The following is a 117500-nucleotide window of genomic DNA, read 5'->3' on the forward strand; positions in this document are numbered from 1 at the left end:
ACATCTGTGTCTGTGTCGAGGCTGCACCGACATCCTCCTCCAGCAGCCTGTCTACCAGCGTAACTGTCCCCTCTGCCGCCAGATGATTTTACAGACTTTAGATGTGTATTTGTGAAATGCTGACAGACAGATCGCCTGCAGCCTTGTGCAGCTTCTCATTTTGTCATCTGTGGAATCCTGTAGCGTAGTGGTTACCGCGCTCGCCTCGCAAGCGAGAGACTTGGGTTTGATTCTCGGGTTAGGGCGAAACGCTGGGCAAGTTTCCTTACTCCACATACCTCTGTTTACCAGCAGTGAATAGGAACCCGTTTGTTAATCGATTGGCAGATCACTTTTCTGGGGGCAATAAACGCTTCAAAAACAAACAAAAACTAATAATTTGGTTTGCCAATCCACGACTGTTTGTGGGACGCTGCTGTGTGCAATTGGCTGCAGCGTTTCACCCACAAAATATACAGTCAATTCCTTTTACACTGTATCCTGTGAAGCGCTTTGAGACGTCTTGAAGACTTGATAAGGCGCTGTATCAAATATGAGTATCATTATTATTTCGAAACTGTTGAGAAACAAGCCTGAGGCAGTGGCTCGGGTGATGCCTTCTCAAAGCTTTACTTGCAGAAAGAGTTTGGGGGTGTGCTGGTGGGAGCCACACTCAGTCAGGGCCCTGGGGCAGACTGGATGAGGGGTGAGTGTGGAGTGCGTCGACATGCCTTTTTTTTGGTCAGCTGAGTGTCTGACGCACGCCCGTCACTATGCTAAAGAGTCTCCAAACCAAGCTGAGATTTCCACACCTCCCACCTACACATGGAAATCCCAGAGATAGATTGTTGGAATGGAATGCGCTCTCTCTCTGTCTCTCTCTTTCCCCTGAAGGATATCAAAGCCTGCTGCTGAGTTCAGTTGCATTTTACCAGCATATGTGCGTGAACCTGTGACAGCACCATTACTGGCGCCTCTCTCTCTGCCTGGACCAACTGCTGATGTGTTCGTTGCCTGATGCAAACACCGCTATGCAAATCTTTAGCCATAACCTCTGTGAGAGTTTGAAGTACAATATGTTAGTTCTGCTGGCTGTATAGCGGTGTCAGCGTGCCTGTGGACTGACTTGTCGGCTCAGACTGCCTAAAGGCCAGGCTCACGATTGTGCTGAGAGCAGAGCTGAGGCTCGTGGACCACCTGGAGATTTGCCGGCAGTTTCTTGTCGGCTGTGACTCGGGGTGTCTGACGCTGATTCTCCGAGCAGCTGACAGAAACTTTATTACTCCAGTGTCGACCTTACATGTTTCGCCCACAAGATACAGTTACTCCACTTTACAATATATCCTTTGAAGTGCGTTGAGACGTCTCAACTACATGATAAGACACTATATCCAAAGCAAGTATTATTATTATACCCCTTTTACCTCCCAGCCTCTCAGTGAAACTGGCCGGCATTCAGAGAGGCTGAGAACTTGAAGCTCTGCAGCTTGGCTCCCAGGTGGGGGAGATGGGGAAGGTGGGGGCAAGGGATTGCTGGGAGCCAGTGATGAGGACGGAGCTTTGTGTCTCGACAGCTGGACTGGCTTAGAATGTGGTCACAAGGGTGTGAGCGAGGGAGGGAGGGAGGGAGGGAGGAAGGTGTGAAAATAAGTTTTAGATTCTGGGGAGTGATTGGCTATTGTAGGTTCGTTGCTGGAAAACCCCTTTAAATTCAGCGGTTGTTGGGACCAGCTCACTGTTGGAGTAAACGTGGGCCAAAAAGTACAAAGTTCATTTGTTTTGCAATTTTTTAACGTGAATCACCAAAGTTAGTGTCTGGGCACCTGTGGTTGGTGTGTGGGTCTGGCTTTAGATCTAAGAGTCTCTGTCCATGTATGTGGGGAGGAGACAGTATCCTGATTGTTAGTCAATTGGTGGATCACTTTTCTGGGGGTAATAATCCCTTCAGAAAATAATAATTTGGTCACTTCAATCCACGGCTGTGCGCAATTGGCTGCTGCGTTTCGCCCAAAAAATATACAGTCAATTCCCTTTACAGTGTATCCTGTGAAGCGCTTTTGAGACGTCTCGAAGACATGATCAGGCGCTGTATCAAATGCAGGGATTATTATTATTATCATCATCCTGAGGGTTGAATCATTGCTTGAATTCAGCTCGTTCTTTTCTCAGAAACTCACCATTTTCGTGTTACTCTTTAACAATAGTTTATTCCCAGAACGGAAAGCGTTTAAATGACCAGGTCCCTGACCATTCAACAACTATGACTTTACTGTGAAACCAAACCCCATGTGCTGAGTACAGCGACCAGAGGTGTGAGTGTTTGAGTGTTGAAGGCAAGGCTGATTTTTGTAAAATATAGATATAAAAAAAGATATATTTTTTTCTCTCCTGAATGTCCTGAGTCCCATTTTCAATGAGGACCGATCCTTGGCTGTGACCCGTCATCTCTCTGTCCGTCTCAAGGTTGCATTTTCGCAACTTTTTTTTTCCAGGTTGAAATAAATGTATGTTTAGTCAGAGCCTGTGCCTGTTTACCGCCTGCCCCTACCCGCCGGGCTCCCAGGTGAGGGTGGGGGTGAGGAGCGATCCCTGGCCTCTGCCTTGCCTCGCCCTTCCCCATCTTCAGGTCACTCCTGAAGACCTTCCCCTTCGACTGTACCTACGGTCACCTCCCCCTCCCCCAGCTCGGTGTTGTGCTCCGCCACCATCAAGCGCTCTGGGACGCTACGCTGCATGAGCGGCGCTGTGTAACTGCAAGTTGTTATTGTTTATCAAGCGGGCTGTGTGGGGGGGGGCTGTGTGGGGGTGTTGGGGGGCTGTGTGTGGGGGGGGCTGTGTGGGGGGGGCTGTGTGGGGGGGGGCTGTGTGGGGGGGGGCTGTGTGTGGGGGGCTGTGTGTGGGGCTGTGTGGGGGGGCTGTGTGGGGGGGGGCTGTGTGGGGGGGGGCTGTGTGGGGGGGGGCTGTGTGTGTGGGGGGCTGTGTGGGGGGGCTGTGTGTGGGGGGGGCTGTTGTGGGGGGGGCTGTGTGGGGGGGGGGCTGTGTGTGGGGGGGCTGTGTTGTGGGGGGGCTGTGTGGGGGGCTGTGTGTGGGGGGCTGTGGGGGGGCTGTGGCTGTGGGGGCTGTGTGTGGGGGCTGTGTGGGGGGGGGCTGTGTGGGGGGGGGGCTGTGTGGGGGGGGGGCTGTGTGGGGGCTGTGTGGGGGGGGGCTGTGTGTGTGTGGGGGGCTGTGGGTGTGGGGGGCTGTGTGGGGGGGGCTGTGTGGGGGGGGGCTGTGTGTGGGGGGGGGCTGTGTGTGGGGGGGGGCTGTGTGTGGGGGGGGGCTGTGTGTGTGGGGGGGGGCTGTGTCTGTGGGGGGGCCTGTGTGTGGGGGGGCTGTGTGTGTGGGGCTGTGTGTGTGGGGCTGTGTGTGTGTGGGGGGGGCTGTGTGTGTGTGTGGGGCTGTGTGTGTGTGGGGCTGTGTGTGTGTGTGTGTGGGCTGTGTGTGTGTGTGTGGGGGCTGTGTGTGTGTGGGGCTGTGTGTGTGTGGGGCTGTGTGTGTGTGTGTGTGGGGCTGTGTGTGTGTGTGTGTGGGGCTGTGTGTGTGTGTGTGTGGGGCTGTGTGTGTGTGGGGCTGTGTGTGTGTGTGTGTGGGGCTGTGTGTGTGTGTGTGGGCTGTGTGTGGGGGCTGTGTGTGTGGGGCTGTGTGTGTGTGGGCTGTGTGTGTGTGTGTGTGTGTGTGGGGCTGTGTGTGTGTGGGGCTGTGTGTGTGTGTGGGGCTGTGTGTGTGTGTGGGGCTGTGTGTGTGTGTGTGGGCTGTGGGGCTGTGTGTGTGTGGTGTGTGGGGCTGTGTGTGTGGGGCTGTGTGTGTGGGGGCTGTGTGTGTGGTGTGTGGGGCTGTGTGTGTGTGTGGCTGTGGTGGTGTGTGGGCTGTGTGTGTGTGTGTGGGGCTGTGTGTGTGTGTGGGGCTGTGTGTGTGTGTGGGGCTGTGTGTGTGTGTGTGGGGCTGTGTGTGTGTGTGTGGGGCTGTGTGTGTGTGTGTGTGTGTGTGTGTGAGACAGCACAGCCCTGTGTGTTCCTGGTAAATGACACTGACTGAGGTCAGGGCAAGTTGCTGCTGAGACACAAAACTTAATAATAATAATAATCCTTGCGTTTGATGCAGCGCCTTATCTCGTCTTTGAAGTGTTGCAGAGCGCTTCACAGTGATATACTGTGAAGTGAAGTGACTGTATATTTTGTGGGTGAAACGCGGCAGCCAATTGACTTCTCCTGAGGATGAGCTAAAGTAGATGATCGTTAAACGTTGAACCCTCTGTTTACATCCTCAGAAGGAGGGAAGCCAACGCCAGCGGATTTATTTCAAGGATGATAAGGACAGCGTTACCGATAAAGAGACGGCCTACACAAGCCGCATCAGTGTGGATGAAGCGTACACGCTGACCATCAATGATGTCAGGCTGATGGACAACCGAACCTTCTACTGTCAGGTGGGAGCTGGGCTGCTGGGCAGCAGCGAGGGGATGTCTAAGCTCCGGGTTTATGGTAAGAAGATCTCTCTTTATTGTGGGGGCTAGGCTCCACTGGCTCCCTATCACACCCACTAAACTCTGTACCCCATCACTTCAGCCCTCGCCAGGCTTCACAGGCTCCCAATACCAAATGGATCTATTTCAAGATCCTCTCACTCACTTTCAAATCCCTTCATACTTCACAGCTCCTTCCTTCCCTCTCCTATCTGCTCACCCCCCCACCTCACCACTGTTCAGTTGGTTCCAACCTTCTGTTCGTCCCTCGTCCCCTCCTCTCCACGATTGGTGGCCTTGCCTTCAGCCACTATGCCCCGAAACTCTGGAACTCTCTCCCTCAATCCCTCCGCCTTGCCCCCTCCCTCCCCACTCTCAAATCCCACCTAAAGACCTTCCTTTCTGATTGTGCTTAAGGTCACCTGCGCCCTCTCTCTCCCCCTGGCTCAGGGTCAGACTATGCCACTGTCAAGCGCTCTGGGACGCTACCCCACGTGAAGGGCGCTATATAAATGCAAGTTGTTGTTGTGGGGCAGTTTCCAATGGAACTGTCGTGCCCTGCCTTGGGTTTAACCAGCCGTCTCCCCACTTTGGCAGCCGTTCCAACGATGCCCAACATACAAGTGAAGTCGGTCAGCGCCTCGGTTCTAGCTACAGATGTCTCGGAGGTAAGTAGCCAGGCTGTCACTTGGCGTCTCGCAATCCCAAAACCCAAACCCCCATCATTTGGAAAGTACGATGTTGAGTAGAGGATTTATCTGTAGCTCCTGGTGCAATGATATATAATAATAATAATCCTTGTATTTGAGATAAAGCCTTATCATGTCGTTGAAACATCTCAAAGCGTCTCACAGGATATACTGTAAAGTGAATTGATTGCATATTTTGTGGCCGAAACGTGGTAGCCAATCGCAGCAGTGTCCCACAAACAGTCGTAGACTGAGTGACCAAATTATTGCCGTGAATCGACCCAAGTCCTCTGCTTGCGAGGCGAGATCTAACCACTGAGCTACGGGACTCCACAATGGCGAGCTATGCGGTTTCAGCTGGTTAGACTCCAGCAGTATCCCAACGCACAGCCTTGGCTCTTACCAACCTGCGCCTAATACTTTACGGAATTAAGTAAGCAGGATGCATCTCTCCAGGGAAAGAGAGTGAGTGAGAGAGAGAGAGAGAGAGAGCACATTCCATTCCAACAATCTGTCTCTAGGATTTCCATGTGTAAATGGGATATATGGAAATCTCAGTTTGGTTTGGAAACTCTTTTAAGCAATGGTTGATGGGTTTCTGCGTGTGTCAGACATTCGGCTGACCCCCAAAAATTGTCAAGTTTAGTGATTGTGTATTTTGTAGGTTAAACACAGCAGCTAATTGCTCACAGCAAGTTCCCATTAACACTCGTGGGTTGAGCGACCAGATTTTTTTTTAATGATTATTACCCTGGAAAAGTGATCGCCAATCGATTACAACTGGGGTCCTATTTACCGCTGATAAACAGAGCCGTGTGTGTGTGTGTGTGGAGTCAGGAAACTTGCCTGAGGTTTCACTCCGACTCGGGAATCAAACCCAGATCTTCTCGCTAGTGAGGCACCGCGGGATATCCCCTCTCTGCCCGGCGCTTCAATAACCTGTGCTTGAGGTCAGTCGCCAGGGCCCAATGCTGGTGGGAGACGGACTGATGCAGCCCTCGTGTGTAGGGCAATGACTGACCTCAACGATTCGCTTCCTCTTTCAGATCGCGGAGTGCACCAGCCGCAATGGCTACCCAGCTCCCTCCATCAGGTGGTACAAGGACCGGACACCTCTGAAGCCCGTCATGAAGAGAAACAGCAGTAAGTGGCCACATCTGAGTTACAGCACATAATAATAATAACAATAATCATAATAACAATAGTAATCATAATAATAGTAATGGTAATAAGAATAATAATTTTCTCCAGTTGAACATCAACAAGACCGAGGCTCCTGGTTGTCTCCCATCAGCACCTCCTTACCTCAGGCGCTGACAGCATCACCATCCATGGTTATACACTCCACCTTGCTAAGCCAGTCCGGAACCTTGGCATCTTGTTTGACCCTCAACTATCCTTTCTACCCCACATCTAAGCCATGATCCACTCTGCCTTCCGCCACCTCCGCAACATCGCCCGACTCCACCGCTGTCTCACGCCGCAGGCACCCGAGACCATCATACACGCCTTCATTACATCGAGGCTCGACTATGCAAACTCACTGCTTGTCGGCCTCCCCAAATCATCTCTCCACAGGCTGTAGATCATCCAGAACTCTGCAGCCCGTGTCCTCCCCCGCACCAGGCTCCGTGGCCCTATCACCCCATCCTCGCCCAACTCCACTGGTTTCCCATCACACACAGTTCAAGATCCTGGTCCTCACCTTCAAAGCACTCCATGGCCTTGCTCCCCCCGACCTCTCCAACCTCCTAACCCCCTACCAACTTGCTCGCTCCGGCCTGCTTCACGTCCCCTGCCTTGCTCGCCCCACTATCAGCAGGCGGGCCTTCTGCCACTCTGCCCCCACCCTCTGGAACTCCATCCTGCAGTCCCCCCATCTCGCCCCCTCCCTTGTTACCTTCAAGATCCATCTCAAGACTCCTCCTCGACCGTGCTTTCGATCTCCCTGCTTCCAGTTTGTTTTCTCTGGTTTAGAAATGTACATGGTGCCTCAGACGACGGAAACCTCCAACAAGTACATGACGGTCTCCAGCACCCTCTACTACAAGCTCCGGAAACAAGACAAAGACTCTACTTTCTACTGTGAGGTGAGCTACAGGCTGCCAGGGGGCATACAGAAGATGATGGAGTCAAAACCGATCAACATCTCGCTTACCTGTGAGTATTCAATCAGCGAGAATGCAGAGCAACAACGACAACAACAGCAGCAAATAACATTTACACAGCGCATTTCACATCGGGAGGATGTCCCAAAGTGCCGGACAGTCAAGGATTTGGACCCAAGCTGGTGTGGAGGGCAGGGAGAGTAGGGGTAGGAGGTTGATCGAAGGTGCGGTCGAAGGGAGAGAAAGGTCTTCAGACGTGCCTTGCAGGAGGCAAGGGAGGGGGTTAGGTGGAGGGATTGTGGGATGGAGTTCCAAAGAGCAGTGGGAGGGGGTGCCGTGTGCCGGGACTGTGGCGTTGTTGGAAAAGACAAGGAAGAGATTTTCCCAGTGTCCCGGCCAAAACACACACACATCCATTTGTCATTCTCTATGCGTCTGTTCGTGAGAACTTGTTTTGCACAAATCGCACCCTATAAGGTCCCAGGTCTGCAGCTTGACAACAACATGAGACTGAGCAAAGCCGAACTGGGCATCAAAATAATCACAATCTTAATTAAGGCCCAAATAATCTCCAACTACAACCAGGAGAGAGAGTTTAAACCATCTCACCTTTGGTGTAAATCTTTGTGTTTGTTGTGTGGTGAAATAAGAGGATGATGGTGGTGGGTGTCAGTTCTCCAGGATTGTCTTGTGTTGTAACATGGCCACAATCGTGCTGCTTCCCTCTCCAGATCCCACAGAGAACATGGAGCTGACGATGGAGCCGAGGTTGGTGAAGGAGGACGACGCAGTGACACTGAAGTGCTCCGGTGATGGCAGCTCCTTAGGGGAGTACAGTTTTTTCAGGCTAATGGTGAGCTGTATTCACACCCATAAGCTGGTCAATAACAACCAGGGCAGTGTCCCAGAAGTGGTGGAGCACAACGTAAAGCCGGGGTGAGGGGGAGGTGACGATAGGGACGGGCAAAGAGGAAGGTCCTCAGGTGGAACTTGAAAAAGTGGAGAGAGGGGGCGAGGTGGAGAGATTGAGGGAGAGAGTTCCAGAGTTTCGGGGCTTAGCAGCTGAAAATGCAGCCACCGATGGTGGAGCGGAGGGCACAGGGGACATGCAGGAGGCTGGAGCCAGTCGAGCGGAGGCAGCAGATGGTGGGTTGGGGAGTGAGCAGGTAGCAGAGATAGGGAGGTGTTGGGTGTGAAGGGGATGTCAGTGCAGCGTTGCCATATATTGTAACACCCCAAAAAATATACAATCACTTCACCTTACAGTATATTCTGTGAAGCACTTTGAGACGTCTCAACAATGTGATGAGTTGCTTTAACAAATGCAAAGATTTTTATGATTATCTCTACGTTTGGACTTGGAGCTCACAGTCCGGGCTGACATTCCGGCACAGTAAGTGTGTGGGATCTTGCTCTGACCAAACTCATTGCCTCGCTTACCTACAAAAACAGTCACTACACTTCCTGCAATTTCCTGTTGTAATGATAATAATAATAGTAATGAGTTTTAAGATATAATAATAATAATCCTTGCATTTGATAAACCGCGTTATAGAATGACAGAATGGGCTTGAGGGGCTGAATGGCATCCTCCTGTTCCTATATGTTCCACTGTTCACCAGACAAACAGGGTGATAGACACAGACTTAGCTTTAGCCTTCCTCGGCCGGCAGCACTGACACCTGTTGTTCTGGACAATTTCTATTGGAATAATAACCCCATTTCCCCCCTCTGGTACCCAGGACAGTGGTGAAGAGATGGGTCTGACCAGTGAGAACGACATCCTGGTGATCGAGCGACTAACACGCAACAACACAGGAGTCTATATCTGCCGAGCAATGGACATGGAAACTACCAATTTTTTTGAAAAAAACATCAATTTAACAGTAAACTGTATGTATTTTACTTCCTCTCAGTTTTTTCCCAACTCAGATACTTCTGTCATTTCCCCCTCCCCCACACACAACCCCACCTCACCCCCCCCCACTCTCCCCAACATCCGCCCCCCCACATACACATCCCCCCACGCACCACCCCACACCCCCCGCCCATACAGACACTCCCCACACACACCCCACACATACCCACACCCATACACACCCGCACCCATACACAGCCTCATCCACCCCCACAGACACACCCATACACACTCCCAGCCACCATCTGCCTCACACGTGCACACCCACCCCCCCCACACACACAAACACCCATACACACTCCCACCCACTACCTACGCCTCACACACAGCCCGCACCCCCCCCACACACACAACCCCCCCCACACACATACACTCCCCCACCCCCCCGCACACATGCCCACACCCCCACCCACCGTCCCCCACAAACATACCCCCCCACACACACACACCCATACACCCCCACACACATACACACCCCCACCCACCCCCCCTACACACACCTCCGCGCCCCCACACACACCACACACACATACACCCCCACCCCCCCACATACACATACATCACATTTCCTTTCCTTTGCTGCAGATTTGGATCCTGTACAGCTGACCCCAGACCGAGGGCTCAATCTCACCCGCGGTGACACCGACGTGAAGTTGCAGTGCAATGCGTTCGGTTCCCAGAAAACATCCGTTGTCTGGAGGAAGGACACAGTAAGGTTCAGGGGTTGGGGGACACATTGAACAAGTCCTAGAGCTCAGTGGTTAGAGCCTTCGCAAGCGAGAGACCTGAGTTCAATTCCCGGGCAGGTCAGGGCGAAATGTTGGTCGAGTTTCCTTACTACACACATACACCCACTCACGGCTCTATTTAGCAGCAGTCAGTAGGTAACCGGTTGATAGTCAATTGGCAGATCACTTTTCCTGGGGTAATAATTCCTTCCAAAAAAAAGATAATAATTTGGTGACTCAATCCACGACTGCTGTGCACAATTGACTGCTGCGTTTCGCCCACAAAATATAGTCACTACACTTTACAGTATATCCTGTGAAGCAATTTGAGACGCCTTGAAGACGTGATGCAAGGATTATTATTATCAAATGCAATATATTATTATTGCCAGTCTGACCTGTGGCTGTGCCCTCAGTGTCAGTCCATGCTGTGCAGTAACCACTCTCCCCCACTTCTCCCACAGGAGAAATCTCCGCTCAGCACCACCAACACACTGCGTCTGCCCCAGGTTGGCTTTGAGAATGCCGGCACCTACACGTGTGAGGTCTCTGTACCCAGCGTCCCCGGCTTGGTCCAGAGTAACTCCATCAGCGTTGTGGTACAAGGTAGGCTCGTGGGTGATGGCATTATAATTGCTTTCAGCGCCCCTGAGCTGGGGAGGGAGAGGATGGGGGAGAAACATCAGCACCCAGAGGCTATTTGCCTGTTTTGCCTGAAAATGTAAGATTGCCGCACAATTGTGGTAAATCCCTCAGATTAGAAACTTATTGTCAGGTGAGAAAAACAACAACACATGACATTTAAACATTTACACACACATTCATTTTCATTCAGAACTCTGCAGCTCGTGTACTGTCCCGCACCAGGCTTCGGGACCACATCACTCCTACCCTCGCCCTCGCCTCCACTGGCTCCCCATCCCCCAGAGGATTGATTTCAAGATCCTCATCCTCACCTACAAGGCCATTCACGGCCTTGCTCCCTCCTACCTCTCCAACCTACTATCCCCCTACCTACCTGCCCGTACCCTCCGTTCCTCTGGCTCCGGTCTGCTCCACGTCCCCCGCCCCAACCGCCCTACTATCGGTGGTCGGGCCTTCAGCCTCTCAGCCCGAGGCTCTGGAACTCCATCCCCAGTGCCTTCGCCGCTTCCTCCCTTTCCTCCTTCAAGGCCGGTCTCAAAACCTTTCTCTTTGACCGTGCCTTCAGCTCCCCTCTCGACTCTCTTCCTCCTCCTCGCTCCCTCCCTTCCCTCCCCTCACCCTGACCATTTCCCCCCTCCTCTCTCCCTCCCTTCCCTCCCCTCACCCTGACCATTTCCCCCCTGCTCGGGTCATGACCCAACTGTGCAGCGCCTTGGGACGTCCTCCTGACGTGAAAGGCGCTCTATAAATGGAATCTTGTTGTTGTTGTTGTTGTTTGTCGCTTACATCGGGAGGCCATCCCAAGACAGTCAGAGATTTGGACCTGAGCTGGGGGTTGGGATCAGGAGGGGTTGGGATCAGGAGGAGTTGGGATCAGGAAGGGTTGGGATCAGGAGGGTTGGGATCAGGAGGGTTGGAGGGCCAGAAGTGTAGGGGTAGGAGGGTGACCGAAGGTGCAGTCGAAGAGGAAGGTCTTGAGAAGATACTACCTGATGCTTGTCTCACTCCTGTTTGTTTTGTTGCTGGTTCACACAGGAGCCCCTGAGATGGTGGCCAATAGCACAAAGATCTCCGGGAAAGAGGAGAAACACGTGAACCTCAGCTGCACATTCAGAGGTTTCCCTAAACCCAGCATCACGTGGAGCGCGCCCGGCAATCCAGTACGTTTACCCTGTGAGGGTTTCACACACAGAAAACCTCCATCAATACAGAGAAATAGTGTACACAGCTTTCTCTCTTGTGTGTTTCTCCCTCTCTCCTTCCATCTTTGTCTCTGCTTCCGTCTCTATCTTGTTCTCTTCTTCATCTTGCCCTATGGATGATGAGTGGGTGATGAGGGTCAACCTCCTGTATGTGTATGTGTGCGGTGAGGATATGAGTGTGTGAATTGTGTATGTGTTGTATATATGTGTGTGGGTGACTGTGTGTATGTGTGTGAGTGAGTGGCTGTATGTGTGAGTGTGCGCGTGAGTGTGAGTGAGTGTGTGAGTATGTGTGTGAGTGAGTGAGTATGTGTGAGTGTGTGTGGGGATATGTGTGAGTGTGGGTGAGTGTGAGTATGTGTGAGTGTGTCTGTGGGTATGTGTGTGGGTGTGTGGGGGTGTTTGTTTGGGTTTGTGTGTGTGTGGGTGTGTGTATAGGTGATTGTGTGTGGGTTTGGGGTGTGTGTGTGTGGGTATGTGTGTTTGTGTGTGTGTGTGCGAGTGAGTATGTGAGTGACTGTGTGTGTGGATATATGTGTGGGGGGGATGGACTGTGTGGGTCTATGTGTGTGTGTAGGTGTGTGTGGGTGTCTGTGTGGGTGTGTGTGAATAGGAGTGTGTGAGGGTGACTGTGTGTGTAGGTATGTGTGTGGGTGCCATGATGGTTTGATTTACAGTAGAGTTGTCCCTGGTTTTGTGCAGATGATGAAGATGTTTCAAGAGGATCATGTGGTCACGGTGGTCAGTGAGCTGGTTCTGCCGCTGACAGAGGAGATGCAGAAGGTGATGTGCAACGGCACCAACATCCAGGGCAGCAAGTCCTTCCTTTTCGATGTGGCCAGAAGTGAGTGTCCTCGTTTCCAAATTCCTCCATGCCCGGCACCTCCCTCCCTCCCTCTCCGACCTCCTTACTCCCCAACCCACTGCGCGCTCCCTTTGCTGCCTAACTCTGACTCCTGCTTGTCCCTCGTCCCCTCCGTTTCACCATCGATGACCGTGCTTTCAGCCACGACGCCTCGAAACTCTGGAACTTTCTCTATTCCCTGCCTCGCCCCTCCTTCCCCATCTTCAGGTCACGCCTGAGACGCTGCTCCCCCTCCCCCCGGCTCAGAGTCGTGCTCTGCCACTGTCAAACACTCTGGGATCCTGCCCAGTGTGCGGGGCGGGGCCCGGTGTGGGGCGGGGCCCGGTGTGTGGGGCGGGGCCCGACGGGCGGGGCGGGGCCCGACGTGGCGGGCGGGGCCTGGCGTGAGGGGGCGGGGCCGGGCGAGAGGCCCGGCGCGAGGGGCGGGGCCCGGCGCGAGGGGGGGGGCCCGGCGCGAGGGGCGGGGCGAGAACCCCTGCGCTCGGTCGGGCTGTGAGTTGGGTGGAGTTTCCCCTCAGGGCGGTTGGTCCTGATCAACCTTTGCCTTTGTTTTCCAGAAGTGATGTCACCTTCTGCCACAGGGTCTCCGACCGACAGTGAGTACATCTCTACATTAGTCACAGTGGTGGATCCTCCCCTCACCCCGTCCTTCCTCATCTTCAGGTCACGCCTGAAAACCCCCCTCTTCGACCGCGCTTGTGGTCACTTCCCCCCTCCCCCCGGCTCAGCGTCAGGCTCCGCCACTGTCAAGCGCTCTGGGCCGCTGCCCCGACGAGAAAACTATTTGACCTGAAACTCAACCAGTAACTGCAGTGAGCACTGTGTCTCCGGCTCTGCTTCAATGGCCATTTTATAGAACTTGTAAAAAAAAACTTTTTGCTGTTAGAAAAACAATTCTATTTTGCGCGGCGAGTCTGTCAGTTGCTGGCCGGGGGCTCAAGCTCATTTAGACGCTGTTAGGAGGGGTAGTTACCCCCAGAACAGGTTTAAGACCATTACTGCCGGCGTATCAACCCGGGATAAAGGAGGATATGACAGGTCTGACTTGCAACAACAACTGACATTTACACAGCGACTGTCACGTCAGGAGGACGTCCCAAGGCACTGGACAGTCAGGGCTCTGAGCTGGGGTTTAGGGATCAGGAGGGAGTGGAGGACAGGGAGGGTGGGGGTAGGAGGGTGACCAAAGGTGCTGTTGAGGAGGAGGGTCTTGAGATGTGCCATGAAGGAGGCAAGGGAAGGAGCGAGGCGGAGGGTCTGTGGGATGGGGTTCCAAAGGTTGGATGCAGCACAATAATCCACATAGCTCTGAGAGACACTGGTTGCCTGGAGGATGTTAGTTTATGATATTTCTCGTCTCTCCCATTTCTTGCTTGTCACAGAGGACGGGATTGGAATGAAAGGTCAGTCTTTTGGGTTCTGTCTGGCTAAGGTGGGTGTGTCTGCTGCCAGTTAAACGCTCCATTCCTGGCCGGAGGCTTTGCTGTGAATTTCAGTTGGAATTTCTTTTAACAACTACAGAAAAGTGGCTTCCGAATAAAGAGTTCTAATAATAAATTGATCACTTCAACCCACGGCTGTTTGTGGGACGCTGCTGAGCGCAATTGGCTGCCGCGTTTCGCCCACAAATATACAGCCAATTCAGTTGATGGTCTATTCTTGTGAATGTCTTGAAGATGTGATAAGGCACTGTATCAAATGCAAGGATTATTATTAAGAACCTTGTCAGCACAATTCTTAATCGTTGTCTTAAATTATAAGAAAAAAAATGGTTTCGCAGACTAACACTGTGTGGAATTTTGTGCCTGTGCAAAGATGGGAGAGGATAAGTAGCACTGGGAGAGGAGTGGGGGGCTGCTCCATGTACGCTGCAGGAGAAGGAGGGGGGTGAGAAAAAAGGGGGGGTGAAGAATCAGTTCAAACTAACAGCTGAGGCAGTAGCAATGTGTAACAATGATAATAATCCTTGTGTTTGTTACAACGCCGTATCACGTCTTCCAGACGTCTCAAAGCGTTTCACAGAATATACTGGAAAGTGAATTGATTGCATATTTGTGGGCAAAACGCGGCAGCCAATCGCAGCACTGTCCCACAAACAGTCACGGGTTGAAGTGACCACATTTTTAAAAACATTTTTGAGGGGATTATTACCTCCAGAAAAACAATCCGTCAATTTGACTAACAAATGGGGTCCTACTGACCTCTGGTAAACAGAGGCGAGTGAGTGAATGTGTGTGTGTGGAGTAAGGAAACAATGTTTTGGCCTGACCTGGCAATCGCAGCAGGCCTCTCGCTTGCGAGGCGAGTGCTCTAACCACTGAGCTCCAGGACGCAACATGTACAGCATATAATCACTGTCTCTCTCTCTCTTTCCTGCACCCAGGTATGCGTCGCAAGAAGAGCAGTGGGGGAGTGGTGATTGTAGCCATCATTGTGTGTATTCTGGTCCTTGCCATCCTGGGAGCTGTGCTGTATTTCCTCTATAAAAAGGGCAAAATCTCCTGCGGCCGCTCAGGGAAACAGGACATGTGAGTCCATCACCAGGGAACACAGCCACTGACATTGCAATCTGTGTCTGTATCTGAGTGAGTGAGTGAGCGAGCGAGTGAGTATGTATGCGTGTGTGTGTGTACGTGTATATATGTATATCAATACGTGTGAGTGTATATATCTATAGGTGTATAGACATGTATGCGTTTGTCTATGTGTGTATCTATGTGTGTTTATCCATATGTGTGTATTTATATCTCTATGTGTGTGTGTGTATGTATCAATAAGTGTGTGTGTATATCTCTCTATCTCTCTCTCTATCTGTCTAACTATTCGTATATATATATCTTTGATCACTGCAGTAACAAGCTTTTTTTTAAACAGAACGCACACGGACGCTCACGACAACATTGTGGTTGAGGCAAAGAACGAGCAGAAGGTTCCGGAAGAGACGGTGCTTTTGCAAGGAGTTAACGGAGAAAAGAGGCCACCAGGTGATCAGGTTAGTACATCCAGATACCCTGGTACTGCTCTCGGTCTCTCAGGGAGAGGCTCCGTCAATCAAACTGAGACAATTCAAATACAGATTTGATTCTTTTCGAAAATAATAATTGGGGTTTACAGAACAGGAGTAATTTGAGACAACAACAACAACTTGCACTGATATTGCGCCCTCCACGCTGGGCGGGGTCTCAGAGCTTAACAATGGTGTAGCCCGAGGCCGAGCCAGGGGGAGGGGGAGGTGACCGTAGGCGCGGTTGAAAAGGAAGGTCTTCAGGCGCGATCTGAAGATGGGGAAGGAGGGGGCGAGGCCAAGGGGTTGAGGGAGGGAGTGCCAAAGTTTTGGGGCTTAGCAGCTGAAGGCACAGCAACAACTGGCATTCATATAGCGCCCCTAACACAGGCAGTGCCCAGAGACGTGATATTAGTAAAGGGGAGTTTAGCTTGGGAAGAACCAGGTTCCCAAAGCTTCCCACTGTGTTGTAGACTAATCCATACAGGATTAACTGCTATCAACATCTCCATTATTGTAGCTGTGATTACCAGGATAGTGAAGGCCAACGAGATGGACCTGGGGCTTTTTTAAATCTAGTAATTCCCATGTTCCTTTGTGGTCGAGCTGTCTGATGTCTCTCTCTGCTCAACAATATACTCCCAGCTTCACTCTCTACTCTTGTCAAGTTACTGACCACGGCCAGTACAGGAGTCAGGGCTACCAACACATCCGATGGGCTCTTAAGCAGGAGAAGCAATCAGTCAGGTTCCCTTTCTGATCAGCGCACAGAGCGACCCTGGCTGGGAGCTACACTTACAGATAGGGGGAGGGGAGTGGAGAGAGGGTAAATTGATGGAATATTCTGCCAAATGCTCACACCTGAATGATGCTGATTCAAGTTCTCAAGCTTGAGGTGATGGCTATTTGTTAGGTCAGGGTATCAAGGGTATCAAGACTAAGGTGGGTTATTGGAGTTGAGCATCAACCATGACCATAATAGAATGGCGGAACAGGCTCGGGGGGCTGAATGGCCTCCTTTTCCTATGAAGAATAGCCTTTTGGGGATGTACCTGTGGGACAGATCTTCAGGATTGGGATGAAGAAATCTGTGGAGAAACGAGAAGATAAAATCAGTTTGTTAATAGTTTCCTTTCCTTTTCTTCCTGGAGTGAAGGGTGAGGAATATGCCGACCTGAGGAGTGAGGGCAAGTAACTCTGGCTCGCTTGCTCCCTCCCTCCCTTCCTCCTTCTCGCCTGCCCTTGGCCTTTCCGCACAGATGTCAAAATGTTTTGTCTCCACAACACTACACACTTTTGCTAAGAACAGTTTCCTCGACAAGACACTGAGGTTTATCCTTCACCAAGGAACGAACGCACAACACATCGCAACACTTTCACCGTGAGGAATCGATGGCTTCACGAGCACCTGCTGTCGTTCCGCTGATTTGGGGAAATGCATGTGGTTTACCCACGGGTTCACGTTTTACTGTCTTACAGCGCTTCCCAATTCCTGAACTCAGATCCCAAATACACCACAAGCATCCCGGGTTTTCCTGGCGCCACCTCGTGGCATTGGGAGGAATTCCTATCATTCCTGGTTTGGGAAATCCTCCCGACTCCACAACCTCTTCCTGCTGGAGGCAAAGATTCCCAAGTCCAATGGGATCCAAGGCTGATTGAAGGTCCAAACCCTTCAACAAGATCCACATTGAGAGTGACTGCAAGAGCTCTCTCCTTTGTTCCATTGTATTTATCTGAACGTTTTATTTCTCCCCCAACCCCCGACTCCTTTACAATAACTAACAGTCAGTTTCAGCACGAGTCTCTCTGTCGCAGAGCAGGTCACTCCTCCCCTGGGGTGGGGGGGGAGTGAGTGTGTCTGGTGTTCCTCTCAATATGCAGGAGTAATACCAACGCACTGGGAGTGTTTAGTGTTTGGGGACTTTAGAGACAGATAAAGACCTGCGATTACCATCTGGACTTTAGCCTGACACAACACTTCCCTTTGATATTGTGTTGAATTGTGGAAAAGTCTCAAATCCAGTCTTAATTTTTTGGGCATTTCGCCCACAAAACACACAGCCACTACACTTTACGGTATATCCTGTGAAGCGCTTTGAGACATCTCAAAGATGTGATAAGGTGCTAAATGATAGGATTATTATTATTATTAAATCGTTTTTTTAAAAGATCTCTGGAAAAGCAAAAGGGTGCCACACAGACTAAGACTGGGTGGAATTTGGGCCTCCTGGAATTTGGTATGATTGCTCTTTGTGATATTTATTTTCCAATACCAAGCAAGCCTAGGGGCTCAGTTGGGTCTTTGTAACCAAACTGAGCTCTTCTTGGCATCTCTGACCATCCTCTCCCCTTTTCCTCTCCCCCTCCCCTCTCCCCACTCAAACCAAATGAAGGAGTTTGGATTTGAGAAGCAAAGCCTCTCACAGGGGGAACCTGGATTGATTCAGTAGTTGGTTAGCAGCAAATCTGGACGTCAGACCGAAACCTCAAGAAAGAACACATTGCCTGACACGGCTTTTACCCAAGAAAGAGGTGTCCAGTGGAATAATTTACCGAAGCCTGACTTTAGTTTTAGTTTTGTCTCTGCTTGTGGGAACTGTCTGCCCGCAGGCCTCACTGCTAACAGTCAGGAGTTAGCTTCCAAACAGCCCCCACACACACACTCACACTCACGTGCACTCACACACATATGCACACTCACGTGCACTCACACACATATGCACACTCACACACACACATGCACACTCACACGCTTTCACACCAACTCATGCGCACACACACATGTACACACACTCAGACACACCTACACTTTCACACTCACCCTCATACACACTCTCACACGCCTGCAGCTTCTCAGGTAATATCTGCATCCCGTAACACATCTCCTGGTTCCCTCTGGCCAGCGGCTCAGCTTGTAAACAGTCTGTAAATACTTGTCATTGTAGAGTAGAAGGTCGCGCCCACACACTGTATCTCTGTTTAGTTAGAAACACGTCAGTGACTTGGGACAAATCACACGCGTGTCCAGCTTCAACACTGCTTGTATTTAACGTTTAGAATTGTATCTTCCTCCGCCCTCTTCCGCTCAGTATTATTGCTCATTGTGACATGGCCTCAGTATTATTGCTGTCCTGTGCCCCTGGACTGCCATCGTATCCTGCCCTGCAGCGTAGCCCCTCTGCCCCTCCCTGACACCCTGAGGTGGCCGCGTGCGATGTGGAGTTTTGCTGCATATACGTTGCCCATTTCTGATGACGCAGCCCCCACGGGCTGAGCGAGGGTCAGGTCCACGGGCTGAGCGAGGGTCAGGTCCACGGGCTGAGCGAGGGTCAGGGCCACGGGCTGAGCGAGGGTCAGGGCCATGGGCTGAGCGAGGGTCAGGTTAACTGTACGCGGAGTTTGCTCACTAACGTGACCCCAGGGAACTGCAGCCAGAGTCACACAGCACAGAGCAGCTGTATCTGGTGTGGCAGCCAAGCACGTCCCTCACTGAGCTCATTGAACACACTGGTTTCTTAGCGTCACTGACTCACCAGAGCTGCCCTCTGTTTGGCGTGCTTCAATTTGGAGGCTTCTCTGTTGGGCTTTGGCCGCAGAGAGCAGAGCTCGCACTGATCAGCATGATGTCTGAGCTCTGGCTCTCACTGCTCCCATCGCGTCAATCGTTTCCAATCACCATCCACGCGACACCATCTTGTCTTGTCCAGGGTACAAGTCAACTTGCGCTTTTTTGTTTTTGTTGAACAAAAAATGATTTCTAGAACATTCCTGCAGTCGCTGTGTATATTGTTCATTATAATAAAACTTACAGAAAGGCTGGAGCTCTGTCTGGGGTGGACTTTACTGCAGTCCATGACATACTAAACACAATAGGATCCTGGTTTGATTCTTGCTCAGTGCTGAGCTGATCTCAGCCAGACCGGGTGGAGGGGAAAGGGGGCACAATTTGCCTCAGTGCCACGAGGGAGGGAGGGGAAGGAAGTCTCTTGATCACTATGTGGGTCCAAAGGTTACAGCCAGGGCGAGGGCTTGGTATCGAGGGCCCAATATCCAGTCACACATGGGAAGGGCAGGCACGAGGGCAAATTCCCAATAGGCCACAGCAAAAGGACAGGAAATGGACAAAAGAAAGGTTGATCTTAGTGTCGGGGCAAATAATCTCAGTGACAGGGCTTTGGGTTTGAGGTAAATGGAGCAGCTGAGCGGGTGACCCACGACAACTGAGGGAACTGGTGTAACTACTGGACACAAAAAGCAGCCATTGTCTTGTCCTGATATAAAACCTTAGACAGAGGGTAGGAAGTCAAATGGCTTGACTGAGGACTCCCTCACAGAGACTTGGGCTGGCAGCGTCACACTCACCCTCCTCGCCCTCACCCTCAATCTCACCCCAGATACTTTCTGTAAGTTTTGGCCAATCAAAAAAAGTTGTTTCTGGTTTTGCCTTTTTTATGGTTTGGTTTGTGAAGGAAACAAAAAAAGCCAAATAAAAAATAACTGCAAATTCCCTTGGGCTTGAGTGCATTTTCTTTCGACAGAGCTGGAACGTTTCTCCCCAGCCCGCTCGATGGGAACAAGCCAAGCCCACGGTTCTGATGCCAAGTTGCACCTGTCCTCACTCTTTCGCTGGCCGGTCACACATGCGGAGTCCACTGGAGCGGGTTTGTCTCAACTTGTGTCAGAGACCATCAGTACAGGGGCACAGACCCAGGAGAATACAACAAAAACTTGTAGTTATCCAGCGCCCCTCATGTTGGGATCCCAGAGCACTTGACAGTGGCTGAACACGAGGCCGAGGCGGGGGGAGGTGACCCTAGGCACAATCGAATAAGAAGGTATTCAGCCACAATGTGACAATGGGGAAGGAAGGCCCAAGGTGGAGGGAGAGTGTTCCAGAGTTTCGGATGCAGTGATTTGGGTTCCCACCTGGCAGGAGGCCTGCACTTGGAGATGGGAATTGATCCGGAGCCAAGTTTGCAAAAGATTCCCATGGTATTGGTGCGCGGGAACATCGCTGTGGGTCAAGCTCATTGACTTCAGAGAGCGAGCTGGGCTTTTTATTGGCTGGTATTCAGGCTCAATGGGACAAAGAGACAATTCCTTCCCTCCCTCAACTTCAGCCTGTGCAGCATTCCTCGCCTGGCTGGTCGCCAATCAGGGGGTCAACATCAACATGTAGCTACAATAGCGAGAGGAGGGATGAGGTGGTGGGAGGGGTTTTACTTGACCAACATTCACCTGAAACACCTGGATTTTGCGAGGGGGAGGAACTGAGTAGTGAGAAAAATTCACAACTGAAAACGCATTATCTTCATATTCTGGCTCCAAGTCTCCATCCCCAGAGGGAAAGCCAGTCTAAACATTCCTCCAGAACAGTTGCTCATTATTAACAGTGAATTTCATTTGGTTCTAAAAAAGCAGCAGTGTAGTTTTGGGATCTCTGGGCACTGAATGAATTCTTTCTTCTCTCTGCTCAGTGACCGCTGGGGCCTAAACCTTGCCCTCTGGCAACAAGAAGAGTTTTCCAAAGGAGACAGAGGAGAGAGGGCTGCTTGGAATAGCAACTTGGACAGGGAGATGGGAAGAGGGAATGAAACAGCAGCGATTCAAAATAATCTTGGTCCCTAAAGCAGGAGTGGTTACATGTGGCTGCTGTTGGGCGGGTGTCTCGTACACTGTTAACAGTTTCAGTACGTCAACACCATGTACTCCCTGACTTGCCTCGACAACCTCAAATACATGGAACTTGTGCTCAAAACAGGTTGTTAACAAAATAATCAAGTGAAAACTTTGAATAGGTAAAGGCCAAGGCTTGGGTTCTCACCTTCCTCCACCCGGCAGACACTCACCGCCTGCCCCATCATCAGTGGTCAGGACTTCAGACTCTGCCCCCACCTTCTGGAAATCTATCTTCCCGGAGCCCCTAGACCTCACTCACTCTCTTGCCTCCTTCAAGGCCTGTCTCAAGACCTTTCGCTTTGATGGTGTCTTTGGTTATCCTCGCCCTCCCACTCTCATTGCCCTCCGCCCCTCTCAACTCCAACCCCCAGCTCAGGTGCAAATCCCTGCCTGTCCAGCGCCTTGGGATGTCCTCCCGACGTGAAAGGCGCTGTGTAAATGCAATTTGTTTCTGTTGTTGGAGTAGATTAAAGTGTGAGCTCAGAAACAGGTTTTTTTAACAAAACATTTCCAGACGATTTTCTAATTTACTGCAGTTTATTGCTTCCACTGCTCAACCCTAAACTTCTCGCAGGTGACAAATGACATCCTCTATGAATGCATTTGTGACTGACGTCTTGGCAGCACACAGAGGGACTCACAGCCAGACAAGGCAGCTCAGGACATCAGCAGTAACAGTGCAGATGAGGTCTGAGAGTAATGATCCCCAGCCTGTGACTGGGGTGAAATTCAGCAACTTAATTAAATGAAGAACTGAGCTGGAGCTCAGGAAACGAGCTGGAAGGCTGACAATTATTCTGCTCATTTCTCACTCAATTATAACACATTTAAGTGAACATTTAAATTGTCTGTAAAGCAGACCTGGAGATGCAGCTGTCACCAGCAGAGGAATGAGTTAAACTCACACAGGTCTGTCCTGCTCCACTGCAGAGAAAGTGGAACCTTTGTGATCAGAGCCTCGGAATCCCACTTGTTCTTGGATTCAGACCATCTGCACAATGTACAATTCAGGCTTCGATTGTAAGCCAGTTCATAAAAAGCTTCAGAAAAAAAAGTTTTCGAAAATAAGGTGAATTTAAGAATTTTGCGAAACCTTCAAATTTGAAGTCATCGTTTTATGAGTAATTCCAGCCCAAAGGTGTAAAACTGGACAATGACAAATACAATAGAATTGTATACAAGTTTCACGTCTGGAGCTCGTCCCAAGGCACTGGACAGTCAGGCATTTGGCCCACAGCTTGGGGGGGGGGGGATAAAGGAAGGCGGAAGTAGGAGGATGACCAAAGGCGCAGTTGAAGAGGAGAGTCTTGAGATAGGCCTTGAAGGAGGCGAGGGAGGGGGCTAGGCGAAGGGTCTGTGGGATGGAGTTCCAAAGGGTGGGGTTAGAGAGGCTGAAGGCTCGACCGCCGATGGGGATGTGGAGCAGGCTGCGCTGAGTGGAGGGAGTGGACAGACTGACCATGGGGTTAACAGGTCTGAGATTGGAAGGAGCAAGGCCGTTGGAGAGCATTGAAGGCGAGGAGGATTTTAAACTCTATCCTCCGGGGGATGGGGAGCCACTGGAGCTGGCGAGCGTGGGGGTGATGGGGTCATGGAGCCTGGTGCGGGAGAGGACACGGGCTGCAGAGTTCTGGATGATCTGCAGCTTGTGGAGGTAAGAGTTGGGGAGGCCGACAAGCAGGGAGTTGGTGTAGATGAGCATATGAAACCCTCATCCACGCAATCATATGATGATTGCGTGGATGAGGGTTTCTGCGGCCTGAGGGGTGAGGCAGTGGTTGAGCCGGGCTATGTTGAGGAGGTGGGGAAGGCAGAGCTGGCCATGGCATGGATGTGGGGTAGAAAAGACAAGTGAGGGTCAAACAAGATGCCAAGGTTCCGGACTGGCTCAGTGCGGTGGATTGTGCATCCACTGAGCACGAACAACAACAACTTGTATTTACACTGCACCCCTCATGCAGGATAGCGTCCCAGAGCGTTTGACAGTGGTTGAGCACAACGCTGAGCTGGGGGAAAGTGACTGGAGGCAGGGACTTCGTGGATAGGACAGGCGGAAGGAAATTCCAAGGAGCGACCGGAGTAGCATCAGGAGGCCAACCCAACGGTTTAACCAATTGTGTGTTAAACAAGGTGAGGTCGCTAGTAAATTGCCCACAAACACAGTTACATTTACAGCACAGATCCACTTAGAAAATTCAAGTTGCTCACTAAACATGTCCACTTTATACATTAATGTGTGCAAGTGGTGAGGGGGAAAGGGAGCTGAACATAACTGATCTCACACACTCAAAATGTGTTCAGGCTAAACAGAACTTATCAAACCACTGCCAACATAAATAAGACATTCAAATCACACTACTGCAAAAAGTTCAAAAGTTACTAAAAATAGTATCCACGAGCATGTATTTTATTGGCAAAGTTGTCCCAGGTTCCACCCACTCAGCACATACTGGAGCAACTCTCTGTTAGACATATTAAACAATCAGCAGGAATTAGATGCTTCAGCTTTTGAACCTCCATCAACTGGATGCCTGTCATTAGACTCGTTTTTGGTTAATCCTTTGTCTTGACAGACGTGGAAACCCGTCACCTTGGTTAAGAGTCTCCAAACCAAGCTAAGAATTCAATGCATCCCACGTCCACATGGAAATCCCAGAGCTAAGATTGTTGGAATGGAATACCCTCTCTTTCTGGAGGAACACACCCTATTTACCTAATTCCAGAGAGTATTAGGCACGAGGACCTGGGCACCATTACACAGCATGGAGCCTAGTGCCACCTGCTGGACACTCACCGCTGTGCAGAATTCCGGAATCAGAAGCCGCTTTTGCCTATTCCTATTTGCAAGACGTCAGGATCAGATCATTGTCTGGGGATGAAAGTCATGAAAACCCAGAAACATTCAAGGAGTCTGACCAACAATGAGACCAAGCACCCAAGTCACTAGAGAGAGTTGTCAGAGCAGGCAATGAATTGCCAGGGGGTGATTATTGGAGCACCTCAAAGGGAATAAGATGCACATGCAGAGGAAGTGGATTAGAGGGTAAGGGAAAGAGCAGCGATTTGGGATTAGGATAGATGACCATCGAAGATCAAACGTCAAAACTAAAACAATGGATCAAATAACCTCAGACTGTGTGGTAAAGAGGGAGAAAAAAGTGCATCCAGAATAAACAGCCAGAAATAAGTGTAAGGTTGCAATTTAAGTACAACTTTATTACATCAGTTCACAATAGCACGTTCCATTCATCATTCCTTAAACACTTACTTACTAACAGTCAGAGAGCTCTTATGAATATAAATTAATTGCACAACTTTTGTAATTTGCCATGAGGTTAGAGGTTTAAAAAACAATGACATATATCATACATCGCAAAGCCAAACATAAACCCTGAACAAAGTGAAAGGTCATCATAAAAAGTTGCCTACGTCAGTGCAGAAAAAAANTTGTAAAAAAAANTCTTAAGAAATTAAACATTTGAAATAGATGGTCAAGACTAACAAGGGAGTGCATGAACATGTGTCTACACACGTGTGCAGACATGCTTATGTGTACACATACATATACAGACACGCTTATGTGTATGTATACACACCTACACGTATACTGGGCATTACATGTCACATGGATCACCTCTGTGGTGAAGGCCACAGGTATGTATCTGGTCTGGCCGGCCCTCACCTGTCGTTAGTTTAACCCCATCGTGGACCACAGTAGCAATTTCAAAGTAACATCTTAAAACGTTGCAGTATTTTTATTAAAAATACCACAACAAACATCCAGTGATTCTGTACATTTCTACATTTACAATAATAACGCATGAAAGTTCAGAGAGTTCTCTCTCTCCTGTGACACCCAGGGCCCCACGGGCACTTTGGAAGTTACAAAGGCCGCACTGGCAAGGTTAATGCTCTTGGCTGCTAGTTCAGGAGTCCTCAGTGCTAGGTACAACGACACGGCGAATCTCCCAGCAGGTCCCACAGGGTGGGGTACATGTACCCCTCAAGTTTCCCGTACTGCAGGGCAAGGGGAAGTCACACTACTGGGGTAGGAAGAACCCATGCTTGACTCTAGTTTAACCAGAGACTTTCATACATTCTACAGGAAACCTCGTCTGGTTTTATTCCGATCCTGGGTTAGTTGACCTCCCTTCCTACAGGTCTGGTCCTTTTTTTCTCTCCCTCACATTCCTCACTCTTGGCTCAGAGTTTAGGATTGTGGAAGCCTCTTGAGCTGTGGCTGACACCGCAGGTTCTCGCAGCAGATCATTTCCCTGACGGATTCGATGGCGTTTCACCCAGTGAGGTGGAGAGAGCAACTCGTGAAGCTCATCAAATTGTGAGCGGCAGGTGTGGGAGACAATGGCTATGTGACAGCTACAGTGAGATAATCAATTGTTTTTTTTGGTCAGCCAGGTGTCTGACACACGTGGAAACCCATCACCGTGCTTACGAGCAGTCAAACCAAGCTGAGAATTCCATGTATCCCATCTACACATGGAAATCCCAGAGATACATTGTTGGAATGGAATGCCACCCCGTCGCTCCCTGGAGGGACACATCCTGCTTATCTAATTCCAGAAAGCATTAGGCGCAGGTTGGCAAGAGCCAAGGTTTGGGGGGACCCAGAGTGTGCGTTGGGGACTGTTGGTGTCTAACCAGCTAAATCCACACAGATTGCCATTGATCAACATAATTAACTAACCCCAACACCTTGAGTAAAAAAATGATTTTGTCCGGGGAGTCTCCATTCCAAGTCCACCACTCGCCCTCTCCTCAGCACAGCTTTGGTAGGAACTGGAATGGAATAAGCTGAACCTGATTTTATTCCAATGCAGGAGATTGGAGCGAGAGGACAATTAAGTTGGTAAATGCTATGTTTGTCTGGAATAAAAACTAGTTACTCAGTAGTCATTGAGGAGAGAGGGAAAAAAAAAGCATCACGGATTCTGGCATTGTGACTGGCAGCTCCGGGGAAGATAACTAAATACTCTGCAACTTTGGTTAATAAAAATGTTTTCTTTTTACATTAATAACATTTCAATTTTTCACATCTTTTACTGACATTCACAGCAGATGAATGATCAACCGTGATCAGTATTCCAGCACACAAAGGGGAGAGAGAGAGAGAGAAAAAATAAAGGAGGTGAACGGCAAGTTCAGTTCAGTTATTTGTGCCAACCAGTGACTTAACTACAAATCAACGAGATGCAATAACAGTAGTTTATAAAAGGCACATTTGGATCCTTAGCTACCAACTGCATACCCCCACTCCCATTCAATACCCCACCCCCATTCAATAACCCCACCCAATACCCCCAGCCCCATTCAATAACCCCACCCATTACCCCCACCCCCATTCAATACCCCCACCCACCCCCATTCAAGTGAATTTCTAATGTATGACTGACTGATAATTGGATTCACTTCATCTTTCCCCACATGCTCTGTTGGCAAGAGGACACACTAGTTTTCAACTGTACAACTATGAGAGACAGAGTTTCCTCCCCATTCCCACAGGCACAACATTACAGCTGAATACACAACACCAGGTCACGATCAAGAACGATGGGACAAGGGACCACGATAATCCTGACAGATACTGACATTCTAAGGCAACTCGCAAGGATGATCTTAGAACAATGATGAGCCAAGAACCTGATCCCAGCAACTGACGGGCAAAGTCAGACACAAGCAAAGAGAGGGAGAGGGAAGGTGCCACATGTGCAGTGGGACATTACAACTAATGATCAATCAGCCTGTGCCACAAAGAAGGTCCACATTGAGCGCCAACCCTTTCAACAGGTGTGAAAAATCACAATTATTTTGGGGCTGTAAAGTAATGAAAAGGGAAACACTTTATTTTGACGCCTTGATACAATTTAAATTTGCTGTTTTGTTTCACTGCTGCAGGCGGTTGTGTGTTCGTGCCTGGATGTCAGTTTTTTGTACTAAGCAAACGCAAACCAAATGACTTCACCTGACTGAGCCGCAACACACTGCAACCAGCCTACAACCAGCTGCTGGTGACGAGAGTCCCGGGCAGCTCTGTGTTTCAGCAGGACCAGAGGGAACTCACACACAACGGGGAAGGAATGTCCTGCCTCACTGCAGGTAAACAGCAGCTGCTCCGAGCATGGAACAGAACAGCTCCTGATCCAACTCACACAAATTGATCAATTAACCTTTTACAGTGAGGACTCTGACAACGGGCACCTGGGATAAGTCATTAACCCCACATAAACTAATCACTCCCTCAATATCCCAGCTATTTGAGTACTTTGGAGAAATTGTACTTTGGAAAGCTAGCCAAATCTGTTAAGTAGTCATTTGAGCTATTTTCCTCTGAGCTGACATGTTATCAGAGTTTCCCTGTGTAGTATGTAAAATGCTCAGACTAGGTAGAATCAGCCCCCTGGTACAGCCCGCACACTCGCAGCCTCTCATGCCACCTCCTCCCCAGCGTCTGGGACCATCATCAACAACGACTTGCATTTTACACCGCGCCTCTCACACAGGCTAGCGGCCCAGAGCGCCTAACAGTGGCGGAGTTCAACACAAAGCGACTTAATATTTAAAATCGAGCTGAATTCTGCAGATTTCTTAAATCCATCTGCGCAATTTCAAATTTTAAGACAAAACGATGCTGCAGGCTAAAGCCAGGTAGGATTGCAGGCCTCTGCAGAGGCACCAGAGCAATTGCAACACTCACATGTGACAGAACAATTCACAAATGGATTCTTTCTTAAACTGCAGGTTTGGAGAAAGTGTTGTTTGAAGCGCAAACATATCCGGGCAAACCAGTGACAATGGGGTTGAGCTGAGCCGGGCCGAGGCAGAGATGGACTGAGGAAGGTACGCAGCACCTGCTCAGTGAATGCTGATATGAGGCAAAGGAACATTCACCTACCTGACTCTTCTCCCTCTCTCCCATATTTACATTCAAATCTCGTGCTAATCCCATGGACAAAGAGAAACATCCAAATGATTCCAATTTGATAGGAAACCTATTCAGCTACATGTTAGGATATCACTAGGTTCACTTTGGGACCACTGGCCTCAGGTTAAAATTCTCTCAAATATGTACACACCCACCCACCTCTCACTCCCAACCTCATACTGTATAAATACAACCTCTTAACTACAGGTTTCTTTGTGCAAATTATTTTGCCTTTTTTTAGAAAAATAGACCACTGGTTTTCTTGTGAATGACAGACCAATACACACTGGGCTACTGGTAGGATCTATTGGTCCAACCTTCACTGCATCTCAGGGTGGGGGTGGGGAAGGAGGTGGGGTAAACAGACCCAGCGTGATGTTATTGGAGTCTGAAACTAGGAGATCTGAAAACCAATCCTTTGTAAAACCTTGCTGCCATTTTAGGTAGACGGCCATTAATCTGGTCACTACACATCCCTGTTGAATGAGCCAGACATCAGACACACTGAACCTGGCATTCCTGGGTATGTTAACTCTCCTCTTCAAGACACACCTTGGTCAAGGTCACAGGTTTTAACGATTCGTTCACATACTGGAAAACTTTTAAACACCTTCTTCCCCCCCCCCGACACACACCCACAGCCGGAGCAGGCACAAGGCAGGGAGCAGTTGTCCTTTAGTAATTCAGTAATTGCACAGACCTGGTTATTGAAGTCAATGAGGCAGCAGGTTAGAGGTGCTCAGTGGCGCTCCAGCCAAAGCTCACACCAGACCCTACCCACGAGGAGGGTCAGGCTGCCCGAGCCAGTGTCCTGTCTCACAGGGGCAGACGGACGGCTATGTGGCAATGTGCGCAGAGGACTGGATGGACACAAACTCCCGCAGAATGTTCTTGGCCATTTCCACGTTGTTCTGTGCGATGAGCAGAGCTTTCTGAATGTCCTGATAGGAGTAGCCCTGGCTCAGCAGGCAATCAATCTCTGCAGTCAGAGTGGGAGAAGGCTGAGCGTTACAGCTGTTTAAGCAGCTGGGAGTGGCCTTGCGCTCAGAATTCATCCGGCGAGGTAACGGTTTGGGAGGTCTTTCGGGCACGGAGGAATCTGAGGGAATACAAACAGCATAAAGACGGTCATGAGGCCTCCGATCAGCCACTGAAAAGAATTCAGCCCCAACATCAATAGTCCTGATCAGCAAGTTTGGGGTTTGTGACTGGAAATGGCTGGAACCAGCTATTGTACAGAACAAATGATAGGACGAAAATGCCACATTAATTAATATAATAAAAATCCTTGCCTTTGATATAGTGCTTCACACAATATACTGTAAAGTGAATTGACGATGTATTCTGTAAGCGAAACATTTGTATTTAAAGCTCTAAGCTGGATCAATCAGACATGCAGACACCGAGCCAGCTCGCTGTATAACTGGAGGCGCTGAGGTCGCTGCCCGACGTAGCTCTCTGAGCTGAGCTGCACTCACCTGCAGTGGGAATTGAGGGATCAGGATCAGCGGCTATTCTTCGGAACGCCGCAGTATCCGACAGTGTTCTGCGAGCAGGCGGGAGCGGCACTGGGGCTTTTGGGAAGTCGTAAGCTCCGTCCTCAACACTTTCCTCCCGCTCGGCACCGTCACAGCTGATACAATCACCATTATCTGCAGAGTGAGAAGAACACGATTAATAATAATCTTTACATTTGACCCAGCGCCTCATCACGTCTTCGGGACTTCTCAAAGCGCTTCACAGGATACACTGTAAAGTGCAGACTGTGTATTTTGCCGGCGAAATGCAGCAGCCAATTGCGCTCAGCAGCGTCCCACAAACAGTCATGGATTGAGTGACCAAATTATCATTATTAATTTTTTTGAAGAGATTATTATTCCAAAAAGCGATCCACCAATCGACTAACAAGCGGATTCTGACTTACTGCTGGGTGAACAGAGGAGTGTGGAATGAGAAAACTTGCCCAACATTTCGCCCTCCCCGTGAATTGAACCCAGGTCTCTTGCTTGCTGAGGCGAGGACTCTAACCACTGAGCTACAGGACTCTAGTAGTCGATCAAAGGAAAGGGCAAACTTCATTAATAATAATCCTGGCATTTGGTATAGCGCTTTTCATGTCTTCTCAACGTCTCAAAGTGCTTCACAGAATATACTGTAAAGTGAATTGACTGTATATTTGTGGGCAAAACACAGCAGTCAATTGCGCACAGCAACGTCCCACAGAGAGCCGTGGATTGAAGTGACCAATTTATTATTGTTTTTTTTCTTGAGGGATTAGGCGTGTGTAGTGGAGTAAGGAAATTTGCCCAAGGTTTCGCCCTGCGAGGAATTGAACCCAGGTCTCTCGCTTGAGAGGCAAGCACTCGAATCACTGAGCTACAGGACTCCATTGATAATAATTAGCCTGCAGTGTGATATGGAGCAACTGGGCTAGGAATAGCTCAGGTCTGAGCTGTTACCTGATTTAAGCTAGGTGCCAACAATTAGTATTTGGGCTCTGGTGGAAGGGGCAGAATGAGCCACTAACATCAGGAAGAAGAAAAATTAGGAGAAGGTGAAGGAAAACTGACTGACTTATAATAAACTCAGCAAACACACCATTCAGGAACTGGTGAGCAAAGTAACAAAAGGGCAAGGAATTAACCGGAGTACACATAGAACAACCATTAACCTCAGGTCTTCAGACCTTTCCATCTCTGTAGAAAAAAGCATAGCAAAAATAAACCACAGGACTTTGTCACTGCTCAGTTTTTTTTCAAAAAAGGAATAATGGTGGTGAACACTACTTAAAAGGGTGAAGTGATTGGGACAGAAGTAATAATTCTTGCATTTGCTACAGCGCTTGTAATGTTAAAACATATCAAAACTCCCAATGTTTTGCCCAATGTTTCACCCAGTTCCAGGAATCAAACCCAGATCCTCTTGCCTGCAAGGCGAGCGCTCTAACCACTGAGCTACAGTACTCCACGATTAGCTGTGAACATGCAAGCGAGTGACCGACACGTTTAAAACAAGGCTCTGCTTTTCATAAGAGAAAACCTACATTTTTCACCACTTTCTTATTGTTGTTGCTGTATCTGCTTCCTAAACATAACACAATTCACACAGGCCGAGTGCCCAGATGTTACCTATTGTGGGCAGCTGTGAGTCAGCGTTGAGTGTCTGAAACGAGGCTGTGAATGTCTCGCTTGGTGGTCCCAGTGCGTCCGGCTCTGTCGACAACATTCTAATAAAAAGATAAAAGACCCAATGATCAATCACAGAGCCACAGCGCCCTCCGCCCAGTCCCCTGGATAAACAGCATGAGGAGTCCCAGCACTCTGTTACACAGGTAATGATAACATTCCTTGCATTTGATACAGCGCCTTATCACATCTTCAAGACGTCTCAAAGCGCTTCACAGGACATACTGTAAAGTGAATTAACTGTATAACTTGTGGGCGAAACTCGGCAGCCAATTATGCACAGCAGCGTCCCACAAACAATTGTGGATTAAGTGACCAAATTTTTCAAAAAATGTTTTTAATAAAAGGATTATTAACCCCGGAAAAGCGATCCGCAAATCGACTAACAAGCGGGTTCCTGCTTACTGCTAGGGAGACAGAGGTCTATGGAGTAAGGAAACTTGCCTACCATTTCGAACCCAGGTCCTCTCGCTTGCAAGGCGAGCGTTCTAACTACTACGCTACAGAACTCCACAAGCAGCACGAGGAGTTCAAGCACTCTGTTACTGAGGGAAGCGCTCTGGGACGCTGTCCGGTGTGAAGGGCGTTATCTAAATGCAAATTGTTGTTGTAGTAATCCCAACCAGCACTTACCCATAGTTGTAGGTTCTTAGCGCCTGTACAGAGAGTCTGGAATCCAGGGAGGACGTAGCGCAGAGCGGGGCGTGCACTGGCAGTGAGGATGGAGTCATGTAGTCCGTATCTTCATCATCACTGCTCTCTGAACGTTCCTCTGTGTTTAAAGGCTTTGGCAGTGGCCTGCGCACATCACACGGCAGAAAATAATCTCATTTCTGATCTCTCGTCAGCACGACTCAAACTCTGCAATATGTCCCTGAGTAACAGTGTCTTACATTACCCTCACTCGCCACTGTATAAACAGTGACACTGTACAGTTATGCCATGAGTAACTCTCATCAACTGAAACAATAATCAGACAATAATTATTTATGAAGCTCTTTTAGGATACTCTGACGTAAGGTGGAATAAAAATTCTCCTCTAAGTTACTAAGTTACTCCGTACACCAGCCACTGTGGAACACAGGAACAAGAAGAGACCATTGAGCCCCTCAAGCCAGTTCTGCCATTCTATTAGATCATGGCTGATCTTTACCTCAACTCCAATTACCCTCCCTTACCCCACAGCTCTTGATAGCCTGACCTAACAAATATCTATCCACCTCAGTCTTGAAAAGTTGAATGGATCTGGCCCTAACGCACAGCATTTTTGGGGCAGGCAGTGCATTCCACATTTCCTTTGCATAGAAAAATGCTTCCTGATTTCACTCCTAAATGGCCTCTGTCTAATTTTAAAGATGTTACCCCTTGTTCTGGCTCCACCACCCCCCAGAGGGAATGGTGTCTCTGGGCAGCACTCACCGTGTAGCGAGCGAGTAGATGGCGTTGGCTGACATGGACGGCTTGACCTTGGAGCGGTCGTACTCTGTGATGTCACTCATGGGGTAACCCTGCCACAGTGAGAGGTCAGTGAGTTAGAGCTGGGCACTGGCTCTCCCTGCCCTGACCACCCTAACCCCAGCCGCACCGCTCAACAGCAGAGCCTCCCCCAGTCTCCACAGCTGCTCAGTACAAAGACCAGAGCGGCTCCTGCTCAGGTTCCTCACACACGCTGCGGACTCAGTCTCATCAGCAAGTGGTAATTATAACAACAACTGATATTTACACAGCGCGTTTCACATCAGGACAACGTCCCAAAGTGCTGGATAGTCAGGGATTTGTAACCGAGCTGGGGGGATCAGAGGGGTGGAGGGCGGGAGGATGGGGATAGGAGGGTGGCCGAAGGCAGAGTCAAAGAGAAGGGTCTTGAGATGTGCTTTGAAGGAGGCAAAAGAAGAAGGGAGGTGAAGGGACTGTGGGATGGAGATTCAAAGTGTGGGGGCAGAGAGCTGATGGTGGGGTGGGCCGGGCAGGGGACGTGCAGCAGGCTGGAGCCCGCAAGCGGAGGGAGCGGACAGATAAACTTTAGAACCAAACACAGTCCAAGACAGCCAGAGCTGGACTCAAGCTCACTCTGTGTGCAAGCCGCAAGCACGTCACATTAAACAGGAAGAAGAAGCTGTTAGTTTCATTCTTCTGTCCTCTCCAAGGTAACTGGCTTCAATCACTTAGAATTAGCTGCTGTCAGCACTGCCAGGCAAATCCACCTCCTTATCACATCCCAACTCTTCAGCTACTGACAAACTACACAGCTTTACACGAACACTGTATCTGTCAGCAATAAATATAGGTTAAGCTCGGAGACTGCAGGCTTTCAGTAGATGCTGTCCAGACTCCTGCAGAGTCCAGACTCTCCTCCAGCTAATTTCGATGTCTTTTTTTAACCGAAGGGATTTTTCCCCCGGAAAAGCAATTCACCAACAGGGTTCCTACTTACTGCTAGCTAAACAGAGTCGTGTGGAGTAAGGAAACTTGCCCAACGTCTCGTCTTGCTCGGGAACTGAACCCAGCTCCTAACCATCATGCTACAGTCCTCGCTACCAGGTCTGAATCTAACACCCAAGAGTAACAAGAGTTAAATGAATGGCTCACCGTTGTAACTTCCAGCCCGAGAGAGCTGCTGTGCCTAACGGCCTCAGGTCTGGTGTCCATCTGGGCTGAGAGGGCCAGGGGCAGAGAGTGTCGGTTTGATAACTCTCGTCCCGCCCATTGGTCCCCTGCAGTCAGGGTCTGCAGTGGGGGTTTGGCCCCCAGGGGTCGCGATTGCCAGGTTTCCCCCACGCGGTTGGGAGGTGCCGGGGGCGGGCGGTCTCTGGCCAGCAGGTCGCTGGGTGTGCTGGGCAATGGCCGCCTCTGCACCCGGGAATCAGTGCCCGGGGCCAGGTGACGGTCTGGTGGGGGAGGCGGGAGGTCGCGGTGAGGAGGAGGAAGAGGTAAAGGCTTGTCCTGTTTGTGCAGACCGCTGGTGGAGGCCTGAGCAGGGACAGAGAGAGAAAGAGTTACACTCTGCTTATCAATGCTTCGCACATTCAAATACAATAATTCATCGTGGGGAAAGGGCAGGCAATAATACTTGCATTTAACATACACTTTTTCATGTGGAGTGCTTCACAGGATATACTGTAGTGACTGTATGTTTTATGGGAGAAACGCGGAAACTTGCGCGCAGCAGCGTCCCACAAACAGTTGATGATTGAATGACCAAATTATTAACTTTTTTTTGAAGGATTATTACCCCCGGAAAGCGATCTGCCAATCAACGAGCAACCGGATTCCGACTTACTGCTTGGTAAACAAAGGTGTGTGGAGTGAGGAAACTTTCCTAATGTTTCGTCCTGCCAGGGAATCAAACCCAGGTCCTCTCGCTTGCAAGGCAAGTGCACTAACTACTGAGCTACAGGAATATTTTGGCCCCCTCCCACCCTGTTTCCTGCCCATGCACCCACACTTGGAAGCATCACCCAGCAATACGCTCTGAACGCCTACCTTGGGTGAGACACACTGGGCACTGGGAGCACTGGAGTTGGTGGAAGGTCGGTACTGTAGGAGGTCTAAGCGTGGAGGAACTGGAGGAAGGGCGGAATTGGGAGACGGGGAAACTGGAGATGCCGGCCGCTCAGTCTGTTTGAGAAACAAACAATAACCTAAAAACTTGAGCAAATCTCAAAGAATCAGTGTCATCGGTATGTAACACATGCAGTGCCTGAACTCCACACACATGCTGCCACTACGTTGCAAAGCAAAGCAGTTAATCCTAACAGCAAACAGAAAAAAAGTAAGATAATAAAAAGGACGTATTCTTATAGCGCTTCATCACGTCACAATGTACTGTCATGTGTAGTGACTGTTTTTTTCTAGGGAAATGTGAGTCATTTTGAACACAAAGGTGTTTAAAGGTGGAGCTGCTGCCTGCTTTTACCCTGCCGGCTGCAGGTGGCAGCAGAGCACCACCAGAGATGTCGGCAAAGTCCAAACCAGCAGAGAACGAGGGGAAAGAGCCTTCAGAGCAACTAGCGAGAGTGTCACAAGGCCAGCGGGGTTGGGGTAGGGCTAAGGGGTTCATTCTCTTGAAGGCTTTCTAGTCACATAGAATGGTTACTGTTTGATTAGATACTTGTCTGAGGAATGAGCCTGGAACTGCACTGGTGCCAGTGACTCCTTCACAAGCTTCGCTGAGAGGAAGAGACAGACAAAAGGGCCAGCGAGTAAGTGTCACCTTGGAAACAGACAATTTATTCATCATGAACAGCATGTCTTCTCCTCGTTCATCTTCATCATCGTCGTACAAGGGTGACATCATGGCCTCCATCCCCAGACGGCCGTGGCCTGGTCCGTCCTTGGGGTCAAATGGGTCCACAACGATTGGCTCAGTGCCCTTTATCTCACAGCGACAAAATGGGCAGCCTTGACCCTCCGATTCCTACAACAACAACAACAAATTACACTTGCGTAGCGCCCTTAATGTCAGAAAGGTGTTCCTGGGCGCTGGATAATCGGATTTTGGACCTGAGCTGGGAGTTGGGGTCAGGAGGGATGGAAGGCGGGGGGGAGGGTGGCTGAAGGCATGGTCAAAGAGGACAGGACTTAAAGGAGGCAAGAGATGGGGTGAGGCGGAGTGATTGCGGGATAGGGTTCCAGAGCGTTGTCCTCTCATCTCCAGACACACATCAGGACAAGCAAGAGGTTACCTTAATAACGAGAGAACAGACAGGGTTCAGACACCCTGATATCTGCTCTCGAGATTGCTCTACACAGAACAGGAATGAGAATCGGGTAGATAATAAATAATAAGAATCCTTAATAATCCTTGCATTTGATTTAGCGCCTTATCATGTCTTTGCGACATCTCAAAGCACTTCACAGGATATACTGTAAAGTGAAGTGACTATATTTTATGGGTGAAATATGACCGCCAATTGCACACAGCAGTGTCCCAAAACAGTCGTGGACTGAGTGATCAAATTACTGTTATTTATTTGAAGAGATTATTGCCCCCTGAAAAGTGATCCCCCAATTGACTAACAACTGGGTTCCCTAAGTAAACAGAGGCGTCTGCAGTAAGGAAACTTGGCTAAGGTTTCGTCCTGCTCGGGCCTCAAACCCAGGTCCTCTCGCTTGCAAGGCAAGTGCTTAACCGCTGAGCTACAGTTTACACACAACTTACACATTATTGATGCTAATGTCCCATTGAGCTGCTTTACTTCCTACCTGCCAGGATGTCAGACAGGACGTACACATGAGGTGACCACACGGCTCGATCTTCACGTCCTTATCATTTTCAGCACAGATTTTGCAGAGCTGGAAGGTAGAGCCCATCTCGCAGTACAACTCGTACTGTTCCTAGCAGAGCAGGCAGGCACAGGCTGAGTTAGTGAAGACTGGCGTGGACTTCGTGCAATTCAATACATTAAATACTTGATAGTCATATCACACAATGAGCGCTGCACAGCACGCTGGGAAAACAATGGGGCAATCGTGGGTTACTTAAACCATGAAACACTGGACTGTTTGCGGATAAAGCTCGGGGAATTAAATGCTTTCTCCTATTGTATTCTCACAGTGACATAAAAAGAATTATTTGCAGTAGTTTCCAGAAAAGCATCACATATTTCACAAGGAGTGAATAATTGGAACAGTAAGTAAGATATCCTACACATTAAGAATTTATTATTAAAACCTCCCTTCGCAAACTGGAGGAGGAGCGAGGGGAATGATTACCTCCTTTGGCTGCTGGACATTTTAGAGCGGTTGGCAGCCTGGAGTTGAACATCACCATGGTTTAAATTCTTTTGAACTCAACGCACTGACAGATGATCCACATTAAGTAATACAATGCTGCCAGGAGCAATGTCACTTTGTTAAAAGCTACTGAAAGAGCGGCAGCTCAGCGTGAGCGACTGCCTACCTGGGTCACTTTGATGTGGTCGTGTGGTGTGGGCTCACACAGGCCAGTCAGATCCGGATTCTGACTCCGTCCGTCAGGAAACAAGTAGCTAGAGCAGGGAGAGAAGCAGGTCTGACATTCACAACACTGATCTCACATGTACAGTCAACATGCCCACACACCACACCCCAACACTCCCAATGTGCGCCTCTGATGACACTGAAGGTTAAAGACTGGCTCGCCGAAGGTTGGATGGCCAGAATGAGGAACAAGCAGAAACATATTACTAAAAATAACAAAATGCACACCCATCTTCTATGATTTAGACACTCAGAGAATGTGTGCTAGCAACTACCTGCATAGCAAGTGTTTACCCACGCTCTATCTCTTGAATAATAGCAAGTGAGTGCACTACAGGGCTGGCTCACTGTGTCACAGACAAACCTGTATTTCCATAATTCACACAAACTGAGAAATAACAAAGCTCAATGGCATTTGCATAGGATGTTGGATGAGCACAAAGTAACATTGCTTCTGGCAATTATATCCGTTAGTGACAAGATGCTTTTTTCATGCTTGCGAAACAACAACAGCTGACATTTACACAACACTTTTCATGTCAGGAGAACATTCCAAGGCCTGGACAATCAGGGATTTGGACCAGAGGTGGGGGTTTGGATCAGGAGTGGTGGAGGGCAGGGAGGGTGGGGGTAGGAGGGTGACCAAAGGGGCAGTCGAAGAGGAGGGTTTCGAGATGTGCCTTGATTGAGGCAACGGAGGGAGTGAGGCGAAGGGACTGAAAGATGGCGTTCCAAAGAGTGGGGGCAGAGCAGCTGAAGACCCGACTGCCAACGGTGGGGGAGGCCGGGTGGGGCGTGTGGAGCAGCCTGGAGCCTGCTGAGTGGAGGGAGCAGATAAGTCAATATGGTGTTAGCAGGTAAAACAATGAAGGATCATCAAAGTGTAAGGCCATTCATTTCCAATCAAAGCTGCTGAGTTTTCAAGAAGTTGGTAACCTACAATCCTTCGCGGAACCCGTCAATCAGAGCCTGGAAGAGGGGCTTGTTGTGGGGGATGGTCTGCAGGATGTTGCCGTCTGCAGTGACGTAACCGATGGCCCACTGGCCCAGCCGGGTGCAGCTCAGGCGGAAGATATAGCTGAAGGAAAGAAGCATTTGGTCAGTCTCCAGAGCTTACTTCAAGCCACAGCTTTCCTCTTCCCCCTCTTAACAATAACAACAGGTCATTCAATCCACGGCTGTTTTGGAATACTGCTGTGCACAATTGGATGCTGTATTTTGTCCACAAAATGCAGTCACTCCACTTTACAGTATAATAACCTTTGGATTTGATAGAGCGCCTTATTACATCTTCGAAACGTCTCAAAGCACTTCACAACATATACTGTAAAGTGTAGGGACTTTGTATTGTTGTGGGTGAAACCTGTATATCCTGTGAAGCACCTTGAATTGTCTTGATGATGTGATAAGGTATGATACCAAATGCAAGGATTATTATTATAATAACCACAGTCAAAACAGAAATCGTCACAGCTTTTAAAAGGGTGTTAGGAAAATATTTGAAAAAGAAAAATATAAAAAGGGGAGTGTGATGGGGAGATAAGCGGGGATGTGGAACTAAAATTATCTCTTTCAGATGTGCTAAATTGCCTCCCTCTGAGCTCTAACACTCTAACTCAATCACAACTTACAGGAAGTATAAATTGCTTTCGGCACAAACTGTGAATTTCAAATGAACCGACAGCACATAGTTGTGGAGATCTCTCTCCCCTGAGATGTTACTGCAGCCTACAAACTCTTACCTGCCGGGTTTGTGGATGAACTTCTGGAGTCTTGCCTTGACTTCATCGTAGGTGAGGAAGGCCATGTAGCCGGGGTGAGTGACAGCAAGCGAGTTCCAATTCCTGAGCAGCGAGGACCATGGCTGAGGAGACAAGCATACAAGATGAGACCACAGCTTCACAGTCTGACTCAGAGGGTGATATTTTTAATTCTGGGTGTGGGGTCAAGTTCTATGTGATGACTTTTGAGCCCACAGTCAAGACTGACACTGCAGGGCAATATGGCAGGATGGCTGTATTGTTGGGAGATGCTTTCATTTGAAGACGAGACATTAAAACTGAGGTCCTGTCTGCTTGTTCAGTTATTTATTTGCCTACGAATACAGTCACTGCACTTGACACTCAGGTGAAAGTACAGCATTAAACAACTGCACCATCCAACATGCAATCGCTCCTGTTCTCTGACCTTCACACTGTAACTAAGGTATGTGGCTTAATATATCAGCGTAGATCATTAAAATAATGATCTTTGCATTTGCTATATCTTCGAGACATCTCAAAGTACTTCACAGAATGTACTGTAAAATGAATTGACAGTATATTTTGTGGGTGAAACGTGGCACCCAATTGTGCACAGCAGTGTCCCACAAACAGTGGTGGACTGAGTGACCAAATAATTATGATTATTATTATTTTTAAGAGATTACTACCCCGGGAAAAGCGATCCACCAATTGGCTAACAAGAAAATTGCCTAACGTTTAGCCCGCCTGGGAATCAAACCCAGGTCCTCTCACTTGCGAGCTGAGTGCTCTGACCACTACGATTCCATAGAATATCACACCAGAGGATTTTAACGGCCGCTGCTATACTGAGTGGAGTTGGAAGATCCTGAAACTACATCAAAGGGTTTTCCTCTGCCCAAGTGTCTGCTTTGGAAATACACAACTAAAGCTGCTCAGCCTCACCCAACCACAGCAGATTAGGCTGCTGCTAGTTTTCTACAAGATGAGGTGAAGTTTTGAGGTCAGTGAACAAGCTGTACAGTAGACATTCCCATGTTTACTGGGCCTTGTATTAAAATTAGTCACATTTCCTCTCAAAACTTCCTCTTATTATTAACTGTTTGTACATTAGAGGGAACAGAGCAGAAAACACTACTTTTGCTAACAGTAATGAACAGATGAAAGCAGCAGTATTGATAATAACTACATTTGATACAGCGCTTTATCACATCTTCGAGACGTCTCAAAGCGCTTCACAGAATATACTGTAAAGTGAATCGACTGTATTTTGTGAGCACATAGTATCCATAAAGATTTTTTTAAAATCTGATCTTAAAGAACACTGGATGTAAACCCAGCAGTAAGCATCTTCAGCGACAGAGTGTCCAAGTCCTGATCCGACTGCCTGTCAGCCTGTGCATTGGCTACAATCCCAGTCCCCGTGTCCTGGTTTAGATGTTAAACTCGTAGCACAAGACTAACTTGGTCTCATCCATTCAGTGCCTGTTAAACCCCAAGCTTTTAGCTTTCCTCTGGTTCAATCACTATTTCAAGCAAACAGGAAACACAAATAAAAATCACTGTTACCTTATAAAATGGAAGTCGATTTTAAAGACAAAATGGTACAGGGAATGTGCTGATTCTGGGAAAATACACACACACACTCACTGTCATGCAGGCAATGATAGAGAATGCAATCGTCAGCACTATTAAATGTGAAATGTATGTAGGAAATCAGGAATGTCACATTCCCTTCCATTAGAACAAACCTTTCACAGTTAGAGGAGAAATTCGGATTTGAGGATTATTAAAAAAATGTATGTTCAGTGTTCAGGTCAGAAGAAGGAGCTTTGGATCATTGTTCGATTAGTTTATTTTGCCACTAATTCTTTATTGCTCCAATTCTCCCCCATTTAACCTCCTTGCTAGGGTATTCATAGCAGCTCCCGCCATCCTCACTCTCCCTCCATCCACAGATATAACCTGGTTTATCATAGCCATTCAGGTTGGGGGTTCTCCTGCTGATCTCCCGAAAGTTGTCTAAAAGCTTTAGCTTTCGATACTGGTCACATGGTAGCAACCAACACTCAGTCACAGATCAGGGCTTCTTAATCTGGGTTTATAGGTTGCCTTTGTGATATTTAACACGCTTCAACTTCCTAATCGAAGTGGGATCCTGTGAGCACTTAATAAGGAAGGATTCTTTTGATAATAATAATCTTTGCATTTGATACAGCGCTTTATCACGTCTTTGCGACGTCTCAAAGCGCTTCACAGAATATACTGTAAAGTGAATTGACTGTATGTTTTGTGGGATAAAGGCGGCAGCCAATTACACACAGCATTGTCCCCACAAACAGTCGTGTATTGAGTGACTAACTATTAATTTTTTTTAAGGGATTAAAAAAAGCCATTTGCCAATCAACTAAAAATCAGGTTCCTACTTACTGGTAGGTAAACAGAGGTGTGTGGAGTAAGGAAACATGCCTAACAACAACAACAACAACAAAATTACATTTGTATCGCACTTTTACTGTCAGGAGAATGTCCCAAGGCGCTGCACAGTCAGTGTTTCGGACTCGAGCTGGGGTTCGGGATTGGGGAGGATGGAGGGCAGTGGAGGAAGGAGGTGAAGCATGGTCGAAGAGAAGGGTCTTGAGATGGATCTTGAAGGAGGCAAGGGAGGGTTGAGGAGGGACTGTGGTCTGGAGTTCCAGAGGGTGGGAGCAGAGTGGCAGAAGGCCCATCGCCGATGGTGGGCCAGGCGAGGCAGGGGACGTGAAGCAGGCTGAAACCCGCTGAGCGGAAGGAGCAGGCAGGTAGGGGGTTAGGAGGTCGTAGAGATTGGGGGGAGCAAGGCCATGGAGGGCTTTGAAGGTGAGGACCAGAATATTGAACTGTATTCTCTGTGTGACGGGAAGCCAGTGGAGTCGGGCGAGGATGGGGGTGATAGTGTCGGGGAGCCTGGTGCAGGAGAGGACACGGGCTGCAGAGTTCTGGATGATCTGCAGCCTATGGAGGGAGGAGTTGGGGAGCCCAACAAGAAAGGAGGTTGCATAGTTGAGCCTCAATGTTATGAATGAGTGTATGTGGGTTTTGGTGGCCTGAGAGGTGAGGCAGTGGCAGAGCCGGGGCAATGTTGAGGAGGTAGTGGAAGGCAGAGCGGATTATGGCATGGATGTGGGGTAGAAAGGACAGTTGAGGGTCAAGCAAGACGCCAAAATTCCGGACTGGCTCAGTGAGGTGGAGTGTGCATCCTTGGATGGTGATGCTGTCAGTGCCTAACGTTTCGCACTGCCCAGGCATCGAACCCAGATCCTTTCTCTCGCAAAGCGAGTGCTCTAACCACTATGCTATAGGACTCCACAATGATGACATGAGGGAATGTGTTTTTAAGCAACTGGGTGCATAGCTGGTGAAATATAGTCCGCTACTGAACAGGGAGTTTATAGGACCACTTGTTTCCCTGTGTGCTGTCCCACCAAAGGGGGCCTGTGCCACTGGTTTTCGAGTAAACTGGATAAGGGTGAGTCAGTGGATGTGGTCTATTTGGACTTCCAGAAGGCATTCGATAAGGTGCCGCATAAAAGGTTAGTCCAAAAGATAAGGGCCCATGGAATTGGGGGGAGCATATTAACGTGGATTGGGGAATGGTTAACGGGTAGGAAACAAAGAGTAGGGATAAACGGGTCCTTTTCAGATTGGCGGGATGTGACTAGTGGAGTGCCACAAGGATCAGTCCTTGGGCCTCAGCTATTTACCATCTACATCAACGATCTAGATGAGGACATCGAAGTTAATATATCTAAATTCGCTGATGACACAAAACTAGGAGGAAGTGTCAACACAGAGGACAACATTAAAAAAATGCAGCGAGACATAGATAGGTTAGGTGATTGGGCAGGTAGGTGGCAGAAGAAGTATAATATAGGGAAGTGCGAAGTCATCCACCTCGGTAGCAAAAACAGTAGAGCGGATTATTTTTTAGAATGGGAGAGATTGGAATGTGTTAGTGTCCAGAGGGACTTGGGTGTCCTTGTACACCAATCACAGAAAGTTAGTCTGCAGGTGCAGAAGCAATTAGGAAGGCGAACGGTGTGTTAGCATTCATTCTGAAAGGATTAGAGTATAAGAGTAAGGAAGTCTTGCTGTAACTGTATAGGGCCCTGGTGAGACCACACCTGGAATACTGTGTGCAGTTTTGGTCTCCTTATTTAAGGAAGGATGTACTTGCCTTGGAGGGGTGCAGCGTAGATTTACTAGGTTAGTACCAGGGATGAAGGGGATGAGTTATGAGGATAGGCTGACCAATTTGGGCCTATATTCTCTAGAATATAGAAGAATTAGAGGGGATCTTATAGAAACCTATAAGATCATCAAAGGGCATGATAGAGTAGATAGTGGGAGATTGTTTCCCCGGTTGGAGAAACTAAAACCAGGGGTCACAACCTTAAAATCAGAGGCAGCCCTTTCGCACTGAGTTGAGGAAGAACTTCTTCACTCAAAGGGCAGTGAATGTGTGGAACTTACTACCCCAAAGGGCTGTTGACCCTCAGTCCTTGAACATATTCAAGACTGAGATAGATAAATTTCTTATTGCTAAAGGGATTAAGGGATATGGGGATAAGGCAGCGTCAGGTTATTAGCTGGAGTTAGATTAGAAGATCAGCCATGATTGAATGGCGGGGCAGGCTCGAAGGGCCAAATGGCCTACTCCTGCTTCTACATGTTATGTTGTGGGTCTGGCAACCTCCACTTTGGTTTAAGTGGCTTTCCTGTACAGGAAACTGCAAAACTCATAGGACAACAAATTTGTAGGTTAGATACAAAACAACTGAGCGGTTGCAGCTGTCTGTGAAATGAGGAGCTTAATTGATTGAACGACCTCTTCTTTGTGGAGTCCTGTAGCTCAGTGGTTAGAGCACTCGCTTTGCAAGTGAGAGACCTGAGTTCAATTCCAGGCAGAGGGCGAAACCTCGTGCAAGTTTCCTTACTCCACACAGAGCCTAATAATAATCCCTCCAAAACCAAAACAATAATAAATTGGTCATTTTCAATCTACAACTGTTTGTGGGACATTGCTGTGCGCAATTGGCTGCCGCGTTCGCCCACAAATATAGTCAATTCACTTTACAGTGTGTTCTGTGAAGCGCTTTGGGACGTCCTCCTGACATGAAAAGCGCTATATCAAATGCAAGGATTATTATTGTTATTATTATTCTGGCTCCATAGCTTTTATTGTTATGCAGACGTGCAGCACTTTTACAAGGCCTCCCCAGCACACAGGCTCCAAGCACTGCTACAGTACAGCTCAACGCGATTGCTCTACAGCTGTACATTCAGTTGATCCTCGTTAACAACAACAAGTTGGATTTATATAGCGCTCTCCACGCCGGACGGCGTCTCAGAGCGCTTCACAGTAACAGCACAAAAGGAGGTCATTCGGCCCATCGTGTCTGTGCCATCTCTTTGAAAAGAGCTATCAGATTCAATCCCACTCCCCCGCTCTCTCTCCCCATAGCCCTGATCAACCCCACTCCCCCTCTCTTTCCCCATAGCCCCGGTCAACCCCACTCCCCCGCTCTCTCCCCATATCCCTGATCAACCCCACTCCCCCTCTCTTTCCCCATAGCCCTGGTCAACCCCACTCCCCCGCTCTCTCCCCATAGCCCTGGTCAACCCCACTCCCCCGCTCTCTCTCCATAGCCTTGATCAACCCCAATCCACCGCTCTCCCCTCATAGCCCTGATCAGCCCCACTCCCCCGCTCTCTCCCCACAGCCCTGATCAACCCCACTCCCCCGCTCTCTCCCCACAGCTCTGCAAACTCACCAAATAATTATCTGCTTCTCTCTTAAAACTCTCATTCAGAACTCTGCAGCTCGTGTACTGTCCCGCACCAGGCTTCGGGACCACATCACTCCCACCCTCGCTCGCCTCCACTGGCTCCCCATCCCCCAGAGGATTGATTTCAAGATCCTCATCCTCACCTACAAGGCCATTCACGGCCTTGCTCCCTCCTACCTCTCCAACCTACTATCCCCCTACCTACCTGCCCGTACCCTCCGTTCCTCTGGCTCCGGTCTGCTCCACGTCCCCCGCCCCAATCGCCCTACCATCGGTGGTCGGGCCTTCAGCCTCTCAGCCCCCAGGCTCTGGAACTCTATCCCCCAGTGCCTTCGCCTTGCTTCCTCCCTTTCCTCCTTCAAGGCCGGTCTCAAAACCTTTCTCTTTGACCGAGCCTTCAGCTCCCCTCTCGCCTCTCTTCCCCCTCCTCGCTCCCTCCCTTCCCTCCCCTCACCCTGACCATTTCCCCCCTGCTCGGGTCATGACCCAACTGTGCAGCGCCTTGGGACGTCCTACTGACGTGAAAGGCGCTTTATAAATGGAATCTTGTTGTTGTTGTTGTTGTAAAAGTTGTTGTCGAATCGGCTTCCACCACCTTTTCAGGCAATGCATTCCAGATCCCAACAACTCCCTGAATGAAAACATTTCTCCTCACTTCCCCTCCGTTTCTTTCAATAACTATTTTAAATCGGTGTCCTCGGGTTACCGACCCACCCGCCAGTGGAAGGCTGAATCACCGGCCACAAACTACAGGACTTTCCTTGTATACGAGGAGGAAAGAAACTGTAAATAATGTTTAACAAAAACAACAAAATAGACAACTGGGTTCATTTAGGCCGTGTGAAGCAGGCCTGCATGTGGACTTTGTTCCTTTACATTCTAACACCACATTCTCAAAGCCTCTTATAAACTGGCTGCTCTCCTACCCAGCGACAGTTAAACAGATTGTGTACCATTTGACGGCTTGAATTTACACAGCCAAGTGCCTCTGGAAGTGAAACAAATGGTTTATTAAAAATTACATGAACAAACATCTGATAAATTGCCAAATCCCAAGCTGGGAACCCAGCAATGTCTTTAAAGCAACCTAGGATCCAGGACCTTCTTCCACCAAGGACAGCTTTGAGGGAGTCGATTTACAACAAACCAAATAGTTATACATTATTACAGTCTGGATTCCCCATCTCTCTGATAGCATTGGGCTAGATCAGAATGAGAAAGGAGAGTAAGGAAAATATGTAATGTAAGAAAAATAGCCTCTTTAAACTGCAATAACCAAAGAAGTGAGTGCAGTAGCAATTTGGGATTCTCAGCCTCTAAATCCTAAACTGCAATTCAACTCACACAGCACTAACCAAACAAGTCCCAGGCTGCTGACTGTGATCTCTCACCCTCGTTCACTGCAGCAGGAAGAGAGAAAGAAAACACGCCAACTATTTGTTTGACTAAGACATTGAGGATGATGGGATTGAGGTCACAGTTCTTGCTCCAGTTTTTATTTATAAAGAACTGAGAAGTTATATTTGCTGACACGAATGGCAGATACAAACTTTTAGCAAGACTCAATGAGAAAACAAGGGACTCTGTGTGATTTAGGGTTTTATGGGAACTCAGAGAATATCCTGGAGTATTACAACTAGCTCCTCATCTTTTAGCTTTCACATTCGCTGGCATATTAAAATATAAGAAGCTGGTGAGTCTATCAAGTCCGTTACTCCACAAATCACAACAAACCTGCCTCACTTGAATCCTTGGATCCTGTCCAATTTATTTAATCCCCAAGGGAAGGATCGGTAAAGTTTCTTCCAGTCTCTCCAAGAGAAACTTCAGGATATATATCTAACCTTACACCTTATTATTATTATTCATCTCTGACTGACTGAGGCACTGCGCAGTCCCAGCTTCCAGGAATGCTCAGCTGCACACAACATTCAACCCACTGTGCCAATTCATGTGCAGCATACAACACAAACAAGAGACCTGTTTCTCAGAGAGCAAAGTCATTCAATTCTAAAGCTTTCCATCACCCAGGCGCACTCTCAATCCTCAATCAGTAACAACTTGTATTTATTTATATACCTCCCTTCAAGTAAGGTAGCGTCCTGGAGTGCTTCAAACACGCCAAACAGCTGTGAAGTAAGTAAGCAATCATAGTTGGGGAATATTGGCTTTGGGAGAAACTCCCTTTTGAGTATTGCCATGGGAACTTTGATGTTCACCTAAACGGGCAGAATATTTCAACCAAAGGATGGCACCTGACAACGCAGACCTCCCCCCCAGCACTGGACTGGAGCATCATCCACCTTCAAAATTCCTTTTATCTTTTTTGACTGCTCTTTCAGTCCCCTTTTACCCACCCTCCCCAGATTGAGTGACAATTTGAAACATCCTCCAGACATGAAAGGCACAGACAAAAGTTACCCAAACTGGTTTTCTTTCATAGAGTTTTGGAATTTTTCAGAATGCAAGTCAATCAATCAGGCAGGCCATGTAACTACTGAAGCTCGGAAACTCACAAGAGTTTCTCCCTTAATCAATCTCTAAGGCAAGAAGAAAGGTTTGCCAATCTTAGCTGCATAAATAGATACTTCAGGACTGAGCTAAAAAAGTCACAATGTTCCCTGGATTAGGTGTCAGGAAGCAGCCAGTGTCACACACTGGTCACACACAGGAGCAGTTACCTGAAAGAGTCGAGTAAAGATGTCAAACTCAAAGACAGAGATGAAGTCATTACACGTCAGGTCGATGGTAGATTTCAGTGCCATGGCCTCCAGCCCTGAGCTGATTGGATGAACATCATGCAAGGCTTGCCGAAATACCTTCCAGTGAACAATCGTCCTGTTACATAGAGAAGAGAAGGAACTGGTCAGAACCTGCGTTACCAAGTGCCGTCCTTCATAAGAGACACTAAAAAGAGGTCCTGTCTGTCTGTTCGAGTGTAAGAAAAAAGGCTGCTGTAGCAGTCACTACACTTGACAAAACCAGTCACTATACTCAACTTTTCTTTCTGATCACAAGGGATATGTGGCCACAGAACATGATTGTAAGAAACTAATTTTTTTCTATAAATGAATGAAACGAATAATGAAAATTAAAAATTATGTTATTCCTTCATCTAATGAGTTCCTTAGAAAACTCGACTGTGATCACAGAGGATAAGAGGTAACCCAGCCGAAGTCACTGTGACAAGGACAAGTGCAATGACTGTATGAAGGCAAATGCATTAGCCAATTATACAGGGGTAAGGTCCCACATACAGCCCATAAAGTGAACAAACAGTTTATCATGGTGACTGTCATGTGCGGTTACGCATAAGAAAATGCTTAAATGTAAAAAGGGATAAAACAAAAGCAATGAGGGTGGCAGATCTGGGACGCCAAACAGTGAGCTGCTTGTACAAGCTTTGCCAAACACTTATGTGTCAGGTGCTGTAATGTCAGACGTTGTCACACAAGTGAGTAAATCAGCCTTCCCCTGCAGACAGAGAAGTGTTGCCAGCTCATAGACCCAGTATCAACAGAAGGTGACATGGAGCTCAATTCCAAACTTTCCAGGTTTAAGTTTCATGGAAAGTTACGTCATGTGAGCACAGTGAACGCCTTATCTTCAATTAGAATCAAGCTTCTAAGAACTAATGAAGAGAAAGGAATGAACCCCATTCATCAGACTGTTTTGCTTGTCTGAGCAGTGAATAGATAACCAAGGGAGCCTGACAATTTGCCTCACACTGAGAGGGAAGCATCCACGGAGACTGTTGAACAAATTGGGGGGAGGCAGCTCATTGAGGAGCATCCACCACTGTCTAATAGTAACACTGACCAGAACCTATTAGAACAGTCCTATAAAACAAGCATTTCACATTGCATCTCATGAAACAGGTTCCCAATTTAATCATTAATAGTCATAATATACCACCACAAAAGTACTGCAAATAACAACAAAGCCACTCTTGTCAAGGGCACAGCTCATTACACTTCCAGGAAATAAAAGATGAACGATATGTCACCATCCAGAAATATCAATTCATCACACTTACTGCAGTAGCATCACTGTACTTTTCATTTCTATTTTGAATTAAAGTCATAAGCAAAGCACATGGGACATGCATCAATGTTCTGTAGCTCTGCACTCCCATGCAGGGCTTGCAGCGATGCAACACGGTGACAGGGAAGTGTGCAACAAACTGTGCACAACTCATAGGCACAGATACACACACCAACCAATATTACCAATCGGTATACTTCATGAGTATGTGTCAAGCAAATATTAACCATTTACATTTGGTTTTCTTGCAGCAATGGTTAAAATAACCCAAACACCTGTTTGTAGTGATAAAGAGCTGGTCAGGAAGCTTTTACTAGAATGCATCAGACACTGACAGACACCAGATCAGATGAGTCTTTGTCACTCTGTTGCCAGCAAGACAGCCGCCCTGCTCTGAGCCACGTCCTGGTTTCCCATCTGAACAGCAAAGCATCCGTGGAAGACATTGTCGGACTTGATGCCTGTTGGACATCAAGTCCTGGATGAGGGTAAATTTCCTACAGTTGAATGTGAACAAGACTGAGGCCCTCCTGATTGGCTCACACCAGCGCCTCAGCACCTCAGGCTCCGGCAGCATCAACCTCCATGGTTGGACACTACAACTCACCAACCAGTCAGGAACTGAGGTGTCTTGTTCGACCCTCAACTGTCTTTTCTCCCCCACATTCAATCCATGACCCGCTCGGCCTTCCCTCACCTCCGTAACATCGCCCAACTCCGCCACCACCTCACCCCTCAGGCCACTGAAACTCTTGTTCATGCCTTCATCATCTCCCGGCTCGACTATGCAAATGCCCTGCATGTCGGCCTTCCCAACCCCTCCCTCCACAGCTGCAGATAATCCAGAACTCTGCAGCCCGTGTCCTCTCCCGCACCAAACTCTGTGGTCCCATCTCCCCCACTCTCGCCTGACTCCATTGGCTCCCTATCCTTCAGAGGATCCAGTTCAAGATCCTGGTCCTCACATACAAAGCACCCCATGGCCTCGCCCCACCCTACCTGCAACCTGTTAACCCCCTACCAACCCTCCTGTTCCCTCCTCTCAGCCGGCTCTGGCTGCTCCACGCCCCCGCCCCACCATTGGCGGGAGAGCCTTCAGCCACTCTGCCCCCAACCTCTGGAAATCCATCCCCCAGTCACTCCCTCACCCGCTCCTTAGCCTCCTTCAAGTCCCGCCTCAAGAGCCTCCTCTTTGACCATGCCATCGGCCATCCCCCTTCCCCTCCCCTCCCTTACCCCCCCCCCCAACCCCAGCTCGGGTCTGAAATGCTGTACACTGTCCAGTGCCTTGGGATGTCCTCCTGACGTGAAAGGCGCTATACAAATGTAAACTTGTTGTTGTTGGTACAGATGGAATTCTTCTCTCTCTGTTCCTGGTCAACTATCACTAACAGGCGAAAGAAACAGCCACGAGGTGTGCTCCATCAATAAAACTACCATCAAAGGAAACTTGGGATTTCTGATCAGAAGATTGATTTAGTGCTGGGAAAACCAGCTGTGATTTGCCAACTGGCTGGAGGTCAGATCTGTCACCATACTGAAACAACAACTCACATTATATAACGCCTTCACACAAGTAGAATCTCGGAGCATTTAACAGCCTCAATGCAGAGCTGGAGGTGAGGTGACCAAAGGCACCGTATTCTTTCCTGAAACTATAGAAACACAACCGGGAATGGAAGATAAACTTACTTTTCTCCAAAGAACTTGCGCCAGAACTCTGCAGCGTCCGCCTTGGTGATCCTGAAGGTGTCTCCCTGGAAAATTCCGTTTTGGAAAATGGCTTTGAGCTCGGCCAGCATGTGGCTGAAGATCAACGACAGTTTGGTCAGATGTCGCCTGAGGGCAAGAGAAGAACATTTTTAATAATAATAATCCTTTCATTTGATATAGCACTTATTTACGTATTTGAGACTTCTCGAAGCAACAACAACAACAAGATTCCATTTATTGAGCGCCTTCCACGTCGGGAGGACGTCCCTTCACAGGACACACTGAATTGACTGTATATTTTGTGGACAAAATCCAGCAGCCAATTGCACACAGCAGTATCTCACAAACAGTCGTGGATTAAGTGACCAAATTTAAAAAAATGTTTTGGAGGGATTATTATCCCTGGAAAAGCAATCCAGCAATCGACTAACAACTGGGTTCCTACTTATTGCTAGGTAAACAGAGGCGTGTGGAGTAAGGAAACTTGCCAAACATTTTTCCCTGAGACATCTCAAAGTGCTTCACAGAATATATTGCAAAGTGCAGAGACTGTGTGTTGTGGGTGATAATAAAACTCCTTATATTTGATGTATTTCCTATAACATCAATTTTTCAAAGGACTCCACAGATAATTGGTGCCAAGTGTAGGCAAATAAATAACTGAAGAGGCAGACAGGACCTCAATTTTAATGTTTTGCCCTGCTTTGGAATCGAACCCAGGTCCTCTCGTTTGCAGGGAGAGTGCTCTAACCAATAGGCTACAGGACTCCACAAATAAAAGGATTTTGAATAAAAGCAGACATTTCCTGAATAATAATAGAACATAATGCAACCAATGCCACAATAACGCAGGCGTGTGAACAGAAATTGGATATGATAAAAATCAACGGAGAGGAAGTAATAATAATAATAATAATCCTTGCATTTGATATAGCGCGTTTCACGTCTTCTAGACGTCTCAAAGCGCTTCACAGAATATGCTGTAAAGTGAATTGACTGTATATTTGTGGGCGAAAGGTGATAAAAAGACCCCCAACATAGTTAAGTGACCTGGTCCGGATGGGATGCATCCTGGGTTACTGAGGGAAGCAAGGGTCTAAATAGTGGAGAATCTGGCCACAATTTTAAACCTTTTTGGACACTGGAGTGGTGCCAGAGGACTGGAAGGTTGCAAATGTTAGTCCCCTGTACAAAAAGGAGCAGAAGGATAAACCTGAGAACTACAGCCAATCAGCCTAACATCAGTAGTAGGGAAACTTCTAGAGACTATAAATTCTCACTTAGAAAAATATGGTTTAATAAAAGGATAGTCCACATGGATTTGTTAAAAGCAGATCGTGTCTGACAAACTTAATAGAATTTTTTGATGAAGTGACTGAGAAGGTGGATGAAGGTAGAGACCTCTCTGCCACCTTCGACACTGTCGACCGCTCCATCCTCATACAACGCCTCTCCTCTTTACTTAATCTTCACGGACCTGCCCTTGCCTGGTTCGATTCCTATCTCTCTCACCGTCTCCACTTCGTTGCCTCTAACGGTTTCTTCTCCAGCCCCGCACTGTCATATCCCCCAGGGCTCTATCCTTGTCTCCTCTTTAATATCTATATGCTCCCCCTTGGTGACATCATCCACAGACATGGGGTTAACTTCCACATGTACGCGATGACACCCAACTCTATCTTTCTGCCCCACCCTCAACTCCAGGACCACTGCTGTCCTGAGAGACTGTCTGTCGGACATCAAATCCTGGATGAGGGCAGATTTCTTACAGTTGAACGTGAACAAGACTGAGGCCCTCCAGATTGGCTCGCGCCAGCGCCTCAGCACCTCAGGCTGTGGCAACATCAACCTCCATGGTTAGACACTACAACTCACCAATCAGTCAGGAACCGAGGTGTCGTATTTGACCCTCAACTGCCTTTTCTCCCCCACATCCAAGCCATTACCCATTCTGCCTTCCCTCACCTCCGTAACATCGTCCGACTCCACCACTACCTCACCCCTCAGGCCACTGAAACTCTTGTTCATGCCTTCATCACCTCCAGGCTCAACTATGCAAACGGCCTGGTGTCGGCCTTCCCAAACCCTCCCTCCACAGCTGCAGATAATCCAGAACTCTGCAGTCCGTGTCCTCTCCCGCACCAAACTCCGTGACCCCATCTCCCCCACTCTCGCCCAACTCCATTGGCTCCCTATCCTTCAGAGGATCCAGTTCAAGATCCTGGTCCTCACATACAAAGCCCTCCATGGCCTCGCCCCACCCTACCTCTGCGACCTCCTAACCCCCTACCAACCTTCCTGTTCCCTCCTCTCAGCCGGCTCTGGCTGCTCCACGCCCCCGCCCCACCCACCCCACCATTGGCGGGAGAGCATTCAGCCGCTCTGCCCCCAACCTCTGGAAGTCCATCCCCCAGTCACTCCCTCACCCCCTCCTTAGCCTCCTTCAAGTCCTGCCTCAAGACCCTCCTCTTCGACCGTGCCATCGGCCATCCCCCTTCCCCTCCCCTCCCTTCCCCCCCCCCAACCCCAGCTCAGGTCTGAAATGCTGTACACTGTCCAGCACCTTGGGACGTCCTCCTGATGAAAGGCGCTATACACATGTAATCTTGTTGTTGTTGTTGTTTATCTAGATTTTCAAAAGGCATTTTTTAAAGTGCCACATAAGAGACTTTTAAACAAAATATTTTTATATAAAATATTAAAGGGACTGCGGCAACATGGATCCAGAACTGGCAGAAGGAGACAGAAAGCAGAGAGTGGTCATAAACAGTTGCTTTTCTGACTGGAGAGAGATGTGTAGTGGTGTCCCTCAGGGGTCGGTATTGGGAACACTGCTCTTTCTGATCTATATTAATGATCTGGACCTGGATATTGGGAGCACAATGTCCAAATTTGTAGATGATACTAAGCTAGGAAAAGTAGTTAATGGTGAGGAGGATAGCACCAGACTCCAAGAGGACTTAGACAGATTGGTAAAATGGGCAGAAACGTGGCAGATGAGGTTTAATGTGGAGGAATGTGAAGTTTTGCATTTTGGAAGGAAGAATGAGGAGAGGCAATATAAGCTGATGGTACAATCTTAAAAGGGGCAAATGAACAGAGACCTGGGGATCCACATAAGCAATCTCTGAAGGTGGCAGGACAGGTAGATACAGCTGTTAAAAAAGCAAATGGGATACTAGGCTTTATAAATAGGGGCATAGAATTCAAAAGTCAGGAGGTTATGTTGAATATTTATTAAATGCTGGTTAGGCCTCAGCTGGAGACTGCGTTCAGTTGTGGGCACCGCACTTTAGGAAAGATGTTAGGGCATTGGAGAGGGTGCAAAGGAGGTTTACCAGGATGGTACCAGGAATGAAGGACCTTAGTTATGAGGAGAGGTTAGCGAAACTAGGAATATTCTCTCTGGAGCAGAGAAGATTAAGAGGGGATTTAATAGAGGTTTTCAAGATCATGAGAGGATTTGATGGGTTGAACCGGGAAAAACTGTTTCCACTGTCATGTGGGTCAGTAACCCGAGGACACCGATTTAAGTTAGTTGTTAAAAGAGAGGAGAGGTTAGGAATTTTTTTTTCCCACCAAGCGAGTTGTTGGGATCTGGAATGATGCTGTATGATTCTATGATAATACTCATTTTAACTTTTGAACGAAGCTAGGCTACCTTGTGCCAAATTTACAAACCTGCAAACACGTTCTTTTTAAAGTGTACAATATAAACACAAATGTTCTCACTACTGGGACAGACACAAGGGCCAGCTCATATGCTCAGTTATACAGCGAGCCACATTTCCATGATAACGAGATAAATGGGCAGATTCACAAAATCTGGCACTTCATCTGTCCAGGGCAGCATAGAGTTCTGGACGCAGAGAGAGCTATATTGAGGCTCTTAGCTCTGTACACAAATAGACAACACTGCATCTCTGAGGTCAGAAACTATAGGTTATTGCTGTGTACAAGATCCAAGTTATTCATTAGTAATCCACTGTCCCTTGTCCATTTTACCAAGTACCTGTACTTGCTATATTAGAAAATAAGACGCAACATAGATCAGAGAACACAGCTTAATATGCCCATTAATAATGTAATGGGACACAAATCACTCTCCTGTAGGAGCACAATAAAACAGCCCAGAAGTTCACACGCTAATTTCAATTCATTTGATGAAAATGTACCTCAGAGGTGAGATACGTTCATCACAATTCAAGTTGCATCACTACACCAAGAACCAATCCACATTTTAGACCATTTCAGTATGGTACAATAATAAGAAGAAGAATCCTTGTAAAGGGCAAAGTACTGGAGGAGCTGGAAATCTGGTATAACCACACAAGTGGCTGGGGACACGCAGCAGGTCAGGCAGCATCCATGGAGAGAGGAAAATGAGTTAACATTTTAGGTCAATGTCCTTTCATCAGAACTGATGGACCTGGTGGTGCACCTTCAATCACATGATCCCAAGTCAAGTTGCATGTCACTGTGAATGGCTTTCAGCACTTTATTGTATCAGCACAAAAGGATGAGTCAGAGGAAGCATTCAGATCACAGCTCTGTGGGAGGCCATTCAGTTCATCAAGCCTGTGCTTATGAATCCAATGCAGCCACCTACCCTCATACCAATTTCCTGGTCTTACCCCTCTATTCTTTCACATTCTCTCTCTTCAAATATTTATCCAATTTTTATTTTAAAATATTAAAGTCTTGGCCTCAGTAGCCAATTGCAGCAAAGCGTTCCATGAACAAAGCATTCTCAGTATGAACGTTTCCAGGATTGATGGGATGATATTACAGCCACAAGATTTTGGTCTAATTTGGGTACAGAATACAACAACAACAACAACAAGATTCCATTTATAAAGCGCCTTTCACGTCAGGAGGACGTCCCAAGGCGCTGCACAGTTGGGTCATGACCCGAGCAGGGGGGAAATGGTCAGGGGGAGGGGAGGGAAGGGAGGGAGCGAGGAGGGGGGAAATGGTCAGGGTGAGGGAAGGGAGGGAGCGAGGAGGGGGGAAATGGTCAGGGTGAGGGGAGGGAAGGGAGGGAGCGAGGAGGGGGGAAATGGTCAGGGTGAGGGAAGGGAGGGAGGGAGCGAGGAGGGGGAAGAGAGTCGAGAGGGGAGCTGAAGGCACGGTCAAAGAGAAAGGTTTTGAGACCGGCCTTGAAGGAGGAAAGGGAGGAAGCGGCGAAGGCACTGGGGGATGGAGTTCCAGAGCCTGGGGGCTGAGAGGCTGAAGGCCCGACCACCGATGGTAGGGCGGTTGGGGCGGGGGACGTGGAGCAGACCGGAGCCAGAGGAACGGAGGGTACGGGCAGGTAGGTAGGGGGATAGTAGGTTGGAGAGGTAGGAGGGAGCAAGGCCGTGAATGGCCTTGTAGGTGAGGATGAGGATCTTGAAATCAATCCTCTGGGGGATGGGGAGCCAGTGGAGGCGAGCGAGGGTGGGAGTGATGTGGTCGCGAAGCCTGGTGCGGGACAGTACACGAGCTGCAGAGTTCTGAATGACCTGCAGCTTGTGGAGGGAGGTGGCGGGAAGGCCGGCGAGGAGAGAGTTCCCATAGTCCAGCCTTGAGGTGACAAAGGCGTGGACCAGGGTTTCAGCAGCGTGAGGGGTGAGGTAGTGCCGTAGTCTGGCGATGTTCCGGAGGTGATGGAAGGCGGTGCCAGTTGTGGTGCGGATGTGAGGGAGAAAGGACAGCTCAGGGTCGAACAAAACGCCGAGGTTCCTGACTGGCTTTGAGAGGTGGAGAGTGCAGCCTTGGATGCTGATGGTGTCAGCGCCTGAGGTGCGGAGGCGCTGACGTGAGCCAATCAGGAGGGCCTCGGTTTTTCGCACGTTGAGCTGAAGAAAGTTGTCTCTCGTCCAGGACTCGATGTCGGACAGGCAGCTGTCAGGACATCGGTGGTCGTGGAGTTGAGAGTAGAGGAGGAAAGGTAGAGTTGGGTGTCATCCGCATACATGTGGAAGTTAACTCCATGTCTGCGGATGATGTCACCGAGGGGGAGCATATAGAGGGTGAAGAGGAGGGGACCGAGGACAGAGCCCTGAGGGACACCACATGAGACAGTACGGGGGGTGGAGGAGAAGCCATTCGTTGAGACAAAGTGAAGACGGTGAGAAAGGTACGACCTAAACCATTCAAGGACAGTGCCTTGAAGGTTGAGGTGGGAGGACAAGCGGTGGAGTAGGATAGCGTGGTCGACCGTATCGAATGCTGCCGATAGGTCGAGGAGGACGAGGAGACAGAGGGAGCCCTGGTCACAGATGGTCAGGATATCATTGGTGACCTTGACCAGGGCAGTTTCTGTGCTATGGGCAGCACGGAAACCTGACTGAAGGGGTTCAAAAAGAGAATGGGTGGAAAGGAAAGAGCGCAGTTGGGAGGCGACAACTCTTTCCAAGACCTTGGAGAGAAAGGGGAGGTTGGAGATGGGCCGGTAGCTTGATAGCTGCGACGCATCAAGGGAGGGTTTTTTCAGGGTGGGCGTGATGATGGCAGTTTTTAATGGAATGGGGACAGAGCCAGAGGAGAGGGACAGGTTGATGATGTCAGTGATATGTGGGGCAAGAAAGTGGAGCTGGGAGATAAGGAGTGGAGTGGGGATGGGGTCAAGGGAGCAGGTGGTTGGTTTTAGGGATAGGATGAGTTCAGTGACAGAGGGTGGGGAAACGGGTACGAAGGTGTGTAGGGGAGGATGGGTAGGAGTCGGAGTGTGGGAGGGAAGGGGTGGGTGGTGGGTGGAAGTTGGAGGGGAAGTGACCGCGGAGCGGATTCCCTTGATCTTGGATTCAAGGAAATCCAGCATCTCCTCGCAGTGAAGGTTGGAGGAGATGACCTGCGCGGGGTGGCGGGGGGACGGAGGAGTCGGGTTGTGGTGGAAAACAGTAGCCTGGGGTTGTTCTTCGCCTCCAGGATTATCCTGGAGTAGAAGGACGACTTGGCCGAGGCTAGAGTGGAGCGGTAAATTTTGAGGAGGTCCAGCCAGATTTGTCGGTGGACCGTTAGGCCAGATTTGACACAGGTGCGTTCAGCAGCCCGCACCTGGCTTTTCAGTGAGCGGAGGTGGGTGGTGTACCAGGGGGAGGAGCGGGAGTAGGAGACAGTGCGGGAAGTGATGGGGGCAAGAGTATCGAGTGTGGAGGAGAGGGTATTGTGGAGGAGGGAGAGAGGAGAAGAGGGGTCGGTGAGGGTTGAAGGCCAGAGGGAGAGGAGTTCAGAGGACTCCAAGGCATCGGTTAGGGATTGTGGGGGTAACTTCTTCCAAGGGCGGTAGAAGATGGTGGTGGGTCTGGTGGAGGTGGGGAGGGGGGTGGAGGTGGTGAAGGAGATGAAGTAGTGGTCAGAGATGGCCTTGTCGGTAATAGTGACATCCGAGACACTGAGGCCCCGGGTGATCACCAAATCGAGTGGGTGGCCGTGACTGTGAGTGGGGGAGTTTATGTGTAGGGAGAGGTTGAGTGAGGAGAGCAGGGAAGAGAAGTCTGTGGAGATGGAGCAGGAGGGGGTGAAGTGTAGGTTAAAGTCGCCCAGGATGATGAGGCGATCAGAGCAGAGGCAAAGAGATGTGAGGAGTGTTGAAATGTCAGAGATGAAGGTGGGAGAGGTTTTAGGGGGCCGGTAGAGGAGGAGGATTTTAAGGGAGAGGAATGAGGGGTGGGAGAGGGTGAGGTGCTCAAAGGAGGGGAAAGAGCCAGTGGAGTAGGGGGATAGGGCAAGTGGTGTCCTTGAGATAAGGGCAACACCACCGCCACGGCGGTTGGGGCGGGGGATGTGGTGGGAGGTGTAGCCGGGTGGCGTGGCCTCCGTGAGGGGGAAGGTGTCGCCTGGGGTGAGCCACGTTTCTGTCAAGGCCATGATATCAACGTTCTCATCAAGGATGAGATCGTTGATGACCAGGGCCTTGTTGCAGAGGGAGCGGACATTTTGCAGTCCGATGTGGAGGGAGCGGTTGACAGAAGGGTGTGTGGGAGGGGAGGGGGGTCCAGGTTGTGAGGCAGGGGTGGGGGGATGGGGATGAGGGAGGAGAGGTTGACTCCCCGGGTCTGTGTCCGGGGTGGGTGGCGAGTGTGGTGGGGAATGGGGCAGTCGGTGTGGCTGCTGCTGGACAGCCAACGCCGAGTGCCGCGGTGAGCCCGGCGGAGGATTCCCAGGCTGGAGCAGAGGGAGGTTGTGGGAGGGTCAAGTGGGGATAGAAGACGAGAGGGACGGAGAGAGAGGAGGAGAGAGCGGGAGAGATGCAGAGGGGGGAGGGTTTGGGGGGAGAGAGGAGGGGGCGGGAGGGAGGGGGTGAGGGGGCTCGGGTCAAAGCGGCAGCCATAGTGCGCACGCGGGGACCGGGAGCGAGCGGTCAGGTGGATGGCATTATCCCGCAGATTGGGGCAGCGAACCCAACAGGACCATAGTGGGCTCTGATGTGAGCCCTGGGGGGGGGGGGGGGGGGGGGGGGGGGGGGGGGGGGGGGGGGGGGGGGGGGGGCGCAGAGGGTTTTTTTTTTTTTTTTTTTTTTTTGCGCGCGCACTCACCTGAAAACTAATCTATGACGTCGCAGTTCCCCCGCTCCGTCCCCTCCCCTGCCTAGCTGCACTCGCTCCGGCGTCGAGTTTAAGTACCTGGGTCAGTAGGCCCAGGCTCCTCCCCGCGCTGTCCTGCCGCCGCTCCCCGACAAGGTTAGTAAAATTAACATCCTGGCTCATTCTGTTGTCCGTGGCAATTAACCAGCTTAACCTATAGCATTGACACATCCTAAACACACATCATCAACCAAATGTAATAACTAACCCTGGCATTGCTGTGTGAACCAACGTTTGCACTTACAGGAAACTCTGCAGCAGCTTTAGAGGCAAATGTCTATAGTAAAACAGAAATTCATATCAACTAGCGTTAGATTAATATCGATGATAACATGAAACAAGAAGCCATAACATATGATAACATCACAAAAATTCAGCTGCCTCATATTGCTGAGGTTAGAAACTCCTCCCGCCCCATCCCCTGCACACCAGGCTGATGGCCCCTAGCCACAGCGGCTGCAGGTGTGCAGCCAACACAGCGCTCATTTGCACTTTCAACACCTTTTTGTGGTGGGAGCTGACAGCAGCAAGAGATGGGGCAAAACCTAAGGCAAGTTTCCTTACTCCATATGCCTCTGATAACCTAGCAGCAAGTAGGAACCCGGTTGTTAGTTGACTGGCGGATCACTTTCTGGAGGTAATAATCCCTTCTAAAATATATAAAATAATAATAATTTGACCACTCAATCCACAACAGTTTGTGGGACACTGCTGTGTGCAATTGGCTGCCTCGTTTCACCCACAATCAACGACGTGATAAGGCAAGACATAAAATGCAATTATTATTACTATTCTCCAACAGGATTGTTAACTCCTGGTGCAGGGAGCCTCTGATGAGAGGGGGAAAGAAGACAAAAAAANTTAAATATGTAAGAGACTAGAATGAAATTTATTTTAAGGTGAACTGAGTGTAAGAGAAACGTGGGATCAGATATCATCCAGCACAGCTGAACGACCAGCCTTTCTTATATCACCCTGTCCCCTCCCCTCCAGAAGAGCATTACAACTTAGAAACACTACACAGTAGGTATTCAAGGCTTGGCTTTCGACACAGGTCAAAAACAATTATGCACTTTTTGTCTTTTCACTTCCAGCAATTATGTAATTCGGACAAAAGACATGAAGTACAGTGGTTATAAGAATGAGGGCAAAGATTGCACAGAGAGAACACAGGACACAGCCAAGTTCCCCAAATGGGGTTAATGTCAGGATTTCCTGGAATGTCACACGCCGACCGGTTTAGACTATAAAGTGCAACAGTGCAATTGTCAAAAGATCAATATTTTAAGGAAACCGGATCTGATGAATTATTTTTAAATAGACTGCCAATGAGTAAACTGGAAATATGCTGTGAGAAATAAGAATAATTATGCATTTTATGCAAGTAGCTGCTATTTCAACAAGGCCAGGGACAATGCACACAGAAAGCTTTCACGCACTGGCCAGCCCACCAGGCAGTTAGGGCTGATGCATTGTGGATGAAGATGCTCATGAAGTGCTAAGTGAATCCCAACACTCCCAATGATCTCAGTTCCTGTGTGGGAAATCACAAGCACAGGCTTACTTGGGGCAGTGGCTTTATGAATAATAATCCTTAAAGTTGAGGACTGTTGGCCAAGATACTGGGAAAAACTCTTTTCCAATAGTGTTGTGGGTTAGTCCCATGTTTTAGTGTCAGTGTAAACAATAGCCTCAAGTTCTGACTCAGCACGTGAACCTCAGAGTCAAAATAGCTATTTACTGAGCGAGGCTGATATCTGCCTGTTTGCTGACAGGCACCTCTAGCTGCGATGCCGACAGGAAATAAAAGAAAATAAGAGGGGCAAAAAGATTATACGAAAAAAGGTTAGCGGGTAACACTAAAGAGAATCCTAAAATATTTTACAAACATATCAAGAAAAAAAGTTAGTCAAAGGTAGGGTGGGGCCAATTAAGGACTAAGGCGGAATCTTATTGTGGAGGCAGAGGGCACGGCTGATGAACTGAATGAGTACTTTGCATCTGTCTTCACAAAAGAAGTGGAAGCACCAAATGCCGCAGTATCAGAGGAGAGGGCAGAGGAAATGGAGAGGATAAGTATAAACAGAGAGGGAGTACTGAAAAGGTTGACTGGGCTGAAGGTAGATAAGTCCCCCTAGCTTACTATGGGAGGCAACTGTACAAATAGCGGAGGCTTTGGCTACAATTTTTCACTCTTTGTTGGACACAGGGGTGGTGCCAGAGGACTGGAGAGTGGCCAATGTGATTCCCCTGTACAAAAAGGTACATAATAATAATAATAATCCTTGCATTTGATTTAGCGCTTTTCACGTTGGGAGGACGTCCCAAAGCGCTTCACAGAACACACTGTAAAGTGAATTGACTGTATATTTGTGGGCCAATGCGGCAGCCAATTGCGCACAGCAATGTCCCACAAACAGTCGTGGATTGAAAATGACCAATTTATTGTCTTGTTTTTTTGGAGGGATTATTATTAGGCTCTGTGTGGAGTAAGGAAACTTGCCCAAGGTTTCGCCCTCTGCCTGGAATTGAACTCAGGTCTCTCACTTGCAAAGCGAGTGCTCTAACCACTGAGCTACAGGACTCCAGAAGGACAAACCTGGGAACTACAGGCCAGTCAGCCTAACATCAGTAGTGGGGAAACTCCTGGAGACTATAATCCGGGACAGAATAAATCTTCACTTAGAAGAATATGGGTTAATTAGGGACAGCCAAAACGGATTTGTTAAAGGCAAATCTTGTCTAACAAATCTAATAGAATTTTTTGATGAGGTATCGGAGAGAGTGGATAAAGGTAGTGCAGTTGATGTAGTTTATATGGACTTTCAAAAGGCATTTGACAAAGTGCCACATGAAAGACTTGTAAGAAAAATAGAAGCCCACGGTATAAAAAGGACAGTGGCAGCGGATCCAGAATGGGCCGGGAGACAGAAAGCCGAGAGTTGTGGTGAACGGCTGCTTTTCTGACTGGAGGGAAGTGTACAGTGGCGTTCCCCCAGGGATCGGTAATAGGACCACTGCTCTTCTTAATATACATATATATATGATCTGGACTTGGGTATAGCAAGTACCATTTCCAAGTTTGTGGACGACACAAAGTTAGGGAGGGGGTAAACAATGAGGAAGGTAGTAGCCAACTGCAGGAAGACATAGACAGAATGGTAAAATGGGTGACACATGGCAGATGAATTTCAATGTGGAGAAATGCGAGGTAATGTATTTTGGTAGAAAGAAAGGGGAGGCAATATAGGCGGTAATACAATCTTAAGGGGGGAGAGACCTGGGGGTGCAGGTAAATGAATCCTTGAAGGTGGCAGGACAGGTAGATAAGGCTGTAAAAAGGGCATATGGGATACTAGGCTTTATAAATAGGGACATAGAGTACCAGAGTCAGGAGGTTATGATTGACCTATATAAAACACTGGTTAGGCCTCAGTTAGAATACTGCGCCCAGTTCTGGGCACCACACGATAGGAAGGATGTTAAGGCATTGGAAAGGGTGCAGAGGAGATTTATGAGGATGGTACCAGGAATGAGGGACCGTGATGATGAGGAAAGGCTGGAGAGGCCGGGATTATTCTCATTGGAGCAGAGATGGTTACGAGGACCTGATAGAGGTCTTCAAAATCATGAGGGGATTTGATAGGTTAGAAAGGGAAAAACTGTTCCCACTGGTGGATGTGTCGGTGACTCGAGGTCATAGATTTAAAATAGTCTCTAAAAGAAGCCGAGGGGAGGTGAGAAGAAATGTTTTCATGCAGCGAGTTGTTCGAATCTGGAACGCAAAGGGCGGTTGAGGCCAATTCGATAACAGCTTTTAAAAACGAGATGGACGGGTATTTGAAGAGGACGGGTTTGCAGATTATGGGGAAAGGACTGGGGAGTGGGATCAACATTACATTGCTCTATTCAAAGAGCCGCACAGACTCGATGGGCCGAATGGCCTCTTTTTGTGCTGTACGATTCTATGATATGAAGTCCCATTTTATCTGCTTATCCCAATTTTCAGTGAGAGAACTACAGGGGATTTGTGTGGCTGGAAGTCAGATTGATTGACCTTGAATTCATCAGAAGTTGCCCTTATCCTAACTAGAACTGAATAAACTGCAGCCTGGAGTGCCTGCCTAATTGGGCCCAAGGTCCAGCTGTGTGTGAGGGAAACAGGGGGCAGTGAGTGTAAATGATGTATTGATGACCAGGGCTATAATCCTAAACATACTGCAGTACAATGCTCTGTATTGCTCTTGGAGGATAGATGGTGTAGTCTGTGTTTGGGAGCTTGAAGGTTAGTTCTAATAATAATCCTTGCATTTGATATAGCGCTTTTCACGTCGGGAGGACGTCCCAAAGAGCTTCACAGAACACACTGTAAAGTGAATTGACTGTATATTTGTGGGCGAATTCGGCAGCCAATTGCGCACAGCAATGTCCCACAAACAGTCGTAGATTGAAAATGACCAATTTTATTATTGTTTTGGGTTTTGTTGGAGGGATTATTATTAGGCTCAGTGTGGAGTACGGAAACTTGCCCAAGGTTTCGCCCTCTGCCTGGAATTGAACTTGGGTCTCTCGCTTGCAAAGCGAGTGCTCTAACCACAAATACTCCACAAATACACAGTTCTCCACAGTTCTGAATAGTAATGAGAATCTCCATTATTTGGATTAATAATTCAGGGTCATGACCAAACTGTGGTGCAGAATGTGCAATCATTATAAAAGGGGCTGATAAGGTAAACATAAATATGTTTCCACTGGTTGGGGAGTCAGTAAGCAGGGGACATGTACAAGATACCAGGGGACAAGTATAAAATAGAGATTAGGGGATCAAAAATAATTTAGGAGAAACTTCACGCAGTGAGATTGTGAAACTCGCAGCCTGAAGCAGTGGTTGAACCAACTGGTATAGATGCATTCAAGAGGAAAGCTAGATCTTCAGCTGAGGGAGAGGGGAACAGAAGTGTATGGGAGGGAGCGAGGAATGGGTGGAGACTTGTTGGCTGGGCTGAGTGGCACGTTTCTGTGCTGTACATTCTTTGCAAATCTTAGTAAATTTCCTACAATCACCAAAAGACCAAAAACACATCAGCTTCCTGCTAATATGACCCATGACCTCAGGGGTCAGACAGCATTGTACTGAGCTTGTCCCTTCCCATTCGCTGTTTCCTGTGATAAATCTTCTCTGGCTGAACTACTTACATTAAAGCTACAATGCTCAAAATGGCACAATAATAAATCCAGCAATGATCCAGTACTATGTGCTACAAGTGCTCAGCACAGAGAGGACACCACCTGCCATTCACTGAATCACAAGACTGATGCATGCAAAGGATTCAGTAACTCTAAACCATGAGAAGAAAGAGCAAACATTACCTTATGAAACAGAACGCAGAGATGCAGACTTCTCAAGTCTAAGTTATAGAGCACTAATGTTGAGTGCGGATCAGATGGACAGCTCAGAGGCTGAGTCAAGAGGTTCCTGTGCTGGTCAATCTCCACCTGAAACAAAGTATTACAACCCTCTGTTCTGAGTCCTCGGGAGGCTCCTTCCTCTCAGCTGTGCCAATACCACTAATAATAAGCCTTGCATTTGATACAGCGCCTTATCACATCTTTGATTCGTCTCAAAGAGCTTCACAGGATATACTGTAAAGTGAATTGACTGTATATTTTGAAGGGATTATTACTCCCAGAAAAGCAATCTGCTAATCGACTAACAACCAGGTTCCTGCTTACTGCTAGGTAAACAGGTGTGGAATAAGGAAACTTGCCTGATATTTTGCCCCGTCCGGGAATCAAACCCAGGTTATCTCGTTTAATAGGTGAGTGTTCTAATCTCACACAACTGCAAACATCCAACCTAATGACCTGTACCATTGAAACATCCTCTGCTTTACCTGCAATCCCATACTTAAGTTAGACATGTGGCAGCAAGTGATCCGTAAAAGAATAGGAGCAAAACGTTTTATTAATATAATCCTTGCATTTGATACAGTGTCTGTATAACATTCAATAACACTGAAATGTCTCAAAGTGTCTCAAAGACAATAACTGTCAAGTCTAGTGATTGGATTAAATGTTGACAGTCCGTAGTAGTGTTGGTTGTCTGCACTTAGCCTAACCAGTCAGACTCAATGTAATTGCTTATTTGCACACAATACAAGTGGTAATTCTGCCAAATGATGCAGAGAAAGTTTTTTTAAAAAAAAACTCTGGTACAAAAAGACTCTCGGGTTCATGGTTCCGATTCCAAAAACACAGACGTAGCTCCAAATCCCCGCGAGTCATGAGGCAGCTTTAGAAATGTGCAGGACAATGATTTTTACAGCTGTTTCACGATGGGGAACATCTGTATTGAGAAATCTGGAGCGGAAATGCAGGACACAGATAGTGTAGGTATGTTACAATTGCTCCATGTGAACAATATGTAAAACACAGGCGATTTATCCGCATCTGTTCCACTTTCTTAGGGAACTAAATCTTGAAACTTTAACTCCAAAGAAAATATAGTGTTTGGATGATCAGAATGAAAGCCCTTTCATGGTGCATGTCTGCACAAGAGCAACCTCACCTGTCACCATTAATTGCTTGTGATTATACAAAAAGGTGGCTGAGGACATTGCCTCCCTTCGTCCCATCAGTAGCTTATTGCATCAATGTCATTCCCAGGGCACCCAGAAGAGACTGAAAGGATAAGCGTGCGTTGAAGGGAAATTAATTTCCCATCCACAGATGTTAAAATAAACCTCTTCTCTGTCGGAAGTACAGTTTCGAGGTAAAGCTGTTCACTTTGGACAATTATAATCTGATAATAATAATACTTGCGTATAATAGATCACCTTATCACGTCTTCAAGACGTCTCTAAGCGCTTTACAGTAAAATTAATTGATTGTATATTTTGTGGGGCAAAACTCAGCAGCTAATTGCACACAGCATTTTCCCATAAACAGTCGTGGATTGAGTGACCAAATTATTTTTTTAAGGGATTATTACACCCGAAAAATGGACTAACAAACAGGTTCCTATTTACTTACTACAGAGGCATGTGGAGTAAGGAAACTTGCCCAACATTTCACCCTGCCTGGGAATTGAACCCAGGTCCTCTCGCTTACGAGGCGATTGCTCTAACCACAACACTACAGGGCTCCACACATACAACAGTGTCAAGAGATGACCTGAGATAGTCCTGGTGCAGAACACATACAATAGGCGTTGCAAAATTTGCACGTGTCCCCGATCTGGAATATTTCAGCTCCTCCCAATAAGCACATGACATTTGCACATAAAAATAAATGTACATAAAGCACATCAGATAAAATTGCCCAATTTGATCAGGAACCAACCAGAGGTGAACATAAACCAAAACTGGAGGGAACCCAGATTGCATTCAATCACCAGCCCAACCAATGAGTTTGTCAATGATTCATTTGAGCAAGTCTCAGGAGGAGATTTGAAGAAAGGAAATGATGGCCAAAGGGAACAGAGGTTGCAGGATAGCAGGTTTAATCTGATTAGCGATCTGTCAATTAACCTTTCATTGCTCCTATATACAAAAACTCAGACAACAATGGTATGGCTCTTAGTTGTTCTATTTATGCTAAATGTTTGATCACAATTCCCTATTATTAACCCATTGTTTATAAGGTTTTAGGAAGATGCACCCAGTTTAGCAGGTACTTTTCCTTCCATCCACAGATCCAAGGATTTTAGTCTCAGGTCCCACTCTTAATTCGGAATAAGAAAATGATTTCCTGTTACAAAGGGCATTTGAACAACATATATCCTGGATAACATAAACCTTTAGGTTACAACAACAACAACTTGCATTTATATAGCGAGCTTCATGGTAGCGTCCTGGACCTCTTGACAGTGGCAGTGTCTGACCCGGAGCCAGGCGTTGGTGACTGGAAGCACAATCAAAAAGGAAGGTCTTTACGCAGAATTTTGAAGTGGGGAGGAGGGGCACAAGGCAGAGGGTTTGAGAGAGGGAGTTCCAGAGCTTCGGGGTGTAGTGGCTGAAAGCACTACCACCAATGGTGGAGCGGAGTGGGAGGTTAGTCAAATATGCAGGGTTGAGAAGACGACAAAGGTGTTGAAAACCATGAAAGGATTTGATAAGGTAAATAGGAAGCAACTCTTCCCATTGGTTGGTGAGAGAGTAATCAGAGGGCAATGATTTAAGATCATTATCCAAAACCTCAGGTAAAAGATACTGTTTACAGTAACAACAGTCAGGTCACTGAACTAACATAATGACATCTGGTAGAGGACCTGCAAGATTATTCACACTAATCCTGGCATTTTCATAGCACCCATGAAGTGCCACAAAGAATTCCTGCTAAGTGTAGTGATGGTGATTACAGACAAATGCAGCAGCCAATTTGGGAACAGCAAAGTTCCAACAACTTTGAACTGAATGATTGTTAGCCAGGATACGAGGAGAAACTCCCTTGACTTTTCAAATAGTGTCATAGGGTTTTTAACGGTTCCACTGTTGGGACTGTCCCCAGTCTGCGCGCGCGCGCGCACACACACACAACACTCAAAGGCCCTCGGAAATGAGCTCGCCAGTACGACTGTAGTTGAGTCAGCTGGAAGGAGACCCTTGCCAACTTGCTCAAGAGCACATCCTGTGGGCAACACAAACAGAATCATCAATGTTGGCACCTAATTCTTCAACATTTCACCCACAACTGAAAATACCACAGACAAAGGGCTAAATTGTAAGAATGATAAAAACAACCACAAATGCCACTGCCTGCAGCAAGATGACTGAAAATATTCCTACCTACTCCTTTAGTCTAAGGGCAAATAAAGCGGGTAATTGTTTTATAAACAGAATGTCACATGGACAGAATACAAGTCAGGATATAGATAGATAGACGTATTCAATACAATCTCAAAGGATATTAGCAGGTCACAAATGTAACCTTTCCAGGAAACAGAATAGAATTGCCAAGACACTTGCATTAGAATTTTTTTTTATTGGTTGCCATCTTTGGACGGCAAAGTTACCATGAGAGAATGTTGGAGCAGTCTTAGAAGAAAGCCCGTTTGCAACCTCTTCAAGTTTTGCTGCAACAACCAACAAATTCATTACACAGCCTTTTTGCTCCCCCTCAGTCTGGATTTAAGACAGGGTAAAGCAGTGTGACACTGTCAGATAGGATTACAAACAGCACTTCTGTTCGTATTAGCAATATAAACAGCTTTACATCTCTCTCAGACTGATTTTTAAAACTCTTAAAACAAAAATCAGGGAGAGCTGACAAGGGTTTGTTAAATCACAAATAGCAAGTATTAAAACAACCAGACTGTATCAAATGGTAAATGTCAGTGCAGCACCTTCATCTGATACTGACTGTGAAAATGTGAAGGTTAAAGTTGCACCAGGAAGCAACTTAACCATAATAATTGTGTCAACCACCAGACATCTTGTGGGAAGTTCCCTCAGCACTTCCTCAAACTGCAAGTGTAAACACCTGTTCTCCTGCTTCACACGCTCAGAGCCACATTAACCTATTCCTCTCCAAGGACTGCCTGCTACTAACTTGGCTTAATTAGGCTTTACGAAATGGTCCTTGATACTATAACAGACTCAGCAGCACCTTTAAAGTTGGGATCCAAGAGATTTGATCCATTGGAAATCTTTTACCTGGGTCAGGTATGAAAAAACAATTAATATATAGTTGGAGTCCTATAGTTGTAGTTGTAGTGGTTAGAGCAGTTGCATCGCAGGCGAGAGGACCTGGGTTTGATTCCCAGGCAGGGCGAATCATTGGGCAAGTTTCCTTACTCCACACACCTCTATTTGCCTAGCAGTAAGTAGGAACCCTTTAGTTGATTTGTGATCGCTTTTCTGGGAGTAATAGTCTCTTCAAAAATAAAATAATAATTTGGTCAGTCAATCCACGACTGCTTGTGAGAAACTGCTACGCGCTATTGGCTGCCACGTTTCACCCACAAACTATACAGTCAATTCACTTTACAGTAATAGTATGTTAAGCGCTTTGAGATGTCTTGAAGATGTGATGAGGCTCTATATCAAATGGAAGGATTATTATTATACATTAGAATATACAGCACAGAAACAAGCTATTCAGCCCAACTGGTCTATGCCGGTGTTTATGCTCCACATGAGCCGATTATTATTATATAAAGCACATCCTTGCAATACCCACTATGAGAAAGATACAAGCAATTCATTGTGGAAGTGACTAACATTTTGGCCTTACGCCAATGTGAATTATGTTTATAGAATGCTGCTCAGTAAAAAGGACTTGCTGTTTGTACACAAGAAGCAAAGTCGCTTCAAAATATTATTTTAATTTGGATGAATCCTCCAAGCACTCTCATGAAATAGTCTGTACCCATGTTTAGAAAATGGAACAACTGGAATGGATTAGGTTTGTCAGCTCACAGTGATGAACAGTAAAAGGATTTCATTCTGAACATTTCAAGTTCTTGTAGTAATAATAATAATTGCCTTTGATATAGTGCTTGTCACGTTTTCTTGACGTCTCAAAGCGCTTCACAGAATATGTAAAGTGTAAAGTGTATATTTGTGGGCGAAATACAGCAGCCAATTGCGCACAGAAATGTCCCACAAACAATCATGGATTGAGTGACCAAATTCTTATTTTTTTTGAGGGACTATTATCAGACGTGTGAGTAAGGAATCTTGCCCAAGGTTTCGCCCTGCCGGGAATCAAACCCAGGTCTCTCGCTTGCGAGGCGAGTGTTCTAACCACTGAGCTACAGGACTCCTAACAAGCCTCATAGTGTTGCTGTGCACATTAATTGGTGCTTGAGGTTCCAATAAAATCAGATGATTTTGCAAGTAGAAATCATACAGCTTGTAATTGGTTAAATGCAAAAGAGATTTTCTTTGTTAAAAAGTTTTCGTTAAAGAACTTTTAATTCTATATTTTTGTGCTCGCTGTTCTGGTTTATCGTCAGTCAATTTTAGCTGGAGTCCTGCAGCTGAGTGGTTAGAGCACTTGCCTCACAAGCGAGAGGACCTGGGCTCAATTCCTGGCAGGGCGAAACATTGGCCAAGTTTCCTTATTCCACCCGCCTTTTGGTCACTCAATCCATGACTGTTTGTGGGACACTGCTGTGCACAGTTGGCTGCTGCGTTTCACCCACAAAATACAGTGAATTCACTTTACAGTATATTCTGTGAAGCTCTTTGAGACGTCTCGGAGACATGATAAGGCCCTGTATCACATGCAAGGATTAATATTATTACTACTCTTGGAATGGAACGTGTCTTCAATTTTGGGTTAATGTTTGATGTTTTTACATTGTCGTCAGAAAATTAAAACAGGTTAAAAAAAGTTTGGATTCTTTTTACCTAAAGAATTGACCTAAAAGACCAATCCTTTCTCTGTAAAGGAAGCCACGCCTAGCAGTTTCTGTGTTGATTAATGAATACAGCGTAGAAATTGCATCAAAAGCAGGTAGAATGACATTGTAGTTGTGCAACTGCAGGAAAGTCAGTGAACAGAGCAGCTCGGATAACAGTTTCTAGCCCCACAGTCAGTCACAGTACAGCATTCCCCAAAGCCACAGCACAGCAATCCCCATAGTTATGTTGGTATTGATGCATTCCAACTGCCTATTAACTGTTCTGCAATTCCAGCAAGCTAGTGTAAGCGACCGAAGGCCATGGTCAAAAACAAAGAGCTAAAAGAAGATTTGCAGAAGGAAGGAAATAAGACTGTGATGAAACCACAGAAGTTAGGTATGCCCTGCAAAGTGCTGCAACACTTCAAGAAAGAGTAGCACACGCCTGGGTTTCACAAAATGTGCACTGAAAATTAATGGCACTTCAATTTGTCCTCAATCCTGTCCTCATTTTCAACCACAATTGTAATATGTACAGTAATGTGGAACTCTCCATGTTAGTACTGCGGTACTCAAACCAGAGTGTAACAGTAGTGATGGTATTTTTCAATCCAGAAACATTTAGCTTGACTGGAAAAATAAAGGTTGCTTTTACAAAATGGGTTTAAGATATTATTGAATAGATCAAGCTACTCATTCAGCAGGATCTGTGGTTACCCCAAGAGAGAGTGGATCCAGAACAGATCAGACTTGTTTATATCAGGAGATACATCGCAAGCTGATGTAGTGATGTCTCACAATCAAACAAGTTGACAACTATTGTAAGACGTGATATTTATGGACTAACATTTTAGCTTTCACTAGGAAAAATTACATCTGAGATACAACAAATTGCACTTCTTGTAGCATCATTCATGTAGGGAGAATATCTTAAAGCACTTTACAGATACAGAGTTGAAGATGGCCACATGTGTTGTCAGAGGGATAGATCTTTAGACAGGCTTTGAAAGCAGAGAAAGGGAGTGAAATGGAGGCATACCAGAAGAGAATTCTTGAAGGTGGACTAAAGTGGCTGAAAGTTGGGGGTGGGGAGGGCAAGGAACGTGAAGCAGGCCAAAGTTGGTAGAGCGGATAGCTGGGGGAATAGTGTCGCAGAAGATCAGAGATATAGTGCAGCGGGTCCATCAAGGCATGTAAAGATAAGGATGAGGATCTGAAAGTCAATCCAGTCGTGCTTTAAAATATCTGAATTTCTTCAGGTACCCTGGCAAACTATTCTAAACGCGCTCTAAATATCAAACAACAAGCTAACCTAGAGAGCAAAAACTGGCATCTGAGATATACTGTATACCCCCAAATGACTTTACTCCCCCTCCTCCGTCTTACTTTAACCACAAACAGTAACTTAGCATTGAAATTAGAAAGCAGAAACTGGCTTCTGAGAGATTTCACAACATCCCTCACTGACTGGGTTTTGAAGCACATTTCATACAGCCCTTCCTGGGGCTGCACTGCCCTTCCTATTGATAGTCAATAACTACAGGGGCAAATATCTTTCTGTGCACACTGCGCTGATAGCTTACTTAGGATGGGGGGAATGAGGGAGGGGAAGGGAAAAAAGAGCAATTAATTTCTAACCAGCCAAAGTATAGTAATTCCAAAGAAGCTCAACTAACGGAAACTGCTTTGCTGGACAAGATATGTGATGTAAGAGACAGGCGAGAGCTCATCAAAGAAGGGAGAGCACTAAAATAAATTCTCAGAGCACAGAGGAAACAGGCAAGAGGAGGAAACATAAGCAACAATAACAACAACTTGCATTTATATAGTGTCCTAGAACGCTTGACAAATGCAAGGATTATTATTATTATTGACAGTAGCAGATTACGACACAGAGCCAGGGGGAGGTGACTGTAGGCAAGGTCGATGAAGAAGGTCTTCAGGCGCGATTTGAAGATGGGGAAGGAAGGGACAAGGCGGAGAGATAAAGAAAGAGTGTTCCAGAGTTTCAGGCCACCATGGAATGGAGAGCACGAGAGACATGCAGGAAGCCAGAGCCAGTCGAGCGGAGGCACACTTTGGCCACTGGTGAGGTGAGAGAAGCAGAGCAACACACAAAGAATGTGGAGATCATACACAGATCTGATTAAAAAATCCCAAACTATAGAATTAACAAGAATAAATTCCAGGGCAAAATCTACAAGTGAGCAAATGTTCTGAAAAACCTTAAGTATGCAAAGCACAAGTCTAATTATTTGGTTTCAGGCCAATATAGGTCAGGTTCTTCAACTGTGGCTCTACGAGGGGCCGGAAAGCAGGGATCCTACTGGCTCTGTGGGGTCTGGCAATCCATCCCTCCTTTACACCAGCCTTTACACTAGTTTTTCACATCAAATCCAATTCACTCACATGCTTTTTTCGCCCATGGTCAAAAATAGATGGCATTGGGGACAGATCCAGCCCAGATATAAACGTCACAAACTGCACAGTGTAAATGGGTTACCAGCTTGTTTTATATCCATCGGATTCAAAATGGAGCCATTTCAAACAGCTCACTATAATGGGGATCCATAGGAAGTGGACCACTATAATTAGAACTTTTCATACAAATAGCATAGACAACAGTGATCCAATTTCTCCAAATATCCATTTCCCCTCCACACAATGACTAGCTGAACACATTTGCAGAAGCTCTGTTAGATGCACATGCCATTTTGAAAGTTCCAAAGCTTCAAACCCATTTTGGAGTCCTGTAGCTTGGTGGTTAGAGCACTTGCCTCGAAAGCAAGAGGACCTCAGTTCGATTCCCGGACAGGGCGAAATGTTGGGCAAGTTTCCTTACGCCACATGCCTCTGTTTAGCTAGCAGTAAGAACCCCGTTGTTAGTTGATTGGCAGATCGCTTTTCCGGGGATAATAATCCCTTCAGAATAAATAAGAATAAACTGAATCCACAACTGTTGCGGGACATTTCACCCACAAAATATACAGTCAGTTCACTTTACAGTATATTGTGTTCTTATGTTCTTAAGCACTTAGAGACATCTGGAAGATGTGATAAGGCACTGTATCAAATGCAAGGAATATTATTATTTTGACTTAAGGTATCAAACTTCTTTGTTTTAAGATAAGACTTTGAAATGATTGTAACCGGAGATTCTGCAACAATATTTTCTTTAATACACAAACTGAACAAGTCACATTAGAACATGTGAGTACACTGCAAACTTTTCACAGAGGAATTATTAGAACATGGTGTGGTTGACCACAAATGGCTGTCAAATAGTATTGGAAACCATAACTACATTTTAGAAGGGAAGTTAAGAAAAATACGTGTGCAAAGATATTGAAAGGGGTGGGAGAAAAGATCAGGATGAATCTGGGATTAGAGTTGCCGCTCCACTGGGTGAGTTAGCACCAACACAGACACAATGGATCAAATGGCCATGTGATCTGTAAACTTTCCAAACTCCCAAACTGTTTAAGATGATGCCTGAGACTTTAGGGATTAGGGGCTGAGTTCCAATCAATCTACAGTCAGAAAATCGGTTTAATAAACTATTAATCCTTAGCACATTCCAACTTCACAAAAGAAGTATCACTGATCATATAATTTCAGACATAGACTTCCTCTTTTTTTCTGTATAAACTAAGATAACCCAGAGATGCACTTCTCTCCAGAAATGACTGGAATCTGGTGGTCAAACACAAGCTTCAATAAACACCTGGACCTTGTTTTATCTCCCACTCCTACACACTAGCACAGAAACCTGTCTTAGTACCCATCTGCCTATATAATATCAAACAAATCAAATTAGCATTACGGAAATCCACAGGTCCACTCCAATGCCATCAGAACTCTCCTTGTTTAGAAAAAAAGGACATGACTTCGATCAAAGCCAAAGATGTTGCCCTAATCAGATTCCCAATCCGGGCAGCCGTCTATTTAAGAGATTCTATGCATTAATAAACCAATGGCACAAAGGCTGAGATTATTAAAAGTTAATTTACTACAAGGCCAACCTTTTATCCTGGTTGCTGTGGCAACTGTTACACACAGCCAATTTGAGAATGTGAGTTAGGACAGTTTGTTTGGCTTTGCCAGTGTGTGAAGATGATCAGTGACAGCAGGCACTGGCCAAATACTGGCTAGTGTCAACAGGATCTTTATACATTAGGTTTATTGGGGGATATGACGTGAATTGGTTGTCTACAGCTAAAGAAAGCTGATGGTGTTGAAATAATTCCGATATTTTATAGATTGAACCTATAGAAATGGTGGAGCTATAAGGAACACTCAACTGCAGATTAACAACCGTTTTCCAAAGAAACACTAAGCAGGCTCCTTATGTTTGGGGCTACACTGGCTCCAGCCGGTTCCAGCCTCCTGTCCCTCGTCCCCTCTGTTCCACCATCAGTGGCCGTGCCTTCAGCCACTGTGCCCCAAAACTCTGGAACTCTCTCCCTCAATCCTTCCCCACTTTCAAATGCTGCCTAAAGACCTTTTTGATCATGCTTACGGTCACCTCATCCCTCTCTCTTTTCTGGCTCAATGTCAGACTCCACCACTGTCAAGAGCTATGGGACGCTACCCCATCAAAAGGGCACTATACAAATGCAAGTTGTCGTTGTTGTACACTGCAAACCCTAAAGTCACATCTTCAATAGTCAATTAATTCAACAAGGAAACAGAAATTTTCAGCACAGGAAGAGGCCATCGGCCCCTCATGCCTGAGTCAGTGCTATTTTTTTTCACAGTCACCCTTCCACAGTCACCCGCACGAAACTCTGCTCCCCGATCACCCCAGTCCTGGCCAGACTGCACTGGCTGCCTATCCCAGAGAGGATCCATTTCAAGATCCTCACCCTTGTATTGAAGTCCCTGCACTCCTCTGCACCCTCCGACCTCTCTGACCTCCTCTCTCCCCAAAACAGTACCCGTTGCCTTCGCTCCTCCGGGACTGGCCTCCTCCTCGTCCCCCGAGTCCTCTGCTCCACCCTCGGTAGCCGTGCCTTCAGCCACTATGCCCCGAGGCTCTGGAACTCCCTTCCTCATTCCCTTCGCCTCGCCCCCTCTCTTCCCACTTTCAGGTCCCTTCTGAAGACCTTTCTTTTCGACCCAGCCTTTGGTCATCTTCCTCCCCCTCCCCCTGGCTCGGTCCCGGGATCCATTGCTGTGAAGCGCTCTCAGACGCCGTCTGGCGTGGAGGGCACTATATAAATCCAAGTTGTTGTTGTTTATATGAATCCCACTTTCCAGCTCGTTTCTTTTCCATTCCCAACCAAGAAGAGAAAATAATTCCATCAGCGTTTAAACCTGGATCCAAAAGGTGAAAAACCAGCACTAAAGCAAAGCAGCACTCAACTCCCGATATACTGTAGTAGTACTGCTACTGAGACACAGCTTTGTCCCAATTACTATATTAGACTTTAATGTCCAGATATCTTCCACATGCATTCACGAATGGCAGGTTGAAGTGTGGATGCTGAATTTATTATTTACAACATTCAAGAATGGGTTTCAAATGAAATCAATAAAAATAAAATACATACAAATTAAAGGTCTCAAGTATAGAACAGCTAAAAAAAAGGGTCATTACCTTGGTTGAGAGGTCTCCTCGTACATCTTCTCCTTGCCTTCTTTAAACAGACTAACGCTCTGCTTGGTTTTCTTCAGCAGATTCTCCATAAAAACCCTGAAATATTCGTTCTCTCCCAGCACCTCCATTTTGCCCTCGTAGCGAGACAGGATGACACGGAGGTGCTGGTAAGTGTCAGGCAGTAGATCCAGGATATACGGGGGACTGTTCTTCAACCCCACCTTAGGATTTTGGCACAGTCTCACCACCTAAAGCAATAGAAAACAAGTGATCAAGCAACACATTAGAAATGTGCCCAATATCCAACATGGCACTATAATCATAATCCTTGCATTTGATATAGCGACTTATCACATCTTCGAGACGTCTCAAAGCGCTTTACAGAATATACTGTAAAGTGAACTGATTGTATATTTTGTGGGCGAAACGTGGCAGCCAATTCGGCACAGCAATGCCCCACAAATAGTCGTGGATTAAGTGATCAAAATGTTTTTAAGGGATTATTAGCCTCGGAAAAACAATTCGACAAACAACTAACAACCGGGTTCCTACTTACTGCTGGGTGAATAGAGGTGTGTGGGGTGAGGAAAGTTGCCCAACATTTCGCCCTGCCCGGAAATTGAACCCAGGTCACTCTCGCTTGCGAGGCAAGTGCTCATACACTAAGCTACAGGACTCTAGTAGTCAATCAAAGGAAAGGGCAAAGTCTATTAATAATAATTAGCCTGCAGTGTGACATGGAGCAACTGGGCTAGGAATAGCTCAGGTCTGAGCTGTTACCTGATTTAAGCTAGGTGCCAACAATTAGTATTTGGGCTCTGGTGGAAGAGGCAGAATGAGCCACTAACATCAGGAAGAAAAAGGACATAATTAAGAGAAGGTGAAGGAAAACTGACTGACTTATAATAAACTCAGCAGATACACCATTCAGGAACTGATGAGAAAAGTAACAAAAGGGCAAGGAATTAACCGGAGTACACATAGAACAACCATTAAATTCAGGTCTTCAGATCTTTCCATCTCTGTGTAAAAAAACAAAGCAAAAATAAACCACAGGACTTTGTCACTGCTCAATTTTTTTCAAAAAGGAATAATGGTGGTGAACACTACTTAAAAAGTAGAAGTGATTGGGACAGAAGTAATAATTCTTGCATCTGCTACAGCGCCCGTAATATTAAAACATTTCAAAACACTTCACAATAATTATCAAAACTGTATCAAAATTAGGAAAAGGTGACAGCCAGTTTGTGTAGAGCAAGATTCCACTCAGTCACTAAGTGAAGGACAAACAGGAACAAAGTTTAATGTCTCATTCGAAGGACAGCACCTCCAACAATTCAGCGCTGCCCCCAGCATTGCACTTCAATCTAGACTTGGAGCTCAAAGGGGGCAAGGAGAAAATGTTCAGCTTGGCTCAGTTGGTAGCACGCTTGCTGGATCAAGAGGGTGAGTTTCAACCCTCACCTCAGGTGAGCAAGAGTGCTACTAACTGAGCCAAGCTGAACATTCGCTCCTTGCCCCCATTTAAGTTTTAAAAAGTTACGTCCTCTTCCTTTTACAGAAACTTGGAAAGCTGCCATTTCTGATCTGCAACCAACAATACAGCTGGTCAGCTGATATCAGCTGCCGCTCTAGTCGCGAAGAGCTCTGTATAAATGGTCCCAGGACTGAGGGAAGAGAAATCAGATGCACCCAGCTGGGACAGTGAAAGCGGGTGGTGGTTGAGGAGAAAGGGGGAATTCATAGACATTCAGAGCTGAAACAACAATTACTGAAGCACCTCAAGATAATGAACACATTGCTGATAATATGACTCCAGCTTCCTTAAATCGGTAACTCCCAACATGTCAGCACTCATTGCTAAAGCAAATTTATTCAAAATAGTTAACCTAACCTCTGTAAAGCCAAAAAACAATTCTTTGTCATTGTTTCAGTTTTTTAAAAAGGGAACTGCTGGTGAACTGAGCAGAGTAGAGGATCAATGATAGGTTATTTGGTGTCAAAACACCCTGTGCCAATTTCCATCATAACTGGAACTGAACCAGTACAGTACATGCCATGCTCCTCACAGGCTCGGGGCAAATTAACTTTTCCAAAGGATTTCTACTGTTGAAAAGATTAATGCAGTTGATGTATTTTGCATTAAAATAATATAACTTCATTCTCATTCACACACCGAATTGTGAGACTGGCAACACAGCTGTCAGGATACAAAAACTGGACCATTTCTTCTTAAAGCTGCAACAATCGAGTTATTCAAGCAAAAATGCCAGTTACAGTATGTTCCAGCTAATTTCACCTCAGAACCTCAACATGCCCAGACAGAGACTACTAAAGCAACAAGCCCCAGCAGGATTACAGAATGAAATGTAGGGAGCTCATGAGCTGAGAAATGGCCAAGTGTCACTTTGGGAGGAATGGAGGGTCTACCTCAAGGTAGCACCCAGCTCCAAAGGACAAGACAATGAGACAAGACTACTTGGCACCTTGGCATCTTCAGATCTTAAAACCATGCAAAGCTATACATAGCTTGCCTGGCTGGGAATTAGCTGTTTTCACGTGCAGATGGAAAGAATGGAGGGTTAGTACAGGGCCTGAGGAGCAAGCACATCTAAGGCCTAAACCTGCAAAGTAAAAACTTATCACACAGAACATCAACAAATTACATTTATATAGCGCCTCTCACATCAGAATTTCAGAACTAGAACAGATTTCTAGTCAATGCGTCAGACTGTGTCAGCGGGGGGTAGTGTGGCTAAACATTAGGAGAGGCTGCTGCAATTGTACAAGTTTTATGAAATAACTAGTTCACCAAAACAGCTCATTATTTCCTTTAGTTACAGAATGTTCCAGTTAATTGCAGTCCTGGTTCTGATATGCAAGAAAACAATGAGACGTCCCAGGTGCAAATTATACTGTACTTACATTTGTACATGGACTATAAATAAATTCAGCTTCAACTTTACTCTCATTTTCAGGACAATGTAGATATTCTTCAACAACAAAATGTTCCTCCATCTTCATCTGAACATCTTCCTGTCCTCTTGTGGAGTAGGCCTTTTGGTCCCAATTGATCTCATCCTTTAGCTCTAAATACACAGTCATGACACTTGACATCAATTATCCGTCAGGAGCTTTGAAATGTCTTGATATTATGGACGCTGCAATGATAATTATTATTTAAAATGCCAACCCTGAGGTCTTATTATTAAAGTATCAAGCTAATTCTTAAATGAGTCCCATTGTTCTGGCCTCAACTACCTTTTCATCCACAAAATTGGCAGTCAATTCACTTTATAGTATATTCTGTGAAGTGCTTTGAGACATCTTGAAGACAAGGATCAAATGCAAGGATTATTATCTCATTGCAGGTGGGGTGACATCAAGGCGTGAAGGCTGTGCGTAGAGAGGTAACATGTAGTACAATAGCGAACTATGTGCCCCATGTGCTACAGCACAGTCTTGTGACAGGGTCCGTGTGCTGCAAAGCTGTATGAGTGCCACATTGCATTGTATGACACAAAGCTATACAGGGTCAGAGTGGTCAGGGACCTAGAATATTTAAGTACAAATCTGACCACACTTCCCAGAAACAACAGAATTACACACAGAACTGGTCGAGCTCTAAAGAGCTCAGAATATATCATAAATAGTACATTTCACAGCGAACAGCACAGTGCAAAAATAACTCCCCAAGTGTGGCTGACCGGATAATGCAGAGGCAGCAAAGTCACAAGTTAGACTGTGTTATACTCAGCCTCACAAGAGGCTTCCATCAATCACACTGCTCACCAAGACAGGTTCTATTTATAAAACAGACTACAACTTTTCAACTGAAACTAACTTGAAATACCTCTTTTTAGTCCTAGAAAATCAGTTGAGACTGATGTCCCTTTTGGGATGTCACTATTAGTGTCATGGTCACATCGCTGAAAATCAATTTCCACCAATATTTCTCCACAAAAGCATTGCACAGTATTAGTGCCAACAGAGGCCACAAATTAGTGGGGACAGCAGAGGGTACGATAATGACAAAGTGCTGAATTTCCTATTTGGAAACCACTTGACAAAATTCAACCCAAGGCCAAGTTTCAGAGTTCTGGAATCCAGCAGGGATGAAGCGAGGAGAGAGAAAAAAAGAAACAAGGAGTGATGAGACGACATGAAGTTTGGGCTTTAAAAGCATTTGGATGGTAGGAGAGAGATCGAGGCTGAATGAGGTGAGGTATTGAAGGAAAGAATGAGTTGGGATTCAGCAACATCTCTGATATTCGTGCTTTTATGGAGACTCAGTTGTTGAGAGAAAACAATACTGCTCCAGAACAATGTACACAAGGTTCCCCAATCACAGATTGCTCGCTGCTTGAATTTTAGATAACCTCATATAAATATGGACTTATGACAGATTCCGCTCAGAAATTCTGGTGCTCTGCATGAGCTTTTAATTCAGAACCATTCCAACATTTCAGGAGAAGAAGTTAAAATAGGTTCTTGCAATGAGGAACACGTCAAATCGACAGAGAACCACTTCCTGTAGCCTACAGCACAGCCAGGGCTGCAGAAGATAGTTCTCCAATGAAAATGACTGTGTGGTGCACAAACAGATACAACAGGAGGGAAGCTGGGAGTGTGTTGGACTGTGTCATTCACAGCAAGTTACAAGACACAACTCCTGCTCGCCCTGAACATGCTGGATCATATTCTGGGGAAAATGTATTGTCCATTATCACCTCAATGCTTCCCTTCCATCCCTTTGTTGTGTAATGTTTAGTTCACACAAGAGGAAGCATGTGTTCAGTGAAACATGATAACTTTTATGTAGTCTTTGGGTTCTGAGCATGGCAGATACTCAAAACCCAAAGATATCAACCCCTACCCAACCCGGTTCAATCTACTCCAACCATTCATCTCCAGGAGCAAAAAGACTTTGATCCACTACTGATGGAATTGTCGATTGACGACTTCCCTGGACAAGAAAACATTATCTTGGCTCAGTGATCATTCTAGGATCTCATTGTGTGGAGTGTCGACAGAAACTGGAAACACCGCAATGGTGTGAGACCTAAATAATGCCACACAATCAAAGGATTTTATTAAAAAAACAAGGTTCCATGGAGCAATGTTAAACCTTAATCTAATCATGGTGTTCATATGACTGCTTGAAAAGCCTTCAGATTCGCTCTCATACTTTGACATCATCTGATCTTCTCTATTAGATTAGGCTCCAGTTACCCAATATCCTTCGCAACAGTGTCGTCTCCAAGACCCAGCTGAGGGGGTGGTGGCCAGGACAATATATTGGACAAACACAGATTAACCAAATAATTTAGGATTTTATAACCAAATATACTTTAAAATTTTAGTCATCACTATCAAAACTTTGTCATGCTTAATAATAATAATCCTTGCATTTGATATAGCGCTTTTCACGTCAGGAGAACGTCCCAAAGCGCTTCACAGAACACACTGTAAAGTGAATTGACTCTATATTTGTGGGCGAATGCGGCAGCCAATTGCGCACAGCAATGTCCCACAAACAGTCGTAGATTGAAAATGACCAATTTATTATTGGTTTTGGTTTTGGAGGGATTATTATTAGGCTCTGTGTGGAGTAAGGAAACTTGCCCGAGGTTTCGCCCTCTGCCTGGAATTGAACTCAGGTCTCTCACTTGCAAAGCGAGTGCTCTAACCACTGAGCTACTTTATATTAAACAGCTTCTGCTTAATATAAAGCTTTTCCAAATTCTGCTCAATTAAATAATAGTTTCCAGTTATAATAGTATTGCAACCCTTGTTATGAAAAGATTAGGTAACATTTGCATACCTGCAGAGCCAGTACTTCATTACAAACTCAACTTTATGGCTTGCTGTCGTACATTAGTAATGACCTCAGCAGTGCCCTGTCCATCAACATGTTCAGGTTTGGGTTTTAAAGTAAGAATAAGAATCATCATCACACCTGGGAACCACTGAACAAAATTGTGTGCCCTGGGTTGAGATGTTGGCAGGGGTTGCCCTGGGTTGGGGTGATGGCTGGGGGGGTGCTCTAGCTTGGGGTGTTGGCAGGGGTGTGCCCTGGGTTGGGGTGTTGGCAGGGGTTGCCCTGGGTTGGGGTGATGGCTGGGGGGGTGCTCTAGCTTGGGGTGTTGGCAGGGGTGTGCCCTGGGTTGGGGTGTTGGCAGGGGTTGCCCTGGGTTGGGTGATGGCTGGGAGCGGGGGTGCCCTGGGTTTGGGTGATGGCAGGGGTGTACCCTGAGTTGGGGTGTTGGCAGGGGGGTGCTCTGGGTTGGGGTGTTGGCAGGGGGGTGCTCTGGGTTGGGGTGTTGGCAGAGGGGGTGCTCTGAGTTGGGGTGTTGGCAGGGGGGGGCTCTGGGTTGGGGTGTTGGCAGGGGGGTGCCCTGGGTTGGGATGTTGGCAGGGGGGTGCCCTGGGTTGGGGTGTTGGCAGGGGGGTGCTCTGGGTTGGGGTGTTGGCAGGGGGGTGCTCTGGGTTGGGGTGTTGGCAGTGGGGGGCTCTGGGTTGGGGTGTTGGCAGTGGGGGGCTCTGGGTTGGGGTGTTGGCAGTGGGGGGCTCTGGGTTGGGGTGTTGGCAGTGGGGGCTCTGGGTTGGGGTGTTGGCAGTGGGGGGCTCTGGGTTGGGGTGTTGGCAGTGGGGGGCTCTGGGTTGGGGTGTTGGCAGTGGGGGGCTCTGGGTTGGGGTGCTAATACTAATCCTTACATTTGATATATACAGTCAATTCACTTTACAGCGTATTCTGTGAAGCGCTTTGGGACGTCCTCCCAACTTGAAAAGCGCTATATCAAATGCAAAGATTATTATTATTATTATATAGCACCTTATCGTGTCTTCGAGACTTCTCAAACCGCTTCACAGAATATACAGAATGTAAAGTGAATTGAGTGTATTTTGTGGGTGAAATACGGCAGTCAATTGCGCAAAGCTATGCTGGCATGGGGTGCCCTGGATTGGGGTGTTGGCATGAGGTGCCCTGGGTTGAAGTGTTGGCAGGGTAGTGCCCTGGAATGCCGACACAGACCAGGGTGTTGGCTAGGGGTTGCCCTGGGTTGGGGTGTTGGGAGGCGGTGCCCTGGGTTGGGGTGTCAGCTGGAGATGCTCTGGGTTGGGGTGTCGGCTGGGGGGTGCCCTGGGTTGGAGTGTTGGCAGGGGGGTGCCCCAGAATGCCGACACAGACCAGGGTGTTGGCTGGGGGGGTGCCTTGGGTTGGACTGTTGGTGTTGATTGTTTGAAGTGAACAGTCTGGTATCACCAGCATTCATTTGCTGTCATTTTTGTTGGAACCAAACGCAGTGACAAACCCAAACCAAATGGACTCAGCAGCCTGTGAACAGTTATAACTGAACATTGGTTGGCTGTACAGCTGAGATATGGATTCAGCAGCTTGACACAGAAATTTATACTTTAAAAGTCAAAGGCGTTTTGAATGTAGCCTGACTTCTGCTTTTACACTTCTGTAAATTCAGCCCTAAACACAAAGAGCAGCTTCCTGAAACAGAGAGATAGCAGATCTTCCACAAACCATTATATTACTGTGTTAGTAATACATAGTTATTAAATGATTAGACAGTCAGCAGTAACATTCACTTTAGACACGGGACCAACTTGATGCACTACTGGCATAAAGAGCAATCCACAAAACCACTGAATACATCAGACACCTACTTTCAAGCAGACACACATCACACATCAGTTATGGCGCCTTTCAACAAATAAGACCTAGTCCAAATTCAGTTAAACCTTTACAACCGGATAAGACTTACACCTCAGTGCAGGGCGCTCTGAACCATTCCAGTATCCACCATATAATCCTGATAAACAAGATGAACAATTGCATTGAGATGCTTAATTGATGCGAAGAGTAAAACATAAAATACACCGGAACACATGGTAGGCAGCTGGCCATTGGACGTCGAGTGCATTGGCCCATTATGGCAGACACAAATAACCCCTTTTGTGCAGAAAATTGCTGTTTCTATGACAATATTACTTCTGTCATAAGAATGACCACATACAGATCACTTAGAACTAAGGAATACAATTAGCTACAATCATATTCAAGGAGAAAAGTTAATGCGGTGCAGAAGGTTTAATTTATTTTGACTATAACCAAACCAACAATTTGCAACTCATTTTGACACATTCTGTGAGTACAATGTGATAACAGCATTTACTAAATATGTTAATCACATATGGATAGTGTGACAATATTTTAATCTGTCTAATACAAGTTAATAATAATAATCCAATTCTTTTGAAGGAATTATTGCCATGGAAAAACGATCCACCAATTGACCAACAACCAGACTCCTAGTTACTGCTAGATAAACAGGCATGTGGAGTAAGGAAACTTGCCCAACATTTCGCCCTGCAGGGAATCTAACCCAGGTCTCTCACTTACCAGGTGAGTGCTCCAACCACTGAGCTACAGGACTCGTTAAGTGTGATTTCCAGATGCATGAGTTGATTGAATTGTAAAGCTTAGACATTTACTTTAGGGGTAAACCTAACCCATCCAATTCTCAAATGAACCATTATCATGCTTGTGACAGTTGCCAGTGAATGTTATCGCAATGGAAGCTGTCCCTCGCCCAACCTTTCTCCAACGCTCCAGCCTCCCTTGCATTAAGTGCTTTTAATGTCAAAACAAACTCACTCAACAGTACATCTGTTGACCAGTAGTCATTAGGAATCCGTTGTTAGTCGATCGGTGGATTGCTTTTCCAGGGGTAATAATCCCTTCAAAAAATAATAATAATAAATTGGTCACACAACCCATGACTGTCTGTGGGACGCTGCTGTGTGCAATTTGCTGCCGCGTCTGGCCCACAAAATATGCAGTCACTACACTTTATAGTAGATTGTGTGAAGCGCTTTGAGACGTCTCGAATACTTGACAATGCGCCGTATCAAATGTACGGATTATTATTATTATTACTCAGATGGGGAGAGAGAGGCTGAGGGTCTGTCTCAGGGCTCGGAGCCCGGGTTGGCTTCCGCTCCCTTCCCTTCTGAAGCCGACGGTATCCCGGGGCTGAGCCCAGAGCTCCGCGGCCCAGTGCGCGGCTGCCTGAGGGGAGCCCCGGGAGGCGCTCGGAGGCTGTGTCCTCTCCCGGGGGGGGGGGGGGGGGCACTCGAGGCCTTTCACTACCTTGTCCATGAGTTTCCAGCATTTCTCCACCGCGCGCTTGTCCACCACACCCGCCTGGTGCTGCTGGTGGTGCGGCTGGAAGGCGTCCTTCACCAGCCCGATCAGGCCGCCCGCTTTCCTGGCGTTGGCGCCGCGCACAGCCGCCGCCGCCATCGGCTGCGACCCCGGTGGAAAGCCCGAGAGGCGACGGTCAGACTGCTGTGGGGGGAGGGGGGGGGAGGCCCGGGGCTGCGGCTCTCGGTGACTGACTCGCGCTCACTGCCGGAGCCGCCTCGCGCAGCGTCTGGTCACGTGGGGGGAGGGCGGGGCATAGCGCGCACTTGCGCACTGGGACACCCTGTGCCGCTTGGCCGCCATATTTGATACTGGCACAAAACCAGTAATTAATATTTAGATGTTTTTAAAAAACTCGTCTTGTTAGGGTGACGATATCGAGCTTTTTTTTTCTTTTCCTCCCAAATGTCTAAATTAAATAATTATTATTCTGTTTTAGCTCTTTATATTTCTGAACAGAAATAAGAAGACCATTTTGATAAAGAAAGGATTAAACATCAGCATCAAATCATTCGTAAATATAGTCAAAATACCCACAACGTGTATTTATTATGACCACATGAAGCAAACTACTGTAATCTTCATACATTCCAAGCTAAGAATGCGACGCTTTATTAATGGACCGAGTTTACTTATCGTCGGGATTGGTGCGTCTGCCAGTATCAAACATGGCGCCGCCTTCCCGGGCAAGCTTCCGTTTCCTGGCAACGCGCCTAGCAACGCCAAACACTCCGCCTCGCCCCGCCCCTGCACCGCGCTCATTCGGCTACTGATGTTGGTAGCGTTCACAGCCGCGTCGGGATTGGTGAATTGACACGTCAATCAGAGACACGGAAGTTGGAGCCCGAGGAGCTGAAGATTTCAGTCTCGCAGCCACACAGTAATTCCTGATAGTTCTTTATTTATTTTGTGCCAAATCTTCTCCTTCTGTGTTTAAAAATGTCTATGTTTGATTTACACGTTTATTTTATAAGTAATTTTTGAAAGATAAATCTGTAAATTGTGTGTTTCTCCTTCTGCTTAGCAATAAGTATTTATAACAGATATAATAATAACCCTTGCATTTGGTATAGCACCTTATTACATCTTCGAGACGACTCTTAAGCGCTTCACAGAATATACTGTAAAGTGAATTGACTGTATATTTTGTGGGCGAAACACAGCAACCTATTAGACACAGCAGATCCCATAAACAGTCGTGGTTTGAGTGACCAAACTATTATTATTATTATTTTTTGAAGGGATTATTACCCCTAGAAAAGTGATCCGCTAATTGACTAACATCCAATTTACTGCTAGATAAACAGAGGCATGTGGAGGAAGTAAACTTGCCTAATAACATAACATGTAGGAGCAGGAGGAGGCCATTTGGCCCTTCGAGCCTGCCTCGCCATTCAATCATGGCTGATCTTCTAATCTAACTCCAGCTAATAACCTGACGCTGCCTTATCCCCATATCCCTTAATCCCCTTTGCAATAAGAAATCTATCTCTCTCAGTCTTGAATATGTTCAAGGACTGAGCGTCAACAGCCCTTTGGGGTAGTGAGTTCCATACATTCACCCCTTTGAGTGAAGAAGTTCTTCCTCAACTCAGTGCGAAAGAGCTGCCTCTGATTTTAAGGTTGTGACCCCTGGTTTTAGTTTCTCCAATCGGGGGAACCAATTTCCCACTATCTTCTCTATCATGCCTTTGATGATTTAGGCTCTGGAACTCCATCTCCCAGTGCCTTCGCCGCTTCCTCCCTTTCCTCCTTCAAGGTCGGTCTCAAGACCTTTCTCTTTGACCTTCAGCCTTCAGCTCCCCTCTCGACTCTCTACCCCTTCCTCGCTCCCTCCCTTCCCTCCCCTCACCCTGACCATTTCCCCCCAAGGCTCGGGTCCTGACCCAACTGTCCAGCGCCTTGGGACGTCCTCACGACGTAAAGGCGCTCTATAAATGAAATCTTGTTGTTGTTGTTATAGGTTACAGTAAGATCCCCTCTAATTCTTCTATAATTTAGAGAATATAGGCCAAAATTGGTGAGCCTATCCTCGTAACACATCCCCTTCATCCCTGGTACTAACCTAGTAAATCTACGCTGCACAACCCTCCAAGGCATGTACATCCTTCCTTAAATAAGGAGACCAAAACTGCACACAGATTTTTTCACCTTGCCTGGGAATCAAACCAAGGTCCTCTCGCTTGCTAGGCAAGTGCTCTAACCCCTAAGTTTCAGGGCTCCACACAGATATAATAGACATAACAGTTGACCTTTTTGATCACTTTTAGTCATTAACATTCTGCCTACGTTTCTTTTTTCTTTAACCTGAGTGGTTATTCATTAACAATGTGGAGGCGATTGTCTTCTTTTTAAATAATATTCTTGTGTTTTGCAGTTTCATTTATTAAATAATTAAAGGGAGGAGTACTTCCAAGATAGAAACAATTAAAACAAATATTGACGATGGCACTAGCTTAGAGAATAACAGACTGAATGATATTAGTTGACCAGGTCACTTCCTTTTACAAACTGTTGAGCGAAGCTGCTATGAATGAGCAATAATGTCACAGAAAACATGAATAAATGGCAGTGGAGTTTCTGCTAACCTGACAGATATTACTTTCTCTCTCTCCAAACATATGTGACTCAGCTTCATTTTGAGACACTTTGACTTTCCACGTTTGAAGGAAGATGCCTCCCAAGAAAGCAAGAAAGGGAAAGAAAGGGAGGACGAAGAAAGCTGTAGCAGGTGAGTGAGAATTAACCCGCAATCAAACAGTGTGAGGCATAGCATTTATTTCCTGGTTCTTCAGAGCCCTGAGAAATGGCGAGTGAAGGTTTACAGATCCCGGCCCAATCCTCTAATAATATAATAATCCTTGCATTTGTTGTAGTGTGTCTTTGAAACATCTCAAATCGAAAGTGAATTGACTGTATATTTTGTCGGTGAAAAGCGGGAACCAATTGCACACAGCAGCGTCACACAACCAGTCGTGGATTGAGTGACCAAATTATTATTATTATTTTTCCTTTTTGAGGGATTATTACCCCGAGAAAAGCGATCCACCGATTGACAAACAATCGGGTTCCTACTAACTGCTGGGTAAACAGAGGCGTGTGCAGTAAGGAAACTTGCCCAATGCTTCATCCTGCCCGGGAATCAAACCCAGGTCCTCTCGCTTGCGAGGTGAGTGCTCTAACCACTGAGCTACAGGTCTCCTCTATCCTTTAGTGGGCATTACTATAATAATAATAATAATAATAATAATAATATTCATCCTTGCATTTGGTAGAATTGCCTTATTGGCTTAGTCAATAACACTGTGGCCTCAGGGTCAGAAGGTTTAGGCCCCACGTTGAGATGTAGAGCTCAAAATCTAGGCTGATAATCCTGAGGGAGAGAAGAGTTTCTGTAGTTTTTCTCGAGAACAATAATTCATTCTCTTCTTTGTCTCCTTTTTCCTGATCTCCCTCGCTCACACTCATTCTCCAATCTTTCTGGATCTCTCTCTCCGTGCCCCCTCCACTCTCCTTCCATCGCACTCTGTTTTTCTTCTGTTTTCACTTCTGTTCGACCCTGAGCTGTCCTTTCTCCCTCATATCTGTGCCACAACTGGCACCGCCTTCCATCACCTCCAGAATGTCGCCAGACTACGACACTACCTCACCCCTCACGCGGCTGAAACTCTGGTCCACACCTTTATCACCTCAAGGCTGGACTATGGGAACTCTCTCCTCGTCGGCCTTCCCGGCCCTCCCTCCACACTGCAGGTCATTCAGAACTCTGCAGCTCGTGTACTGTCCCGCACCAGACACCGCGACCACATCACTCCCACCCTCACCCTCGCCCTCGCTCGCCTCCACTGGCTCCCCATCCCCCAGAGGATCGATTTCAAGATCCTCACCCTCACCTACAGGGCCATTCACGGCCTCGCTCCCTCCTACCTCTCCGACCTACTATCCCCCTACCTACCTGCCCGTACCCTCCGTTCCTCTGGCTCCGGTCTGCTCCACATCCCCCGCCCCAACCGCCCTACCATCGGTGGCCTTCAGCCTCTCAGCCCCGAGGCTCTGGAACTCTATCCCCAGTGCCTTCGCCGCTTCCTCCCTTTCCTCCTTCAAGGCCGGTCTCAAGACCTTTCTCTTTGACCTTCAGCCTTCAGCTCAACTCTCGACTCTCTACCCCCTCCTCGCTCCTTCCCTCCCCTCACCCTGACCATTTCCCCCCTCCTCGCTCCCTCCCTTCCCTCCCCTCACCCTGACCATTTCCCCCCTCCTCGCTCCCTCCCTTCCCTCCCCTCACCCTGACCATTTCCCCCAATGCTCGGGTCCTGACCCAACTGTACAGCGCCTTGGGACGTCCTCCCGACGTGAAAGGCACTCAATAAATGGAGTCTTGTTGTTGTTGTTGTTTTTAGGAGACAACATCGAGGATAAGTACAAGCGAATCGTTCATGAAGTGGAATCGCTGAAAGACCAGTTGGGTAAGTGGGATGTTTTGAATCCCAGTTTTGTCCTTTTATGGGTACAGGTGGCGGAGAATGCGCTGCACTGCCACATAATAACTGCTGGTGGCGCTACTGAGAGCAGTACCTAATGGTTCATTATCGCCACCTGCCGTCCATTGGTGGCAGTGCAGTGTCGTGAAGGCTATGGTAATAAATGAGGGTCTCACTATCTACTTGCAAAACATCTGCAACTTGGAAGTGCACAAGAGAATCACAAGGCGGTGCTCTTATGGGGTTGTAGGTACATTGTTCAGCCAAAGTGCACAGATTTACTCTGTGTTTAACTTCTGCTATGACTATGGCGAACGGGGGATACTTCCACATGTGGGTGGAGATATATGGAAATCTCAGCTTGGTTTGGAGACTTGTAAGCGCAGTGATGGGTTTCCGTATGTGTCTAACACCCGGGTGGGCAAAACAAACTAAATGTGTGGAGGGGTACAACTTAATTCATCAGCAGGAATGTACCTCACCAGCAAAAGCATAAACCGTTCCTAATAACCAAACCGGGGTTTAATGTGGTGATGTTCAGTGATGTACATAAAACGGCTAATATTAAGGGTGCTTTGTCTTTCAGTGCTGAGGAGGGATGTGGCTAGACAGGCGCTGCTCTGCAGAACAGAATGGAAGACAAAGCTGGAGATGGTGGAGCACAAACTGAGTGAGGAGCGAGAGGACAGCAAGGCTATTCACTCAGGTGAGCAGCAATGGGGGAGCAGACCTGGAAAAAGCACAGAAGAGCGAGCTCTGGCATGTAACAGACTGACTGTTACATTAAACATTGAAATTATTGTAACTCTCCAATGAGTCAATTGGTAAATTCTTTAGTGACTTCCACACAGCAAGCGACTGCATGATCTCCACCAGGCCAGAGGTGGAGATAAGAGAATATCACAGGCTCCTCAAAGCCAAACGCCCACAGACATTCAGAGCTGACACTGGGGGAGGGAGGGAGGGAACAGGGTGATGTCACAGGCCTGTGACTGGGAAAAATAGGAGGAAAGAGCTGATCCCTGTGACCTCACATCACTGCAGCTCAGATACAAAAATAAGCAGGTTGTTATCTAACTCCGCAATGTCCTCTCCACCCCCAGATATTGGTCGTCAGTACAAGACCATGCGGGCGGAGCTGGGGGTCCGTGCTCATCAGCTGGAGATTGAGGTCAGCTACCTACAGCAGCAGCTCAGTAAGTTGCCGTCAGGACCCTGCGGGGGGCTGAGAACCTCACTACATGTACCTCATCCCCGGTCCCACCATCAGCCACTCATCCCCCAATCCCTGGAACTCCCCTCCCCACTTCCTTCCTGAAAATCTTCAAGTCTCCTTCCTGCAGTTCCTGCACTGCTCTGTGATTCACATATGACCCGTGAGCCTCTGAGATGTAATCCTATTTACGAGGCGCTATGTAAATGCATGTTTCTGTTGAGTGGGTAGCTTTGTGGGATTGGCGTGAGCTGATCTGGCTCAGGGCTTGGTGTCTCAGCTGATTGTGTAAAGTTCCTCCACCCAGGAATCTGCCAACAAGAACTGGTGAGGACCCGGGACGAGAATATGCGGATTATGGATGAAAAGAACGCCGTCATCTCCGAGCTCCAGGACAAGATAAACAACATGGAGACCGCGTATGAGAACATCCTGCACGTAAGCGCAGAACCACACAACAACTACAGGGAGTTCACACAATTCCTCAGCTCACACGTGTGTATCACCCAACCACCCTATTGGCAACTCCTTACCCCACAGAGCGGGCAGTGTCAAATGCCAACCAGTGTCGTCTAGCCCATGTTGAGGAGCAGAGTAATGGCTTTGGCTGATGCACTGAGGGTGGGTGAGGCTGTGCAATCAGTCATTAAGAAAACAAGCACAGCAGGTTCCCAACCCGTATCTGCCAAAGCGCATCAATATGCCGCTATGTCCTGACCTCTCTCCTCTCCACTACAGGACAGTCTGGACAGGCTGCTGCTTAAGCTGGATGCAGCCAAGATGCAATGGGAGAAACAAGCCACCATCTTTCACTCTCAGCACAAGAAGCAACTCCTGGAGTTTGGGCTGAACCCATTGGAAATTTAACCCTTTGTTCCCCGGTGGGATCCACAGACTCTCTGCAAACACTCGAGACCGTCCCGTCCCAATCAGTCTATCACCGCAGGAACCTTCTCGGCTTCATTCTGTCCCCTCCAGCGGCACAGCCCAGCCCAACCCAGCCCTGTAAAACCACCCCAAAACTCTGGAGTTAAAATTATGCTAATAATAATAATCCTTACATTTGAAAGAGCGCCTTATCACATCTTTGAGATGTTTCAAAGCGCTTCACAGAATATACTGTAAAGTGTGGTGACTGTGTATTTTGTGGGCTAAACGCTGCAACCAATTGCGCACAGCAGCGTCACACAAACAGTTGTGGATTGAGTGACCGCATTTATTTATTTTTTGGAGGAATTATTATCCCCAGGAAAGCGATCGTCAATCAACTAACAATCGGTTCCTATTTACTCCTGGGTAAACAGAGGCGTGTGTGTGGGGTAAAGAAACTTGCCCAACGTTTCGCCCTGGAATCAAACCCAGGTCCTTTCACTTGCAAGGCGGGTATGCAAACCACTACACTATGGGACTCCACAAATTATTAAAGAGAACTAATAAATCCAAATTTGTTGAGGGAGAAAATAAATCTATTTTAACCTCTTAAAAAAATGTCAATAAAGTGTCTCGACTGAATGCCTTCCTCACAGGGCAGATATCCGTTTGCATACAATGAATAAAAAACATCCTGCGAATGTGACAATAATATCTCACAATGTTTCAGCGCTTCCATTACTGGTTACAAAATATTTACAGCAAAAAATGTCTTCCTCTTTAGAATTGCCCCCCCATTAACATCCTCTTACTTTATAATTCTATACTGTACACAGACATATCATTTAATCTTATTTTCTTTTTAAATAGTTCATTTTAACCTCTTTTTTCCTTTGTCTCCAAACACCACTTTCTCATCCTCTATAATAATCATCCGTGCATTTGATAAAGGGCATTATCACAGATTTGAGATGCCTCAAAGCGCTTCACAGAATATACTGTAAAGTAATATTAATGTAATTGTCTAAGTTACAATCATATAAAAGTGATTAAACTTAACCAACTACAGAAAGTTGAGAGTTGTTAAGATCTGGATTGTGCTGCCTGAAAGGGAGGTGGAAGCAGATTCTGTAATAACTTCCAGAAGGGAATTGGATATGTACTTTAGGAAAAATGGGCAGGAGTATGGGGTAAGAGTGGGGTAGTGGGGCTATTTGGGTTGAGAGTGGGGGAGCGGGGCTAGTTGGGGTAAAAGAGGGGGAGTGGGATTATTTGGGGTAAGAGCGGGGGAGTGGGGGTTAGTTGAGGTAAGATCGGGGGAGTGGGGGCTAGTTGGGTAGCCAGAGCTAGCACAGGCACGAGGGGCCGAATGGCCTCCTCTGATGTAGGAACCTATGATTCATGATTCTGCCAATTATTCCGTCTTTTAGATTTTCTTCTGATCCCAAATCACTCTGAACGTTGTTGTTGTTGAATGTTTAATCAGCCGCTCGGCTCTGTCCTGTGTGCGGGGACATCGCTGAAACACATTGTTTGTAATTCACCTCATTCTGTGAAGCACTTTGAGACGCGTCTGTTACTTGAGAGGCTTCATGTACATCGTTCTTGTAGCTGAGCTGCAGTGTGAGAGAGAAACATCAGCCAGAACCTGGCACAGACGCCTCCCTTTGTTGATAAGGTCCATCTAGTCGTCTTCCACCATCCTGCCAGTCGCTGGACACATCGTGTCCCAAACTGTATCGCGATATTATTTTCTCCCAGAAATCTGGCTAATTTGTTCTTGAAACCCCTGGGGAACCTGTTTACTACTCGCTCACTGAAGTGGTGTATCTGTTCTGAATTTACCCGCTTCAGTCGCAGGATGTTTTAACTTTAATAAACTTTTACATTTTCAGGATCACAATCTCTGTGTCACACCAAACCCTCAACTCAAGAGTTTAAAAAAAAACATAAACTAAGGAATAAGGTGCCATTTGTCTGTGTTTTGGCTGCTGCTCAGAGGGAAGCTGACATTTGTGCAAAACACAGATATTAATGTGATTCTCGCTCACTCAGCTCGAACACTGACTCATGTGGTTTCAGAAGCTTCTCTTCCTGTCTCTTTGGCTCTAAGTTTCCAACCTCCACCCCTCGCTCCGCTGCCTTCCCTACAGCTGCAGTGTGGAGAGCGAGTCTCATTCTGGGTCAGGAGGTTGTGGGTTTCTGCACTCGGGCCGGACAGGAGCTCACACACTGAGCTGACAGCAACACTCCCTGAGGGGCCACCCTTTGGGTAATACGTTAAACTCAGTCACTGAGCGGGGACAGAGCAGCCGGACCCCAGTGACCACATTCTAACATCAATTTCTTCATTTAATAATAATAATCCTTGCATTTGACCAGCGCCTCATCGCATCTTCGAGACGTCTCAAAACGCTTCACAGGATATACTGTAAAGTGCAGTGACTGTATTTGGGGTGAAACGCGGCAGTCAATTGTGCACAGCAGCGTCCCCACAATCAGTCGTGGATTGAGTGACCAAGTTATTATTATTATTTATTTTGAAGGGATTATTACCCCCGGAAGTGATCCGCCAATTGACTCACAACCGGGTTCCTACTCACTGCTGGTAAAGCGTGTGTGTGTGTGTGTGTGTGTGGAGTAAGGTTTGGCTCTGCCCGGAAATTGAACTCAGGTCCTCGCGCTTGTGAGTCGAGCGTCTAACCACTGAACTACAGGTCTCCACCATATCAATTTCTTCATTTCCTTTCTTGCCAGTGTTCGGGGGTTTTGGTGGAGGTGTGATGTTGTTGATGAGGTAAAACTTAAGTTTGATCCAAATAGAATTATTTATTAGAAAATTTATACAACGGATAGAAAAATAAAATAGTAAAACGTTAAAATATATTGAGAAGGAAATTCCTCGGCTGTGGTGGGGAAGCCCCGCCCATGGCTTCCGGTCAGTCGAGGATCACGCTGTCGGGGTCTGCACTCTGTGGTGGGGGGTCTCCCGAGCCCGTCACCTTGTTCCCTTCAGCCAGAGCTTTGAAATGCTGCAAAACAACTGGCATTTATCCAGCGCCCTTCACACGGGTAGCGTCCCCGAACACTTGACAGTATTGGAGTCTGACCCCAAACCGCGGGGAGAGGGAGGGGGGAGGTGACCGTAAGCACGATCAAAAAGGAAGGTCTTTAAGCAGGATTTGAAGGTGGGGAGGGAGGGAAGGAGGGAAGGGAGCAAAGCAGAGGGACTGAGGGAGAGAAGGTTAGAGGCCCAAGTGGCTCCTGGAACATCCCCCGAGCATCGCTGCTGCCCACGGGCTCCCTGTTCAGCCGCTGATTCTCTCAGACGAGCAGTGACAAGCTGCTTGTTAATAAAGAGACATAAACACCTACCACTAAGACACCAGCCTCTGGGCTGCTCTCAGCTCCACAGTCAGACATTGGTCCCCACATTCAACCAAACTGTCAGGTTCAAAAGGCTGTGATTTATGGCTGGATCCATTCACACTGTCCAGACTGAGATGGAGAGATGTTTATCTGGTCACGGGATCAAGGGATATGGGGCAAGGACCTGTATTTGGAGCTGAGGTACAGATCAGCCACGATCTAATAGAACAGGCTTGAAGGGCTGAATGGTCTCCCGGTTCCTATATATATATCTATATATCTTAAGACCCAGTTGCACAGTATTGATCGAGGATGTATGACAAAGGGCAGAGACGTAAAATCAGACTCAAGACACTTTGACTTGAGGTCAGGAAGCATTTCTCAGAGAGACTTGTGAAGATGTGGATGTACATACCACATAGCACTGTTGGAAAAGAAGGAGTTTCTATCAGAGCTCCTTGTGGCAACATTTTCCCCAAACTATTTACCTGTGAGTTTTTGAACTCCGAGTAGAGTGTGAAAAGCACGTGCAGAGACTGGATGCGATCTTTGTAGACGGGGATATCCAGGATAGCTGTGGGAGAAGGGATACAGAGTATATACAGTATGTAGAGGTCGCGGGTGACACAGATCTGAACACTGTGTTCCTCTCAATGCTGAGATTATAATAATAATCCTGGCATTTGATAGTGTCTTATCACGTCTTCGAGACGTCACAGAATACACTATAAAGAGTAGTGACTGCGTATTTTGTGGGCGAAACGCAGCAGCCAATTGCGCACAGCAGCGTCCCACATTTTTTTGAAGGGATTATTACCCTTGGAAAGCGATTCACCAATCGACTAACAACCAAGTTCCTACTTACTGCTGGGTTTAGTAATAATAATCCCTGTATTTGATACAGCGCCTTATCACTTTGTTGAGACAGCACAAAGTGCTTCACAGAATATACTGTAAAGTGAATTGTCTGTATATTTTGTACGTATGTGGCATGGGCTGAGGTGTGCGGAGTAAGGAAACTTGCCTAATGTTTTGCTCTGCCCGGGAATCGAACCCAGGTCTCTCACTTGCGAGGCGAGGGCTCTAACCACTGAGCTACAGGACTCCACTTATGAAGATTCCTATTAAAAAGCAATGATGACTCCCTCTACGCTGTAGGTGCTCGCTGCCTCCTCAGACTCCTCACCACAAACTAATTCTCTCCAGATTTCAGCTTCTCTGTGACTCGCTGCCCCACAACTCACCACAGATCATGTCAATGTACTGGGCCAGGTCGCAGTTGATCTCTGCGGTGGGAAGGCTCACCTGGGCCACAGGAAACAAAAGGTTTCAGGTACTTTCAGACAGCAAGAGAGAGTGAGAGCAAGCGAGAAAGAGAGAGAGAGAGAGCAAGCTCACATTCACACAGAACAAACTCATTTGGACTTGGAGCCTGGCATCGCTCACCTTTCCCAGAAGTTCCTCAAACTCAGCCGGCCACTCCTGCATCAGCGTCTCGATGTCAGTCATGGGTCTGCGGGAGCAACAACTGGCATCAGATCAAAGCATCTCCTGCTCCAGCTACAGTCAGTTGGTCCCTGGTGGAGGCTCGTGGATGTGTGACAGCACAGTGTGTGTGGGGGAGAGAGAGAGAGAGACAGTGCAGTGTGTGTGGGGGGGAGAGAGACTGCACAGTGTGTGGGGGAGAGAGAGACTGCGCAGTGTGTGGGGGAGAGAGAGACAGCGCAGTGTGTGGGGGAGAGAGAGACAGCGCAGTGTGTGGGGGAGAGAGAGAGAGACAGCGCAGTGTGTGTGGGAGAGAGAGAGAGACAGCGCAGTGTGTGGAGGAGAGAGAGAGACAGCGCAGTGTGTGGGGGAGAGAGAGACAGCACAGTGTGTGGGGGAGAGAGAGAGAGACAGTGCAGTGTGTGGGGGAGAGAGAGAGAGACAGCGCAGTGTGTGGGGGAGAGAGAGAGAGACAGCGCAGTGTGTGGAGGAGAGAGACAGCGCAGTGTGTGGGGGAGAGAGAGACAGCGCAGTGTGTGGGGGAAAGAGAGACAGCGCAGTGTGGGTGGGACTGACCTTGTGTAGTGAATGTTAGCATGGGGTTTGGAGCGGTGGAGCTCGCTGATGCTCTCCATCCAGTTATCAATGGCCTTTGGGTTCTTCTCTGCGTTCTCCACGCTCTTCACCTTCAGCTGCTGCTGGGAAAGAAAACAACAACTACACATTACACTTACACAGCGATGCTCACGTCGGGAGGACGTCCCAAGGCAGTCAGAGATTTGTACCCGAGCTGGAGGTTGGGATCTGAGGAGGGTGGGGATTAGAGGGTGGCCGAGGAGGGTCTTGAGACGCACCTTGAAGGAGGCGAGGGAGGGAGTGAGGCGAAGGGACTGTGGGATGGAGTTCCAAAGCGTGGGGGCAGAAAGGCTGAAGGCCCGACTGCCGATGGTGGGGAGGGCCGGGCGGGGGACATGGAGCAGGCCGGAGCCTGCTGAGTGAAGTGAGCGGACAGGTTGATATGGGGTCAGCAGGTCACAGAGGTAGGAAGGAGCAAGGGAGTGGAGGGTGTTTTAAAGGCGAGGATTTTGAACTCTATCCTCTAGGGGATGGGGAGCCAGTGAAGCCAGTCGAGGGTGGGGGTGATGGGGTCACGGTAATGGGACAATGAGCCGGACCTCTCACCGTGATGCTGTGCTGTTTGGAGTTCTCGGTCAGCCAGAGGGACAGCACCGTGGGGTCAGACTGCTTGGCACACGGCTCATCCAGTGGCACCAGCCCCAGTGTGTCAGCCTTCCCATCCGGCCTGGGAACCTACACACAGGCCAGAGAGCAAGAGAGAGAGAGAGAGCAGCCAATCACACACAGGCCAGAGAGAGAGCGAGAGAGAGAGTGAGAGAGAGAGAGCGAGAGAGAGAGAGAGAGAGAGAGAGAGAGCGCAGCCAATCACACACAGCCCAGAGAGAGAGCGAGAGAGAGAGCGAGAGAGTGAGAGAGAGAGCGAGAGAGAGAGAGAGCGAGAGAGAGCGAGAGAGCGAAAGAGAGCAGCCAATCACACACAGGCCAGAGAAAGAGCAAGAGAGAGAGCGAGAGTGAGAGAGAGAGCGAGAGAGAGAGAGAGAGAGAGCGAGAGAGAGCAGCCAATCACACACAGGCCAGAGAGAGAGCGAGAGAGAGCGAGAGAGAGAGTGAGAGAGAGAGTGAGCGAGAGAGAGAGAGAGAGAGAGAGCGAGAGAGCAGCCAATCACACACAGGCCAGAGAGCGAGAGAGAGAGCGAGAGAGAGAGAGAGAGAGAAAGCGAGAGAGAGAGAGTGAGAGAGGAGAGAGAGAGAGCGAGAGAGAGCAGCCAATCACACACAGGCCAGAGAGAGAGCGAGAGAGAGAGCAAGCGAGAGAGAGAGAGCGAGAGAGAGAGAGTGAGAGAGAGCAGCCAATCACACACAGGCCAGAGAGAGAGCGAGAAAGAGAGAGAGAGCAAGAGCGAGAGAGAGAGTGAGAGCGAGAGAGAGAGAGAGAGTAAGAGCGAGAGAGTGAGAGCGAGAGTGAGAGCGAGAGAGAGAGAGTAAGAGCGAGAGAGTGAGAGCGAGAGTAAGAGCGAGAGAGTGAGAGCGAGAGTGAGAGTGAGAGAGAGCAGCCAATCAGATAAACTCTTCGTTCACACAACACTGGGAGGAGAATCCCTTAAGTTATGACAGATAACAACAAACTTCTTCTCAACGGTTCCTTTTATACCTTTAAAAATGCGTCGATGTCGCCGACCGAAGGGATGAAGTCGGGGATGAACGGTTTGAGTTTGTGATCCAGCTCGACAGACTGCGGAGTGTACCTGTGACAGACAGACTCCCAGCCTCAGCCACTCCACACCAGTTATAAACACAAAGATAATCCTTGCATTTGATAAAATGCCTTATCACATCTTTGAGACGTGATAAGGCGCTATTTCACAGAATATACTGTAAAGTGAATTGACTGTATATTTTGTGGACGAAACGAAGCAGCCAATTGTGCACAGAGGTGTCCTACAAACATCATGGATTGGGTGACCAAATTATTATTATTTTTTATTTGAAGTGATTATTACCCCCGGAAAACTGGTCCACCAATCGACTGACAACCAGGTTCCTACTTACTACTGGGTAAACAGAGGCGTGTGGAGTAAGGAAACTTGCCCAACGTTTTGCTCTGTCCGGCAATCGAACCCAGGTTCTCGCGCTTGCGAAGTGAGTGCTCAAACCACTGAGCTACAGGACTCCACAAGAAACAATCCTCAAGCAAACAAGTGTTACCTGGTGATGTACTGGAAAAGTTCCTTTATCTCTGGCGAGGTGGGGAGATGCTCATAGTCTGCAGGGTCATACGCGCTGAAAAAGAAAGATATTCCATTGAGAGAGTGCGAAGAGGAGACATGATGCCCACAGGCCAATACAACACAGACACTATCCCATCGGAGGTCCCACTATTTACAACAACAAGAATAACAACATTACATTTGTAAAGAGCCTTTCACATCAGGAGGACATCCCGAGGCGCTGGACAGGCAGGGTTACAGACCCGAGCTGAGGGTCGGGATGGGGGAGCGTGGAGGTTGTGGGGGGAAGCAGGAAAAAGCATCTTTACACCACACTGAGGATTGGTTCACGATCTAACGCACCCTTCCGGTGGCGCTCCATGCTCTTCATCATCTTCGTCGGAATCCGTTTCGTCAGAATCCTCCTCCTCCTCGTCCTCGTTCTCCACGAAGGCTCGCTGCAGCGGCTTCTTCTCCTGGTGAAGAGATTAAACGTCAGCGGACGGAACACGGCTCAGAACAGCCGCTCTTTGCACATCACAGGCTTCTGCTTCGGATGAGACATTAAACCAAGGTCCATCTGCCGGTCCAGTTGAACGTCACGGCGCCATTCGAAGGGAGTTTTGTCTCTCCCTTCCGGTGACTTGGTCAACAATCCCCCCCAAATAAAATAGTCACTCGCTCCACGGCTGTTTGTGGGATGCTGCTGTGCATAACTGGCTGTCGTGTTTCGCTCACAAAATACAAGTCAATTCACTCTATATCCTGTGATGCGCTTTGAGACGTCTCAATGATGTGATAAGGGGCTATATCAAATGCAAGGATTATTATTATTATTCTCCTGCACCTGCTCAGGTTGAGACTCCCCTGTGCAGTTACTGTGGTCAGCTGCACACTGAGGGGATTTTAAACACCAAAAACCCTCAAAAGGCTTCACATGCATCATTTTGAAGTTGGTGACTATTATTCTGTAGGCAAACGTGACGGCTAATGCAATGCAAAATATGATTGTAAGTCAATCTATGCTGTGAGACTGGTAATGGATTTACAGCCTCATCAGTTCCCACAGTTTCTCGTTACAGCATTGCCACCAAGGGGGTTGGGGGAGGAGTGGGGGGGGTGGGGGGGGAGTGGACTTACCTCTGTGGACATCACTTTGCTTACGTCCTCCTCATACTCGTCGCTGCTGTTATCCACCACAATTCTGCTCTGGACACATTCTGACTTGGGAGCAGCTAAAGACAAAACAACAAAGAAGATCTCAGAAAATTCACCAAACCCTGTTACTGTACATCCTGCCAACAGCTATGAAAGTGTAATATGCCCTGTGTTTGCAGGTGTGAATGGTGATGGGGTTTAAGGCAGGGATGAGCGAGACTGATTTCCATCAGCAGCAATGCTGGTGACTGAGAGTCTCAATCACCTGAAAACCCCAAACTCCCTTAAAAGCCTCCAACACTGTAACAACAATAAATTACATGTACACAGCGCCTTTAATAGTAATTCTTGCATTTGATATTGTGCCTTATTATGCTTTCAAGACATCTCAAAGAGTTCACGGAATATACTGTAAAGTGAGTTGACGATACATTTAGTGAGCGGAATGTGGCAGCCAATTGTGCACAACAGTGTTCCACAAACAGTCATGGATTGAGTGACTGCATTATTATTTTCACATCGGAAGGATGTCCCAGGGAGCCGGACAGTGAAGGGTTTGCACCTGAGCTGGAGATTTGGATCAAGGGAGGTGGAGTGCAGGGAGAGTGGGAGTGGGAACAACAACAACAACAAGATTCCATTTATTGAGCGCCTTTCACGTCGGGAGGACTGAAGGTGACTGAAGGTGCGGTCGAAGAGGAACCGGGGATACATTAAAACGCCCCTCATCCCAAACGATGACCAGGATTGGGTTCTGCCCGGGACCCGGTGTTGTGTGCGACTCAGTGCAGGTTACGCACGGACGTGCCGCGGTGTGGGCGTGTACACGCTCGCCACCTCCTCGCCATCATTCACGTCCACACTCTCGTCATACGGCTGATTGGCCACCAGCTTCCCCTGACAACACACACAGAGAACAGTCACCAACACACAGAGAACAGTCACCAACACACACAGAGAACAGTCACCAACACACAGAGAACAGTCACCAACACACAGAGAACAGTCACCAACACACAGAGAACAGTCACCAACACACAGAGAACAGTCACCAACACACAGAGAACAGTCACCAACACACAGAGAACAGTCACCAACACACACAGAGAACAGTCACCAACACACACAGAGAACAGTCACCAACACACACAGAGAACAGTCACCAACACACAGAGAACAGTCACCAACACACACAGAGAACAGTCACCAACACACAGAGAACAGTCACCAACACACACAGAGAACAGTCACCAACACACACAGAGAACAGTCACCAACACACAGAGAACAGTCACCAACACACACAGAGAACAGTCACCAACACACAGAGAACAGTCACCAACACACAGAGAACAGTCACCAACACACAGAGAACAGTCACCAACACACAGAGAACAGTCACCAACACACAGAGAACAGTCACCAACACACAGAGAACAGTCACCAACACACACAGAGAACAGTCACCAACACACAGAGAACAGTCACCAACACACACAGAGAACAGTCACCAACACACAGAGAACAGTCACCAACACACACAGAGAACAGTCACCAACACACACAGAGAACAGTCACCAACACACAGAGAGAACAGTCACCAACACACAGAGAACAGTCACCAACACACACAGAGAACAGTCACCAACACACAGAGAACAGTCACCAACACACAGAGAACAGTCACCAACACACACAGAGAACAGTCACCAACACACACAGAGAACAGTCACCAACACACACAGAGAACAGTCACCAACACACACAGAGAACAGTCACCAACACACACAGAGAACAGTCACCAACACACACAGAGAACAGTCACCAACACACAGAGAACAGTCACCAACACACACAGAGAACAGTCACCAACACACAGAGAACAGTCACCAACACACACAGAGAACAGTCACCAACACACACAGAGAACAGTCACCAACACACAGAGAACAGTCACCAACACACAGAGAGAACAGTCACCAACACACAGAGAACAGTCACCAACACACAGAGAGAACAGTCACCAACACACAGAGAACAGTCACCAACACACAGAGAACAGTCACCAACACTGCGGCCCTGACGCTGTCTCTCTCTCTGTCCCGCCCCCCCCGGTGCCCCCCCCCCCGGTGCCCCCCCCCCCGGTGCCCCCCCCCCGGTGCCCCCCCCCCGGTGCCCCCCCCGGTGCCCCCCCCCCCGGTGCCCCCCCCCCGGTGCCCCCCCGGTGCCCCCCCCCGGTGCCCCCCCCCGGTGCCCCCCCCCCCCGGTGCCCCCCCGGTGCCCCCCCCCGGTGCCCCCCCCCCGGTGCCCCCCCCCGGTGCCCCCCCCCCCCGGTGCCCCCCCGGTGCCCCCCCCCGGTGCCCCCCCCCGGTGCCCCCCCCCCCCGGTGCCCCCCCCCGGTGCCCACTTTGCCGCTCTCCAAATCCGACTCCGCCATTCCCCGAGTAACGGCCAAACACTCGCCAAGGAGCAGAGAGAGAGACAAGAGAGTCCCTCTCCTTCCTCTCCTCCCCGAGTCTGCCAGTGCCGCCCTCTGCCGGTCACCGCCTGCACTGACCCCCCGGGCGGCGCCTCCCTCCCACACACAGACACCCACTGCGGAAGGTGGCGATGGCAATGCGGAGCTCCGGGAGCAAATCGCAGCAAATAACAGTAACGCTTCCATTTGACACAGTGCCTTATCAAATTGAGACGTCTCAAAGCGCTTCACAGGATACACTGTAAAGTGTACTGACTGTCTATTTTGTGGGCGAAACGCAGCAGCCAATTGTGTACAGTGAAGTCCTACAGAGGGTTTGAATGGGTTGAGTCACCAATTTATTATTTATTTTTTTGGAGGGATTATTAGCCTCGGAATAGCGATCCACCAATTGACCGAGTTCCTACTCACTGCTCAGTAACAGGTGTATTGAGTAAGGAAACTTGTATAAGGTTTCACCAGTAATCGAACCCAGTAATCGAGTGAGTGTTCTAACCACGAACTTCAATAAGACCGACGTTCTCCTGATTGGTCCCCATCAGCTCCTCCATACGTCAGGCGCTGACAGCATCACCATCCATGGTTGCACACTCCACCTTGCTAAGCCAGTAGCATCTTGCTTGACCCTGAACTATCCTTTCCACCCAACATCAGCCTTCCCCCACCTCCGCAACATCGCCCGGCTCCAGTGCTGTCTCACCCCACAGGCCGCCAAGACCCACATTCACGCCTTCATAACTTCCAGGCTTGACCACGTAAACTCCCTGTTTGTCGCCCTCCCCAACAACTCCTTCCACAGGCTGCAGATCATCCAGAACTCTGCAGCCCGTGTCCTCTCTCCCGTACCAGGCTCCACGACCCTATCACCGCCATCTTCGCCCGACTCCACTGCTTCCCATCACACAGAGGATACAGTTCAAGATCCTTGTCCTCACCTTCAAAACCTTGCTCCCCCCTACCTCTGTAACCTCCCTACCAACCTGCCCACTCCCTCCGCTCCAGCCTACTTCACATCCCCCACCATGCCCACCCTACCATTGATAGGTGGGCCTTCAGCCACTGCCCCCATTCTCTGGAACTCCATCCCGCAGTCCCTCCGCCTCGCTCCCCTCTCTTGAGACCAGTCTCAAAAACCTCCTCTTCGACCGTGCCTTCGGCCACCCTCCTTCCCCCCCAGGCCTCCACCCTCCCCAATCCCACCCCCAGCTCGGGTCCAAAACACTGATGTCCAGAGCCTTGGGATGAACTCCTGACGTGAAACTGCGTCCCCACATCTCATCAGTTCTGGCCCAGGCTACTGGCTCCCCATCACTGAATGGATCAACTTCAAGATCCTCACATTCGTGTTCAAATCCCTTCACTCCCTGGCACCTCCCTACCTCTCCGATCTCCTCACTCCCCAATCCACCACCGGGCGCCTCCGTTTCACCAGCACCGGCTCCTGCTCATCCCTCACACCCTCCGCCCACCATTTGGGGGTCAGTTACAACGCCCCGAAATGCTGGAACCCTCTCCCTCAATTCCGCCGCCTTGCCCCTGCTCTCCCCTATTTCAAGTCCCACCTGAAGACTTTCCTGTTCATTCGTGCTTACGGCCACGTCCCCTGGCTTGGGGTCAGGCTCTGCCACTGTTAAGCGCTCTGAGACGCTATCTTTTGTGGAGTGCGCTATATAAATATATATATATATATATATATAGTTGATGTTCTCCAGCCTCTTGTTATCTAACAGCTGATGTGAGCAATCTCCTTCAGGCTGGGGATGTAAACCTCCTTGGAATCATTGAATTATACAGCACAGAAGGAGGCCATTCAGTCCACCGTGTCTCTTTGCAAAGAACTATTCAAATCAACCCCACTCTCTCTCTCCCCATAGCCCTGATCAACCCCACTCCCCCGCTCTCTCCCCATAGCCCTGATCAACCCCACTCCCCCGCTCTCTCCCCATAGCCCTGATCAACCCCACTCCCCCCGCTCTCTCCCCATAGCCCTGATCAACCCCCCTCCCCCGCTCTCTCCCCATAGCCCTGATCAACCCCACTCCCCGCTCTCTCCCCATAGCCCTGATCAACCCCCTCCCCCGCTCTCTCCCCAAAGCCCTGATCAACCCCCTTCCCCGCTCTCTCCCCATAGCCCTGCAAACTTGTCCTCCCCAAATAATTATCTACTTCTCTCTTAAAAGCTGTTATCGAATCGGCTTCCATCGGCCTTTCAGGCAACGCATTCCAGATCCCAACAACTCGCTGTGTGAAAACATTTCTCCTCACCTTCCCTCTGTTTCTTTTAACAACTATTTTAAATCAGTGTCCTCGGGTTCCCGACCCACCCGCCAGTGGGAATAGTTTCTCCTTGTCCACTCTATCGAATCCCCTCATCATTTTGAAAACTTCTCTTAACCTTCTCTGCTCCAAGGAGAACAATCCTCGCTTCTCTAATCTCTCCTGATAACTGAAGTCCCTCATTCCTGGTACCATCCTGGTCAATCTCCTTTGCACCCTCTCCACACAGGATGCAGATCTTCGAGAACTCTGCAGCCTGTGTACTCTCCCGCACAAGGATTGCGCCCCTATTACCCTCATCCTCGCCTGGCTACATTGGCTTCCCATCACTCAGAGGATAATCCAAGATCCTGCTCCTCACCTTCAAAGCCCTCCACAGCCTTGCTCCCCATTACCTCAGTGACCTCTTAACCCCCTACCAACCTGTCCACTCTCCCCACTCAGCAGGCTCTGACCTGCTTCATATCCCCCACCTTGCCAACCCCACCACTGGTAGGTGGGCCTTCAGCCTCTCTGCCTTCATTCTCTGGAACTCCAAGCCACAGTCACTCCACCTCACCCCGCCCTTGCCTTCTTCAACAATTACAACTTGCACTTATATAGCACCTCCACGCAAGGTAGCGTCTCAGAGCTTAACAGTGGCGAAGTCTGGCTCCAAGCCGGGTGGTGGGGATATGACCATAAGCACGCTCGAAAAGGAAGGTTTTAAGGCGAGACTTGAAAAAGGGGAGAGGGGGGACAAGACGGAGTGTTGAAGGAGAATGTTCAAAGTTTCTGGGCATGGTGGCTGAAAGCACGACCTCCAATGGTGGGGTGGAGGGTGTGAGGGACGAGCATGAGGTCGGTGCCAGTCGAGCAGAGGCATCGGGTAGTGGATTGGGGAGTGAGGAAGTCGGAGAGGGAGGGAGGTGCCAGGGAGTGAAGGGATTTGAACACGAGAGTGAGAGGATCTTGAAGTCGATCTGTTGGGTGATGGGGCGCCAGTGGAGCCTGGGCCAGAGCTGGGGAGGTGTGGGGACGGAGTTTGGTTGGGGTCAGTATGTGGACGGCAGAGTCTGAATGAGCTGATCTGGTGAATGGTGGAGCCGGGGAGACCGGTGAGGAGGGGGTTGGAGTAATCCAGGCGGGAGGTGACAAACACACGCACCAGGGTTTCGGCTACATTTGGGATAAGGTACGTTCGGAGGGGGGGGGGCAATGTGGGGGAGGTGGAGAAAGGGGATCCTGGTCAAAGACCAGATGTGGGGGAGGAAGGACAGCTGGGGTTTGAAACGGACACCTAGGTTTACTGCCCCGCACCAGGCTTCGCGACCACATCACTCCCACCCTCGCTCGCCTCCACTGGCTCCCCATCCCCCAGAGAATCGAATTCAAGATCCTCATCCTCACCTACAAGGCCATTCACGGCCTCGCTTCCTCCTACCTCTCCGACCTACTATCCCCCTACCTACCTGCCCGTACCCTCCGTTCCTCTGGCTCCGGTCTGCTCCACATTCCCCGTCCCAACTGCCCCACCATTGGTGGCCTTCAGCCTCTCAGCCCCGAGGCTCTGGAACTCTATCCCCCAGTGCCTTCGCCGCTTCCTCCCTTTCCTCCTTCAAGGCCGGTCTCAAGACCTTTCTCTTTGACCTTCAGCCTTCAGCTCCACTCTCGACTCTCTTCCCCCTCCTCGCCCCCTCCCTTCCCTCCCCTCACCCTGACCATTTCCCCCCTCCTCGCTCCCTCCCTTCCCTCCCCTCACCCTGACCATTTCCCCACTCCTCGCTCCCTCCCTTCCCTCCCCTCACCCTGACCATTTCCCCTCTGCTTGGGTCCTGACCCAATTGTACAGCGCCTTGGGACGTCCTCCCGACGTGAAAGGCTCTATAAATGGAATCTTGTTGTTGTAGATTGTGCACTGGTTTGGTGAGTCTTAGGGAGAGCTCAGGGAGGTTGAGGAGTTTAGATCCACAGGAGCGAAGACGTCTGGTCCACATTCAACTGCAGGATGTTTGCACTCATCAAGGCCCTGATGTCAGCCAAATGTCTTCAAGACCCTCTTGTTCGATAGTGGCTTTGGTCAGGTCCCTGACCTCTACCCAACCACCAGCTTGGGTGCAGATGCCTGACTGTCCAGCCCTTTAGGACGTTTTCGCCTGACATGAAAGGCACTATAATAATAATAATAATCCTTGCACTTTATAAAGCGCCTTATCAGGCTGTACAAATGTAATTTGTTGTATTGTTGTATTTACCCGGTGCTGAAGTTAACCTTTGAAGCTGATTCCCCTTTAAATTCAACAATAACATGCATTTTACACAGCATCCCTCAGAGTAGCGTCCCAGAGCGCTCGACAGTGATGGACCCTGATGCTCAGCCGATGGGAGGGGGAGGTGATCATAGGCATGGCCGAAGGTCTTCAGGCACTGAAGATGGGGAAGGAGAGGTCAGTGAGCACATGACTGAGCTCCAGTTCATCTCATGGGTTTATTTTAATTTTTCGAATGCCAATAAGCATTTTTTCAGCTGTACAAGTAAACAATCTAGGCGAACACCCCACATTCACACACAGAGCAAAATAATAATAATTATTGCATTTGATATAGCGCTTTATCACGTCGAGATGTCTCAAAGCTCTTCACAGGATACACTGTAAAGTGACTCTATTTTTTGTAGGCGAAACGTGGCAGCCAATTGCACACAGCAGCGTCTCACAAACAATCGCAAATTGACCAAATTATTATTTTATTTATTTATTAGCAGGGATTATTTACTATCCAGAGCAGTGAGGCAGAGCAAGCGGTAAGGGGCCTGGTGGGGGAAGGTGGTCTCTCCATCACACACACGTGTTGCTACACACAAGGCAGGGACTGAGTGTGATACAGAATGGTGGTGCCGAGTTAGTGCGGGTTGGGGAGGGAGTGCAATGGGGACAACTGGCTGGTGACATTGAATGAGGTAGCACACAAGCAAACAAAGAAAACATACAAAATAATTCATGTTACACAAGATAATCGGGTGGTGAGGAGAAGGGGGAGAACAGGAGAAATTAATGCTGGAGATCAAGGAGCGACAGAGACTGTGCACAGGACAGGAACAGGATCAGGACTGCTCATGAGTCTGGACAGGCAGCTCCCAACAACTGCCTGTTCTGGTTTATTCCACATGAACCGGGGGCTTGATCTAAAATGTCTGACAAGAGAGGAATCCCCCCACCTCCACATACGTCCTTTGGGAAGGAGACAGATTCTCTCGGCCACACGACAATGGGTATGATGAGGAAGGCGGAGAGAAAACACGTTAGACATTGCTCTTGGCCGGGTGGTGACTGCAGTAACAACCCTGTGTGTAGCCCAGCAACACACCCAGCAGCTTCCGACAGGCTGAAATCTGGGATTCATGTAGCCATGAGCTTGCCGTCGTCATATCTCAGAGTTTAGTTCCACGTTATATTAGCGGGGCTGGGTGAGCCGGGGGGCTAGGCGTGCCTCTTAGTGTGTATGAGGAGGTCACGCTGGAGCCCGGTGTCGATGCTGACTGTCGCTCCCCTCCCCGTGGGGGGCTCCGTGATCAGAGTCAGCTTGTTAAAGACCCCACGACCAAAGTAATCCGCCACCACGGAAAATCCATCCTTCGAGTATTTCAGCTGCAAATGAACACACAGAGAGGAAACGTTAGATACCAAGCTCGATGCAAAACGTCCAACAAGAGAGGAATCCCCTCTCCCCTCCACCATATTACAGCACATGGAGACGGATCATTATCTGCCATGAAAATGATTATCCTCATTCACACCGATCCTCTGAATGTATAAACACGGAATACAATTAAGTATTTTTAAATACAATTATCATTATTGTTCCACATAATCATAATCCTTGGAATTGATACAGCGCCTTATCATATCGTTGAGACGTCTCAAACCGCTTCACAGAATATACTGTAAAGTGTAGTGACTGCATTTTGTGACTGAAATGCGGCTGCCAATTTTGCACTTCAGCGTCCCACAAACAGTCGTGGATTGAGTGACCACATTATTATTTTTTTATTTTTAATAACATTTTTGAAGGGATTATTACCTCCAGAAAAGCGATTTGCCAATCAATTAACAACCGGGTTCCTACTTACTGCTGTGTAAACATGATGTGTGTGGGGTGCAAGGAAACTTGCCCGGGAATCGTACCCAGGTCCTCTTGGTTGCGAAGCGAGTGAACTATTGAAAAAAAACCAGGACTTTGTGAAAACCCAGTAGAGTGGCCTCGGGCGGTTACTTACCTGGTGCTGGAAAGTGTCGTGAAGGTCTCGCTTCTGCTCCTGGGCCCGGATCATGTCAGTGACCTTGCGGTTCTCCGGCATGCAGGTGGGACATTCAGAGTCGTGCTCGGCGTAGCTCTCGAAGCAGTGCTGGTGGAAGGAGTGTGAGCACAGAAAGTGCACAGACGGCAGCTCCAAGGCACTGCTGCAGATGCTGCACTTGGTTTTCTGGAAGATCTTGGCGCTGGATAACATCAACAACAACTTGCATTTATATAGCGGCCCCTCACACGCAGGCCAGCCCCTCACACGCAGGCCGGCCCCTCACATAGGGTGGGGCTACCAACTAGCCAGACAACTAACAACCGGGTTCCTACTCACTATCACAAGGCCTCGCTACTGGGATTGTATCAGAATGCCACCGGGCACCACGGAGCCGGGATGGCATGACCTCGAAGCTCCACACAAACTGCGCTGGTGCTCAGGCCCCAGAACGGCTGGAGGTTCAGGGCAGCTACAGAGAAACTATTCCCTCTGGTGTGGAATCCAGAACATCTTAACATTAGAGCTAAGCCACTTAGGAGTGAAATCAGAGGCGGTTTTTCACACACACACAAAGGCCAGTGGGAATCTCTCTCCCCACAGAAGGCTGTGGTTTATGGCTGATCCATTCACACTGTCCAGACTGAGGTGGAGAGATGTTGATCAGGTCAGCGGATCAAGGGATATGGGGCAAAGGCAGGTAATTGGAGTTGAGGTACAGGTCAACCATGATCTTACAGAATGTTGGAACAGGCTCGAGGGGCTGAATGGCCTCCTCCTATTCCTATGGGAGGTTCAGTGGTTCACCTGGTTTTCAGCTCCTGGATCTCATGGCGCAGTCTGCGTGTCTCCTCACGGTATTGCTGCACTCGCTGCTCGTCCTCCCGGATTTGCTCACTCTCCTGCTGCAGTTTGCTGATCAGGTAATCCTTGATGACGGAGAGCGTGGCCGTGGAGTTGTGAGCGAGCGTCTGGACCACTGGGCACCGCGGCGACAAAGACACATGTCAGAATCCAGTGAGAAACCAACCTTAACCACTGGGCCTTACACACCTCGACACGTTTCAAAGACCTTTAATAATAATAATCTTTGCATACAGCGCCTTATCACATCTTCAAGATGTCTCAAAGCGCTTCACAGAATATAGTGTATAATTGACTGTATATTTTGTGGCTCAAAAGTGGCACCAATTGCGCATAGCAGTGTCCCACATACAGTCACGGATTGAGCGACCAAATTATTATTATTTTTATTATTACCCCAGAAAAGCAATCTGCCAATTGACTAACAACTGGGTTCCTACTGACTGCTGAGACGCCGTCCGGCGTGGAAGGCGCTGTATAAATCCAAGTTGTTGTTGTTGAAATTTACCAAACGTTTTGCTCTACCGGGAACTGAACCCGGGCCCTCTCGCTTGCGAGGCGAGTGCTTTTTCCTCTTCCATAGAGGGAGGGGTGTGACAGGTAGGATGGGTTGAGGTGGGGGGGAGGAAGGGGTTAGTTTACGGCAACTCTTACCCAGCAGCGGGGGCATGAGGTTGTTGGTGTCGATGTGTTGCAGCACGCGGCTGATATATTCTTTACAATCTTCCTCCTTACGGGCAAAGTATCCGAGCGCCTGCTCCCACAAGCAGGGCTCCTGCTCCCCGTACTGCTCACATGTGTCCAGCACTTTGGCGAAGGCCTCGTTCTGCATGTGATAGTGCATGATCTGCTGGTACCTACTCACAGAAGAGGGGGTGAGAGACCAGCAATGCAGCCTTTCCCCCTCCTCCCCCACCTCCCCTGACCCTCGGGTTACTCACAGACGCCCCTGCTCGTACAGGTACAGCACTCCGTCCTTGAAGTTGTGCATCTGACACAGCACCAGGGCCTTGTCCAACACGTCCTTAAACAGCCCACCTCTCAGCAGTGCCATGGCTTCCTCCTGCAGCTGCCACTTGGCCTAACAGAGGAGAAATGGGATTGAAAGGAGAGCCACTTCAGAGATGTGTTAGTGCTATAGGTGCCAAACACAGGAGAGATTCCGGCCCCCCAGCGCCTTTTCACATCGGGAGGATAATGATAATCTTTGCATTTGACACCTCATCACGTTTTCAACACGTCTCAAAGCACTTCACAGGATATACTGTAAGGTGAATTGACTGTATATTTTGTGGGCAAAACGCGGTAGCCAATTGTGCACAGCAGTGTCCCACAACAGCCGTGGACTAAATGACCAAATTATTCTTTTTTTTGAAGGGATTATTACCCCCGGAAGAGCGATCCACCAATTAAGTAAGAAAGCTTGCTTAAGGTTTTGCCCTCTCACTTGCGAAGCAAGTGCAAAACATTGCGCAAGTTTCCTTAGTCCACACGCCTCTGTTTACCAGCAGTCAGTAGGAACCCAGTTGTTAGTTGATTGGCAGATCGCTTTTCTGGGGTTAATAATCCCTTCAAAAGGACGTCCTCCTGACGTGAAAGGCGCTATACAAATGTAATCTTGTTGTTGTTGTTCAAAATATATACATATATAAAAGAATTTGGTGACTCAATCCATGACTGTTTGTGGGACACTACTGTGTGCAATTGGCTGCCATGTTTCACCCACAAAATACAGTCAATTCACTATACAGTATATTCCATGAAGCGCTTTGAGACGTCTTGAAGATGTGATAAGGCGCTGTATCAAATTCAAAGATTATCAATTATTATTATTATTATTAAAACCTGTGTCTCGTCCTCGTGAGCCCAATCCTGGAGGCGGAGCTCGAGCAGGGTGTCGTACACAGCCTGGGGGGAGTCAGGCTGCTCCACCATCATGTGCTCCAGGAACATCTTCAGCTCCCGAGGGTTGTTGGCGAAGATCGGAATAAACTCCTCGGAATTAGCCTGAAATCCAAGAGGAAAAATATTACTCCACTGAGTGTGAGCGAGTGTGTCACTGCTGAAAGAGAGTCGGGGAGTGTGAGTGTGTATGTGAGTGTAAGACTGTGTGAGAGTGTGTGTGAGTGTGAGAGAAAGAGTGTGTGAGAGAGAGAGCGCGAGTGTGTGAGAGCAAGAGAGAAAGAGGGTGCGTGAGAAAGAAATTTACAGCGTGAATGACTGCACAAGAGTTCCAGGCTATACCTTCCCCTCGTGTTGGCTCTCTGTGTCAGGTTGAGGGTCTTTGCTGGGTCGATAACCGGTGCACAGGACCTTCAGCAGCTCGGTGGTCTTGTCTGGCGCGTGGTGCATCAGGGTTTTCCCGTATTTCTTCATGTTGCTCTCGGCCTGCTCAAAGGGCAGCTTCCCGATGTAGTGCAGAGCTTCCTGGTAATTCTATAATTATAACAATAATAATCCTTGCATTTGATACAGTGCCTGGTTACATCTTCAAGACGTCTCAAAGCGCTTCACAGGATACGCTGTAAAGTGAATTGACAAATCAAGATCAAAAGCACGGGCATGCTGGTAGGGGGTAAGGAGAGGTAGGAGAGGAGCCTAGGCCATGGCTTTGAAGGCGTTGCTGTATATTTTGTGGGCGAAAGGCGGCGGCTAATTGAACACAGCAGTGTCTCACCGACAGTCGTGAATTGAGTGACCAAATTATTATGTTTTAGAAGAATTACTCACTCTGGAAAAGCGATTCACCAATCAGTTTCCTACTGACTGCTAGGTATGTGGAGTAAGGAAATTTGCCCAACGTTCCCTGCCTGGGAATTGAACCTGGGTACTCTCGCTTGTGAGATGAGCGCTCTAACCACTGAGCTACAGGACTCGCTACCAGGTCTGAATCTAACACCCAAGAGTTAAATGATTGCGAGCATAGAATGAAAAGCGGCCGCTAAGGTAGAAGCTAGCGGGCGGGAAGCACAGCTCTGGGTTTCTCAGTGTAATTCTCTGTTATCTGAATCAACAACAACAAATGACATTTACACAGTGCCTTATACGTCAGGAGGAGAGGATGAGAGGGGGAGTGGGTGAGAAGGTGAAGGGCTGAGAGGCTGAGATGGGGGGGGGAGAGGGAAAGGGAGAGGCAGGCGGTTACCTTGATGTCCTCCAGCTGTATTTTCAGGTACCACTGATGATGTAGATGTCTCTCTGCTAGGTAGAGCGCATGCTGGTAGTAACCTGCCTGGCGCAGCACCCTGATGGCCGTCTCCACGTCAAAGTGCACCTCACGCTCGCTCATCTGTGGGGACAGAGGAGAAGTTATAGGTGTCCTGTAGCTCAGTGATGAGAGCACTCGCCTAGCAAGCGAGAGATCTGGGTTCAATTCCCGGCCGGGCAAAACCTTGGGAAAGTTTCCTTACTCCACACACCTGATAATAATCCCTCAAGAAAAAAAAACAATAATAATTTGGTCACTTCAACCCACAACTGTTTGTGGGACACTGCTGTGTACAATTGGCTGCCGCATTTTACCCACAAATATACAGTCAATTCACTTCACAGTGAATCCTGTGAAGCGCTTTGAGACGCCGAGAAGACGTGATAAGGCGATGTATCAATACAAGAATCATTGTTATATAATTAACCAGCAGGCGGTTTGCAGCGTCCCCACAGGCCAACGATGGTAATGGCAGAATAATAATCCTCGCATTTGATATAAAGCCTTATCACGTCTTCGAGATGTCTCAAAGCGCTTCACAGAATATACTGTAAACAACAACAACAAGATTGCATTTATAGAGCGCCTTTCACATTGGGAGGACGTCCCAAGGCGTTGGACAATTGGGTCGGGACCCGAGCATTGGGGAAATGGTCAGGGTGAGGGGAGGGAAGGGAGGGAGCGAGGAGGGGGGGAAATGGTCAGGGTGAGGGGAGGGAAGGGAGGGAGTGAGGAGGGGTAGAGAGTCGAGAGAGGAGCTGAAGGCTGAAGGTCAAAGAGAAAGGTCTTGAGACCGGCCTTGAAGGAGGAAAGGGAGGAAGCGGCGAAGACACTGGGGATGGAGTTCCAGAGCCTCGGGGCTGAGAGGCTGAAGGCCACCGATGGTAGGGCGGTTGGGGCGGGGGATGTGGAGCAGACCGGAGCCGGAGGAACGGAGGGTACGGGCAGGTAGGTAGGGGGATAGTAGGTCGGAGAGGTAGGAGGGAGCGAGGCCGTGAATGGCCTTGTAGGTGAAGATGAGGATCTTGAATTCAATCCTCTGGGGGATGGGGAGCAGTGGAGGCGAGCGAGGGCGAGGGCGAGGGTGAGGGTGGGAGTGATGTGGTCGCGGTGTCTGGTGCGGGACAGTACACGAGCTGCAGAGTTCTGAATGACCTGCAGTGTGGAGGGAGGGCCGGGAAGGCCGACGAGGAGAGAGTTCCCATAGTCCAGCCTTGAGGTGATAAAGGTGTGGACCAGAGTTTCAGCCGCGTGAGGGGTGAGGTAGTGCCGTAGTCTCTGGCGACATTCCGGAGGTGATGGAAGGCGGTGCCAGTTGTGGCGCAGATATGAGGGAGAAAGGACAGCTCAGGGTCGAACAGAACCCCGAGGTTCCTGATGGCTTTGAGAGGTGGAGAGTGCGGAGCTGATGCTGTCAGCGCCTGAGGTGCGGAGGCGCTGATGGAGCCAATCAGGAGGGCCTCAGTTTTGCGCACGTTGAGCTGAAGAAAGTTGTCTCTCGTCCAGGACTCGATGTCGGACAGACAGCTGTCAGGACATCGGGGGTCGTGGAGTTGAGGGTAGAGGAAGAAAGGTAGAGTTGGGTGTCATCCGCATACGTGTGGAAGTTAACCCCATGATGTCGGATGATGTCACCACAGGGGGAGCATATAGAGGGTGAAGAGGAGGGGACCGAGGACAGAGCCCTGAAGGACACCGCACGAGACAGTGCGGGGGGTGGAGGAGAAGCCATTTGCAGAGACAAAATGAAGACGGTGGGAGAGGTACGACCTAAACCACTCAAGGACAGGGCCTTGAAGGTTGAGGTGGGAGGACAAGCGGTGGAAGAGGATAGAGTGGTCGACCGTATCGAATGCGGCTGATCGGTCGAGGAGGACGAGGAGGCAGAGGGAGCCCTGGTCGCAGATGGTCAAGATGTCATTGGTGACCTTGACCAGGGCAGTTTCCATGCTATGGGCAGCATGGAAGCCGACTGGAGGGGTTCGATTTTGAGGAGGTCCAGCCAGATTTGCCGGTGGACTGTTAGGCCAGATTTGAGGCAGGTGCGTTCAGCAGCCCACACCTGGCTCTTCAGTGAGCGGAGGTGGGTGGTGAACCAGGGGGAGGAGTGAGAGTAAGAGACAGTACAGGAGGTGATGGGGGCAAGAGTTTCGAGTGTGGAGGAGAGGGTGCTGTGGAGGAGGGTGAGAGCAGAAGAGGGTTCAGTGAGGGATGAAGGCCAGAGGGAGAGGAGTTCAGAGGACTCCAAGGCAGTGGTTAGGGATTGTGGGGGTAACTTCTTCCAGGGGCGGTAGAAGATGATGGTGGGTCTGGTGGGGAGGGGGGTGGAGGTGGTGAAGGAGATGAAGTGGTGATCGGAGACGGCCTTGTCGATAATGGTGACATCTGAGACACTGATCACCAAATCGAGTGGGTGGCCGTGACTGTGAGTGGTGGAGTTGATGTGGAGGGAGAGGTTGAGCGAGGAGAGGAGGGAGGAGAAGTCCGAGGAGATGGAGCAGAAGGGGGTGAAGTGCAGGTTGAAGTCGCCCAGGATGATGAGGCGATCAGAGCAGAGGCAGAGAGATGTTAGGAGGGTAGAAATATCGGAGATGAAGGTGGGAGAGGTTTTAGGGGACCAGTAGAGGAGGAGAATTTTGAGTGAGAGATGGGAGGGGTGGGAGAGGGTGAGGTGCTCAAAAGAGGGGAAAGAGCCAGAGGAGTAGGGGGGTAGGGCAAGTGGTGTCCTTGAGATAAGGGCTACACCACCGCCATGGCAGTTGGGGCGAGGGATGTGGTGGGAGGTGTAGTCGGGTGGTGTGGCCTCTGTGAGGGGGAAGGTGTCCCTGGGGTGAGCCAGGTTTCAGTTAGGGCCATGATGTCAACGCTCTCATCAAGGATGAGATCGTTGATGACCAGGGCCTTGTTACAGAGGGAGCGGACGTTTTGTAGTCCGATGTGGAGGGAGCGGTTGACAGAAGGGTGTGTGGGGAGGGAGGGGGGTCCAGGTTGTGAGGCAGGGATGGGGGAATGGGGATAAGGGAGGAGAGGTTGGCTCCCCGGGTCTGTTTCCGGGGTGGCTGGCGAGTGTGGTGGGGAATGGGGCAATCGGTGTGGCTGCTGCTGGACAGCCAACGCCGAGTGCCATGGTGAGCCCGGCCGGCGGAGGATTCCCAGGAGAGATGCAGCGGGGGGAAGGTTTGGGGGGAGAGAGGAGTGGGGAGGGAGGGAGGGGTTGTGGGGGCTCGGGTCAGAGCGGCAGCTATAGTGCGCACGCGGGGACCGGGAGCGAGCGGTCAGGTGGGCGACATTAGGGGCAGCCAACCCAACAGGACCATGGTGTTCCCTGATGCGAGCCCCGGGGGTGGGGGTGGGGGGGCGCGGAGGAGTTTTTTTTGTAAAGTGTAGTGACTGTGTATTTTGTGGGAGAATCTGATGCATGTTCCACACTGAGACCCTCCCTGTAGTGAGCAGCAATGTTGAACCGCAAAGACAGCCAACAGAATGGCCTCATACAATATTTGCAAATTAAACCAAACTTGAGTTGGGAATCACACCCCTGTCTGTACTTAGCATAAGTACTTA

At 48.3% G+C, this 117500-nt stretch overlaps 6 protein-coding genes and 1 non-coding gene across 11 annotated transcripts in view; 4 read left to right on the forward strand and 3 right to left on the reverse strand.

Annotated features, from left to right (window-relative positions):
- rnf26 (ring finger protein 26) overlaps window positions 1–215 on the forward strand; it is a 1552-nt gene extending 1337 nt beyond the window's left edge. Inside the window, 1 exon segment of the mRNA XM_007885621.2 lies at window positions 1–215. This exon segment is cut by the window's left edge and continues 23 nt beyond it. Within this exon segment, the coding sequence (XP_007883812.2) occupies window positions 1–115 (115 nt within the window). The 3' untranslated portion in view covers window positions 116–215.
- A 4070-nt stretch (window positions 216–4285) lies between these two features.
- On the forward strand, window positions 4286–17701 carry mcamb (melanoma cell adhesion molecule b; the record flags this gene model as incomplete). Its single annotated transcript, XM_042343993.1, is given in 15 exon segments — window positions 4286–4499; window positions 5078–5148; window positions 6216–6312; window positions 7147–7329; window positions 8009–8130; window positions 9020–9170; window positions 9781–9905; window positions 10388–10529; window positions 11604–11728; window positions 12473–12614; window positions 13193–13231; window positions 14018–14038; window positions 15019–15163; window positions 15510–15627; window positions 16796–17701. Coding segments are annotated over 15 exon segments (1602 nt in total). The 3' UTR covers window positions 16835–17701.
- Window positions 17702–26702: 9001 nt separating this feature from the next.
- Window positions 26703–85569, reverse strand: cbl (Cbl proto-oncogene, E3 ubiquitin protein ligase). Its single transcript, XM_042343842.1, has 16 exons — window positions 85417–85569; window positions 76251–76498; window positions 50714–50860; window positions 47659–47815; window positions 39150–39271; window positions 38348–38485; window positions 37349–37436; window positions 36652–36783; window positions 35660–35863; window positions 34930–35064; window positions 34036–34416; window positions 32866–32954; window positions 32080–32244; window positions 31390–31487; window positions 29740–29913; window positions 26703–29360 (listed from the first exon to the last, which is right to left on the reverse strand). Exons 1-16 carry the CDS (start codon window positions 85567–85569, stop codon window positions 29098–29100), a joined length of 2694 nt encoding a protein of 897 aa, XP_042199776.1. The 3' UTR covers window positions 26703–29097.
- A 724-nt stretch (window positions 85570–86293) lies between these two features.
- Window positions 86294–92188, forward strand: ccdc153 (coiled-coil domain containing 153). The gene is made up of 7 exons (XM_007911436.2): window positions 86294–86350; window positions 88103–88201; window positions 89871–89936; window positions 90538–90657; window positions 91055–91147; window positions 91472–91602; window positions 91903–92188. The coding sequence occupies exons 2-7, from the start codon at window positions 88144–88146 to the stop codon at window positions 92029–92031; spliced, it is 597 nt and encodes a 198-aa protein (XP_007909627.1). The 5' UTR covers window positions 86294–86350; window positions 88103–88143; the 3' UTR covers window positions 92032–92188.
- A 2602-nt stretch (window positions 92189–94790) lies between these two features.
- On the reverse strand, window positions 94791–103361 carry ift46 (intraflagellar transport 46 homolog (Chlamydomonas)). 5 transcript variants are annotated; one of them, XM_042343895.1, is made up of 12 exons: window positions 103240–103361; window positions 101633–101729; window positions 100815–100909; window positions 100038–100150; window positions 99673–99747; window positions 99119–99212; window positions 98071–98199; window positions 97465–97586; window positions 96850–96916; window positions 96648–96708; window positions 95892–95977; window positions 94792–95066 (listed from the first exon to the last, which is right to left on the reverse strand). In XM_042343895.1, the coding sequence occupies exons 1-12, from the start codon at window positions 103267–103269 to the stop codon at window positions 94974–94976; spliced, it is 1062 nt and encodes a 353-aa protein (XP_042199829.1). In that variant the 5' UTR covers window positions 103270–103361; the 3' UTR covers window positions 94792–94973. The 5 variants fall into 5 exon arrangements, with proteins under 5 accessions (XP_042199832.1, XP_042199829.1, XP_042199830.1 ...); XM_042343896.1 differs by having other exon boundaries at window positions 94794–95066; window positions 97465–97583; XM_042343898.1 differs by lacking the exon at window positions 98071–98199 and having other exon boundaries at window positions 94791–95066.
- Window positions 103362–108296: 4935 nt separating this feature from the next.
- The window catches only part of vps11 (VPS11 core subunit of CORVET and HOPS complexes), a 22533-nt gene continuing 13329 nt past the window's right edge, over window positions 108297–117500 (reverse strand). The window contains exons 9-16 of the mRNA XM_007911435.2: window positions 113874–114017; window positions 112973–113164; window positions 112574–112735; window positions 111670–111809; window positions 111383–111585; window positions 110672–110843; window positions 109844–110066; window positions 108297–109214 (exon numbers count right to left, since the gene is read on the reverse strand). Of these exons, the coding sequence (XP_007909626.1) occupies window positions 109047–109214; window positions 109844–110066; window positions 110672–110843; window positions 111383–111585; window positions 111670–111809; window positions 112574–112735; window positions 112973–113164; window positions 113874–114017 (1404 nt within the window). The 3' untranslated portion in view covers window positions 108297–109046. The remainder of the gene's footprint in view (window positions 109215–109843; window positions 110067–110671; window positions 110844–111382; window positions 111586–111669; window positions 111810–112573; window positions 112736–112972; window positions 113165–113873; window positions 114018–117500) is intronic.
- Window positions 114045–114116, forward strand: trnaa-agc. Its single transcript has one exon. It is a non-coding gene; the product is annotated as a tRNA-Ala (tRNA).

This window comes from Callorhinchus milii, unplaced genomic scaffold (genome assembly GCF_018977255.1).
Source record: "Callorhinchus milii isolate IMCB2004 unplaced genomic scaffold, IMCB_Cmil_1.0 Scaffold25, whole genome shotgun sequence".
Taxonomy (NCBI): Eukaryota; Metazoa; Chordata; class Chondrichthyes; order Chimaeriformes; family Callorhinchidae; genus Callorhinchus; species Callorhinchus milii.

Coding starts and splice junctions, on each gene's coding strand:
- cbl (XM_042343842.1), bottom strand. CDS start 85,569: ATGGCGGCGGCGGCTGTGCGCGGCGCCAACGCCAGGAAAGCGGGCGGC. Junction 39,272..47,658: donor TCTTTACTCGACTCTTTCAG/GTAACTGCTCCT, acceptor TTGTCTCCTCAG/CCATGGTCCTCGCTGCTCAG. Junction 32,955..34,035: donor TCGGGCTGGAAGTTACAACG/GTGAGCCATTCA, acceptor TCACTGTGGCAG/GGTTACCCCATGAGTGACAT.
- ccdc153 (XM_007911436.2), top strand. CDS start 88,144: ATGCCTCCCAAGAAAGCAAGAAAGGGAAAGAAAGGGAGGACGAAGAAA. Junction 90,658..91,054: donor CAGCAAGGCTATTCACTCAG/GTGAGCAGCAAT, acceptor CTCCACCCCCAG/ATATTGGTCGTCAGTACAAG. Junction 91,148..91,471: donor CTACCTACAGCAGCAGCTCA/GTAAGTTGCCGT, acceptor TCCTCCACCCAG/GAATCTGCCAACAAGAACTG.
- ift46 (XM_042343895.1), bottom strand. CDS start 103,269: ATGGCGGAGTCGGATTTGGAGAGCGGCAAA. Junction 98,200..99,118: donor ACATCGACGCATTTTTAAAG/GTATAAAAGGAA, acceptor GCCTGTGTGTAG/GTTCCCAGGCCGGATGGGAA. Junction 97,587..98,070: donor CCAAACAGCACAGCATCACG/GTGAGAGGTCCG, acceptor TTTCTTTCCCAG/CAGCAGCTGAAGGTGAAGAG.